The sequence below is a fragment of the Pan paniscus genome, chromosome 13 (assembly GCF_029289425.2).
Source record: "Pan paniscus chromosome 13, NHGRI_mPanPan1-v2.0_pri, whole genome shotgun sequence".
Lineage (NCBI taxonomy): Eukaryota > Metazoa > Chordata > Mammalia > Primates > Hominidae > Pan > Pan paniscus.
The window spans coordinates 76987357-77098180 of NC_073262.2; the positions used below are offsets into that span (position 1 = coordinate 76987357).

General features: G+C 40.7%; 3 protein-coding genes and 1 long non-coding RNA gene across 4 annotated transcripts; 3 read left to right on the forward strand and 1 right to left on the reverse strand.

The window, feature by feature from the left end:
• Positions 1-2279: 2279 nt before the first annotated feature.
• LOC134728701 (uncharacterized) lies at positions 2280-7828 on the forward strand. The gene is made up of 3 exons (XR_010109398.1): positions 2280-4597; positions 5641-6020; positions 6157-7828. It is a non-coding gene; the product is annotated as an uncharacterized LOC134728701 (long non-coding RNA).
• Positions 7829-12099: 4271 nt separating this feature from the next.
• Positions 12100-15598, forward strand: SP9 (Sp9 transcription factor). Its single transcript, XM_034954527.2, has 2 exons — positions 12100-12276; positions 13270-15598. Exons 1-2 carry the CDS (start codon positions 12256-12258, stop codon positions 14698-14700), a joined length of 1452 nt encoding a protein of 483 aa, XP_034810418.2. The 5' UTR covers positions 12100-12255; the 3' UTR covers positions 14701-15598.
• A 9723-nt stretch (positions 15599-25321) lies between these two features.
• Positions 25322-72930, reverse strand: CIR1 (corepressor interacting with RBPJ, CIR1). Its single transcript, XM_034954528.4, has 10 exons — positions 72754-72930; positions 64861-64955; positions 58862-58935; positions 57959-57969; positions 57806-57870; positions 57357-57405; positions 56082-56199; positions 28792-28898; positions 27834-27919; positions 25322-26344 (listed from the first exon to the last, which is right to left on the reverse strand). Exons 1-10 carry the CDS (start codon positions 72823-72825, stop codon positions 25669-25671), a joined length of 1353 nt encoding a protein of 450 aa, XP_034810419.1. The 5' UTR covers positions 72826-72930; the 3' UTR covers positions 25322-25668.
• Positions 72931-72999: 69 nt separating this feature from the next.
• Positions 73000-107231, forward strand: SCRN3 (secernin 3). Its single transcript, XM_034954529.3, is given in 9 exon segments — positions 73000-73406; positions 73409-73425; positions 75470-75637; positions 77114-77295; positions 78179-78378; positions 81291-81503; positions 100060-100222; positions 101645-101819; positions 104878-107231. Coding segments are annotated over 9 exon segments (1329 nt in total). The 5' UTR covers positions 73000-73378; the 3' UTR covers positions 105061-107231.
• The last annotated feature ends 3593 nt before the right edge of the window (positions 107232-110824 follow it).

The window sequence follows — 110824 nt, forward strand, 5'->3', positions numbered from 1 at the left end:
TGCAGGATTTATTTAGTCAGATTCAAAACATAAGGAGGATACTGGGTTATTCTGTTTTCAATTTCTCTTCCCGCATTTCAAGCCTTGCCTGGGTTTTAAGTGAACAGTTTTCCATTGGGTATTTGGTAAAGGAAATGGTTACTTAGGGGAGTCATGCATGTTCTGAAATCTTTTATGAGTGATTGTGTTTTTTCTGTGCCTTGCTTTTCATCACTTGATTTAAAGTGAATATAATAAAGCCATTAATTGCTTGGATTCTGGAATCAGTCATATCTTGGACTAAATTCCTTTTCTATCCCTTACTAAATTCCTTTAACCTCTCTGAGTTTCTTTATTTTTAAAAAGAATAAGTCCAGGCAAAGTGGCTTACTCCTGTAATCTCAACACTTTGGGATGCCGAGGCGGGTGGATCACTTGAGCCCAGGAGTTTGAGACCAGCCTGAGCAACATGGTGAAACCCTGTCTCTACTAAAAGTAAACAAATAAATAAATTGCTGGGCATGGTGGCATGTTCCTGTAGTACCAGCCACCTGGGAGGCTGAGATAGGAGGATCCATTGAGCCCGGAAGGTCAGGGTGCAGTGAGCCATGATTGCACCACTGTTCTCCAGCCTGGGCGACAGAGTGAGACCTTGTCTCTAAATTAATTAATTAATTAATTAAAACTTTAAATATAAAAGAATATCAGCTGAGGGCTGTGGTGTGCATCTGTAGTCCCAGCTACTGGAGAGGCTGAGGTAGGAGGGTCCCTTGGGACCAGGAGTTTGAGCCTATAGTGCGTTATGATCCCACCTGTGAATAGCAACTGGAGTCTGGCCTGGAAAACGTAGTGGGACCCTGTCTGTTAAAAAAACAGGGTGGGGGGTTGGGGGGAGGGGGATATCATAACAAATGACTGACTGACTTCAACAAATAAATTGCAAGGAAAGGAAAAGAGAGAGAGGAACCTATAGATTAAAAGACACTTGGGAGGTATATTAACTAAATGCAATGTGTGCATGTTTAGATCTGATTTGAAAAAAAAAACTAAAAAAATCATTTTTGACACAACTGGGGAGACTTGAACATTGATTAGATATCTAATAATATTAAGGAATCATTTTAAATATGTTTAGATATAATTATAGAGTAACATGGTATTGGAGGATTTTTGGTGTTATTTTTTGACATTTTGATACATACCGTAATATTTACAAATAAAGTAATATAATATCTGAGATTTGCCTCAAAATAAGGAAGAGGGAAATGGATGGGATAGAGATGAAACAAGTTTGGCCATGAGCTGACAACTGTTGATACTGGGTGATGGAGATAGAGGGGTTCATTAAAATATTCTGTCTATTTCTAAATAAATACTTGATTTTTTTTTTCCAATTTTCAGACAGGATCTTGCTCTGTCTCCCAGTCTGGAGTGCAGTGGCGCAATCAAGGCTCACTGCAGCTTCGACCTCCCAGGCTCAATCTATTCTCCCATGTCAGCCTCCGCAGTAGCTGGGACCATAGGCACACACAACCATGCTCAGCTAATTTTTGTATTTTTTTATAGAGACAGGGTTTTACCATGTTGCCTAGGCTGGTCTCAAACTCCTGGGCTCAAGGGATCTGCCCTGCCTTGGCTTCCCAAAGTGCTGGGATTATAAGCTTGAGCCACTGTGCCCAGCAGATATTTTCTACAATAAAAGTTTTTAAAAAGATATCAGTAAGACTCACCTGGTAAGATTATTGTGTGGATTAAATGAGATGCTGTGTGTAAAGCACTTGGCAGAATGCCTGGTATATAATAACTGCTCAATAAATATTAGCTATTACTTTTAGAGACAAGGCCTCCTCTTCCCCTCCTGGAGAACTATGAAAGCCAGACCATGAAATGTGTGGCTGACTGGAGCAGCTAACCTTACTCCTTCCAAATCAGGCAGCTGCAGGCTGTCATTGCATTCATCCTCATCCAACCTTGCTTCTGTACTAGGCCCTGTGCTTCCCACACACACTAAAATTCTGTTTTATAGCGGCTGTTGGCTTTGCCTTTAGTTTCACAGTAAGTTTTAGCTGGGAATGCTATTTCAGTGGAAAATGGAAGGCAAGAACTTTTTTAGCTCAACTATTAATAAGTATGGAGCACATTGTTAGGAATTTTCCTATATAGTTTTATTTAACCTTCATAACAATCCTTCAAAGTCGAAATTATTAGCTTCATTTTAGAGAGAAGGAAACACAAGTTTCAAGGCCCGCCTAAGGTCACAGGGCCTTAAGTGGTGGGCCTTAAGGGGTGGGCCTTAATTCACACCCACCTCCTGAGACCTCCAAAGGGCTTGTGCTTACCCAGGAGCCCTAGCTATCAGCTCTCTTGCCTTTCTTTTCCTTATCCTAGCTTAAAAACAACTGCCATCCAGAAAAGGTTAAGTTGACATTCCTAATCAAAAGAGTCTGGACCAGACGCGGTGACTCACGCCTGTAATCCCAGCGCTTTGGGAGGCCGAGGTGGGTGGATCACGAGGTCAGGAGTTCGAGACCAGCCTGACCAAGATGGTGAAACCCCGTCTCTACTAAAAATACAAAAAATTAGGTGGGCGTGGTGCCGGGCGCCTGTAATCCCAGCTTCTTGGGAGGCTGAAGCAGGAGAATCGCTTGAACCCGGGAGGCGGAGGTCGCAGTCAGCCGAGATCACGCCACTGCACTCCAGCCTGGGCGACTGGGTGAGACTCTTCTCAAAAAAAAAAAAAAGAGTCTGACGCCGTATTTATCTGTCTTGTAGAGGCAGAGGCAGCACTGGTTTGCAGCCCAGCGGTAAGAGGTCTGCCCAACTGATGAGGAGAGTTACAGGCTTGGGAGTAGCTTGGGCCGGGCAGAGGGGAGGCTCTGAATGTAGTAATAGAGAGAAAAAGGTTTTCAGGATTGCGCCGATATTTGTGTTTCATTTCCCTCTTGTTTCAAATGCTGTTCAACTTAAGGGAAGAAGAAAGCAGGGAGGGATACCTTATACGAAAACTGTTCCATTCCGAAAATTAAAAACAGCCAGCTGCCATCAAATACCAAGGGCCCTTATATTCAAACTTCAGCTGTAATTTAGTTGGGAGGTTGCAATGGCACCCTAAACTGTCAAATGATTTGACCTTAGAATCCTGCTTACATAAAGCCGGACAATTCCATGCAAGGGGGGTATCTGGTTACAACTGAAGTTATTGGTTGTTTACGTCCGACTTGTCCGGGAATGGAGCAGAGAAAGAGGAACCAGAAGAAAGAGAAACTCGCGACAACAGAGTTGCCGAAAGAGAAGTGTTGGCGCCTCAAACTTGAGGATCAGCTTCTTGGGCCCCACTCCAGGGTGTCGCGGGGGTCGGGTTCTTTCCGCCGCCCCCCGAAAGATTCTCAGCTAACCCTTTCCCCGCCGAGACCAAGAGGCCCTCACTCTGACACCACTCCGGGAGCCAAGCTACTGTAAGGAGCTGATACCACCCCTCGCCGGCGCGAACCGCCCATCTCCCCAGACCCGCCCACCCCCTGCTGCGAATCCCTGACGTTGTAGCCCGGCGAAGGTCCTCTTAAATTAGGAAACAATAGCTATTTAAGAAGAAGCGCAAATAACCCGCGCTCTGCGCGCCCAATCGTGGCATTCTTGGGAGTTCCCCGCGGGCAAGGAAGTCTGCTGCTCCCCGCAGCTGCGGAGGAGAGGAGGGAGCCTGCGTGCTGGGGCAGGGTGTCGCGAACTTGGGGCAACCCACCTCCAGAGCCCCGCCCCCGCTTTCCCGCCTGCCGGGGACCTGCCGAACGGGGAACCACCCTCCTTCCTGAGGCAAATTTGGGAGGGGAGAGGTCCAGAAGCTGTAGAGTCGGGGCGCCAAGCGCCAGATTCTGCCGCTCGGAAGTCGGGGGCAGTCCCCAGTCCCGCCTCAGGCCCCCGTGCTCACCGGGCGCTCCGCCGAGGGCGCGGGCCAGGCGCGCGGTGTCACCTCCACGAAGTCATTTACTTGCCCTGAAGGAGCTGGCCCTCGACCCCTTGGAGGATGGAGATTCCTCCCATTCCCTCCTCCGCCTCCCCCAGGTCGGCGAAGAGACGTGGAATTGAGCTGGACCGATGATTCCGCGAGCTCTGTAATTATGCACACACTGAAATCTTCACCGTTGACTTAAGTTACTTGGCGCTGCGAGGGCTGGGGCCCTGCATATTGATTAAATGCAGCCTCTATTTACCTAAACAATAAATGTAGAGATTAGCAACGTTCACTTGATCACAATAATGGGATTGACAATTAAGGGGCAATGCATCCCAGATGTAGCGGAACCTATGGGCTGCGTGCAGCGGGCAGAGGGCTTCTCAGAGAGGGGCGCTGGGCAGTTGCGGCGACGGAGGTAGTGCAGAGCAGGAAGCGGCGCGGAAGCACAGCGGGAGGCGGAGGGGGACGCCCAGCCTCGTCAAGGTCTTCGGCCACCCCGCCCGGGAGGCTCGAAACTGGCTTTGGGGTACCTGAATGCCTCGACTCCCAGGGAGACATCGGGAGCTCGGAGCCACTCTCCCTGTGGCGATGGCACCTGCCTCAAGGCCGTCTCGCTTGCTGATGCCTGGCCGGGAAGGAGGATGGACGCCGCTGGCATGTGCCCTGGTAAGTGTGTCTGTTTGTCATCAGTGTACATTCTGCATGTGGCAGCGGGGCGAGGGGGAGGCGCACGTGTCTAAAGTGCACGGAGCCTTCCTCTACCCCTATGTATATACCCTTCAGTCAATGTTCCAAGAAGCGGGTCAGGGCGGAGGGTATCCATCTGGACTCTGGAAGGGCGTGGGTTTGACATCGGTAGGTGTGACAGGAAAGTCCAGCCTGTCAGGGTTGGGCTCTACAGTGGCCGAAATCAAGAAAGGATGGACGTGTCGGCCCAGGGCTGGCCTGTTTCCGGATATGTCACGGGGGTGCCTCGTTCCTCGAGGGGAGTTTTAGGATGTATCTTTTTTTCTCACCCTCTCACTGAACTGTAGGGTTCTGAGAAGAGGTTCTAGGAAGGAGAGGGCTGAAAGGAACTAAGAAAAGAACCCAGGAGAGTGGAACATGGGGTAATAAAAGACAGATGAGCACAGTTGGGTGTGTGTGTGAAACCGTGATCCACCTGGAAGGGGTTCCAAACCCTGGACTAACATCGCATACTGGCTGCAAAAGACACATGCATGTTGCTTCTCTGCTCTTTCCCTCTTCTGTCTGAGCCCCATTATCAACCTGGAAGGCTTCTCATTCCACATTTAGACACAAACAAAAGGATTTGTCCCAGACACTCAAGAACAAGCCAGGACGAAGCCCTTTCCCGCCAAACCACGAAGGCCGGGAAATAAACAGCGCCTGCCCAGGCTCTGGGCGCGCGAGCCCAGGAGAGGACTTGGGTGGGAAGAGGATCTAGAAGATCGGAAGGAGGCACAGAGGGAGGGAGAGAGGGAGGGAGGGAGAAGCTTGGAAAGAGAAGAGGGAGGAGGAAGAGGAGGGACCAGCAAGGCAGAGTTGGACCCGGGGTTCTGTTATAACCGCCCTTCCCCGCCCAGGGTCTTTCCATCCCCTGTCCCCCTCCCCCATTTCAGAGCTGAAGGCCGACTGTGGGAGGACGAGGTTAAACAAAGGGAATCCTCCTCTGGGACGGGTGAAGTGCGTTTGTCTTCTCCTTGCAGGCTCTGGAAAAACTGGCAGGAATTTCCTTGTCGTGAGAAGATGGACGAGTGTGTCTGCAGCCGAGGAGACAACTACAAACAGACTTTGGGCAGGGAAGGCGGGCGGGCGGGGGTGGGGGTGGGGGCGGGGGCCAGCTTTGATCGCTCCAGCTCTGTTGTAATTTTGTCTTCGCCAGATAGATTAGCTGGAACCGCCAGCCCTAGCTTGGAGTTCCGTTCCACGGAGTACCCTCCCTCCCCACCCCCCGCGTCATCTCGCGCCTGGAGCCGGGTCGCCGCTCCTTCCGAAGTCCCGCTGGAAACTTCAAGGGCTGATGGTTCTGTGTTCCTGACGTAATTAGGAGGCCACGCAGCTCTCCAACACTCCGTTAAACAAATATGTAAGTCGTCCTCCCCCTCTCTGGGGACAGACTCTAGGGAAGGAGGCAGCTGGGCCCGCTCCGGGTGGTGTCCTTGGCTAGCGGAGTGGCGTCGCTGTGACCTTCCGCCGCCCCTCGGGGCCTTGGTCTTTCTAAGCTCTTTCTTAGGAAGCGGAGAGAGGGGCAGAAAACGTGCACCTCGCCACCCACCGGACAAGCCGAGAGGACCTTGTCTTTGCTTGAAAAGTTTTCTAGATAAATCGCTCGGGTGGTTCTAAGCTATGACGAACTAGAGGCTGGGCCCGGTTCTTCTCCAGAACAGCGTGTGGATGTAAAGGAGATGAAATCGTCCTCCCCCACTGCTTTCTTTTTCTTCCCCATATAAATCAGTCATATAATTCATTCGCATTGTTTAAGGTACATTGATCAATCTAATGGCTTGTAATAGTCTCCTAATTGCCACTTGCAGACTCCTGCAGGCTCAGATTTGAAGAGGGAAGGTTCCAGCCAAGTCCACCTTAAGTCTGAGTTTGGGCGACTACAGAATCTAGGAAGAAAATCTAGATGGCATGGTCGCTCCGGTCTCAGTTCTACAGGGGAGGGAAGAAAGGGGGTGTTAGTGGGGATATTTGCTGTTCATTTTTCCCACAATCTCCCTTCCAAATCAGTCACTGATTAATGAGCAAAGCCCATGCCACAAGTTATAGATTACTGTGGACTGAGGATCATTTTGTTAATATCAGGCAAGAAACTTTCCTTACTTGCATCCCTGTGTCTGTATTTACAGTAAAAACTTCCTTAGTCACAAACTGATATGCTTTTAGCCATACCTTTTCTTCTTACTTACTTATTTTTAGCATCATCAGGAGTTGGGATAGGAAATAACATGGGGGAGGGGTGTGTTAAAGGGAAGGAAGGAAAAGCCATCCTTTATCCCAGAGTGTCCTGGAGGTATGCCTACACTCCTGTTTAACATCTTGTGGTTGTAGTGCCTTCTCCAAGCCCTGGATGGAGGAGGAAAGAGTTGGAAGCCTCCTCAAATCTGCCTACGAAAGGGTAAAACTGAGGAAACTGGTACCCTGGCTATGAGAAGCTGAGTAATGATCAGAATCCTCTGGCCTCTAGCTTTTCTTGATATTAGTTCAGGTCTATGTAAAAAAATTGCTTTAGTGTCTCCAAAGGTGGTTCCATTAGAGTTGGCTGAGACAATACATGTGCATCATTTTGGAAGAAATGCTCTTAAAAAGAAGAAAGCCACTACAGAATGCCACATTTGCTTAGGTCTAAGACCCTTCTGTGGTAGTCGGCGAGGGAGGGAGGAAAGTAAAACCCCAAGCTGAATAGGCCCCCCATAGTTTCCGAGTGATGCAGTAAACAAATCTATGATGCTTGTTGAATAATCTTCCAATAATTGCAGTCATTAAAATCATCACACAGTCTACAGTCACCTTCCTTCCTTTGACACACCAGTCTTTCCCTTAATTGTTAATGCATTTTTGGCTCAGATAAACACATAGAGGCAAGCTTAAAATATATGGCCCAGATACATCTAACAGCAGAAAATTAGTTGTGTAACAAACGTTTGGACTGTACTTAATAAACTAGGGGTTTTCAATTTCTTCAGCAGACCCTACAGAGGCAAGAAAGATTTGCATCTTCTACCACTGCTAAATAGCAGTGACGCCTCTGAGATACAAAAAAAAAAAAAAAAAAAAAAAAAAGATGAAAGTCCCATTGGCCTATTGAATCTTCCTTGCTCTTTCATTTGCAAGGGTTGGGCTGGAATTAGGACATTATAGGACAAATATTAAAGGAAAGCTTAACAGAAACTGTGGGAGAGTTCCTCAATTTTCAATTAATTTTCTCCATCCATTTGATCTCAACAACTGGTGCTTTAAAAAATATAAATATGTGTCAACTATAAAAGATTCCCTGCTAATCAAAGGCTGTATTTCATTTTCACCCACCACTGACAAGACACCAACCGTGGAAAGGATTCACCCGACTCAACAGGCACTATGGACCTTCCTGGGCTTCCTTCTCCCTTGTTCATGGCAGGCAACATTGGTACACAAGGGCAGCTTTTTCTTTTTTTAACTCAAGTTATTAATGTATCTCCGCAACTCCCACACCGTGCTGACCTGATAATCACTGCTCTAGTGAAGATCATGCAAATGAAAAGCATAATTAATTGCACAAATGATTTAAAAAGGAGCGCTGTGGCTTTGCAAATAAATAAAGGCAGTTGGGAGGACAGGTCAGATAAATGCTTTTTATAGGCTGGGCTCCCTTCACCCCCACCCCCGCCTCCTGGTCCCGGTGGTCCAGACTTTGACTGCAGCCAGCCTGGCCAAGGCGAGCACCTTCCGTTCCTCCTCCCCTAACGCCTCCCCTTCAACCTTATTCCGGAGTCCCCCTAACTCCACCTCACCCCACCCCAACCTCACCCCACCCCAGTGGTGTATACCCGCTGCTAGACTCTGTGCTAAGTCAAAGCTCCGGGGAGACTGGGCAGCCACCTAATATTTAACCAGCTACTACATATCCAGTTATTCAGAAAATAACTGGTCCTCCCAGTCGCCACTACGCTTCCTGCACATCAGGAAGAAGCATTTTATCTGTGGCTGTTGGACCTGTGAAGGAGGTCCAATCCTTCCGATTAGCGCTAATGACCGAATTGTTTCCCTGGCTTTGCCTGCTAAACAGAGCAACTTGGGCAGTTGCTCAGATCAAAGCTCCCGGGAGAGGCAAGATGGGAGAAACAATATTTGTTCAAAGGAAGTGAACTCTTCCCTTTAATTACCCTATTCTTCTTTATTAGGAATCGTATTGAATTTTTTTGCAAAAAAATTATGTTGATTTAACCATAGTGTATTTATGATGTAAATATATTCCAAGATGAAAACGTCACGGATCAATTGTAAAGGACCCGGATACATAATTTTAAAAAATCAGTTTCAGTGTATATGAGGTTCTCACCCCACTTTCGCTGCTCAGTCAGATTTGTTTATGCAGAATCGACATTTAATAGTGCTAATTGCACTCCAGTTAAATTGCCCTGATTGCAGAAAGGGAAGCAATTTTCGTGCTCTCTGTCTGGGTTTGGAAGAAATTGTTTTATATTCACCTCTTTATAAAGAAGTGGAGATAAGGCACCGGGGCCTTTGCACAAATTGCACTTAGGGGCTGACTGGCAGCATTCAGGCGCTATAATAGAGCATTATTTGGCCGTTTTGAATAATGTAAAGCGTTTGCTGAAAGCTATTCTCCTGAAAATTGCTTTAACTTTTAAAAGGGTGATGATTCACTCCAAACCAGGCCTTTGTTACATTGTCATTATTTCTCCAAATGTTTTAACAGTCAGCTCAACACTTTAGCATAACACATTGATCTTTGTTTAAAAACTAGATTTTTTTAGAGGATGAAAAAAATCTGTCAGACGAAAAAAATCTGGACTTCCTCCGAAAGATTTCCTTGGGGCCCCACCTTAGAGTTGAAGTGGCCCGGGTGTTTGCCTGCGTTCGTTTGGAAGATTTCTCTAACTTTTATTGTGATGCAGACGCGTATATCTAAAGGAATATGCGAGTGCCCACGTCTAGAGTCTGACAGCTGGAACTACGGGGAAAACGGCGGGAGGGGGAGGGGAGGGGATCCGAGGGGAGGAGGAGAAGAGGAAGGCGAGCAGGGCGCCGGAGCCCGAGGTGTCTGCGAGAACTGTTTTAAATGGTTGGCTTGAAAATGTCACTAGTGCTAAGTGGCTTTTCGGATTGTCTTATTTATTACTTTGTCAGGTTTCCTTAAGGAGAGGGTGTGTTGGGGGTGGGGGAGGAGGTGGACGGGGGAAACCTCTGCGTTTCTCCTCCCCGGCTGCACAGGGTGAGTCGGAAACGCCTCGCTGCCACTTAACAATCCCTCTATTAGTAAATCTACGCGGAGACTCTATGGGAAGCCGAGAACCAGTGTCTTCTTCCAGGGCAGAAGTCACCTGTTGGGAACGGCCCCCGGGTCCCCCTGCTGGGCTTTCCGGCTCTTCTAGGCGGCCTGATTTCTCCTCAGCCCTCCACCCAGCGTCCCTCAGGGACTTTTCACACCTCCCCACCCCCATTTCCACTACAGTCTCCCAGGGCACAGCACTTCATTGACAGCCACACGAGCCTTCTCGTTCTCTTCTCCTCTGTCCCTTCTCTTTCTCTGTCATAATTTCCTTGGTGCTTTCGCCACCTTAAACAAAAAAGAGAAACAAATAAAATTAAAAAAAACCATTCTGAGCCAAAGTATTTTAAGATGAATCCAAGAAAGCGACCCACATAGTCCTCCCCACCCACAGAGTGCGCCAAGACGCACCCAGGCTCCATCACAGGGCCGATAGCAGCGCCACTCTGGTCGTACTTTTGGGTCAAGAGATCTTGCAAAAGAGGAGAGAAAACACGGGAGGCACAGTTCCACATCCTTGTCACTTGCACCGGCTCCGCGACAACTCGTCGTTTGCACCCGAGGGTTTGGGGTTGGTAGTTTAATTTTTTTTTTTCTAAGAAGCAGGGTGTGGGTTTAGTGGGGAGTGTGCTATATTAAAACCAGTGCCCAGGTCTGCCCGAGGGCGATGGTATTTCTGGTTCAAAAACAGCTTCTGGCTACCCTAGAGAAGAAAGAGAAAGCGGGGCCCAGAAAGAGAAAAACAAGCAGGTCAGCGGTTGCTGGGGGACTCGAAGACGCACCCTGGTCTGTTTGAGGACCCCTCTTTTCACACTGACAAGGTCCGGGGAGGACTTCAGGATGCTTCCAGCCTGCAAAATGTGGAAGCGCCCACGTGTGGCCTGGTCCTCCGCCCTCCCGGGTGAAAGTCCTGGAGAGATTTCTCGGGCGCGTCCGTGAAAGCAGGGCACTAATGGGGAGCCTACCTCTTAAAACAGCGCACTTGCCCTACGGACGAGCCTCTAGGCCCTGGTGGTCTGGAATGGGAGTGGGTTGGAGCTGGGACAAGAAAACTCCACTCCAGGATGAAACGCGACATGCAAATCTTCACCGGGTTAAACAAACAGCCGAGCAAGCTGCAGCTTCAGCGGAGGTGGAGGTGGGGGCGGACGCCGCTCGCGCCGGTCTCTGTTTCCAAAGTTGTTACAGTGAGAAAATAAGCGGCTTCGTGCAGCGTGTTGTATGGGCTGATGCCTCCCACCCCCATGCCAGCCCCCAGCAAAACCCGGCAGATAATCAGCACATCCCACTGTTTAGTCATATTTGACAACTGGGTTAACCTGGTATCTAAGCGCTGGCGAAACCGTACAAAGGGTGCCCTCAATTACCACCAGAAGCCTCTAGCGTGAGTGGCACTTGTATTACCCCCCGGGTCAGAGGCCAGAGCGACAATTAGGAAGTCACTTACACCGCTGGGGGGAAATGGCGGGATGCAGCAGGCTCCAGGCCCTCCCAACAAATCTGTGGATGTAGATCTGTACAGAGAGGCCTATTTCGCTCCTCTCGGAGGAGCTGTCCCTTCGCGCCCCCTCCCCAGTATAACTGTGAGAGTGAAATTGAATCTAGTGGAATAAGGAATTGGGTAGAAGACACACGAAAATGATAAAAATCACAAGCAAGAATGATAGATACAAGCTGAAGTTGTGTTCTGTAGGCAAAAGCCTGGACACACAAAGTGAGGGCTGACATTTCCGTCTCCACTTGGGCCCTGCTGGTGCGGGCTGTGTCTGGGTGTCTCCTCCCCTCCTGCCTCCTTTCCTACAAGTGGGGAGTCGAGTAGCACTGTCAGCCCTAACTTGCAACATCTCGGGCTGGTTTGTGTGTGGGGGGGGTGCTTGTGGCTCGGTTTCATTGGTACTTAAACCTGGCTTGGTGCGTGAGTGTAAATTTTTAATTGCACTGTAATTTCTTCAGTCCCCAGCCCGCCCTCGCCCCCCGCCCCCCCGCAAGTATCCCCCACTACTCCCCCCCACCCCCGCGGCCCTAGCTAGCCGACTTGACTGGCACGCGCCGGGAGCCCGGGCTCGGGCCCCTCGGAGCGTCTGATTGGCTGCGGGGCAGCTCCCGTCTGCTCTGCCTGCGCCCTCATTGGGCGAGAGGCGCAGCCAGCGGCACTTCAAAGCGGGTGCTCCTCGCACTTAGGCTGAGTTTAGCCGGCGGGAGCCTGGAGTCCGCTCGGCACGAGCGCGGGGACGCGGGAGCCGCGCGGGACCCAAGCAGTTTTTCCGAGCAGCCGCCAGGCTCAGCCCCGCTCCCAGCCTCGCTGCGCAGCCAGAGACCTGCTATGGCCACGTCTATACTCGGGGTAAGTCGCAAGCGCGGCAACGCATTTGCTTGTTTTAACCGGAGTAATTTTTCGTTATGGCTTCTGGGGTCTGCGGCTCCGGAGAAACTGTTGCTGCTAGACTGCAGCTTCAGCTTCTGTTAGCACTTTCCACATTTCTGGGACTGATTTTTCCCCAAGTTTTTGGAACCCAGCAAGATGCCTTTGCAAGAAAAGGCCTTCTTAATCAAGTCCTTTTTCATTTGGTTTCAAAAAAAAGCTAGAGGTTTCTTTTTTTCCCCTCGTGATTTATACCCCATCCCCCGCCTTGCTTTGGGGATTTTGTTGCAATTATGCGACAGTGGTGTTTCCAGAAAACAGTCTTAATCGTTTTGCAGTCCATCTAGTCACGCTAATAAACATTTACATTTCCGCGGCTCCCCAATTCGCCCATGACTTTGAAATCTGTCTCTGGCCGCTTATCCTCGGATTATTGTTTTCATAATCGCTGTTTTTGTGTGTATGTAAACTTTAAAACCAAACGTTTTCTATTAAAAAAGAAAACTCAAGTCGTAGCCACCCTGGGAGTGCTGCAAGTTTCGCCCGTCCCTGGCTGCTGTTTCGGCCGCCTCCGCCCTCACCCGGTGTTTGTTGTCTCTGGTCTCTGTGTTTACCTTCGCGCTTCACCCCGAAGGGCGACTTGGGGTCTTCTGGGAGAGGAGCCGGTTTACGGCGACAACCCAAGTCCGGTTGTAGGCAGGGTTGCAGCGGGGAACACGGAGGCATCTTTGATTTATAGCCTCAGCGAAGTGCAACTTTCCGGCGCCTGGACCTTCGCCCCGGTGATCGCCCCTGCTCCGCGCCCGGTGCGGCGACTCCTCCGCGGGCGCGTGGGGAGGAGGCGCGAGGCGGGGAGCCAGGACCCCCCGGGAGCAGCCGCAGGGGACGAGGCTGCTCACGGGTGCACTTTGTTTCTTCCCCCACTTCCTCTTGCCCTCCTCCTTCTTGCTCCCTCCCCCATCCCACCCACTCTAGGAAGAGCCGCGCTTCGGAACGACCCCGTTGGCCATGCTGGCGGCGACCTGCAACAAGATCGGCAACACGAGCCCGCTGACGACGCTGCCAGAGTCGAGCGCCTTCGCCAAAGGCGGCTTTCACCCCTGGAAGCGCTCCTCGTCCAGCTGCAACCTCGGCTCCAGCCTCTCGGGCTTCGCGGTGGCCACCGGGGGCCGTGGCTCGGGCGGCCTGGCGGGCGGCTCGGGCGCCGCCAACAGCGCCTTCTGCCTGGCCTCCACGTCGCCCACGTCGTCCGCCTTCAGCAGCGACTACGGCGGCCTCTTCTCCAACTCGGCGGCTGCCGCGGCGGCAGCGGCCGGGGTGTCCCCGCAGGAGGCGGGTGGCCAGTCGGCCTTCATTTCCAAGGTGCACACGACGGCAGCCGACGGCCTGTACCCGCGCGTGGGCATGGCGCACCCGTACGAGTCCTGGTACAAGTCGGGCTTCCATTCGACGCTGGCGGCCGGCGAGGTGACCAACGGCGCGGCGTCGTCGTGGTGGGACGTGCACAGCAGCCCGGGCTCGTGGCTGGAAGTGCAGAACCCCACTGGGGGGCTCCAGAGCTCGCTGCACTCGGGCGCCCCCCAGGCCTCGCTGCACTCGCAGCTGGGCACCTACAACCCCGACTTCAGCTCGCTCACGCACTCGGCCTTCAGCTCCACGGGCCTCGGCTCCTCCGCCGCCGCCGCCTCCCACCTGCTCTCCACCAGCCAGCACCTGCTGGCCCAGGACGGCTTCAAGCCGGTGTTGCCCTCCTATTCGGACTCCAGCGCCGCCGTGGCAGCCGCCGCCGCCAGCGCCATGATATCGGGCGCCGCGGCTGCCGCCGCCGGGGGGAGCTCGGCACGCTCTGCCCGCCGCTACTCGGGCCGCGCCACCTGCGACTGCCCCAACTGCCAGGAGGCGGAGCGGCTGGGCCCGGCCGGGGCGAGCCTGCGGCGCAAGGGCCTGCACAGCTGCCACATTCCGGGCTGCGGCAAGGTGTACGGGAAGACGTCGCACCTGAAGGCGCACCTGCGCTGGCACACGGGCGAGCGGCCCTTCGTGTGCAACTGGCTCTTCTGCGGCAAGCGCTTCACGCGCTCGGACGAGCTGCAGCGGCATCTGCGGACTCACACGGGCGAGAAGCGCTTCGCCTGTCCGGTGTGCAACAAGCGCTTCATGCGCAGCGACCACCTGAGCAAACACATTAAGACGCACAACGGGGGCGGCGGGGGCAAAAAGGGCAGCGACAGTGACACGGACGCCAGCAACCTGGAGACGCCCCGTTCCGAATCCCCCGACCTCATCCTGCATGACTCCGGCGTCAGTGCCGCCCGGGCGGCGGCAGCGGCGGCGGCGGCAGCGGCGGCGGCGGCGGCGGCCTCCGCGGGAGGCAAGGAAGCAGCGTCTGGCCCCAACGACTCTTAGAGGCCGGGCGAGAGGCGCGAGCACACAAGCGAGTAGAGACACCGAGAACGAACGAGAGGTTCGGAGGGCGAGCGAGCGGGGGGCGGGAGGGCAGGGGCTTCAGTGACGCCCCCAGGGCCCGGGCTGGGCGCGAGGTGGAGCCGCTCAGGGCTCCCGGGCTGCGGTTCGCCCGCTGTGCGAGGAGCTCCCCTCTGCCTTCCGCGCCCGGATAACAATCGAACGCGTGGTCCGGAAACAAAAGCGAACCATCCTCCGACACAAACACTTTAAAAACTGTACTCCCAGACGTACACATACACCGGAGACCTACAACCACAAGCACGCACACTCGCGCGCGCACACACATACCACTCGCCCAAACTTCTCGAGCGAAGAGCAATACATAGAAAGGCTCCCTCTTTGCCCACTCTCCACCTCCCTCCAACACCCGTCTCTTTCCTTTTCTCAAAAACAAGCCACCACCCAGCAAAGGACTGTCAGAACATTTGAAAACAAACGGGACCGATAAAAACACCCTTTGTTTGGATTATATTATATATAAAATGCTCCAAGTCCTGCCTGATATCTACTTACAATGAGACTTTTTTCCTAAAAAAGGAAGCATCAAAAGGCTTAAGGTGAGAAATTAAACTGGAAGTCTAGCGACAGTTTCTCTGTATTTCATAACATCTGTATAAATAGGGTTCAAAAGATTGTGTTCTCTTTTATTTTCTTGTAAATGTTCATTCGAATAGAGTTTTTTTGGGTGAATCCCTGAAATTCAGGGAGTTTTTTTTAATTTTCTGATGCACTTTGTGAAAGTCAGTATATATGTAAAAGATATTTAAAATGTTGAGTTATTTCACTCACAAACACGTAAGTTAAGGTCATCTAAAGAAATTAAATGCGTTTATCTGTATCAAGAAAATCTTGACATCATATTTTCATTTTGGTATTATTAAAGGACTCTGAACAATACATTTCCTTTTTTAAAAATCCTGTTTCCCCCTCAATAACCTTTTCGTGGGTCGATTTTTTTTTCGGTTGGGAAAAAATTCCCTTAATGTTAGTTGTAGGTAATGTAAAGTTTATGTGGGTTATAAAAGCCATACTACATATACGTTTTTGAGAAGTCAAAATTATTTATTTGTATATCAACAACATAAATTAAATTGGGTTGTAAGGACGTGTAGTTGTATTACTTAATGTGAAGGCTCTCAAAAGGTGACATTTTAAAACTCTGGAGCGCCTAAAAAATGCAAAGGTCCTTGGCAGCTTTAATTGGGGAGGTGCCTAAACCTCTGGGAGGGGTCAGAGAAAACTCTGGTGGGTTTGTTTGTTTTTAAAAAGTGATTTAAAAACAATCTGTGAAAGGAAAACGCTTTTAAAAAAAGAAGTCTTTTAGCTCCCAAGGCCCTGTATGTTGGAAGGCAACTCAAGGGAATAAATCGCTAGAGTCAATACCCCGGAAAAGACATTTCATGCCTAAATGAAAATCTTGTTAAATGTTATTAATTTTGACTTAGAGCACACAGCAGCCCCCTGTGCCTTGTATTCCCTTATTAGGGATTCATGTCTTATCAAATATCTAATTAATCTCCTAGACATCATTTGTTCTGGCCAACTTTATCTCAGCTGGTCCGCGGGGAAAACTCCAAATATTCTCTGTGACAAAGCTCCCTTGAAGATCTTTTTAATTGTCTAAATTAACTGCACCAAATTTGCATGTCAAACGGTAAAGGGCAACCTGAGATAAAATGTAAACGTTTTAAAAAGCCCCCAAACTAAGCACTTGATTTGATAACTAGGCTTTTTAATGTTATGGAAGACAACTGCTCCTTTCCTTTTCAAAGACGGCTGATCTATGCAAATAGTGAATTGGAAATGCCTAGGTCCCCGCGCCGTCAAATGGCCCTCGCAGGTTATTTGAATATCAGTGGCGCTGCTTCTGAAAAGGTTCAAGGATGCTCTCTGACTTCTTTGTGATTACTCAGTGCGGCGTCTTATTCTGAAGAAAAAAACTCAGGAATAATTAAAGGCTGGGATCAGGCCTGGGAACACATTTGGGACAGGAATCTCATTTAGACAGTCTCTTTCAAAATAAGGCACAGTTAAATTGACCAGAAGGCAATTATTGAAATGAAAATTATTTTCACTCTCTTTGTCTTCTGACCACCAACTTAACAGCCCCAGTTTAAAAGAGGGAGAAAAGAGGGAGAGACAAAAAGAAAATTGGTAAATGAGATAATTTCGCAATTCGAAAAAAATGTTAATTTAGAAAATAAAGTACATATTTACAGAATAAAAATATTTCTAAAAGACTTCCCACACAAGAGGAAATACAAGCGAAGCCAGCACCAACATTTTTTTTTCCATTTTTGATTACTGTCCGCCTTGGGAATTTGAGCGAAGATTTTGATTTTTAGGAAAGAAAAAATAAATTCTTGTTATTAACAATCAGCAAAATGTTTTCTCGGAAACTGTTCTGAAACACCAAGTCGCAAAGTAGCGATAAAACAGAACGAAGGTCCCCAGCAGGGAGTTTGCAGCGTGACATTCAATGGCTTCTTCCTTCTCCTTCTTGAGCTCCCCGCGGCCAGGCTGCCCCGCTCTTCTTCCTCGAGTTTTTCTTCACTTTGGCCATTTTCTCTCCCCGATCAAGCTGTTCATAACCGGGAGCCCCCCACTCCCTAAGCGCCTCTGGTCGGGGGATGGTCTTCCGGAGAGCCGGCTGGCAGGGACGCGTTTTCCAGAGGGGCTTCGGGCCGGGGCACTGGAGGCCCAGAGGGTGCCTGGCGCGTTTGGGGGCTGCAGGCTGGCGGCGCGGAGTAGAGGGTGTGGTGGGTCTCCCCAGGAACGCGGGCGCCCGGGCGTCGGGCCCAGGCAGCTTTGTTTCTCGTTGATAATAAAGGCAGATCAAAGGGCCCGGTCGTGCAGGTCCCGCTGGCCGCGCGGCTCCCTCCGCAGGCCAGTGATCAAGGCCGTGTGCGCTGCCTCTGCCCCGCGGGTCAGCGGACGTCCATCACCCAGGCTCCCGGGAGCGGCGGGCGGCGGCCCCGGACCGAGCGTCCAGCCGGGAGACAGCAGTCCGCGGAACCTGAGCCCAGAGGCAGCGGGGCCCCGGGGCCCCGGCCGAAGCCAACAGGCGAAAACAGGGCCTAGGCCCCCTGCCCGGCCTCCCCCAAGCCCTAGGCGCCCCTGGGGGCGCGGGGAACCTTGACCTGAGCGGGTGGCGACCGGCCGGCCAGTGATGACCAAATTGGAGACAGCGCGCGTGGGAGGCGAGAGCCCGCCAGTTACAACACGAGTTCGGTCCCCAATTGCGGTGGGGCCGCGCCTCCCCAGGGCCACCTCGGGGCCCGGGAGGCCTGTGACTTTCCGACTCAGGGGCCAAAAGGAGCTGGAGGCGGTGGTCAGGGGCCCAAGCTCAGAGGCGGGTAGCGGCCTGGAGGTCGGTGGGGGCGGGGAACCCGGCCTGGGGGCCCAGAGTCTCGCCCAGGCCCGGGTAAGGGCAGTGCGATTTCGAGTCCCCCGGTTTCCCTGGCATTTCCTGTCCCATAGCTTCCAGCGCAACAGAGGAACGAAAAGCAAGTTTTCCTCGGCCCTGCGCCCACCCAGCCACGATCCGCACCATCCTCCAGCGTTTCCTTTTCTGACACCAGTTTTCTGCCCTTGGAATGAATTGGATTCTACCTGATGAGGAAAAAGAAAAAGAAAAGAAAGAGATTTTCTTTCCTCGAGGAGGGAAACAACATTATTTTGACTAGATTAGATTGTGCACCTGAATGGTGCGTCTGGACTTTCCGTCAAATCGTTACAAGTCGTGTAAAATTGAATTTCTTTTTATTCGGATGGAAACTTTATTTATTTTAACTCTAATCTTATTTGCATCTATTATCTGTATTCACTAAGGCTCTCTTCCACTACAAAAATGCAGATGAAGTAAATCTCACATAAATCCCGCCCATTTGTGTAATTGGTATACTAAGTGTTTATTTTAAGTGAGAATAATTTAGCTACAAATTTTCTTAAGGAATAACATTCTTAACACATTAAAAAAACTGAAAACTCTGATTTGCTTTTATGTTTGACAGTAGCTCTTGATTCCCATAAGAGGAGCTTAGCTAGTGCGGCTCGCTGGCGCCACCTAGAGCTCCGAGGCGGGAAGGCCGCCGCCTGCCCGGCTCGCAACTGTCAGCGCGTGGAGACCGGCTTTTGCCGCGAGCAGCAGCAACCAAGAGGATCCTGCGAAGAAACGCGACAGTTTGCGTTCCAGCGGGGAACGAGCCCTGCTATTGGGGGTGGGGAGCACTACTTGGCAGTGGCTTTTGGGCAAAAGGGTCGTTTCTGGAACGTGCTAACTGAAAATCCAAACAAAACAAAATAACGACCGGTTGGCCCTGGTCTTAGAATTGTCCATTTAACATCCTTTTCAAGGCAACTTCAGGGTCTTCCAACTTAAGAGTTGAGAGGGCTGAAGCGTTGTCGGCGGCGACGTGGACCCCAGGATGTGGGGATCCAGCTGTGGACGCAGACCCCTCTGACTCTGCATCCGTGGCTCCCGGCCCGCAAGGCCCGCGTGGACTACCCGGGGCCCGGCTGGAACCAGGCCGATTCAAACAGGCCACCAAACCATCCCACCCCCCTACCCCCTCGTGGACAATCAGGGAGGCAAGGGACCCGCCGCTTTCGCAGCCCCAACCCGAGGCGGGCCGGAGCAGCCTTCTGCATCGCCTTCGTCCTCCGGCGGACACCCCAGCCCGAGTGGGGCGCGGGGTGCGGCTGGGCAGGCAGGAGCCGGGCCGGTCGCGCAGGGCCCCCGAGGGCGGCGAGAAGCCCCCAAATTCCCCGCTCGAGGCCTCCCCAAAGGGTGCGCACACCCTCCTGGAGCAAACCGACCCCTTTTGTCCTCTCCTTTTCCCTTTGAAACCCAAATCTGAAATCGGGTAACAGTTGGGGGCGTTGGCCGATTTTCTCTCCTCTCAGTGTATCGTCCTCCCCCTGCCGCCCCTTTCCCTCCTCTTCCAGTCCACTATCTCCCCGACCCCAGCCCGTCTTCATACTGCGTGGAGTGACTTCCTCCTTCTCCATTTTTGTGCCCCCCACCCCCCAGCGCGTATTTATTGTATTTTAATTTAAAAAGCGACACCTTCAAACCCTGCGCCCGAGGCGGCGGAGGCGCCGTCACCCGCAGCCGCGAGAGCCCGGCCAAGGCGCCTGGGTGCCGGGCTCCCTGAACTCGCGCCGGGGAGAAGCAGTGCGTTTCCGGGGACTCGCAGCCACCTTTGCGGCGGGTAACTCGGCTGGGTTTGTATTTGCTGTTTTAATACAAACCCCGCCGCACTGCCTATTTCAAAGATGTGCTAATTACTACTTGGATAGCAGGGCGCAAAGTCCTTGTCCATTTCCCAGTACAAAGTAGGTTGCTAGAAAATTTGAAATTGCCTTTCAGCCTAAAGCTGCCTTACCTGAATGTCATAATTACAGTAATTATGTACATCCAAATTACATGCTAATTAAATTAGAATCAAATCGTTCTAAATCGAAATCAAATGAGGTAGTGAAGAATTAATCAATGACAACATAAATAGAGAGCTTCCTTCAGAGATATTTATTGTAACGATACAAGGAGGAATTTGATCTGAAAAAGTCACCTGTTTGTTTACTTTCAAATTAGTAATCAGTTATTATCCCTTCTCCATAATTTTAACCGTTCAGTGTTATTTACCCCCCACCCTTCCCAGACGCTGGAGTGTATAGAAATATGTATGAGGTAAATACATACAGACATGCCTCCCCCATATATTGTTGATGTAAATATAGACTGTGTGTTTGCATCTCCAGTTAAGGAAAGGGTTTCAGAATGTCCGTGGGGACACGTCCCTCCAGGACCGGCTGTCGAGGACCCGGAAAACCACAGCCCCTAAGAGTTCCAGATTTTCCAAGACCCTTATACTCTCTTCCTGTAGAATTTCATACTGGGGGTTTTGCATTGTTTTGCAGGCATGTAACCATTTCTGGGTGATTCATTTATTTATAAAGGAAATGCAAAGTGACAGGGTGTCTGCCCCAGTCCGCATTCTGCTTGCAGATTGCTGACGAAAGTTGATATCTTCATGTTTGTCCCAGGAGCTTCATAAAGCGCCCTCTTCACCTGTGGAGCCCGAGCGACCAGAAAAATTCGCTCGCTTTCCTAACTGCTGAAGGCGAGTCCGGCCCGCGCGGGGGACTGCGCCCGAGGCCCGGCAAGCTTAGGCGGGGACTGGCAGGGCCCTCGGCGGGCGGGCCCCCAGCGGAAAGGCCTGAGAATTGCTTCGGGGGGGTGGCTTGGGCCAACGGGGACGAGGGAGCCGCGCAGAGGGCAGGCCCCGACCCTTCCCCGCCGCACCTTGTGGGTCGGGTGTTGGGCGGCCTCCTGGCGCGGGAGGCGCATCTGCTAGGAAGGGTGTGCGCTCCCTCATTCTCGGCCTCCCCATTTCGGTTTGGGGTGTTTTCGCAAGGTTGCCAGACCGCGCACCCAGAAGGAAACCACCAGAGCACGCAGGGGGGCGTCGCCTCAGGATGGGAAGGGGCGACCCCAGCCAGGATTCATCCTGTCACCCTACTCCACCCCCATTCCGGCTTCCTTTAGGTTTAGGGCGACGTCCTCCTGGGAAGCCCTGCTCTGTCAACCCAGGAGCCCTCGGACCTCCACTTCTGTCTACCCCCTCGCGAAGCCCTTCAAGCCCAAGGGACTGGAGAAAGGCGGCTCCGGGGCAGCTCGGGCCGGAGGGTGCGTTTCTTTTCATTCCAGGCAGCTCTCCGCGTTCGTCCCGCACATCTTCGTCATTACTGCTACATTCTGGGCATTCTGGGGGTGATAAGTGTGGCGTGAAGGGAGGAGAAAGGGGAAGGTGCTGTGGAGTTACCTCTTCCTTTCCCATTAGCAGGAACCGGGTTTTAGGAGCCTCGATCAGGTAGGAGAGTTTTCAGAGGCCCCCGCTTTCCCAAACCTTAGTTTCCCCGGTCTGACTTGTTCCTCACAACTTTTTAAAGGTCTTTCTCCTTTTTGATCAGAGAATGCTCCCAAGGCCTGCAGGTATTGCATGCTTTTATCTCTTTTCAAGAAATGATAACTATAGCAGAGCTTTTCTTTTTCAGAAAACCTAAATAAGATTTTTAAATATCCTTCAGCTGCTGAAGCTAAAAATGCTACTTTCTTCCTGGTCTTACGTCCGGAGTGTGGAGCTGCGGCCCTCCGGAGCTACCTCCACCAGCATCTTGGCCCAGTGGTCATTAGGTAAGGAGAAGAGTGAAATGGCTCAGGTGGATTTTGAACTCTGAGCTTCAATGCCAAAGCATACGAAATGTTCAGTGATTAAAACTGGGAAACGCCTGCTCCCAGCAGCGTGGAATGATTTGATTCACTATCAGCAAGCAGTCTCATGGAAGAACAGCAAGAAAGGTCTCTTCAAGCCTTTCAGATGAAAAGCTTTCTTAAGATTACAGCCCTATGGTTCAAAACAAGATCTCCGCTTCACAATGCAAGGTAAGCAGACCTGCCACTATGCTGCAGAAACCTCTGCCCATTTTGGCCTTTATTAAAATAAATTATGACTAATTTACCACAGAGACGTTCAGATAAACAAGTTCTAACCTAGCAACTTGGTATTTCCTGATTATTTATAAATCGACAGCACCTCCTACAGGAATTAATTTGTTAGTGTTATGTTAAATGTTAGGTTAGGGGAAAAGTCCCTGCGAAGGCAGAGGGAGAAATGCCTCCAAAATGTGTCCTATGCCTTGTGCAGTTCCAGGCTCATGGATAAATAAGAAACTTGTAAGTGTGCCAAGATTTCTTTAAAGGAACTTCTCTATTAAGGGTAAGAATGACAAATTTCACCAGGCTGGTTTTCTAAAAAATATCCCCGTTGAGGACTTTTGTTTGGGTTCTTAAGTCATAGATTTATTAAACGTGGAGGATTCTTCTTGGGCTTTAGGTACGTAGAGGAATCTCTACACGTACTAGACATCCCTTTTATTATGAGGTTCATCTTATGAGGTTCGTCTCCTTGGTTTCTACCTTATATTTCAAAACAAAAGTAGAATTACATGTCCAATATTTTTATTTTGAAAAATTATTTTCCATCATTAGGGTATGTGGAACACATTAACTGAGCCTCTTTAAAGCTATTTGTTATCATGGTATGATTTTGTGTGAAAATGCCTCTCTTCCGTTTTTAAGTTTACAGTTAGAATGGTAGTTCGTTAGGGCTTTTGAGCACCCTTGGGTGACCAAGGCTGAAAGCCAAACAAAATCAACATCTTCCATAACTACATGGAAATTTTTTCTCAGAATTAGATGGTTAAAAATATTGGAGATTTTGGCAGTACTTTATAGTTTCTCAATCCTAACAATAAGGATAATTAAATCAGAGACTAAAAAAAATCTCATGGCCACTTTATAAAAAGTGGACCACATTGGCCAGGTATGGTGGTTCACGCCTATAATCCCAGCACTTTGGGAGGTTGAGGCAGGCAGATTGCTTGAATTCAGGAGTTCAAGACCAGCCTGAGCAACATAGCAAGATCTCATCTGCATTAAAAAAGTGGACCACGGTTTGTGAGTCAAATGAAAAAAGTGTAAGAAATAACGTTTTTAATTCATTTTTAATTTTAGGATGCATTTCAGCATTTCTCTTCATGAACACTGTATTGCTTCAGAAACCCTTTAAGGTAGTAAGTATTGCATAGGTTTTGACATTATAAAAATTATAAAGTCTAAAAAGGCATAAGGTAGAAAATAATCACTGCAACACTGATGAACTCAAGTTGTAAATTAGCAGTGTTTACCAATTTCAAATGCATGCTTTTTTTTAAGTGAATAAGGGATCTTTGAGGTGCGCTGTAAGTTATTTAACAATACTGTGGAAGGAATTCAAGTTCCTCCCCGCCCCCCCCCCCCCCCGCCACCCTGCGTCTTAAAAATCTAAATAATCAAGGGTTGTTTACCTCTTCACTTAGTTTTTCTTAGAGGACATTTGTTTTGTGTGTGTGCACAGACAAGGCAAAACATACATATCAGATGATGTGGAGTGGTTTTACTTCTTTCAAATGTTACTCCTACAGAATTTATGAAATTGTGACTGCCAACTATCAAAACCATCTAATCAGTATTTGTTTTGTATTAAGTAGCAGATGGTTTAAAAATATAGAACACTGATAAAAAAACTTGTGTCCAAGATGTGAAGTTATGTTTTTTGGAACTGCATGTTACTTGTGATTTGTACCAGTTCTTTCTGTAGTTTTCCTTTACCATATCCTTTGAAACACAAGTGAAAATTTGCAGCTAAATTTAAATACGCCTTATATACCTATACTGGTGAAATATCAAAACAGTTTGCATTGTTTCATTTGAAAATCTACCCCCTGCCCCCCGCCACGGACCACTGGTACGATCAACCAGGTATGAAGTAAAATCTTTAATAGTTGTATGCCAGTAATAGAAGGGCCAATTGTGGAAGGCAGAATAATAGTCCCTCATAGATGTACATATCCTAACCCCTGGAACCTGTGAATATGTTACATTACAAAGAAAAGAGGAATTAAAGTTGCAGATAGAATTAACATTGATATTAAAATTGGGAGATTATTGCATGATTCTTCAGGTGGGCCTGATGTAATCACAAGGTCCTTAAAATTGGAAGAGGGATGCAGAATGTCAAAGTGTCAGAATGATTAGATTTGAGAAGGACTTGACTCCTCTCTTAGCTTTGAAAACGGAGGAGGGGGGGCCAGGAGCCAAGAAATGCAGGCAGCATCTAGAAGCTGCAACAGGCAAGCAAACATATTTTCCCCTTGAGCCTCTAGAAGAAACACAATTCTATTGACATCTTGACTTTAGCCCATGTCAAACTTCTGACTTCTAGAACTGTTAATACAGCTGGACTGTTTTTTGTTTTGTTTTGTTTTTGAGATGGAGTCTTGCTCTGTCACCCAGGCTGGAGTGCAGTGGCGTGATCTTGGGTCACTGCAACCTCCGCTCCTGGGTTCAAGCAATTCTCCCACCTCAGCCTCCTGAGTAGCTGGGACTACAGGTGCGCACCACCATGCCTGGCTAATTTTTTTTTTTTTTTTTTTTGAGACGGAGTCTCACTCTGTCGCCCATGCTGGAGTGCAGTGGCGTAATCTTGGCTCACTGCAACCTCCACCTCCCAGGTTCAAGCGTTTCTCCTGCCTCAGCCTCCTGAATAGCTAGAACTACAGTGCATGCCACCATGCCCAGCTAATTTTTTGTATTTTTAGTAGACACGGGGTTTCACCATGTTGGCTAGGCTGGTCTCGAAACTCCTGACCTCAGGTGATCCGCCCGCCTGGGCCTCCCAAAGTGCTGTGATTACAGGCGTAAAGCCACCGTGCCTGGCCCAGTTGGACTGTTTTAAGTTTGAGGTAATTTGTATACCTGCACAGAAAACTAATATTATCCAAATGTAAACAGCTTATTCTATAGAACAAAACACCTAAAGGGGGCTTAAAAGTCTTAAAGATTTATTAATCCTTGTTTAATTTATACTAATGAATTTGAATAATTATTACAATTCACTTCAAGCAAATTCAAATCCTAGAATAACAAATTTGAATTGAAAAAAGTAAATTATACCCATTTAAGGTACTGTCATTCTTTTAATGATGTTTCAGAACAAAGCAAATGTCACAGAGTTATATGCGGTTTTTATCTGGTATGGGGAACAAGAAACAGTTACCAACAGAAAATATTTCCACAGCCCCAAAATAGCTTACTTACAAATATTTGCAAAATTCATTCTTATAGTACTCATGTAGTTTTGTACTTGAATTGACAGTCTAGAGATGAAAAATTAAAATTGAGCTTTTTTATTAGAAAGACAACAGTACATAATTTACCCCTTGCTAAAGGTATTCAATAAAAAAGTGGAGATATTTTTATTCCCAGGTAATTGTCACATACAGTCTTTCTTCTCTACTTCTGCTTCATTCTCTTTGTGTCACTTTAGTATGTGTACCTCCTGGGTGCTCTCTGTACATTTTTTCTCCTCTATACAAGTCTGTGCCATGGCTTCTGCTGTCATTTCTTCTGCTTTGCTCTTCACCAGGATTTCGCTGTGGCCGTTTCCTTGTCTCCCTTTGCTTGTAACTACCAGGACTTCTGCTCCGGCTTCTCCGGCTCCTTTCCTCCCTGCCGTGGCTTCTGCTGCTCCCCTCCTTTCTTTCAGAGCCTCTCTTCTCTGGGCTGTGTTTATGGGTTCTGGACTTTTTGTCAGAATCAGAATGGCTCCATTTGCTGTCCTCCCTAGAACTCTCGTGTTTTAAGAACCTGGGCTTTTCCTTGGCTTTTTCCCGGTTACGGTGACTGCTAGAAAGTTCTTCATGAAGCTTTCTCTTCTTAGACTTGTCCTTCTCTTCAGAATCACTGTTATTATGCCCTGAACACTTGTTTTTCTTTCTTTTCTTCCTTTGTATTTTTTTTTCTTTATTGTTACTCTCACTCTCACTACTGCTTTCTGAAGTCTCAGTAGAGGAAGAGGAGGAGGAGGAGGAAGACGAGGAAGAAGAGGACTTATGTTTTTTGTGTTTACTTCTGCTCTTCTGAAACTTTTTCTTTTTTCTATCTTTTTTCTTTTTTTTCTCCTCCAGTCGATCTAATTTCCTGTAATTGGGAAATAAACAGTAACAGACTGTGTGAAAAACAATTATTTCATCAACTGTAAGTTATGAACAAACAATATATTTTCTTAGAAGTTATTAAAAATAGTATCCATGGCAGAGCGCGGTGGCTCATACCTGTAATCCCAGCACTTTGGGAGGCCACGGTGGGCGGATCACAAGGTCAGGAGTTCGAGACCAGCCTGACCAACATGGTGAAACCCCATCTCTAGTAAAAATACAAAAATTAGCCGGGCATGGTGGCACCTGCCTGTAATCCCAGCTACTCAGGAGGCTGAGGCAGAAGAATCGCTTGAACCTGGGAGGCGGAGGTTGCAGTGAGTCAAAATCATGCCACTGCACTCCAGCATGGGCAAAAGAGTGAGACTCTGTCTTAAAAAAAAAAAAAAAAAAAAAAAGAACTGGTATCCATATATGAACGTATTGTTTACTAAATGACAACTCATTTTCTTCCTTTAAAATTATTCAAAGCGTGAATATATTAAATTAAAAAATTAAATGCATCAAGCCAATTTTCTGACTATACTTCAATAGTAATGACTATTTTTTTGTTAAATTCTTACTGAGTTGAAATTATATAGCACTCTAAAGGGTCATCCTAAAGAAAGCCTGTGAAAGGTGTGTAACATCAGTTGGAACTACTATAAAAGCAAATATATAGCTATAATCAGATGAAAAATTAATTTTATGTACTATTTTATAGTATATAAATATTAATCAACATTATCAAAATTCAAGAGAATATTCTCCAGAAATTCTGAGTAAGAGTACACATTAAACTTCTGAAATATTGGTTTTATAAAATAATATAGTTAATACTTGTTTTCAACAATTGTTTAGTTTTATAAATAGGACAATCCTATTAAAACATTCTGAATTTCTAAAGAGTACTTCACATTCTTGGAGGAGTAACTTGTTTATATGGTATGTTTCAGTTACTCTGAAAATAAGTCTCTAGGTTCCGTCTAGCCATTCTCAAAACTCTACATACTGAAAGCATCATGAGCTCCCTCTATTGGACCCAGCAGACATTTCTTGGATTCTTTTAATTCAGAGGTAGTCTGTTTAACAAAATTCACGTTTACCTTAAATTTAAGCATTCTTTCTGCATTCTCATAAAATTTTACAAAACATTTTAAAAATGGCCAAAAATGTTTCCTAAGAACAAATTGTGTGCGAAGATACATACAAATCTATTTTGAAAAGTAAAAGCTATAAATAAGTCTAATTCTAAATTAAACATTCTGAAAAGTGCAATCGTTTTGTGGTACAATCTGAGTATACAATCTTACACTCATTTCCATGTTACTGAAAAGACAGACAAAATTGTATTAGCTATGGGTGAAGAATAATCAATAAATGTGATGCATGGTATAAGGACCTTCATGAGCTCTTAGGATCAGAGTTGAATACGATACTGAGATGAATACTAAGGAAAAAATAAATCTATTAAATATATACTTTTAAATTACCTGAGAAGTTTCTGTTTTTGTTTGGTTGTTAGTGACTTTAAAAATTCAACTTCTGGATCTTCTTCACCCTCACTTGCAACATACTCCTGAGTCAACAAAGATATCATTAAATTGCTAGATTTCAACACAAGGTAGTTAGTAGATAAAAAAGAAAACATTTATAAATAAGTTTTGTATCAGGGACACACTGTAGATGAATATGATATTTTGGATTGGGAAGTGGGAGAGAATTAAAAAATTTTTTTGTAGTCTCCCTGCCGAAGTGGATCATATAGCACTAAGAGGTTAACATGACTGCTTTGCCAGCATTAGGAAACTTTTCCAGGAAAAGGATGATAGACACACACAGATAAAATGTTTAGAGCATGACTTCCATTCTCTATCTCTTGAATGTTAACACTTGCCAGTTTAAATACTTTATTTTTAATTTAATGAAATATAAAAAAGAAGATTATGAGATTATGAGAATGTCAAAATATCCACAATTTTAGCTTTTATTATAATTTCAACAGCACATTATCAAATATATAATAATATAGCCCTTCAAACTCAATCATTTTATGGATCTATGTATAGTTTAATAAAATAAATAAGTTTAAAATATTTTCTACAATTTTTAGGAGTTTTTACATACTTCTAACCATTGGTTCTATTTAATGTCATATCAGGGGTAAGTTAGCAGGAAGGAAAAACCAACAACCTCATCACCAGTTCAGTTAGATATTTTATCCACATAAACTCAGAGGAGCAGTTTCATTTATTAAAATACAGGTTTATAAACAATTTCTCATTTAGATTAAAATAATAAAGCAAAATCAAAATACATTTTGGGCATTTTCTTTGCTCTATCTTACTTTCCTATGGATATATGCATATTGGAAAACATTAAGTAGCAATTCACAAGCAATCACATTTAGATTTATAGACATTTTCAGCTTACTGATAAAAAGATCATTACCTGTGATGGATCATTTGCGGTCAAGTTTCTCCCCAGTACATTTCGTTTCAGTGCAAACCCACTGTTTCTCATCTCCGCTATTAGCTCCGAGGGGTGCATCGATGGCCCTGTTCACAAAAATCACAGTTTGAATGTATCATTTATATCTCTCTACCTTTTTCGGACTCCACAGTAGGAATGCAGTTGAAGCTTTGTTAAGTAAAATCATAGCTAAATCAACTCAATAATCTTCTGCTGAGCAAATAATCAGATATGATTTTCTAAAACAGCAGTCTGGAGATTCAGAATAGAAAATAATTGCATTTTTCTTTACGTGCAAGGGGAGTCTTCTTATGTAACTTTGTCATATTGAAAAAGATACATTTAGATGTTATCTGGTTGGCAGTTTTTAGTATAAAATCAAAGCAAAATATTATAATAAAAAACTACAATTAAACTTTTAGTAGTTATTCTCTCAGTAAGAGTTCATTTAAAAGATGTATTTTTAAAGGTACATGAGGAATTTATCATCCTTATTTCCAATTCAAAATTCCTCATCCTTACTTGTCAAATAACAATACTGAATACATTGCCAAGTGGTTGCTAATCACACACACACACACACACACCCCCCTATGGGTAACCACCAAGTACTTTAATTAATCTTGCTTTTATTCCCAGATTTCAAAATTTTTAATTACTAGCTTGGGTTGCTAACAAGCAGTTTTAGGCTGGCTATTGGTATGTATGTTTTATATTTTTTTACACTACACTTCCACTTTTGCAAAATCTCAGACTGAAGACTGAGCTTTTTGTTTCCCAAATATGAACTAACAATAAATTTTAAAAATTTTCAGCTGGGAGTGGTGGCTCATGCGTGTAATCCCAGCATTTTGGGAGGCAGAGGCGGGAGGATCACTTGAGCCCAGGAGGCCAACTTGGCCAACATGGCAAAACCATGTCTCTAAATAAATAAATAATTTTTTTTTAAAGGTTTGCCCCCTGCCCTCAAACATAAGGTTTATGTAAGGTAAGAGAGACTCTTATCTCATTTTGTATATTCCTGTTTCATTTTGTTTTCCCTGAAGATAGCAAACTAATGACAACATTTCATGGCAGCTATTTAAAGTTGCCAGCCTAAATCACCTACACTGGCTTAAATGACGTACTCCAGCTGATGTGTCTGTCATTTAGGGAAGAATGAGACAGTTACTGCCAAAAAGGAGTTCATACGGGAGGGTAGGGGGATAGAAAAATATTCAGAAATGAGTTCTTTAGTTTGCTGGTTAAATACTTTGTCTATTTCTTTTTACTGCTTTGTTGGTCTTTTACCACTTATTTGCGCACTCACCTGCATATTATCATGGAAAGCAAAAGGCAATCAGTTCAAATTTGTTTACCTGTCAATAGCAGATGTGGTTAAAAATTTGGTGAGAAAAACTCAGTTATAAGATAATATATTTTACTGGACTTTCCAGGCTTTACCATTCCATTCATATTGCCAAGAACAACTGTAAGTTTGCCCTAGGTACTAGGGAGATGATGGGAAAAAATTGTCTATTATTGGAGTATGGGGGAAGTTATTAATGATGTCATAGTTTTAGGAAAAAAAGCCTTATTTAGTTAAAAACAAACAAAAACACCTGTCTTATATTAATATTTCATTTTAAACCAAGAGGGTTTTTAATTTTTTTCTTCTATACAAAATGTTTAATTCCTATGTATTACTTTAATGGCCCTTTAATTATTCAGTCTGGTTGCTAATATTTATAATACAATCTTAAATAAAATTGAATTTTAAATATTAATACTGGTTGCCTCTAAATGGCATAGAGGTGCGCATACAATTAAGAGCTTTTTGTGTGTGTGTGTGTGTGAGATGGAGTCTTGCTCTGTTGCCCAGGCTGGAGTGCAGTGGCACGATCTCAGCTCACTGCAACCTCCGCTACCTGGGTTAAAGCAATTCTCCTGCCTCAGCCTCTGGAGTAGCTGGGATTACAGGCACCTGCCACCATGCCTGGCTAATTTTTGTATTTGTAGTAGAAACGGGGTTTCACCATGTTGGTCAGGCTGGTCTCAAACTCCTGACCTCGTGATCTGCCAGCCTCAGCCTCCTAAAGTGCTGGGATTACAGCCGTGAGCCACCGCGCCCGGCTCAATTAAGAGCTTTAAATGAATAATAGAATGTTTACTTTGGTGGCTTCTCAAATTTCACATGTAGGAACTTAATTTTATAAAGTAGAAAATGTCTCTTCTGAAGTGTCAAAACTACATTTCCTTGTCAACAATTTTATTAGATATCGAATGAATTCAGACACCAAACTTGTTAATAATTAGAATAAAAACCACTCCAATAAAGGGTCACAAAGCTTGGCCATCATGATGAGAGGTTATACTAATTTCATCAGTTTTCATCACAAGATGGGTAATTTTAATAAGATGTTATAGAAAGCATGCCTTCTTTACAGTACTTCCAACTATGTCAAGAAAATGATGTATTTCCCCAGTGTTACAGAGATTATACAGACTATTAAACAATCATTACTCTTCTAGCATTTATATTTTTCAAAAACCCCAACTGAAAACTCTGTGTAGTATATAAATTTAGCACACTTTCACAATGTATGACTGTAAATACAGTGCTTAGTGAAGTGCTCGACAAATAGTACTAAATAAAGAGTAACAACTATTATTTTTACCAGTAGCTATTCAACTTTCTTATATAAGAAACTGTCTTTTTATAAGATATATATGTACATATATCACTTATATATGTACATATATATTTTATATAATATATTTTATATATTAAATTTTATATATTAAATATATAAAATATATTATATATATATTATATATATAAAAATACATATTTTATATATGTATATATATATTATATATATATATATATTTTTTTTTGGTAGAGACAGGGTTTTGCCATGTTGCCCAGGCTGTTCTTGAATGCCTCAGCTCAAATAATACACCTGCCTAGGTCTCCCAAAGTACTGGGATTACAGTTGTAAGCCACTGCACCCGGCCACTATCCAAATTCCATGACTATCTTATGGTACTTTTCATAATACAAAAAAATGCTCTTAGTAGTAATACTTTTCACAATGCAGTCTTATTCACATATTTTTTTATACTTAAACCTTCTCCTATCAACCAAAGTTCTGGGTTTAAAGTTCTAGGTTTAGGAGATGAAACAAGTCAGGTTTAATCAAGATATATTTAGCAAGTATCTTTCTACTTTCACATTATTATGACAGAGGCTATGTAGAGTTACACTGACAGAAATGACTCCAGATCTTTTGAGAACTCAAAATTTGGTTGATAAAATAGATGATTACAGATATGTTGATAAAATAGATTACACAAATATGTTCAAATGTAAAATAACTACTTTTATGTATGGTGCCTTAATAATTTCAATTATAGCTGGAGTTGGATCTTAAAAATTGTTTGGCTTATTCTTAAATTTGTCATGGTAGAATAATACTAGAGAATTCAGAAAGAAGGCATTTGTTCTAAAATGCAGATTTGTGAGGGCCCCTTTCTAGATCATCTCAGCCAAGCCTTCACAGCATGAAAACCAATGTTCCCACTTAGAAAAGCAGGTCCACTGAAGAAACTGCTTTCAACATTCATTTATTTTACAAACTTTTCTTTGCTGTGATATGGATAAGTATCAAAATACCAATTGTGTACAGTTCCATGTTCTGATTAGACCCAGGCTCTACTAGAAAAATACCATGAAATCGAGTCTCAGGAAAGAAAAAATTCCTAGAAGGTAAATTATGCTATACAAAATTATGTGTGTAAAGCGCTTAATCTACTCACTAAGAGTATTCATTTTTACAGAACAAAAACAATGAAAGGTAAAAAAAGAATGTCCTGTTGTAAAATAGGTATTTTATCAAAGAATAATATATAAACTCAAAAGTTCTGGCTATGAGGAAATGGCATACAACTGACTCCACAATTATAGTATGGCAGTCCCAGGGGAATGCCACAAATGGCATAGGAGGGAGACTAAAGCTGAAGTCAAAGACACTTGTGTTTCACTGCAAACACTAGGTCCATCTGCTCCATTCCAAGTTCATCATTCTTTTCTTTAGCCAGGATGGTCTCGATCTCCTGACCTCGTGATCCGCCCACCTCGGCCTCCCAAAGTGCTGGGATTACAGGTGTGAGCCACCGCACCTGGCCCATCATTCTTTTCAAACAATGCATTATCACCTACAATTTTATGGTATTAAGTAGGAGAAAAGGGGGCAGTGAGTTGTAGGTTAGGTAAGGCTGAATTAGAAATGCCTTTCCTGGCCAGGCGCAGTGGCTCATGCCTGTAGTCCCGGCACTTTGGGAGGCAGAGGCGGGTGGATCGCCTGAGTCCAGGAGTTCAAGACCAGCTTGGGCAACATGGTGAGACCCTGTCTCTACAAAAAATACAAAAATTAGCTGGCCGTGGTGGCGCACATGCCTATACTCCCAGCTACTAGAGAGGGTGAGGTGGGAGGATCACTTGAACACAGGAGGTTGAGGGTGCAGTGAGCCTGTGATCTCACCACTGCACTCCAGCCTCAGCAACAGAGTGAGATCCTGTCAAAAGAAAGACAGAGGCCGGGCGCGGTGGCTCACGCCTGTAATCCCAGCACTTTGGGAGGCCGAGGCGGGCGGATCACGAGGTCAGGAGATTGAGACCATCCTGGCTAACACGGTGAAACCCCGTCTCTACTAAAAATACAAAAAATTAGCCAGGCGTGGTAGCGGGCGCCTGTAGTCCCGGCTACTCGGGAGGCTGAGGCAGGAGAATGGCGTGTACCCGGGAGGCGGAGCTTGCAGTGAGCCGAGATCGCGCCACTGCACTCCAGCCTGGGCGACAGAGCGAGACTCCGTCTCAAAAAAAAAAAAGAAAGAAAAAAAGACAGATGGGAAGGAAGAAAGAAAGAAAGAAGAAAGGAAGGAAGGAAAGGAAGAAAGAAAGAAAGGAGAAAGGAAAGAAAGGAAAGAAAGAAAGAGGGAGGGAGGGAGGGAGGAAGGAAGAAGGGGAAGGGGAAGGAAAGAGGACAGACTGACTGACTGGCCTGTCTCTCCTTCTCCCAAATTTAACATATTATGTACTTAATTTATAGGATGCCACTGTTGGCTGAAACTAAATTGCTACCCTAAAGTGAATATAGTTTTTCTTCCTATTACAGTGATGATCTATTTTTTTTCCCTTCTCATTGTGTGTGTGTTTTAATTTAACTTTATACTACGGAAAATTGCAAACCTACATCACATAGCTTCAACAATTAACAATATTTTGTCATTCTTGTCTTAGCTATTACTTCCAAATTTATTTTTTTCATAGAATATTTTAAATAAAATCTCAACCTCAATACCTTTATTATGCTTCTCAACATTGATAATTTTAAAATGTCATCGAATAGTCAACATTCAGATTTCTCAAACTGTCTCAAAAGTATCTTTTTACAGTTGGTTTGCTCAGATTAGGATACAAACAAGGTCCACATATTGTATTTGATTTATAGATCTCTTTTAATCTAAAACATTTACCTATCTTCCCCTCCCTATTGTTATTCATTTGTTAAAGAAATTGGGTAATTTGTCCTGTAGATTTCCCACATTCTGGACAGTGATGCCATTTAACATGTTTCTCTAGCTCTTATATTTCCTATAAATTGGTAGTTAAGTCTAGAGGCTTATTATTAAATTATTTTGATATTTTATACCACATACTTTGGGGGAATATATGGCAAGTTTTGTAAAGTTTGGATTTAGGAAAATGACACCTGAAAATACACTTCTGGTTAATTAAAACATGTTTCTAGCTAAAGAAAAAGGAGGCCAAGACTACTTGTATGTTCTTGTAATCACTTTCCCATGTATTTATTGCAGTCGAACTAACAGTAATATAACCATAAAAGTTGTTTTAAAATAAACCCCAACATTATCACAAATGAAAGAAAGTACAATCTTCTGTCCCTTTTTCTTTCCTAAAGTTAAATTGGCTATATCTAGCGAATAAGCCAGTCCCTGTCACTAAATGCAAAAAGGACAGTTAGACACTAGTTAGAGTATGTGATCAGGAGGGAGATATGTGTCTAACGGGACTTATCAAGAATTATCTTACACTTATATTTGATTACTAATATTACCGTAACCTTTCTGCTTTTAAGAAAGCTTAAAGTTATCTTTTAAAAAGACTAAAAAAAGGGGCTCAGTAGGAACATGCAGCATAACACCCAGGAAAAAAAGTGAACAAAGCTATTAATAAAGTGTGTGGGTGATTTTTATTTATATAGATGAGAATGTTTTATGTATGATTTTCTAAAGGTTATGCAAGAACCAACTGTACTGAATTGTAATAAAACTGCTCCATACTGGGAATTTTCCTGACACACTGCCAGTTCATCTTAGTGGAGGCTGGAAACATAGGGTTTCTTATTGCCCTCATCCCAAGTTCATACTGAAGACAGCTAATTGATGTCTATTGAAACACACAATATAAAGGAAAAATTCAACATTTCGTTTTAGTCTATGTGTCTGGAAAGTACACAAAGGCAAAGAAATATGAAACTGTCCTTATTGTATGCTAGTAAAAAAAATCACTGTTTATTAGAAACTTTGCCTTACAGAATGAAGATATTTTATTTTTATTTATTTTTATTTTTTTGAGAGGGAATCTTGCTCTATCGCCCAGGCTGAAGTGCAATGACACCATCTCAGCTCACTGCAACTTCCACCTCCTGGGTTCAAGCGATTCTCCTGCCTCAGCCTCCCAGCAGCTGTGATTACAGGCGCTGGCCACAAAACCCGGCTAATTTTTGTATTTTAGTAGAGATGGGGTTTCATCATGTTGGTCAGGCCGGTCTCGAACTCCTGACCTCAAATGATCCACCAGCCTTGGCCTCCCAAAGTGCTGGGATTACAGGCGTGAGCCACCGTGCCCGGCCTAGAATGAATATAAAGATATATGACTTATATGTAATTACTTATATTTTCAACTTAATTTATATGCAAATATTTTAGTGATGATATATCTGGCAATAATAGTTAATTCATAGCCCTACAAGACTACAAAAAATCATTTGTGCTGTGATGAACCTGAAGTATTAGAAGTTAGCATTATTATTACTATTATTTTTTGAGACAGAGTCTCAGCCTGTTGCCCAGACTGGAGTGCAGTGGCACCATCTCAGCTCACTGCAACCTCTGTCTCCCAGGTTCAAGCAATCCTCTTGCCTCAGTCTCCCAAGGAGCTGGGATTACAGGCGCACGCCACCATGCCCAGCTAATTTCTGTATTTTTAGTAGAGATGAGGTTCACCATATTGGCCAGGCTGGTCTCGAACTCCTGATTTCAGCCTCTCAAAGTGCTGGGATTACAGGCGTGGGCCACTGTGCCCAGCCCAGAAGTTAGCATTATGTTTTAAATGAGTTATGGGAATATGAATGCTCTTGAAAAGTTAGGCATCCATGAGCCTCAAAAACTTGTTGAATCAAAGAAATGAGATACAAAAGAGTACCTACTGTATGATTTCACTTATAAGAAGCTCAAGAACAGATAAAATTCATATATTGGATTAGGAATTAGAAAAATGGTTGTGGGAGGAGAAGGCAGCCTGGAAAAGGACAGAAGGGCATTTTCTAGGGTGATGGCAATGCTCTGTATCTTGTCAGGGATGTTGGTTACCTGGGTGTATACATTTGTCAAATTCAAACTCTACATTTTAGACCAGTGCATTTTACTTAAAAAAAAAGAGATTTTAAATCCATAAACAGTGATTACTGAGTGACTATGGTACTGTAGCCACTCATTATATCTATATATTATATATCTCTCTATGAGAAGACCTCTGCATAGGGAATTCAAACTTACATATCCCAAGTATATAACTTAGAAAATGGTTTAAAAAATTAGTGTGTAATACCAGTTAGAATGGCAATCATTAAAAAGTCAGGAAACAACAGGTGCTGGAGAGGATGTGGAGAAATAGGAACGCTTTTACACTGTTGGTGGGAGTGTAAACTAGTTCAACCACTGTGGAAGACAGTGTGGCGATTCCTCGAGGATGTAGAACTAGAAATACCATTTGACCCCGCGATTCCATTACTGGGTATATACCCAAAGGATTATAAATCATGCTGCTATAAAGACACATGCACACTTATGTTTACTGCAGCACTATTCACAATAGCAAAGACTTGGAACCAAAGCAAATGTCCATCAATGACAGATTGGATTAAGAAAATGTGGCATATCTACACCATGGAATACTATGCAGCCATAAAAAAGGATGAGTTCATGTCCTTTGTAGCAACATGGATGAAGCTGGAAACCAACATTCTGGGCAAACTATCGCAAGGACAGAAAACCAAACACCACATGTTCTCACTCATAGGTAGGAATTGAACAATGAGAACACTTGGACACAGGAAAGGAGACATCACACACTGGGGCCTGTTGTGAGGTGGGGGAATGGGGGAGGGATAGCATTAGGAGAAATACCTAATGTAAATGACGAGTTAATGGGCGCAGCAAACCAACACGGCACATGTATACATATGTAACAAACTGCACGTTGTGCACATGCACCCTAGAACTTAAAGTAAAATAAATAATTTTAAAAAATTGGTGTGTAATATTGAGAGTTTATTATTTTATCTCCTTAGTACTTGAGAGAACTTGTTTTTTGCCTTCAAGTTTATAATATTTTGGGGAAAATTATTTCATAGGAAAGACTTAAATTGTAAATTTTTATTATACATTCAGAAGAGATTATAAATGGTAATGTTTAGAATAGTTAGCAAAGCCTTTCCATTCACTCACTCACTAAACCAGTAGTGGAACATGGGGGTTTGTGTTAAATTCATTAAGTATGATTTGGGTAGAAGAATTAATATTTACTGAGTGAACTAAATTTCATTCATTCTCCTTTTCTCAGGTAATCACAAGCTAATTTCTTTACTTGAAGCTGATACACCTTGAGTAGATGAAATGATGGTAATAGGAAGAGTCATGTAAAAGAGAGTTATGACTGTGATTGGAGAATCATAATACCCCTTTGAGATTATGGGAGGTGTAGCTTCCACTAGTACATGCCTTTAACATCAAGCAGGGTCATTTACTGACAGAACAAGATTGTAATTAAAAATTTGTTCAAGTCAACAAAATTTCAAGGAACAGCCATGCTAACAACAAATTTAATTACAAAATTATAATAATGTGTATAAATAATTTGAAATGACTTAACCATTGGTAATACCTAAAATAAAATAGCCAAAATTTGAAGTACTAATAAGGAGCATTATTATGACCTTTGAAGTACTATGACTGGACAAGTTTTACTAAAATACCTTGTTAATAGGCCAGTATTTCTTTTCAACTAACTAGCTTCCTCTTGCATAAAAAAATTTTAAACATCAAATCACCTACATATTATAAAGGAGAGACTTATAATCAACTATAATCAAGTACAATCAACTACGATCAACTACGATCAACTATATATTATAAAAGAGGGAAATGGTGCCTAACTTCACTTCTTTATTTTGAGGTCAGTTCTTTATTTACTAGTTACAATATTTGCCTGTTTTAGGAGTTTAGCTTTAATAAAATTCTGGTAACACAAATGTTTTTCTGCAGTAGAATCATGTTGGAGGATTAAAAAGAAGTCTGCCATTAGATGCAGGGCTATGAGTAGCTATCCTGGTAGGACTTCACCTCTCCAAGGAGTTGCATAAGGGAACTGCTCTGTAACAGATTCAGGTAGGATTGCCAGAAGGGCAAGTGAGTTTGTCATCTTTCTTTCTACAGGAAGTTCCTCTGGTATGCTCCTAGGTGTCTTCCTAGCAAATATTATGATCAGACAATTATTTTGGTAAATTTCCCAAATGTGTTCCCAAGCAACAAAAATGGCTTCAACACGAAAGGTTTATGAAAAGATGGAGGAGAAGCATGTGCAGCGCTTCTTGCAAAAAATGTCTATCAGTACCATGGCTTAATGCAGCATTCTTCAAGAAAAATTAAATCAAGAATTAGGAAAAATTAGGCAAGGAGAAGAACACTGACACACAAACAAATCTTTGCAGCAAGTGTAAAATAAAACTTCCTTAGTTTAAATTGTTCATTTTCATATGGTTAGAACACACTAAAAACTATAGTGTAAACAAGATTGGATAGAAACATTTGAGGCATTAAGTCCTTATCATATTTTACCCATTTGTGGTGTGTCTAGAACTCAGACTTAGGCAATTCTTATTTTTTTTTAAAAGCAATTTTGTATATGTATAGTGTATCTGTTGACATTATTTTGAATTTGAAATTTACTTTTATTCGAATCATGAAATTTACCATATTATCCTATCTACTCAGTCCCAAATATTTGAAAAAATTAGCTAAATTTAAAAAAATTATGGCAGGGCTGGGCATTGTGGCTTATGCCTGTAATCCCAGCACTTTGGGAGGCTGAGGCCAGAGGAACACTTGAACCCAGGAGTTTGAGACTAGCCTGGGCAACATAGTGAGAGCCTGTAAATTTTTTTACAAAAAAAAATTGAAAATGAGCCAGGCATTGTGGTATATGCCTGTGGTCCCAGCTACTCTGAAGGCTGAGGTGGGAGGATTGCTTGAGCCCAGGAGGTTGAGGCTGCAGTGAGCTGCGACTGTGCCACTGCACTCCGGCCTGGGGGACAAAGCGAGACCTTTTCTCAACAAAAACAAAAACAAAAACAAAAAATTATGGCAAAGTAACTAGAAATATATAATAACTTAAACTGAAAAATCCAAAACTCAATTAGTAAAATATGAAATAAATGTTAACAAATTTGGAGTCAATGTTTATTCACTTTTTGTTGCTTTTATAACTTTGAGCTTGAAAGTCCTCTTATTCTCATAACAAGAAAAAAGCTGAAACAACAGAAAATTTAAAAATCTTAATTAGCCAGGCGTGGTGATGGGCGCCTGTAGTCCCAGCTACTCAGGAGGCTGAGGCAGGAGAATGGCATGAACCCAGGAGGGAGGTGGAACTTGCAGTGAGCCGAGATCATGCCACTGCACTCCAGCCTGGGTGACAGAGCGAGACTCTGCCTCAAAAAAAAAAAAAAAAAAAAATCTTACATTTATCAGAGAATTGAGGTCGCAGGGCAAACCGCTGCCCTGAAAACTGGAGAGATAGGTAATACAGAGTATTATAGCTTGCTGGAATGAGAAACTACTGCTGGAGCCAGCCATTGGTAGGAATACTTAGAGTAATTTGACTAATTGTTGGAGACTGAGCATGGACTAGCTTGACAGATAAAAGCTCCTAGAGGCCCAACCATAGTAGAGCCCCCTTTCATGAGTTTTATTTCCAGAGTCTCCACCAGGTTCTCATTGTGAAGACCAAAGAACAGTCTCTGTGTGCTTCCCTTCCATCAATGGGAAGGGAAAAGTAACCATTTCCAAATATACCCAGAGCATTTTGTTTTCCTTAACAAATGCTTACTCTCAAGGGCAACTATGTCACCATAGCCAAGCCTACATGGGAAAATAAAGCTGAGAAGCACATGTGAAGGTTACAGCCCACAAGCACAGGCTCACTGAAAGACTAAGACCTAATCACAGAATAAGAGAATGCTTCCTTCTCCCCTATATCTTACTACCACATCAGGAGCATTCCTGTATAATATCAGGGGATTAAAAATGAAAGAACTGCAAGGCTCAGACCCTTAATACTGAAAGAGGAGTCTTTTGGGAAAGCTAAAGATAAGAGCAGACAAAAACAAGGACACTAGAGGAAATTTAGCCTCTGACATCTACAGTGACAGCAAACAGTAGACACAGTCTTAAGGCCTAGCCAGATAAACATAAAACCTCACCTTACAGGCCTGTTTACCTCAGTTCCTTTTACCTGATACACCATGTCCAGCTTTCAACAAAAAATTATAAGGTATGCTGTATTAGTCTGTTTTCATGCTGCTGATAAAGACATACCCTAGACTGGGAAATTTACAAAAGAAAGAGGTTTAATTGGACTTATAGTTCCATGTGGCTGGGGAAGCCTCACAATCATGGTGGAAGGCAAGGAGGAGCAAGTCATGTCTTACATGGATGGCAGCAGGCAAAGAGAGAGAGCTTGTGCAGGGGAATTACTCTTTTTAAAACCATCGGATCTTGTGAGACTTAATCACTGTCACAAGAACAGCATGGGAAAGACTTGATCCCATGATTCAATTACCTCCCACTGGGTCCCTCCCATAACACATGGGAATTCAAGATGAGATCTGGGTGGGGACACAGCCAAACCATATCATCCCACCCCTGGCCCTTCCCCAATCTCACATCCTCACATTTCAAAACAAATAATGCCTTCCCAACAGTCCCCTGAAGTCCTAACTCATTTCAGCATCAACTCAAAAGTCCACAGTCCAAAGTTCCATCCAAGACAAAGCAAATCTCTTCTGCCTATGAGCCTCTAAAATCAAAAGCAGGTTAGTTACTTCCTAGATTCAGTGGGAGTACAGGTATTGGCTAAATTCAGCCATGCCAAATGAGAGAAATTGGCCCCTTTGTTTTCACAGGGGCTACAGGCTCCATGCAAGTCCAAAATCCAGCAGGATGGTCAAATCTTAAAGCTCCAAAATGATCTCCTTTGACTCCATGTCTCACATCCAGGTCACGCTGATACGAGAGGTGGGTTCCCATGGCCTTGGGCAGCTCAGCCCCTGTGGCTTTGCAAGGTATAGCCTCCCTCCTGGCTGCTTTCATATGCTGGCGTTGAGCACCTGCAGCTTTTCCAGGCACACTGTGCAAGCTGTCAGTGGATCTACCATTCTGGGGTCTGCAGGACGGTGGCCCTCTTCTCACAGCTCTACTAAGCAGTGCCCCAGTACTGCTTAGTAGACTCTGTGTGGGGGGGCTCCAACCCCACATTTCCCTTCTGCACTGCCCTAGCAGAGGTTCTCCATGAGGGCCCTGCCCCTGCAGCAAACTTCTGCCTGGACATCTGGGAGTCTCCATACATCTGAAATCTAGGTGGAGGTTCCCAAATCTCAATTCTTGACTTCTGCACACTTACAGGCTCAACACCACATGGAAGCTGCCAAGGCTTGGGGCTTGCACCCTCTGAAGCCATGGCCCGAGATCTACATTGGCCTCTTTCAGCCACAGCTGGAGTGGCTGGGACACAGGGCACCAGGTCCCTGGGCTGCACACAGCACAGAACCCTGGGCCTGGCACACAAAACCACTTTTTCCTCCTAGGCCTCTGGGCCTGTAATGGGAGGGGCTGCCATGAAGACTTCTGACATGCTCTGGAGACATTTTCCCCATTGTCTTGGGGATTAACATTCGGTTCCTTGTTACTCATGCAAATTTCTGTAGCCGGCTTGAATTTCTCCTCAGAAAATGGGATTTTCTTTTTTATTGTATTGTCAGGCTGCAAATTTTCCAAACTTTCATGCTCTGCTTCCCTTAAAAAACTGAATGTTTTTAATAGCACCCACGTCAACTCCTGAATGCTTTGCTGCTTAGAAATTTCTTCCGCCAGATATCCTAAATCATCTCTCTCAAGTTCAAACTTCCACAAATCTCTAGGGCAGGAGCAAAATGCTGCCAGTCTCTTTGCTAAAACACAAGAGTCACCTTTGCTCAGTTCCCAAGTTCCTCATCTCCATCTGAGATCACCTCAGCCTGGACCTTATTGTTCATATTGCTATCAATATTTTTGTCAAAGCTATTCAACAAGTCTCTAGGAAGTTCCAAACTTTCCTACATTTTCCTGTCCTCTTCTGAGCCCTCCAAACTGTTCCAACCTCTGCTGTTACCCAGTTCCAAAGTTGCTTCCACATTTTCAGTTATCTTTTCAGCAACACCTCACTCTATTGGTACCAATTTACTATATTAGTCCATTTTCACATGCTGATAAAGCTATACCCCAAACTTACAATTTACAAAAGAAAGAGGTTTAACTGGACTTACAGTTCCATGTGGCTGGGGAAGCCTCACAATCATGGTGGAAGGCAAGGAGGAGCAAGTCACGTCTTTCATGGATGGCAGCAGGCAAAGAGAGAAAGTTTGTGTATGGGAATTCCTCTTTTTAAAACCATCAGATCTCATGAGACGTATTCACTGTCACAAGAACAGCATGGGAAAGACTTGTCCCCATGATTCATTTACCTCCCACTGGGTCCTTCCCACAACACGTGGGGATTTAAGATGAGATCTGGGTGGGGACACAGCCAAACCATATCATATGCCAAAAAGCAAAAGCCACAGTCTCAAGAGAAAAGCAAGCATCAGAACCAGACTTAGATAGGGCAGAGATTCTGGAAGTATCAGACTGGGAATTTAAAATAACTAAGATTAATATGTTAAGGGCTCTAATGGAAAAACTGGACAACATGCAAGAACAGATGGATAATGTAAGCAAAGAGATGGAAACTCTTAGAATCAAAGGAAATGCTGAAATCAAAAACACTATCAGACTTAGATTAGTTGTAAATTCATATTTACAATGCCTTTGACGGGCTCCTCAGGAGGAAGGAACCAGTGAGCTTTAAGATATGTCAGTGGAAACTTCCCAAACTGAAAAGAGAGAAAAGAAAAAGAATATTCAAGAACTGTGGGACAATTATGAAAGGTGTTACATGTGTATAATGGAAATAATAGAAGAATAGAGAGAAAGGAACAGAAGAAATATTTGAAATAACAATGGCTGAGGATTTCCCAAAACTAACGATATATACCAAACCACATATCCAGAGCCCAGAAAACACCAAGCAAGATAAATACCAAAAAATCTATACCTAAGCATATCACATTCACACTGTGAAAAAATCAAAGATGAAGAAATTTAGTATCTAGTGCAAGTATCCTTCAAAAGTGAAGAAGAAATAAAGACCTTCTCAGACAACAAAAATGGAGGAATTTTTTGCCAGTAGACTTGTCTTGAAGGAAATATTAAAAGAAGTTCCTTAGTGAGAAGGAAAATGATATAAGCCAGAAACTCAGATCTACATAAAGAAAGGCAGAATGTTTGAGAAAGAAATGAAGTTTGTAAAATACAATCTTTTATTTTCCATATTCTTAACTGATCTAAAAGACAAGTTTGTTCAAAATAATGAAAACTGCAAAATACTGGGTATTACAGCTTAGGTATGAATGAAATGTATGGCAGCAATGTTATAAGGGATGCAAGGGAGCTATTCAGTTGTAGAACAAGAATTGGGTTACTCTGTTATGAGATACTTGTACTAACCATGAAGTTGTATAGTATTCGAAAGTGGACTTAGATTAGTTGTAAATTCATATTTACAACTGTGGCATACATACAAAAGTGGTTCTAGGGCAATCGCTAAAAAAATTTTTAGAGTATAATTAATATGCTAAAAGAGGAGATAAAATGGATTCCTATCAAATGCTCAATTAAAACCAGAGAAAACAGAAACTAAGAGACAAAAAAAGGAAACAAAAAATTAGGGTAATGAATAGAAAACAATTACAAATATAGTAGATATTAATCCAACTATTTCAATCATTGCTTTTGATAAGAATGGTCTTAACACACCAATTAAAAGACAGAGGCTGGGTGTGGTGGCTCACACCTGTAATCCCAGTGTTTTGGGAGGCCAAGACAGGAGGCCAGGAGTTGAAGACCAGCCTGCGCAACATAGTGAGAGCCTGTCTCTCCAAAAAGTTTTTAAAAAATTAGCTGGGCATTGGGCGCGGTGGCTAACGCCTGTATTCCCAGCACTTTGGGAGGCTGAGGCAGACGGATCACGAGGTCAAGAGATCGAGACCATCCTGGCTAACACGGTGAAACCCCGCCTCTACTAAAACTACAAAAAAATTAGCCGGGTGTGGTGGGGGGCGCCTGTAGTCCCAGCTACTTGGGAGGCTGAGGCAGGAGAATCGTTTGAACCCTGGAGGCGGAGGTTGCAGTAAGCCGAGATCATGCCACTGCACTCCAGCTGGGCAACAGACCGAGACTCTGTTCCCCACCAAAAAAAAATTTGGTGGGCATGATTGTGCATGCCTGTCATCCTAGTTACTTAGGAGGCTAAGGTGGGAAGATAGCTTAAGCCTAGGAGTTTGAGACCACAGTGAGCTATGACCTCGCCACTGCACTCCAGCCTGGGCAAGAGAGAGAGAGATGCTGTCTCTTAAAAAAAAAAAAAAAAAAGACTATTTGAGTAGATAAAAAAAAAAACAAGACCCAACTATATGTTATTGTTGTCCACAAGAAACCTACTTTAGAAATAAAGACACAGATAAATTAAAAGGACAGAAAAAGATATACCATGCTAACACTAATTGATAAGGCTGAAGTAACTATATTAATGTCAGACAAGTAGATTTCAGAGCAAGGAAAATCATCAAGGATAAAGAGAGACATCACATAAATTATAAAGGGGTCAATTACCCAGGAAGACACAACAATCCCATGTGTACGTGCCTAACAACAGGGCATCAAAATATATGAGGCAAAAACATATATAAATGTTTTTAGAAATAGACAAATCCACAATAATAGCTGGAGATGTCAACACCCCCCTATCAGTAACTGACAGATCCAGCAAGCAGAAAATCAGGAGGATATGGTTCAACTGAATAGTACCATCCATCAACTGGATGTACTAACATTAATAGAACACTTCCTCTAACAACAGCAGAATATACATTCTTCTCCCACTTGTATAGAACATTCACCAAATAGACCACATTCTGGGCCATATGACACACCTTAACAAAGGTAAAAGAATAGAAATCATACAAAGCATGCTCTCAGATCATAATGGAATTCAACCAGAAATCAGTAACAGAAAGATAGCTGGAAAATCCCCAAATACTTAGAGATCTAAAAACACACTTATAAATAAACACAGGAGTCAAAAAAGTAGTCTCAAGAGAAAGTTAAAAAAATATATATTTTGAACTAAAGAAAATGGCTGGGCATGGTGGCTCACATCAGTAATCCCAGCACTTTGGGAGACCAAGGCAGGAGGACTGCTTGAGCCCAAGAGTTTGAAGCTGAAGTGAGCTATGACTGTGCCATTGCATTTCAGCTCAGGCAACAGAGACCCCGTCTCTAAAAAAGAAAATGAAAATACAACTGCTGTGTAATAAGGAATTTGGCTGGTCTTTGTCCCTAGAGCTCTTGGGTCACTAGGTGCATTGTAAATGAGCAGTAAGATTTTAAAAGGCATCTTTTCTCCTGAGCAGCAATTCTCAACAATGGGCTTAAAATCTTCAGTAAATCATGCTGTAAACAGATGTGCTGTCATCTAGGCTTTGTTCTTCCATTTACAGAGCACATGCAAAGTAGATTTAGCATAATTCCTAAGGGCCCCAGAATTTTCAGAATGATAAATGAACATTGGCTTCAGAAATTACCAGCTGCATTAGCCTCTAACAAGAGAGTCAGCTTGTCCTTTGAAGCTCTGAAGCCAGGTACTGACTTGTCTTTGCTAGCTATGAAAGTCGTAGATGGCATCTTTTTCCAATAGAAGGCTGTTTCATCTACATTGAAACTCTGTTGTTTAGTGTAACTACCTTCATCAATTATCTTAGCCATATTTTCTGGAGAACTTGCTGCAGCTTCTACATCAGCATTTGCTGCTTCACCTTGCAGTTTTGTTAGGGTTGTGGCTTCTTCCCTTAAACCTTATGAATCAATCTCTGCTAGCTTCCAACTTTTCTTCTGCAGCTTCCTCACCTCTATTACCCTTCACAGAGTTGAAGAGAGTCTGGGGCCTTGCTTTGGCTTAAGGGAATGTTGTGGATGGTTTGAACTTCTATCCAGATTACTAAATTTTCCTCCATATCAGCAGTAAGGCTGTTTCACTTTTTTCTCATTTGTGTGTTCACTGGAGTAGCACTTTTGATTTCCTTCAAGAACTTTCCCTTTGCATTCACAAGTTAGCTAATTGGTGTAGGAGGCCTACCTTTCTACCTATCTCAGCTTTCAACATGCTTTCCTTATAAAGCTTAATCATTTCTAGCTTTTGATTAAAGTGAGAGATGTGTGATTCTTCCTTTCATTTGAACACTTAGAGGCCACTGTATGGTTATTAATTGCCTAAATTCAATATCATTGTGTCTCAGAGAACAGGGAGGCCTGAAGAAAGGGAGAGAGATAAGGGAAGAGGCAGTGGGTGGAGCATTCAGAATACACAAAACGTTTATCCATTAAGTTTGCCATCTTCTATAAGTGCAGTTTGCGGCATCTCAACACAATTACGATAGTAATGTCAAAGATCACTGAGCACAGATCACCATAATGATATAATAATACAAGTTTGAATTATTGCAATAATTACCAAAAATGTGACCCAGAGACAAAGTAAGCACATACGGTTGGAAAACTGGTGCTGATAGATTTGCTCAGCACAGGCTTACCAGAAACCTTCAATTTGTAACACAGCATCTGCAAAGGGCAAGAAAGTGAAGCATGATCAAATAAGGCATGCCTGCATTAGAGTTTCAGGGCTGGTTCATCCACTATCACTGCTGGTGTAGAGCTGAGTTCAACGGCGGGCATAATGGGTGGTTGAGAAGCAGGCTGAAGGAGAGCTAGCACTCCCAGCAACCCCAGCTCTAGCTTTCCTATACAGTAACTGTTTATTTATTTACAAAAAGTTTCTGTAGCAATAGGGTCTTGCTGTGTTGCCAAAGTTGGTCTCAAACGCTGGTCTTGAACTATCCTCCCCTCTCAGCCTCACAAAGTGAGGAGATTATGGGTGTGGGCCACCACACCTGGCCCAGAGTGACGGTTTAGTGTTACCTGTTTGCTTCGTGAAGAAATAAATCTGCAATTCAAACATGGAAAGATGTGCAAAATCTTTGTTTGCTTGGGGAAAAGAATTACTTAATAGATAGAATTTTGCTTTATATTTATTTTGACAATCTTACTAACATTAATTTGCTTTATAGGTACCTATACACAAATTCTTATCCCCTTGTGGGTTGGAAACTTTAATTATTATAAGACTATGCACTCTGCTGTGTGTATGTGTTTAAGCATCACAGAAAAATACATTCCACGGGTTGGGCACCATGGCTCACGCCTGTAATCCCAGCACTTTGCAACACCGAGGCAGGCAGATCACGAGGTCAGGAGATCAAGACCATCCTGGCTAACACGGTGAAACCCCATCTCCACTAAAAAAAAATATTAGCCAGGTGTGGTGGCAGGCACCTGTAGTCCCAGCTACTTGGGAGGCTGAGGCGAGAGAATGGTGTGAACCCAGGAGGTGGAGCTTGCAGTGAGCCAAGATCGAGCCACTGCAATCCAGCCTGGGTGACAGAGCGAGACTCCGTCTCAAAAAAAAAAAAAGAAAAGAAAAGAAAAATGCTCCATGGATGAATGTGGGGCAGGTATCAGTGGTTTTACTTGTATTACACTGTGAAATTCAAAGGCAAAGAAAATGGTATTAAAACCACGTTCTTTCCCTCATATTATATGATTCTATTTATATAAAAAGTACAGAGTAGGCAAATCTATAGAGACAGAAAAAATTAGGTGGTTGCCTGAGGCTGGGGACTAGAGGGTGAGGGCTAACGGGTATCTTTCTTGGGTAACAAAAATATTCTAAAATTGACTGTGGTGATGGATGTATAACTCTGTGAATATACTAAAGGCCACTGAATTGTATGCTTCAAATAGGTAAATTGTATGGTATGCAAATTATAGTTCACAAAAGTTGTTAAAAGAAAACAAACTTGCTGTTGATATATCCCACTGTGGATTTAAAAATGTTTAATTTAAATATACATTAAAAACACAAGTAGCTGACAGATGTTAAGAGTCAATGATAAGAATAAGGGCTATAGAATATAGATAAAAGCCAGGTGGGCTGGCCATTTAATTGTATTGTAGTATAAAAATATTTTATAAAAATTCAGTCAGCACTGAAGCTTACAAGTTTTACATATAATTTTGAGTATCTGGAGTGGATGAAAACTTATAAAGTTAAGATGATCTTATCAGTAGAAAAGATATTCTAAACCATTTTAGCCCAAAGAAGCATTTTGATTGCCTAATTTAACTTTGCAAAGGAGAAGTAAATCTTATGCTGGTCTCTGTAAACCTCACAGCTGGAACATTCTAACAGCACCTTGCAGTTTCCAGTGATCAAAGTTACTTTATATACTAAACTAAGAATTTCATAATAGAAATAATGCAACACCAGGGGGTGCGGTTATCATGAAATAATTACACTCCTGAGAGATTACAGGCACAAGGCTGTACCCCAGGAGTGTGATTATCCCATGATAACCACATCCACTGAAATTGCCTTATTGCAAAAATAATCTCTATTCACTGGTGAGACATTATTCAATAGGTGATTTTTTTTTTAAATGAAAAGACTTTTTTTGTAGCTTGAATCAGCAAGTGGATTAGAAAATTGGTCAGTTTATTTTTCATTGCATTCAAATTCAGAACACAACATCATTATTTGCTTTCCTATTTCATACAGAATTTTGATTTTGATTTTGAGAAATCTTTGAGAGTTTCTATTAGCTTTAGTTAAGTACTACTGCTAAATTTAAGTCAAACTTTAAAGGCATTAATTGAGCAATTCAATTTTAAATAATTTACTTCTATGTACAGTTTTTAATTCTTCTAAAACACTGTTCATTTAAAAAACTTATAACTGTAATGTACCTTCACTAATGGAATTACAGGTAAGCCAAAAAGATGAAATTAAAAGTCGCAAGTAATCCTACCACCCAGACACAACCACTGTTAATATTTGTCTATCTCCTTCCAATCCTTTTTCTAAAAGTATCTGTCTCTCTGTCTACATGTCTACCTAAAGATACAAAGAGAAACACAAATGTAACTACTGTTTCATAACCTGCTTTTCTTATTTGACCAAAGGTTGTAAACAATGTCCATATCATTAAGAAATCTTCATATCATTTAATGGGATAATATTCCACTGTAACAATATTCTATAATTACTCACTTAATATCATTTTATTAGATATCTAGGTGTTCTTTCTCTATTTTTTTTTCTCTGTAGCCCAGGCTGGAGTGCAGTGGCACAATTTCAGCTCACCGCAACCTCTGCCTCCCAGGTTTGAGCGATTCTCGTGCCTCAGCCTCCTGAGCGGCTGGGATTACAGGCGCCACCATCACGCCCAGCTAATTTTTATATTTTTAGGAGAGACAGGGTTTCTCAATGTTGTCCAGGCTGGTCTCAAACTCCTGACCTCAGATGATTTGGCTGCGTTGGCCTCCCGAAGAGTTGGGTTACAGGTGTGAGCCACCGAGCCTGGCCTCTCTTTTACTGTAATATTATATACAATCCTTTGTGACTGAATGTTTGAACATATCCATGATTATTTCCTTAGGGTAGATTCATGACTTTGTAATAAGTAAAACATAATTTAAAGAAACAGAAAAACGTACTTTTCTCCCAAATCATCAATTGTTCTTACATATAGTTTAAGCTGATGGTTCTCAACCTTGATGATGCCTAAGAAATAGATCAGTAACTTTCATCATTTTATGTGGCATCACAGATGGTGAAAGTTACTGATTTTTTAAATCATAATTTTATCATAGAGTTCAGACATTCTAAGACACAAGATTTAAGAAATTAAAATATCCAATGTATTTACAAGTATTTGTTCTCAAACCATGTCAGTTTGAATGGAAAAACTGGAAATGGAAATTTCCCTAGCATCTTATTCTATAAAGACTGAGACAAAGAATTAATTCAGTCGGCTAGTTATTTCTCATCGTGAACATAGCCTTTACAACACACCAGTAACTCTGCTTTTTTTTAGCTGTTCCAATTATTCTGAAAATAAGTTTAATACGGGAGTACAAAGGAAAACATTAGCCTTCTGAAGAATATCATGTGACAGTCAATGTTTGAAAAGCCTAAATTTTAAGTTTCTTTTTAATCACACATTTTAATATAAAAATAAAATTACCTGTAATTTCATCTAATTAACATACTATTTTAATTTTTCTGTTTCTTTCCAGTCCTAATTTACATGCCCATAGATTTATATTAGAATCATAGCATAGATTCAATTGTATTCCTTAGTTTACTCAAGATATCAACAGTTGACTTTGCCATTCCCCTAGGGCTGGATATTTAGACTGTTTACAATGGTGAAAAATTAGAAATGTTGAAAATGTCTTCCCTCACCTTAAAAAAAAAAAGCTCTTTCAACACATTACCATCTTTCCTTTTCCTCAATACTATCCTGTGTGTGTGTGTATGTTTTGCCTGTTTCTTCTCACAAGCAAAACACACACATACACACACACACACACACACACTCTTCCATGGCATTAATTTTGCTTACAATGGTTTCACCAAACTTTCGGATCGTGAACGTCATCTTGGAGAGTAAGATGCTCAGACTTCTCCCTCCTCTCAGGACTCTTCTACAACAGCCCCTCTGCAACAGGGGCTTGGGAACCAACATTTACACAAAATACTTAAGTGAACCTTTACATTAGGTAAGTTTGAGTAAACACTGGCTACAGCATCAGTGGCCAAGCCCTTTCGGCCAGCTTTTTGAGAGCCATTTAAATCTGTTGCTATCATTTAAAGTCATCCAAGTTAAATCTTCTGTGCTTATGTTTTTCTTTGAATCTTTCTTTTTTGGTCAACCTTTCTTTCTACCTAAGTTTTAATTCTTCAAAGCTCATTTTAGTCCCACCTCCTCTATTAGCTACATAATTTAACACTCAGTTACTCTCTATTAAATAGAGCCTTACATAATACCATACTTTGTTTTCCTGACTAAGTTGTAAACTGGGATTACTCTATGTTATTTTGACGTGTCTGATTAGATTGTAAATCAGGGGTTGTGCCTGTATCTTCTATGAGCTTGGGTTCAAAAAAATAAAACTTACTGGCTGATGTGCAAGATGTCAAATACAGAATTGGCAAATACAATTATTTCAAAAAGTAAGCAAAAAACTTCAGTTCTAAGAATTAAGCAAATGCAGGCAGAGAGATGTTAAGCAGCTTGCCTAAAGTTACACAGACACTAAGTAGCAAAGCAGTTAGCTACGTATGGAGCTACATAGATGCCTGGCTGTAAACCTGGCAGCTGTGTAGCTCCACAGCTCCTCAGTCTGTGTGCTTAACCGCTAAGTACATGGCTTCTCAGAACTGATGGTTTCCTCTATACGAAAGGTTATTCCTTTTGCCTAAGATGCTCAATACTCTTTTCCCATGTCTTGCATGCCAGCATCCTTCCTGTCATTTAGGTCTCAGCTTAACATTGCTTCCTTAGAGGAGCCCTTCCTGATCACTTAATCTAAAGTAATTCCCCATTTAGTTCTTATCACAGTAACCAATTAAACATTCATCACAGCACTTATAAATACCTGAGATTTTCTTATTTATTAGTTGACTGTGTGTCATTCCCAATATAATGAAAGGTTTTGGTATTGTGTTCCTAGAGCCTAGAACAAGGCCTGGCACAGAAAAAGTGCTCCATAAATGATGATTGAATAAATATGTTTATCTTACAAACCACTGATGAACATTTAGGGTTGTTGCCAATCTTTCACTACTATAAATCTTTGAAAATCTGCCTTATCACTTTTTTTTATAAATTACTGGAGGGCAAATTTCTAGGTAAAAAGGTATGCATGTTTTTCAGGCTTTTGATATATATATATCAGCAAATATATAACCTCTCCAGAAAGGTTGCTCTAATTTACCAAGAGAGGATTAAAATGTTCATTTTGGCTGGGCACGGTATATCACACCTGTAATCCCAGCACTTTGGGAGGCTGAGGTGGGATGATCATTTGAGCTCAGGAGTTTGAGACCAGCCTGGGCAACATGGTGAAACCCCATCTCTACAAAAAGTACAAAAATTAGCTGGGCATGGTGGCTTATGCCTGTGAGTCCCAGCTACTCAGGAGGCTGAGATGAGGGGATTGCTTGAGCCTGGGAAGCAGAGGTTGCAGTGAGTTGAGACCCGTGTCACTGCCCTCCAGTCTGGGCAACAGGATGACACCCTGTCTCAAAAAAAACCAAAAAACAAAATAAAATGTTCATTTTACCACACTTGTGCCAATATTGGATGCATACCTTTTAAAAATCTTTACCAAGGTTCGATGGGCAAAAAGGTAACATATTGTTTTAGTTTTCATTCCTTTGGTTATTAATGTTGAAAATATTTTCATATGTTTAATGGTCATCTGAATTCCTCCTTTTGTAAACTATCTTTATGTCCTTTGCTCCTTTATGTTTGCGTGTTCATCTTTTTCTTATTGACTTGAAAGAACATTTTTGTTTTTGAGACAGTCTCGCTTTGTCACCTGGGCTGGAGCACAGTGGTGCAAACCTGGCTCACTGCAGCCTCAACCTTCTGGCTCAAACAATCCTCCTGCCTCAGCCTCTCAAGTAGCTGTGACTACAGGTGCAGACCACCAAGCCCAGCTAGATTTTTTTGTATTTTTTGTAGAGATGGGGTTTCATCACGTTGCCCAGGCTGGTCTCAAACTCCTGAGCTCAAGCAATCCTCCTGCCTTGGGCTTTCAATGTGCTGGGATTACAGGCAAGAGCCACCATGCCCAGCCCTGAAAGAACATTTTATATGTTAGGGGTATCAGCCTCACGCAGAGAAACCATACTATTTCCACAAAGGTAATGTTCTCATCTTCTCCCACCCAGGTGCTCAATTCATTTAGATAGAGAAAAAGAATCACTAATATGTAGACTTCTTAAGCCTGGTTACATAAATGTTAAAACTTGATAGGAACCAAATACTTGAGCATTTTTTCTGCTTCATTCACTTGATCCTGAAAAAGTTCATTTCACTAAGGAATAGTACCACAGTAAAACCCCACCATAAGAGGGTTCCAAAAATGTCAATTGTATAAATTGAGTGACTGAGTTATTATAAGGTTAATGAATAGAAATGGAGGGCTGGAGGGCCGGGCACGGTGGCTCACATCTGTAATCCCAGGACTTTGGGAGGCCGAGGCGAGTGGATCACGAGGTCAGGAGATCAAGACCATCCTGGCTAACATGGTGAAACCCTGTCTCTACTAAAAATACAAAAAATTAGCCAGGTGTGGTGGCAGGCACCTGTAGTCCCAGCTACTCGGGAGGCTGAGGCAGGAGAACGGCATGAACCTGGGAGGCGGAGCTCGCAGTGAGCCGAGATCGCGCCACCACACTCCAGCCTGGGTGGCAAAGCGAGACTCTGTCTCAGGAAAAAAAAAAAAAAAAAGAAAGAAATGGAGGGCTGGAGAAGAGCCAATAACCAGCTTTATTATATCTGAATTCACATAATTATGGGCATGTTTTTTTGAGGTTTTAGTGTTTTCAGTACTCTTAAAAACAGGTTAACTATTCAGTTAGCACAAGTTCTTTTGAATGTTAGCAGACTTTCTAATACAGACTCAAAGAAAATCAAGTCTACTGATTATTAAAAGAAAGCACTGAGTCTGGAGTCTATACTACTCAGTATCAGAGTTACACAAGGCTGAGGCATAAAGACAACCACTACTTCTGCCTGTCCCAAGTCAACCCATGAGTCATGCAGTTGTAGGGGCACTATAAGGTTCGAGTGAAAGAAAAGATAAGATGCAACCCCTTCCAGAAAACAGGTTATACTTCCAGATATAACAACAAATCCCTGTGACTAAAAAAGAAGTGGTCAGAAATATTTGAGCCAACGGGTATATAACATACACCACTCCATTTTCTTTGGGGCTTTATTTCCTTTGAGGCCTTTCTCCCTTCTTCTACTAGTTAGCTGGGGGCAAGGGAGGAGGAGGCATTAGGTATGTAAGCTTTTAAGGGTACCTGTACTGTGGTATCAGTGGGATGTTCTTTTGTCAGAGATTGCCAGACCTATTGTGTCACCTGACAATACTGAGCGAATAATTTCCTTCTACTTAAACTGCACAAATAGTTTCCTTCTACTTAAAAGGTGGTTACTGGCCAGGCATGGTGGCTCATGTCTGTAATCCCAGCACTTTGGGAGGCCGAGGCAGGTGGATCAATTTGAGCCCAGGTGTTCAAGACCAGCCTAGGCAACATGGCAAAACCCTATCTCTATTAAAAAATACAAAAACTAGCCAGGCATGGTGGTGTGTGTGTCGGTAGACTCAGCTAGCTACTCGGGGGGCTGAGGTGGGAAGAGAGCTTGAGCCCGGAAATTGGAGGTTGCAGTGAGCCGAGATTGCGCCACTGCACTCCAGCCTGGGCAACAGAGCCAGACGCCATCTCAAAAAAAAAAAAAAAAACCCAAACTTATTCATCAAATTCCTAAACTCCTAATAGGAGAACTGGCACTTTGAATCCTATAGCCTGAATCAGCTTGCTGGAAAGAAGCAGGATCTCTAGCTAGTGATTAGTGGCTGAAGAACGTATGTTGATTGAGGGTAAACCCTGGGCTCAGAATGAGGCAGCAGTGAAAGCCAAAGGAAGTCTAAGGAGGTGCATCACAGGCCTTGGTGGCCTGAGAGGACAGGGCTTCATGCCCAGAGCATCTGCTTCAATAGAGCAGCCCTGCTTTTATATGTTCTGTATACTGAGGTTTCATGTAAGATTTCTTAAAAGAAAAAAAAAGAAGGTTCTCTAGCTGCTTTAAAAATGCAGAAAATCTCTGAGTTATACTATCACCCTTATTTTAAAATAAGGAGCTGAAGTTCATAAAAGTGAAAGGACTTGCTTAAGTTTACAGGATTAAACAGATTATTTCTATTATGATCTATTACAAGTTAGGGTTGGATTATTGTGCCTGTTTCAATAATATACTAACAAAGCACTAATAAATTTAAGTTAAAACTTCTCAGTTTAATACCTCTTTAGAAAAAGAACCAAAATAATCCAAACCAAATTAGATCAATTTTTCTGAAGTAGACCGTAATATGTAGGACAGTAAGTAACTTTAAGTAAAAAAACAATTTTAACATACTCAGCTTTGTTTTTACCTCTGTACTAAAAAGAGATGGCTGCTGAGGCTTTCAGTACAGTCTATTTTTATAATTCAGGATATGAATATGAGAAATAAGCATTTTTTCCTTCCATTTTTAGGCTACTAGCCTGATAAACTATGTTTAATGTATTTTACTTTAAAACTTAGTTCATAGGGCCTTTGGCTGGAAAAATTAAACTTAATCCTGTTACACAGCATTTTAATTCAACATATATGATCAGACTTTCCCATTAATCATATTTTGGGAATGGTCTTAGTCAAAAACAAACAAACAAGCCACACACACAAACCCAAATAAAACAATACCCAGAAAGAGTAAAGAAAAATGTTGTTTTATCTTTCCTTGTTTGTCCTCTCCCGAAACAAATCATGTCTAGTGCCTACCTGAGCCATCGGTGGGAACCGAACTTGCATTGATTCCAGAAAGACCAAACAAAGGACATTCTCGATCTGTGTTGACATGACCCCATTTGTGACATTTAATGCACCTCACATTTCGAACCTGAGAAATAATGAATGTGATTTTGGTTACTAAAAAAGTAAGAATCTAACCAATGTTCAAATTCCTATTCCTTGATAGAATTTAAGCTAAATTACATTTTTAAAAGATCTCCAGGGAAAAAGACTCCAAACTATGTTTGGTAATTTAATACAAAGACTAAATCTTTCACTATAAATTTTGCCTAGAAACTAAGCTGAATCCCATTTCTTTTTGCCTCTCACTTGGTGGCAATATAATGTCATCCAAAAAGAAATGGTAAAATACCAAAAAGAATTATGGCGTTATGTGAAGAATTTAAGCTTAAATTCTCTCATTTTAAAAAGTAAACCTTATAAGTTTCAAATTTCAAAACCTGGAGCTGGTAAACATTTTCTGTAAAGGTCCAAATATAGTAAATATTTTAGGCTTTTTGGGACAGATGTTGTCTATTCTAACGACTCAACTCTGCTGCTGCAGTGGGAAAGCAGCCACAGCCAATAAGTAAATGAATAGGCAAAGCGGTGTTCCAATAAAACTTTCTTTACAAGGATTTGCCCTCTGATGATAGTCTGTCCTGATTCTAAACCAATAATAGATTTAAATCTTTTCTTGACCTTCAGCTGATTCTCCAAATTTTTTGAAAACTGCAGAGACCAATATCATTATAGCTCTCACTATAAAAGTTTGATTCCTGTCTTTTTTTTTTTTTTTTTTTTTTGAGATGGAGTCTCGCTCTATTGCCCAGGCTGGAGTGCAATGGTGCAGTCTCGGCTCACTGCAACCTCCACCTCCTGGGTTCCAGCGATTCTCCTGCCTCAGCCTCCTGAGTAGCTGGGATTACAGGCGCCTGCCACCATGGCTAGCTAATTTTTTGCATTTTTAGTAGAGACAGGGTTTCACCATGTCGGCCTGGCTGGTCTCGAACTCCTGACCTTGTGATCCGCCCACCTCGGCCTCCCAAAGCGCTGAAATTACAGGCATGAGCCACCACACCCAGCCTGATTCCTGTCTTTTATCAGCCTACTACATTTTATGTTTTCTCCTCTATTCCTTATATTATCTGATACAAATAAAAACCATAGTGCCCCTTTTCAGCTTAAACACCTTTTAGACAACAATATAAAGATACATTTATTAAATAAAAATTATTCTTACAGAGTAAAATATGTGTCACTTGCCTGAATACCAAAGGGCTGATCTCTGATGTTCATGTCATCTTTGGCATATCTATTAAATAGAGGAAATGTACAAACACAATATTAAGAATAATTTAAAAAATTAAACAGCAGTTAATCAGAAAAATAGTTTTATAGTTCTAAGAACATTATGAAATATATTACTTCAGTAAGAATACAGAACTATAAAATCTATCTAGTATTTCCAAACACCATTTAGTTATTATGTGTCTAGTCTGATAATTTGTGATATTAAAAAAATGAAAAAGTATATAAAACAAAAGACTATGAGCAAGCAGATTAGTTGAATAAGACAGCTAATTAAAATCATTAAAAATAACTTTTCACATCAGTTGCCTCCTCTAATGATTGAAAAAGCAACATAAGATGGGATATCAGTAAATGTAAACTTAATGATACATATCTTGTCTTAAAAGTAAACCAGTCCTTACTTTTCTCGTGGGGCTCCTTTCTGCCATTCAAATTTGTATTCGGTCTCTCCTTCTGTTTCTTCTTTCTAAAAACATTCATTGAAAATTCTTTTAATTTTTCCATATAATACAATCAACTGCAAGTAAATTCAGACATAGAAAATAGTACTTTACCTCTTTGTTTTCTTGATTGCATATCAAAAATATGGAAGAAAAAAGGTATGACAAGTTAAAAACTTCAATATAAAAATCTACTGTATACACTATGATATCATGTTATTTAATTGTCACTTATAAGAATTCATTGGTTTGACTTTTTTTCTTCTTTCACATGATAAAAATTCAGACCATTGCAGGATAAAATACAAAATTAAAATTAATAAGTATGTTAATTCACAGTTTTTAAACTTTTCACTGTTCATTGACAGTGAATATTATGTTTTTTATTTACAAATGCATTAAATATTTAGTAAGAAGGACTAAAGATACATATGCAAATTATTAAAGAATAAGTGTACTTTGGACATGAAAGTTTCTTCCTTCTCAAAGGGCACATTATGAAATATTATCAGATTAGAAAGATATTTTTTAGTATTTATTCTGTTGTATGATTATAGTTTTTATTATCTTCACAGGATAACAGCAATTTTAAAAGATGGAGAGCAACTTTAAAAAAATATCTGTCATAGTACTTTTCCATCTTTAGCTGCAAACACATCAAAGACTTAAAAGAAAAGGAAGGAGGCCAGGTGCGGTGGCTCACGCTTGTAATCCCAGCACTTTGGGAGGCCGAGGTAGGTGGATCACGAGGTCAGGAGTTCAAGACCAGCCTGGCCAACATGGTGAAACTCTGTCTCTATTAAAGATACAAAAATTAGCCAGGCATGGTGGCGTGCTCCTGTAATCCCAGCTACTCGGGAGGCTGAGGCAGGAGAATTGCTTGAACTCAGGAGGTGGATGGAGGTTGTAGTGTGCTGAGATGGCGCCACTGCACTCCAGCCTGGACAACAGGGCAAGACTGTGCCTCAAAAAAAAAAAAAAAAGAAAAGAAAAAAAGAAACGGAAGAAGATAAGTACCTTTTTTAGCTCCTGGTGGGGCTTCATACATGAAATTAAGGCCATTCTTTACACGTTCATCTCCCATAAGCAATCTAAGTGAAACAAGACAAAGTTAACGATTTTATGTAGGACAAAAAAAAAAAATTATAGAATAATCCACTCCCCACCAAAAAGCCTAAGGGAATTAAGATAAAATATTTTTGTTAGAAACAGAGTTCTAAAACTTTACTCCACTAACTAGATTACATCTGAATGGAAATTAAACAGTGCTGTCTCTTTAGTAACTGGTTATAAGCTCTGAGACTTTCTTACTACCTGAGAGATCCTACCCATCCTAACAAAAAAGGGGAAAAATAACATGGTCATTTTTCTTACAGGATTTTCTTAAACCCTGAAATGCTGTGGAAATTACGACAACTTTGAAATCCCATATGCCATCACAAATTTACAATTAAGTTAAATAGTGCCAACACTTTTTCTTGATTGTGAGGGATCAAACGGTTTTGTTTTTTCCCACCAAAAAAAGAAAAGGCAAAGGAATCAGTTTTGGAAAAAATAAGTCTCTCAGGGATTTCTTTAGGAAGTCAAATCCAATCAGGGCTTGTAAGAGTCACAGTAAATGAGAAAATAAAATTCTTTCGTGAGGCCAGTGAAAAAAGAATAAAGAAAGTCTGCAGCTGGGCACAGTGGCTCACACCTGTAATCCCAGCACGTTGGGAGGCCAAAGCAAGTGGATCACCTGAGGTCAGGAGTTTGAGACCAGCCTGGTCAACATGGAGAAACCCCGTCTCTACCAAAAATACAAAAATTAGCCAGGCGTAGTGGTGCGTGCCTGTAATCCCAGCTACTCGGGAGGCTGAGGCAGGAGAATCACTTGAACGTGGGAGGCGGAGGTTGCAGTGAGCCGAGATCGTGCCACTGGACTCCAGCCTGGGCGACAGAGCCAGGCTCTGTCTCAAAAACAACAACAATAGCAAAAAAGTCTACACATGCCAAGTAGTATGATGGACTCAGTGTCTGCTGCATGACAAAAATCACATTCTTTATAGTTCTGTTTTAACACTCGAAGTTCCCTGTTTGAGCTCTGTTTAAAAAAAGATACACTAGGCTTTTTAGAAAAAAAAAGCTCTGTAACAAATGGAATGACTGGTTCAGTCAAAGTTTTAATTCATAAGATCCAAGTAAAAATAATAAAGAAGGAGGCTAAAGAGTGAATATAATTTCTCCTTATATTTGGAAAAGACAATCACAAAGGATATACGACACGATTATAATTCCTCTCCTTATATCCACTGGATTCTATAAAGACCTGTAAAAAAGAAGCAAAAGGCCACAGGGATCTACATCCAATATATGTAGATATAAATAGAGTGATATTCAGCAATAAAAGGGACTGAAGTACTGATATATGCAATACCGTGGGTCAACTTCAAAAGCATTATGCTATGTGAAAGAAGCCAGTCATAAAAGACCACATGACATATGATCTAATTTATAGGTCATGTCCAGAATAGGTAAATCTATAGAGACAGCAAGTAAATTAGTGGCTGCTCAGCGCTGAGAGGTAGAAGGAGAAAAAAGCAGGGGAATGAGAAGCGACTGCTAATGGGTAGAAGATTTCTTTTTTGGATAATGTAAATGTTCTGAAATTAGATTACAGTGATGGCTCCAAAAGTCTAAATATACTTAAAAACAACAAACACTTTAAACAGGTGTATAAGTTACATTTTAAATTCACATCATTAAAAATATCAAAATCAGTTGGGCACGGGGGCTCACATCTGTAATCCCAGCACTTTGGGAGGCTGAGGCGGGTGGATCACCTCAGGTCAGGAGTTCGAGACCAGCTTGGCCAACATGGTGAAACTCCGTCTCTACTAAAAATACAAAAATTAGCCGGGCGTGGTGGCAGGCGCCTGTAGTCCCAGCTATTTGGGAGGCTGAGGCACAAAAATCGCTTGAACCTGGCGGGCAGAGGTTGGAGTGAGCCGAGATCGCACCACTGCACTCCAGGCTGGGTGATAGAGTGAGACTCCGTCTCAAAAAAAAAAAAAAAAAAAAAATCAAAATCAAATACACTGAAAGCCAAGCTCGGTATCACTAGTTATTAGGGAAATGCAAATCAAAATCACAATGAGATATCACCTTGCACCTACTGGCTGGCTATCTTCCAAAAAAAAAAAAGAAAATAACAAATGTTAGAGAGGATATGGAGAAACTGAAACCCAAGTCCATTACTAGGAGGAAATGTAAAATCGTGTAGTCACTGTGACAACCAGTTTCATGGTTCCTCAAAACGCTAAATATAAACCTACCATGTGATCCAGCAATTCCACTCCTAGGTATATACCCAAAGGAACTAAAAACAAGGACTTGACCAGGTATTTCTATGCCAACGTTTATAGCAGCATTATTCACAATAGCCAAAAGGTGGAAGTAACCCAATACTCAAACAGATGGATAAACAAAATGTGGTATGTACATACAAAAGAGAATTATTCAGCCACAAAAAGGAATACAGTGCTGATACATATTACAACATATATGAACCTTGGACACATTATACTAAGTGAAACAAGCCAGACACAAAGGAACAAATATATGATTCAATTTATATGAGGCATTTAGAATAGGCAAATTCATAGACACAGAAAGTAGAATGGTGGTTGCTAGGGGCTGTGGGCCAAGGGGAATAGGGAATTATTCTTTAATGGTTTAATGGTTACAAAGTTTCTGTTTGAGATAACGAAAAAGTTTTGGAAATGATGATGGTTCACCACACTGAATTTAAGGGTACACTGAATTGCACACTTAAAATGGTAAATTTTATGCAATATATATTTTACAAAAAAACCCACAGACAAACCATTTCATTTATATGTGTATTTTTTATTTATTTCTCTTTTTTGTTTGTTTTTTTTAGAGACAAAGTCTCACTATGTTGCCCATGCTGGTCTCAAACTCCTGGACTCAAGCAATCCTCCTGCCACAAAGTGTTGGGATTACAGGCATAAGCCATTGTGCCCAGCCCAATTCATTTATATTGAAACAAAAATAATAATAAAACCCAAACTAAAGATTGTTTCCCACTTTATGCAAAATTCAAGACATATATAAAATAAAAGGTAAAGGTATAATATTGGTATTTTTGTTTCAACCTCAACTAAAAATTTACATAGATTTTTTTGACATCCCATAAAATCTTTGTATGTATCTAGACAGAATAATAAATGTGATTTTCAGCTGGGCATGGTGGCTCACGCCTGTAATCCCAGCACTTTGGGAGGCCAAGGCGGGAGGATTGCTTGAGTCCAGGAGTTCAAGATCAGACTGATCAACACAGTGAGTGAGAGACCCTGTCTCTACAAAAAAGAAAAAATTAGCCGGGTGTGGTGGTGTGTGCCTGTAGTTCCAGCTATTCAGGAGGCCGAAGCAGGAGGATTGCTTGAACCCAGAAGTTTGAGGCTGCAGTGAGACATAATGATACCACTGCACTCCAGCCTGGGCAACAGAGTGAGACCTTCCTCTCAAAAAAAAAAAAAAAAACCAAAATTTTTTTTTTCATCTTAGGAAAAAAGTATAAAGTGACTAAGGTGATTGATATAATAAACATTAAGAAATCTCTAGGACAGTAAAAACAAAAGAGAAACAATAGATTACTGAAGAATGAAATTGGCTATCGAAAACAGTACTTCTGAATGAGGAAGAAATAAACACTTGGCAAATGACCAATTACTCATAAATTTGCATTCAAATGACCAAACCTAGAAGTAATAATATCTTAGTAGCAATGAACACACTTAGTGCTCAGATCGTGGTTTCTAAATATCATTCACCAATGAAAGGAATCTGGGTGCCTTGGAAAACTGGTTGATTCCAGTGTTGCAGCAGGGAAAATAAAAGACGAGTCTGACCATCTCGTGGGACCAGAAGCAGCATTAAAAAAACAAAACAAAACAGGGTTGGTGCATGTTAAATGGATATACGAGCCAATCTAACAGAGCTCTCAATGGCCCAAACTGAAACAACTGGAGCAAGAAAATAAGTAACAATAGTATTATACTATAATCCAAAGAATTAAATAAACAGCCATGAGTCCATATTGATAGAAAATTAATAGTAACTAGATAAGGGAAATTCTTCCTTACAGAGGAATTCAAATTAATAAATGTAGAGAGAATGATAGAAATAGAAAATAACCATTAGAACATCACAGAAATAAATAATTGATGCAGGCAACATCTACTGATGAATACCAAAATTAGGCAAAAGTCCAAGGAGAAACAGGGTATTTGCAGGGCTTCAAATATTAATTAAAAGGGAAAATAGTAACTTTTTTTCAAGATAAAGAATAAACATGAACACTGTGATCTGTTTCAAACCTAGTTTTTCACCTCCACTCTGTTTTTATCCCTCTAACTCAACAACTGTTTCCTGAATACCCTCTCCATTTTCCAATATGTTTTTACTATTAATAATCTAAAAATAAGGTTTTTTTTGTTGTTGTTTATTTGAGACGGAGTTTCGCTCTTGCTGCCCAGGCTGGAGTTTAGTGGCGTGATCTTGGCTTACCGCAACTTCTGCCTCCCAGGTGCAAGCAACTCTCCTGCCTCAGCCTCCTGAGTAGCTGGGATTACAGGCATGCACTACCAGGTTTGGTTAACTTTGTATTTCTTAGTAGAAACGAGGTTTCTCCATGTTGGTCAGGCTGGTCTCGAACTCCCGACTTCAGGTGATCTGCCCGCCTTGGCCTCCCAAAGTGCTGGGATTACAGGCATGAGCCACCGCGCCCGACCAAATTAGGGTTTTTAAACAGTGATGCTATTGACATTTTGAACTAGATAGTTCTTTGTTGTGTGGAGCTGTCCTGTGCATTGTAGGCTGTTTTGCGGCATCCACAGTCTCCACCCACTAGATGTTGATAGCACCCCAGTCCGCAGTTGTGACAATCAAAACACTGTCAAAACAATGTCTCCAAACATTGCCACGTTCCCTGGGCAGGGTGGCGGGGAGGGTGCAAAAAACGGTGCTCAGTTGAGAACCACCTATCTAAATCCTTATCATTCTTCAGAGTTCAGCTTAAATGTCACCTCTTCCATAAAGTCTTCCGTTATCCTAAATGGAACTATTATTTCCTATACTAACATGCTGTATTTTTAAAAGCAGTGTATGTTTTTAATATATCGGTTATTATATTTGGCCTTCAACTATATGTATTTGTATCTCTTACTAGGGTTTCTTAAGGATAGAGAGAAACTACACTTCACACACTTTTATAGGTCCCTATAATACCACTTATTGCCATGCATGGAGTACTCAATAAAAGTTACTAAGATTAAATAAAATTAGTGAGAAAGCTACTTAACTTTTATTTCTTTAACTTTCCTCTCAATATATTATATTTTAAATAGTAATAGTTTAGTATTACTTTGCTAAATTCCATATTTTGATTGAAAACTGAACTTCATGGACAATTTACCAAAACACCACTATTCAGTGGCTTAAGATTAACCAAGAGAAACCAGCTTCAGTGTTAGATCTGCATATACAAACACAATAGCTAAAGGCAGGTACCATGTTAGAAGACACCAATGAAGAACTCTAGCCACGAAACAGCTTTTAACAGAACAATGACATGCGTGTCAAATAAAGTCACTTTACTTTTCCTCTTGAAAGTATGCTGGGTATCTTTTGAGTGTGTTAAAGAAATAAGTTTGTAAGAGGTCTCAGCAGTTCAAGTGTAGACATGATTGTTCTTCTAAGCTTTGCCTAATTTGAGACTTGCTCAAAGACTGTATATGAGTCACGTGAATCTATATTTTACGTGAATTATGGGTAAAGCTGGAAAAAGTGGCCATCTACAGGTATGAGAGTAAAAGAGATAGCCCTCAGGGAAAGACACAAATCCTATAATTGGGTATTTGATTCCAAAAAACTGACTTAATGTATCATTCAGTAGGAAATTATTCCCATGAAATTGGTAATTCTAGATATACTGGCATAACAGAATTTCTTACCTATTATCATATGATTCTTGTTCTTTAAGATATTGCTGCATCAATTCTTCTTGTTTCTTCTTATCATATGATATTTTCTGTTCTGCCATCCATACCTAGATTAGTGAAGTAAAAATGCAAATTAAATTGTTGGATTTAAATTAAACAAACTTTGCTTTTCTTGTATAATAAAATATAAAATGCAATTGTTTAAAGCAGGAGTGCCCAATCTTTTGGCTTCCCTGGGCCACAGAAAACACACTAATACACAGTGGAAGAAGAAGAACTGTCTTGGGCCACACAAAATATACTAACGATAGCCAATGAGCTAAAAAAAAAAAAAAAAAGGGCAAAAAAATCTCATACTGTTTTAAGAAAGTTTACGAATTTGTGTTGGGCCGCATTCAAAGCCGTCCTGGGCCACATGTGAGCCACAGGCCAAGAGCTGGATAAACTTGGCTGAAAGTTTACAACATAATCCAATTTGGCCATAATTATATCATTACAAATTAACACCTGAAAAATCTGAAGTGTCTTGATACGAGTTCTTTTTATTTTTGAGACGAAGTCTGGCTATCACCCAGACTGGAGTGCAATGGCATGATCTTGGCTCACTGCAACCTCTTCCTCCCAGGTTGAAGTGATTTTCCTGCCTCAGCCTCCGGAGTAGCTGGGATTACAGGACCCTGCCACCACACCAAACTAATTTTTTTGTATTTTTAGTAGAGAAGGGGTTTCGCTATGTTGGCCAGGCTGGTCTTGAACTCCTGACCTCAGGCAATCCGCCTGCCTCAGCCTCCCCAAGTGCCGGGATTACAGGCGTAAGCCACTGTGCCCAGTCCACAGAATGCTTTATAGCAAGTTTTGGTTTTTTCAAAGCTGTATTTATAGTTTAAATTATATTAACTATATTCATAGGTAGTCAATGTTATACATTTCTTATATATCCTTCCAAGATGTTCTAATATATATATATATATATGCAAAAGAACATATACCACATTCTTCTTATATAAATGGTAACATACTTTACGCAAACACACACACGCACACAAAATATATATAAAATAAAATTATATACCATGGAGATCTGATATGGTTTGGCTGTGTCCCCACACAAATCTCATCTTGAATCGTAGTTCCCATAATCCCCATGTGTCATGGGAGGGACCCGGTGGGATGTAATTGAATCATGGGGGCGGTTACACTTCATGCTGTTCTCATGACAGTGCGTGAGTTCTCACAAGATCTGATGGTTTTATAAGGGGTTTTTCCTCTTTTGTTCAGCACTTCTCCTCACTGCTACCATGTGAGGAAGGACATGTTTGCTTCCCCTTCTGCCATGATTGTAAGTTTCCTGTCAATTAAACCTCTTGCCTTTATAAATTACTCAGTCTTGGTCATTTCTTCATAGCAGCGTGAGAATAGACTAATATAGTAAATTGGTGTAGGTAGAATGGAGTGCTGCTAAAAGGATACCCGAAAATGTGGAAGTGACTTTAGAACTGGGTAACAGGTGGAGGTTGGAACAGGAAAATGTGGGAAACTTTGGAACTTCCTAGAGAATTGGAGTGCTCAGAAAACAGGAAGATGTGGGAAAGTATGGAACTTCCTAGAGACTTGTTGAATGGCTTTAACCAAAATGCTGATAGTAATATGGACAATGAAGTCCAGGATGAGGTGGTCTCAGATGGAGATGGGAAACCTTTTGGGAAGTGGAGTAAAAGTCTCTCTTGCTAGGCAAAGAAACTGGTGGCATTTTGCCTCTGCCCCAGAGATCTGTGGAACTTTGAACTTGAGAGAGATGACTTAAGGTACCCGGTAGAAGAAATTTCTAAGCAGTAAAGCATTCAAGAGGAAGCACAGCATAAAATTCTGGAAATTCTGCAGCCTGACAACGCAATAGAGAAGAAAACCCTATTTTCTGGGGAGAAATTCAAGCCGGCTGCAGAAATTTGCATAAATAATGAGAAGTCGAATGTTAATCACCAAGACAAGGGTAAATGTCTCCAGGATATGTCAGAGACCTTCACAGCAGCCCCTCCCATCATAGGCCTGGAGGCCTAGGAGAAGGAAAAAAGTGGTTTCCTGGGCAGGGTCCAGCCTCTCAACTGCTGTGTACAACCTTTGGTCTTTGTGCCCTGCATTCTAGCCACTCCAGCTATGGCCACTGCTTCAGAGAATGCAAGCCCCAAACCTTGGCAGCTTCCATGTGATGTTGGGCCTGCAGGTGCGCAGAAGGCAAGAACTGAGGTTTGGGAACCTCTGCCTAGATTTCAGAAGATGTATGGAAACACCTGGATGTTCAGGCAGATGTTTGCTGCAGGGGTGGAACCCTCTTGGAGAACCTCTACTAGGGCAGTGCGGAAGGGAAATGTGGGGTCGGAGCCCCCACACAGAGTCCCTACTGGGGTACTGCCTAGTGGAGCTGTGAGAAGAGGGCCCCTGTCCTCCAGACCCCAGTATAGTAGATCCACCAACTTGTACCATGTGCCTGGAAAAGCCACAGACACTCAACACCAGCCCATGAAAGCATCCAGGAGGGGGGTTATACCCTGCAAAGCCACAGGGGCAGAGCTGCCCAAGGCTGTGGGAGCCTACCTCTTGCATCAGCACACCCTGGATATGAGACATGAAGTCAAAGGAGATCCTTTTGGAACTTTAAGGTTTAATGACTGCCCTATTGGATTTTGGACTTGCATGGGGCCTGTAGCCCCTTTGTTTTGTCCAAATTGTCCCATTGGGGATGGGTGTATTTACCCAATGCCTGTACTCCTGTTGTATCCAGGAAGTCATTAACTTGCTTTTGATTTTACAGGCTCATAGGTGGAAGGGACTTGCCTTGTCTTACATGAGACTTTGGACTTAGACGTTTGAGTTAATGCTGGAATGAGTTAAGACTTTGGTGGACTGTTGTTAAGGGCAGGATTGTGTTTTGAAATGTGAAGACATGTGATCTGGAAGGGGCTGGGGTGGAATGATAAGGTTTGGCTGTGTCCCCACCCAATCTCATCTTGAATTGTAGTTCCCATAATCCCCGTGTATTGTGGGAGGAACCCGATGGGAGGTAACTGAATCATAGGGGCTGTTACCTCCATGGTGTTTTCGTGATAGTGAGTGAGTTCTCAGGAAATTTGATGGATAAAACCATGAGAAAAGGAGCTTTTCCTCTTTTGCTCGGCATTTCTCCTTGCTGTCACCATGTGAAGAAAGACGTGTTTGCTTCCCCTTCTGCCATGATTTTAAGTTTCCTGAGGCCTCCCCAGCCCTGCAGAACTGCAAGTCAATTAAAATTCTTTCCTTATAAATTACCCAGTCTCAGGTATTTCTTCATAGCAGCATGAGAACAGACTAATACTAATACAAGACTAATATGGATCAGTAAACAAACACTTTCTTCTTTTGGGTGGTAAAGTTGCATATTGTGGGACTATACCATAATTTATAATTTATTTATCTCCTACTGTATAAATGGGCACTTAAGAAATTTCCAGTATTTTGCTATTAAAAACTTTGCTGCAAGAACTCAATACACAGGTAATTTCACACACATTTGACAGGGTTTTGAAAAGGATCAAGGCATGGCCAAGGAAAAAAACAGGGCAAGATATAAATGGCAGAGAGAATGACTCAGGCAAAGGCCCAGAGATATAAAATAGAACGTAAGTAGTTCAATATTACTAACATATAAAATCTTAGGTTGGGCTGAGGTGGGCAGATCACCTTAAGTCAGGAGTCTGAGACCAGCCTGGCCGACATGGTGAAACTCCATCTCTACTAAAAATACAAAAATTAGCCAGGCGTGGTGGTGTGTATCTGTAATCCCAGCTACTTGGAAAGCTGAGGCAGGAGAATCACCTAAGCCTGGGAGGTAGAGGCTTCAGTGAGCTGAGACTGCATCACTGCACTCTAGCCTGGGCAACAGAGTGAGTCTCCATCTCAAAAAATAAATAAATAAATAAATAAATAAATCTGAGGTGGGAGAATAGTAGGAGGGGAGAAGCAGAAAAACGATGGAGTGAGATTACTTGGACTCAATCCTGTAATATTTTAATAACGGGCTGAAAGAGATCAGATTTGTGCTTTAAAAAAGACAATTCTATCGAAATAACTTACATCCATATAATGGAATATTATTTAGCAATAAAAAGGAAAAAGTACCAATACATGCCATACCATGGATAAACTTCAAAAACATTATGGTGAGAGTAGCCAGTCACAAAAGACCACAGATTGCATGATTCCATTTAAATGAATTTCCAGAATAGGCAAATCCACTAACAGAAAGTAGATTAGTGCTTGCCTAGGGCTGGAGAGAGGGAGAACAGTTAAGGAGAAATGGGAGTGACTAACAGGTATGCGGGTTTCTTTTTTTTTTTTGAGTCAGTGTCTCACTGTCACCCAGGCTGGAGTGCAGTGGTGCAATCTTGGCTCACTGCAATCTCCGCCTCCCAGGTTCATGCGATTCTCCCACCTCAGCCTCCCAAGTAGCTGGGATTACAAGCGCTCGCCACCACACCCAGCTAATTTTTGTACTTTTAGTAGAGACAGGGTTTCACCATGTTGGCCAGGCTGTCTTGAATTCCTGACCTCGGGTGATCCACCCACCTCAGCCACCCAAAGTGCAGAGATTACAGGTGTGAGCCACCGTGCCCAGCGGGGGTTTCTTTTTGGGGTGATGACAAACTTCTAAAATTGTTTGTGGTAATGATTACTTAACTCCATGAATATATTTTAAAAACCACTAAATTGTACATTTTACATGGGTGTTTGTATGATACGTAAATTTATCTCAGCAGAGCTGTTAAAATGAAAAATGACTATTCTGATGGCTGTGTAGTGAATGGATTTGAGAGGACTCATGATTGGAGGCAGTAGAACCACTTAGGAAATGCAACGATATAGGTGAAAGATGATGAGAGTCTGAATTAAGACACAAGCAGCAGTGACAGAAAGGAAAGATGGATTCAAGAGATATTTGGAAGGTAAGACCAATAGCATTCAGTGATTGACTAGATAAAGAAGTGATGGGAAAAGGGATGAATCCTGAGCTTCTGGTTTGGGTAACAGGATGAAGGATTGTTTTACTATCTATATTTCTACCCATATGAGATAGCAAGTATAAAAAGGGCTGATTGGGGGTAAAAAACTTTTATATCAGATATGTTGAGTTTGAGGTGCCTATAGGACATCAAGATGCAAATGTCTAGTAGATAGCTGTCTTGAGCCACATCAAAGTTAAGAAGAGAAAACTGGGACTGCAGATTTGAGTCATGAGTAAACAGGCTAGTTAAAACAGGCTAGTTGGATGTGATTGCTTGGGGCAAGCATACTAAGTAAGCAAGAAGTGGGCCAAGGATGAAACTCTGGGGAACACTTATATTTTAGGAGCAGGCTAAGAATAAAGATCCAGTGAAGTTGATGGGAAAAGAACAGTCTAATAAGAGAGCCGGAAAACTAGAAGAGAGTAGTTATTACAGCTAAGGGAACAGAGAGTTTCACAAAAAAGGGAGTTTACAGTGATGCAATTGTCAATAGCCAGTTTATGAACTGTTTGCCAGTCCACAAGAAGACTAAAGAGCTTGGACCACAATGTAAATTAACTGCTTCCTTCATTAACAAAATCAAGAAAAAAAAAGAACAGCTGAACAGTGTATCCTGTGACATAAATGATTGAGGCAGCGCATAACAATACACAACAGAGTGACCAGCAGATATACAGCATTCACTCTTATTTTTGGTGAACAAATGAGACCTTAAAACCTACTGGACTTTTTATAAGCTTGGGAAACTGAAAACAAACAAGGAAAAAAAGAACCTACTGGACTTTAATAAACCCAACATGCCTAATTTTACAATTAGAATTTTCTTTCTTTCTTTCTTTTTAAATATAGATGGGGTCTCACTTTGTTGCCTATGCTGGTCTTGAATTCCTGGCCTCTCAAAGTGTTGGAATTATAGGTATGAGCCACCATACCTGGCCCTTAAAATTTTCATGGTGGAACTCTTTTGCACTCTTTGATCAAACTCCTTTGTTTCTTCCACTTCTATTTCTTAAAAAAAAAAAACAAAAAAAACTTTACTGGAGTATGACATATAAAAAGCTGTACGTATTTAATGTATACAACCTGAGTTTGGTGACAAGTATATCCCTGTGAAACATCGCCACAATCTACACTATAAACATATCCATCACCTCCAAAAGTTTCCTCCTACCCTAATAAATTTTTCTATTTATCTTCATTTAATATAGTTCCTTTATCCTTAGTTAATAAAGAATGCTAGAGGTTACCCCCTCTCCCCATAAAGTGTTAACTATCTAGAAAGGTCTGCTAATCAAAAACATTTCATTCTTCTCCTCTATCCTGGGAAAAGTATAAAACAGATCAAAGAGGCCAACAATATTTGGTACATTTTACATAACACTTTACACAGATGAGAAGAATGTAGGTTCTAAGCCTATAACTGCTTTACTGAATTTCTCATAGCGGACTTGCAAAAGTTATTCTCCGTGGATTTCTTTTTTCTTGTAAGAAAGCTGATACACTGAAATTTATAAAGCGAAATGTCAAAAGTTCCAGTAAAAAATTATGATTTCTCAGGTATATTTGTCTCTAAATATAAACAGCAAATAAGCAAGCACCTGAATTCCATCTAATCTCTTCATTCTTGTAAAAATAGTAACAGCTGACCCCCTAAGTATGCAGAGAAAGGAAATGTCTGTGTTTGGTGTCAAAAGTTATTGAGCCAACCAAATACAAGAAACCTCTCCCTCCCACAGTTGCAACCACACAAACACAAACTGGTGCAGTGGAAAAAATCACTGGGTTAATCAGGTGTTCCAGATCCTAGTTCTGGTACAACATTTAACTAGCTGTGTAACTCTTGGCAAATTTGTTTCCTCATTTATAAAATGAGGTGATGGGGCTGGATGGTTACCAAAGAGCTTTCAAGGTGTATCTGTGTTACTAAAATTTCATGGGGGAGTTATTAAGAAAAAATGTTTAATAAGACTCCTTAGGAAGGTAACAGTGAAAAAAAGTTGAGAGTCACTGGTCTAGAAGTGAGAGTATATAGCAGTATCTCATCACCTCAACTCGTTCTAAAAACAAATAAAAGCTTAGTTATTTTCACAAGTTTCTATGTAGGGGCAATCAACATTTTACTGAGCACCTCCTCTCTGTAGTGGACACAGTGATAGATGCCTACGTTGTTTCAAATCCTTTATCTTCACTATTTCACTTAATCCTCACAATTAAGTCAATCATCCTTAATTTACAGATTAGAAGACTGAGGGTCAGATATTACAAATATTTTGTGCAAGGTCTTAAGGCTAAAAGTGACTGCTCGAATAACTAGAATCCAGGTTTGACTCCAAAGCTGATTCTTTCTACTTCACTCTTTTGCTTTTCATTACTATGATATTCACCAAAGTATTACAACTGGTAGACCTGTAATTATGTAAAACACTAAACTTCAACGAGGTCATCAAAAAGACACTAGATTATTGGGTAAATTTTTTAAAGATCTATCTTAAATAAACGGGGAGGCTTCTTTGTACAGAAAAGTAGAGTTCAGAAGCCGTGATCCCTGGGATCCGAAAAGACAAAAAACCAGAATCAGCTGAAGGAAGTACTGAGGAATTTTGACATTAGTCTTCACATATTATGGATTTGCATTCTGGCCGACAAAGATTCTCTAGGCCACCGGTCTCCTCGCTGTTGCAGAATAAACGCTGAGGACCCGCTGCGTCAGCGAGCTGCTCAGCAGAGAAAGGCGAGACCACCAGGTCTTTAGGCCTCGAGAAGCGGAGGCTGTCCTAGGGATCTCAGAGACACCATCACTTTCACTTCCAGCAGCCTCTGGGAAGGCGGTCCCTGTGGGCCTAATCCCTCCCCGGGTCTGTTTACTCACTTTTTTGATATTGGATTTGGAGGCAGGATGAAAGTCTTTCTTGCACATGAAGTTGGCGAAGGATTTCCCCATCTTGGAACTGGAACTAGGGAAAGCAGGGGCTAGATCTGTAAGCAACGTAAACAAACTCAGCCGCCTAACCGGAACTGCGTTTCCAGCAGCAAGGGGGAACTTCCGAGATCAAAGGTGACAGCTTCCGGCAACTGATGCCTCCACTGGCCACTCCTCCCTCCGTCCACCTGTCACTTCGGGTAGCTGGGAGGCCAGGTGAGGGGCGCGCACGGGGGAGGGGCGTGCATAGTTGAGACAGAAACCGGGAAGACCCAACTGTGGCGCGGCACTGCTTGACCGAGGGGCTCCGGAGCCCAGCTGCACCGGCTGCGGTTTGAGCGCCCAGGGCCGGGGTGCGGGGTGGACCGCGGCGGCCCTTCGACCAAAGGTGCTTGAAGCTCGAGCTCATTACTTTCTGTGGACTCTGACTCGAGCTGCAAAAGCTTTTCTGCACTGTTTTTCTCATCTATGTTATGAAGATAATAATTCCGGCCCTAACCGTAGTATGCTTGCGAGAATCCAACAATATGATGTTTCTGAAAGCGCCGGCTGAACTAAGAGCGCGTGAAATAGAATGACAGACAGCTCTGCAAGAACGGAGGCCCTATTTTGTACCCAGCTGTACGGTACTGGCGCCGAAAGACGTTCAATAAATACTTATTGAATGACGAATACGCGTTAGGAGTTGGTAAAGTCTCTCAAGGCTTCACCTCCTCAGTGGGCTAGGTGCAATTCTAACCAGGGGGCAAGTTTCCTTAGCTTTCCCTACGACCCCAGTTAGGCAGCTCAGGTTACTATTGCAGCTTGATGGCCCTTGGGACTCCAGGTTTTTGAGTGGACGTGGCTGCTACTGCAGCAGGTGATCCACCAACCAAGTTCTCTATCAGGGTAATGTTAGGAATAAACCTTGGCCGGGCGCGGTAGCTCACGCCTGTAATCCCAGTACTTTGGGAGGCCAAGGTGGGTGGATCACCTGAGGTCAGGAGTTCAAGACCAGCCTGGCCAACATGGTGAAACCCCGTCTCTACTAAAAATACAAAAAATTAGCCGGGTGTGGTGGCACGCGCCTGTAATCCCAGCTACTCGGGAGGCTGAGGCAGGAGAATAACTTGAACCCGGGAGGCAGAGGTTGCAGTGAGCCAAGACTGCGCCATTGCACTCCAGCCCGGGCAACAAGAGTTAAACTCCATCAAAAAAAAAAAAAAAAAAGAATAAGGCTTTATGAGAAATTTTCTCTCCTACCAAATAATAACAATAACAGCTTTCATGTGAGTATCTACTATGTTCTATGCACTGTGAAAACACTTTACGTGTTGCCTTATTAAGTTCTCATAACAGCCCATCAAATAGTGTCTTATTTTTCTGATGAGGCAGAAGGCATAGGTAAGAGAGAGATTAAATAGTCTGCCAAAGTTATATAGTGATAGAACTAACTATAAAACACAAATAGAAGGAGATCCAGGACATAAGAGTTGAAATACAGAAAGAAAATAACAGAAGCCATCAAGACATCAGACTTCTCGTCACTGAGGAGAAGAGGAAAACCCTTAAGAGTTTCAGTCTGAAGTTTTTATTTAGTCATTTTGTTTAAATTTTGACTTTTATTTATTATATTTAAATTTTGTTTTTAAGTTGCTAGCATCTGCCTGTGTAAAGCCATTTTAAGGTTTTGTCATTATTAAAGGAAAGAAGGAAACTCTGTAAAACAATGTGTCTGTTCTGGCAGCAAAATAAGGACCTTTAGGTGTTCTATTGTAAGTGAAGATCTAAGATTTTCCAAGTTACAACTGAAGAGGTAATCTAGATATTAAAGTATATAATTGCGATTTATTAATTAAATATGTGAACTTTCTCCTAGAAATATCAGCAATTTGGAATTATATTGACATATTTTTGTCTGAATCAATGAGTCTGTTTCAAAATTTCAGTCTCATCAGAATTACAATGTGTATTATTTCCCAGCTCAAATAAGACCCCTTCTTCCTTCCTTTGAGGAAGTACTGGGCACATAAGATTTTTTTCCATAAGACAAGTTCCAGCAAAGAGAATACAAAGATTAGTAAGACATACTGCCAGCCCTCAAGGATCTCATTGTCCAGTAAAGGGACTTATATATACACGAATGTAATGGAATCTAGCCTTTACAACAATAGAGCTAGGTACACAGATTCCCAAATATGGAAATGGTGAAACGAAATTCAGGGAAGACTTTAGGAGAGAAAGGTCTTAGAGAATAAATGTGAACTATACAGTAGAAGAAGGTAGTTCTCATTGCCATTTTCTTACTGAGTTGTAGTACAAGATTGAGTCCCAAGTCATATTCTTACTGATTTTTAGGCTATAGTATACAAAATTTAAAACTTTAATGAACAGCCAAGCACGGTCACTCATGCCTGTAATCCCAGGGCTTTGGGAGGCAGAAGGGGGAGGATCTCCTGAGCCCAGGAGTTCCAGGCTGCAGTAAGCCCTGATCATACAACTGCACTCCAGCCTGGGTGAAAGAGCTAGACCTTGTCTCCAAAAAATAAAAATAAAAAAATCAAAGCTTTAATGAACATCCTTAATTAGATATGGCAATAATATCCTTTGGTCATTGAGTAAAACTCTTTATTTTTATATACTTAAAAGTGTTTTTTTTATTTTAAAACATCTGTATAATTTTTAGTTAAAAAAAATGGAACCTTTTTCCTGTGACACTTTCGTGGCATTACCTCCAGCAACAGTCGATAACAGGATTATTTTTGGAAAAAATTCAGATAGACTCTATGATGAAGTACAAGAGGTGGTTTATTTTCCTGCTGTAGTTCATGATAACCTGGGAGAACGTCTTAAGGTAGGTGAAATAAATGTTTTGTTAGCAATATGCCTTTTAAAAATATCATAAAGTTATTTCTATAAATAGCGATTTGGAAGAAACTGTAGAAGTTAAAATTGAGGAGTTTACATTTGAAAAATAAATGAGTCAGAAATAAACTGTGATCTTTTATTTCAGTGATTTGGAGGAAGTTGAAATAACAATAATAAAATTATCCATTGTTTGAATAAATATTTGAATGCTTTCCATATGCAAGCATGTTAGATAGGGCAAGAGATTTAAAGTCAGCTGTCAAGACTCTGTTCCAGGAGCTTAGAGTCTAGTATAGGAATAAGATGTGTATGCATTATACCCCATTATAAAATAGGATGGTTTAAATGCTAAATTTAAGTAACAGTAGCATGCTGTGGCAGCGGAAGAGAATGAACATTTAATTCAGCTTGGAGTTAGCTGGAATTTGATGGACAAAAAGGATTCTGATTCTGAATTGGCATAGGTTCTACTTGATGTAGAATAGGAAAGTCATCCCAGACTTTGGGAATGACAGTTTTATGACACATCAAAAAAGGTTTATTAGGCCCTATGTTAACACTATCCATATACATTTTATGCAGTCACTTGGTAGTATACACATTAATTAAAGGATCCTTTAAAAACTTATTTAAAAAACCCATTTAATGTGGAACTTAAAATGAGAGCTTCAAATTATGCTATTGTTGCTAATTCATACTTTTTAGATTTTATTTTATTGATATTCTAATATTAAAACATATTAAATATTAGACTTTTTTCTGTATCCTATGCCATATTTTTTTCTTTTGCTAAGACCACTTATTCATCTGTGATACCACTTCCACTTTATCTCTTCATATTTAAATATAGCCTGTCCTGTAAACCAGTGGTTCTCATTCTTTTCATTGCTGTGGACGTACCTAATGGTTGACTTCAAAATGTGATGTGAGATTCCTATGGCAAAACTCTTGTGTTCGAAGGCTACCATATGAGTAATTATATCACTAATCAAGAAACACTGGATATTGAGGTTGAGAACTACTTCCTTAAGCTTCAACTCACACATCTACAAAAATGTTTCAAGATATTACAGCTAGAGACCATCTTTCTCCTGAGCTCCAATAGCACCTTGTCTTCACTTCATGACCCTAATACTTTATACTTTATTTTATCTTAATGTAGAAGTTTTAGTTTCTCAAAAGTGAGATCTTTATCTGATTCATCTTTGTAACTAACATATCTCTTGGCAGAATGTTTTATAATAGGAAATGCTCAGCAAATATTTGAATGAATAAATATTTTAGGGTTATTCTGAATATGTTTTAAGGGTAATGCCTTTATTATTGAAAATTTCAATTTACTTATATTTCCTTTACCTCTTTCATAACAGTTTTGTCTTCTGACTGATTTTTTTAAATTCTGGATTTTGATAACTTTTCTGGTTTTGTGGTTCTTGCTATGACTTTTTTTTTTTTTTTACAGTGTACATATATAGAAATTGATCAAGTTCCTGAAACATATGCTGTTGTCCTGAGTCGCCCAGCGTGGTTGTGGGGGGCAGAAATGGGAGCCAATGAGCATGGAGTTTGCATTGGGAATGAAGCTGTATGGGGAAGAGAAGAAGTTTGTGATGAAGAAGCACTATTAGGAATGGACCTTGTCAGGTTATTTTTTGTTACATTTTATACTACAGACCTTGTCTAAATTTATAATTTTTGTGTAACTCTTACTTGTTTTATTTTCCTATTTTTGAGGGGGCTTTGATACTTTGCAGTTTGTGTCAAAATGGTTTAAAGTACTGGCATGCAATTTCATGACTCTCAGTTTTGCTTGGTTTTTTAAAATTAATTAATTTTTATTTTTTTGGGATGAGATCTCACTGTGTCATGCAGGCTGGAGTATAATGGTGTGATCATGGCTCACTGTGCCCTTGAATTCCTGAGCTCAAGCAATCATCCCACCTGAGTCACCCAAGTAGCTTGGATCAAAGGCACGTGCCACCACACCTGGCTAATTTTTAATTAAAAAAATTTTCTTTTCAGAGACTAGGGTCTTGCTATGTTGCTTATACTTGTCTTGAACTCCTGGCCTCTAGCCATTCTCCTGCCTCAGCTCCTGAGTAACTGGGATTACCAGCACGGGCACCATGCCCAGCTTTCAGATATTATTATTTGGGAGAAGGGAAGAAGTAGGAAATTATAATTCATTGGAAGTACCTAACATACTTTAATCACACCTTAACTCATTCTCACAATAACCTCATGGGCTATCGTGCTCATTTTACAAATGAGATATCTGAGGTTCAGAGATAAAGTAACTTGACAGTGAATTACCAACCGAATTTGATAGGTTTGTTTGACTCCAGAAACTTTATTTCCATGATTCCAAACTGACTTCAGAAGGAGAAGTTTTAAAGTTAGATGTCATTTCATCTGTTAACTTGAAAGAAATTTTACTTTGAATCTAAAAAATCTCATGAGCATGAAATTATTTAAGAAAAATAATGGAAATTTATTTTAATATGAGAACTTTATATTTTTGTTTTAGACTTGGCCTTGAAAGAGCTGATACAGCTGAAAAAGCCCTCAATGTCATTGTTGACTTACTAGAAAAATATGGCCAGGGTGGAAATTGCACAGAGGGTAGAATGGTATTTAGCTATCACAACAGTTTCCTGATAGCTGATAGGAATGAAGCCTGGATTCTGGAGACTGCAGGGAAGTACTGGGCAGCAGAAAAAGTACAAGGTATGGACAACTTTTTGTGATTTAACTTGTTTTTGCAATTAATAAAATACACCCTTACCTATAGATATTGCATTTAATTGCTTCCAAGATTAATAATCTAGTGTAATGAAGGGTTGAACTGCAAGGGAAATTTAAAAATTTGAAAGAACAGTGAAAAAGTGCCATAAAGAGCTTTCTTGAAAAAGATAAAAAGGTAGCATTACCTCTGGGAATATGAATTTCATATAACCTGTATATACTTTCTTTGCTGCAGCTCTTGGCCATTTCATAGTACTTTTTCACTTTAATAATCCCTTACAATTTCTTCCCCTTTAAACTTTGGGCTGCACTCCAAAATCTTATGTGTAAGTGTGGAGGTGAGGAAATGGGAGTGGGGTTAGAGACAGGTGTTTGTGAGTTGGTGGTTGAAAAAGCTGTGTTGATACAATAGTAAAACACAAAAGTTTGATATCTTTGAATAAAACAACATTATTTGATTGTTTTAGAATGCTTTGATTTTTCATTCTCATTTTCTTTGTGATCATATATTCCTCTAATTTTTCAAGTGAGGAAAGCCAGAGATGTAAAGTGATTTAAGGTGGTAAATGAAAGACCTAGAATTTAAATCTTTTCATCTTGAATCTCATCACTAGAACATAGCCTTATGTTTAAGCATAATCATGTCCTTCTCGGGTATTTAACTTCTGGACTCCTAGTTTACTAGAGAGATAAGATACACATGTGAAAATGTTAAATGGTGCATGCATGATATAGACACATAGATGATTTGAACATTTAGAGAACAGAAAGGTTATTATCGTGAGCTAGAGGAGTTCAGAAAGCCTTCATGAAGGTAGCCTTGAACTTTGGAGGATTTGGGTGTTATTTTTCAAAACAGGTCATTACCAGTTGTTTTGATGGACATTTTGTTTTATGTTTTGCATATATGTTTATTAATGTATAACATTGTAGTTAGACTTTTTCTTTTTGTGATAATTGGCTTGATAATACCATTGAGCACTTTTATTTTATTAAATGTACTACGTGCAAGAGAGAACTGAATAAATACATTTTGTTGAAAAAGTGCCACCTGGCCATCTAAAATGAACACCTTCATTGGGTCTCATTGTCTAGCTGTAGATTAATTTTGCCAACTGTTTTCTCTTTCTATTACTAACTAAGCCCAAGAACTAAATTGTTAAATGATAGGGAATTATTTATTAGATGGAAAATTATTGGCTGGGCATGGTGGCTCATGCCTATAATCCCAGCACTTTGAGAGGCTGAGGCAGGAGGATCACTTCAGCCCAGGAGTGTGAGACCAGCTTGGGCAACACAGTGAGACCTCAATTCTACAAAAAATACGAAAATTAGCTGAGTGTGGTGGTGTGTACCTATAGTTCCAGCTACTCAAGAGGCTGAGGTGGGGAGGATAGCTTGAACCCAGGAGGTCGAGGCTGCAGTGAGCTATTATTATGCCACTGTACTCTAGCCTGGGCGAGAGAGTGAGACCCTGTTGAAAGAAAAGAAAAGAGGGAAGGAGAAGGGGAAAGAAAAAAAAGAAAATTCTTCCATCTGATTCTTTCATGACTTGGATCTGGTTTTTGTAATGAGGGTATCCCAAGTATGACCTCATTAGAGTAATTTCATTGATTTTTACTTGACAGACTGTCATTTCAGCTGTTTTTAAAACATTATCAATTTTTATTTATCGTGATCTGTTTCATTTAGTATAATCTCTAAGACAGGCTTTTATTTTTTCTATTTTGTATTTTAGTTGAAAACTTTGTTTATAGCTTCATGCCATAATATTTTTGGAAGTCATATATTTTGGTTCTAGACTTATTTATAATTTAAAAAAATTTATAGAAAGGACTACTATCTGGAATATATAAAGAGCAGTCAAAACTCAATAGTAAAAAAAAAAAATCCAGTTAGAAAATAGGCAAAAGATATGAAGAGTCATTTCACCCAAAGGGATATACAGATTTGAAATAAGCATGAAATGATGTTCAACATTATTAGCCATTAGGGAAATGCAAAACCCCAAAGAGATTTTACTACACCTCTATCACAGTGACTGAAAGGTAAGAATGTACAGCTAGCCACTCTAGAAAATAGTTTGTCAGTTAAAAAAAAAAAACTAAACATGCAACTACCATACAACTTAGCAACTGTACTCCTGTGCATTTATCCCAGAGAAATAAAAACTTACATACATTTACACAAGAACCTGTACGCAAGTATAGCAGCTTTTTCCATGATGACCAAAAACTAGGAACAATTCAGATATCCTTTACCTTGTGAATAAGTAAGCAAGTTATCATACATTCATACCATGGAATATTACTCACCAATAAAAATAATAAACTATTGATATATACAATAACATAGATGAATCTTTAGAGAATTGTGCTCAATAAAAAAAGCCAAAAGTTTACATATTATTCCATTTATATAACATTCTTGAAATTACAGTTATAGAAATGGAGAACAGAATAGCTGTTACCTGAGGTTAATGAAGGATTTGGGGTGGGAGATAAGTAGGTGTGGCTATAAAAGGGCAACATGAGGGATCCTTGTGGTGATGGAAGTATTCTTTATCTTGACTATAGCAATACCAATATTCTGGTTGTGATATTATACTACAGTTTGGCAAGATGTTACCATTGGGGGAAACTGGGTAAAGGGTACACAGTATCTCTCAGTATTATTTTTTTATAACTGCATGTGAATCTATAATTATCTTAAAATCAGTTTAATTTTAAAAGTAATTCATTTATCTTTTTGAATATGTAATAGATGCCCATGGCACAAAATTTAGAAGTCTATATTCATGTTTACATAGTGATTAGGAATCATGATGTACAGATACATGCTTTATGTTAAATATGACTTTTCTTCTCCTTTCTCCTCTTCTTCTTTGAAAATAGAGGGAGTTCGTAATATTTCTAATCAACTTTCCATAACAACCAAGATTGCCCGGGAACACCCAGACATGAGAAACTATGCTAAGCGGAAAGGTTGGTGGGATGGTAAAAAGGAGTTTGATTTTGCTGCAGCATATTCCTATCTTGACACAGCCAAGATGATGACTTCATCAGGCAGATACTGTGAGGGCTACAAGCTTCTAAATAAGCACAAAGGTAATTTTATCATATAAATAATATTAGGATGACAAACTATATTTTGTGTAGATGTAATATGGAAATGATAACATCTGTTTTGGGGAATTATAATTAGTAAAAATATTGTTCTATTAAAATGAAAAATATTTATTTATTGTAAACCTATTTTTTGTTTTGTTTTGTTTTGTTTTTTATTATACTTTAAGTTTTAGGGTACATGTGCACATTGTGCAGGTTAGTTACATATGTATACATGTGCCATGCTGGTGCACTGCACCCACTAACTTGTCATCAAGCATTAGGTATATCTCCCAATGCTATCCCTCCCCCCTCCCCCCACCCCACCACAGTCCCCAGAGTGTGATATTCCCCTTCCTGTGTCCATGTGATCTCATTGTTCAATTCCCACCTATGAGTGAGAATATGCGGTGTTTGGTTTTTTGTTCTTGCGATAGTTTACTGAGAATGATGATTTCCAATTTCATCCATGTCCCTACAAAGGACATGAACTCATCATTTTTTATGGCTGCATAGTATTCCATGGTGTATATGTGCCACATTTTCTTAATCCAGTCTATCACTGTTGGACATTTGGGTTGGTTCCAAGTCTTTGCTATTGTGAATAATGCCGCAATAAACATACGTGTGCATGTGTCTTTATAGCAGCATGATTTATAGTCATTTGGGTATATACCCAGTAATGGGATGCCTGGGTCAAATGGTATTTCTAGTTCTAGATCCCTGAGAAATCGCCACACTGACTTCCACAATGGTTGAACTAGTTTACAGTCCCACCAACAGTGTAAAAATGTTCCTATTTCTCCACATCCTCTCCAGCACCTGTTGTTTCCTGGCATTTTAATGATTGCCATTCTAACTGGTGTGAGATGATATCTCATAGTGGTTTTGATTTGCATTTCTCTGATGGCCAGTGATGATGAGCATTTTTTCATGTGTTTTTTGGCTGCATAAATGTCTTCTTTTGAGAAGTGTCTGTTCATGTCCTTCGCCCACTTTTTGATGGGGTTGTTTGTTTTTTTCTTGTACATTTGTTTGAGTTCATTGTAGATTCTGGATATTAGCCCTTTGTCAGATGAGTAGGTTGTGAAAATTTTCTCCCATTTTGTAGGTTGCCTGTTCACTCTGATGGTAGTTTCTTTTGCTGTGCAGAAGCTCTTTAGTTTAATTAGATCCCATTTGTCAATTTTGTCTTTTGTTGCCATTGCTTTTGGTGTTTTAGACATGAAGTCCTTGCCCATGCCTATGTCCTGAATGGTAATGCCTAGGTTTTCTTCTAGGGTTTTTATGGTTTTAGGTCTAACGTTTAAATCTTTAATCCATCTTGAATTGATTTTTGTATAAGGTGTAAGGGAGGGATCCAGTTTCAGCTTCCTACGTATGGCTAGCCAGTTTTCCCAGCACCATTTATTAAATAGGGAATCCTTTCCCCATTGCTTGTTTTTCTCAGGTTTGTCAAAGATCAGATAGTTGTAGATATACAGCTTTATTTCTGAGGGCTCTGTTCTGTTCCATTGATCTATATCTCTGTTTTGGTACCAGTACCATGCTGTTTTGGTTACTGTAGCCTTGTAGTATAGTTTGAAGTCAGGTAGTGTGATGCCTCCAGCTTTGTTCTTTTGGCTTAGGATTGACTTGGCCATGTGGGCTCTTTTTTGGTTCCATATGAACTTTAAAGTAGTTTTTTCCAATTCTGTGAAGAAAGGCATTGGTAGCTTGATGGGGATGGCATTGAATCTGTAAATTACCTTGGGCAGTATGGCCATTTTCACGATATTGATTCTTCCTACCCATGAGCATGGAATGTTCTTCCATTTGTTTGTATCCTCTTTTATTTCCTTGAGCAGTGGTTTGTAGTTCTCCTTGAAGAGGTCCTTCACATCCCTTGTAAGTTGGATTCCTAGGTATTTTATTCTCTTTGAAGCAATTGTGAATGGGAGTTCACTCATGATTTGGCTCTCTCTTTGTCTGTTGTTGGTGTATAAGAATGCTTGTGATTTTTGTACATTGATTTTGTATCCTGAGACTTTGCTGAAGTTGCTTATCAGCTTAAGGAGATTTTGGGCTGAGACAATGGGGTTTTCTAGATATACAATCATGTCGTCTGCAAACAGGGACAATTTGACTTCCTCTTTTCCTAATTGAATACCCTTTATTTCCTTCTCCTGCCTAATTGCCCTGGCCAGAACTTCTGACACTATGTTGAATAGGAGTGGTGAGATAGGGCATCCCTGTCTTGTGCCAGTTTTCAAAGGGAATGCTTCCAGTTTTTGCCCATTCAGTATGATATTGGCTGTGGGTTTGTCAGAGATAGCTCTTATCATTTTGAAATACGTCCCATCAATACCTAATTTATTGAGAGTTTTTAGCATGAAGGGTTGTTGAATTTTGTCAAAGGCTTTTTCTGCATCTATTGAGATAATCATGTGGTTTTTGTCTTTGGCTCTGTTTATATGCTGGATTACATTTATTGATTTGCGTATATTGAACCAGCCTTGCATCCCAGGGATGAAGCCCACTTGATCATGGTGGATAAGCTTTTTGATGTGCTGCTGGATTCGGTTTGCCAGTATTTTATTGAGGATTTTTGCATCAATGTTCATCAAGGATATTGGTCTAAAATTCTCTTTTTTGGTTGTGTCTCTGCCCGGCTTTGGTATCAGAATGATACTGGCCTCATAAAATGAGTTAGGGAGGATTCCCTCTTTTTCTATTGATTGGAATAGTTTCAGAAGGAATGGTACCAGTTCCTCCTTGTACCTCTGGTAGAATTTGGCTGTGAATCCATCTGGTCCTGGACTCTTTTTGGTTGGTAAACTATTGATTATTGCCACAATTTCAGCTCCTGTTATTGGTCTATTCAGAGATTCAACTTCTTCCTGGTTTAGTCTTGGGAGAGTGTATGTGTCGAGGAATTTATCCATTTCTTCTAGATTTTCTAGTTTATTTGCGTAGAGGTGTTTGTAGTATTCTCTGATGGTAGTTTGTATTTCTGTGGGATCGGTGGTGATATCCCCTTTATCATTTTTTATTGTGTCTATTTGATTCTTCTCTCTTTCTTTATTAGTCTTGCTAGCGGTCTATCAATTTTGTTGATCCTTTCAAAAAACCAGCTCCTGGATTCATTGATTTTTTGAAGGGTTTTTTGTGTCTCTATTTCCTTCAGTTCTGCTCTGATTTTAGTTATTTCTTGCCTTCTGCTAGCTTTTGAATGTGTTTGCTCTTGCTTTTCTAGTTCTTTTAATTGTGATGTTAGGGTGTCAATTTTGGATCTTTCCTGCTTTCTCTTGTGGGCATTTAGTGCTATAAATTTCCCTCTACACACTGCTTTGAATGCGTCCCAGAGATTCTGGTATGTTGTGTCTTTGTTCTCGTTGGTTTCAAAGAACATCTTTATTTCTGCCTTCATTTCGTTATGTACCCAGTAGTCATTCAGGAGCAGGTTGTTCAGTTTCCATGTAGTTGAGCGGCTTTGAGTGGGATTCTTAATCCTGAGTTCTAGTTTGATTGCACTGTGGTCTGAGAGATAGTTTTTTATAATTTCTGTTCTTTTACATTTGCTGAGGAGAGCTTTACTTCCAAGTATGTGGTCAATTTTGGAATAGGTGTGGTGTGGTGCTGAAAAAAATGTATATTCTGTTGATTTGGGGTGGAGAGTTCTGTAGATGTCTATTAGGTTCGCTTGGTGCAGAGCTGAGTTCAATTCCTGGGTATCCTTGTTGACTTTCTGTCTTGTTGATCTGTCTAATGTTGACAGTGGGGTGTTAAAGTCTCCCATTATTAATGTGTGGGAGTCTAAGTCTCTTTGTAGGTCACTCAGGACTTGCTTTATGAATCTGGGTGCTCCTGTATTGGGTGCATATATATTTAGGATAGTTAGCTCTTCTTGTTGAATTGCTCCCTTTACCATTATGTAATGGCCTTCTTTGTCTCTTTTGATCTTTGTTAGTTTAAAGTCTGTTTTATCAGAGACTAGGATTGCAACCCCTGCCTTTTTTTGTTTTCCATTTGCTTGGTAGATCTTCCTCCATCCTTTTATTTTGAGCCTATGTGTGTCTCTGCATGTGAGATGGGTTTCCTGAATACAGCACACTGATGGATCTTGACTCTTTATCCAATTTGCCAGTCTGTGTCTTTTAATTGGAGAATTTAGTCCATTTATATTTAAAGTTAATATTGTTATGTGTGAATTTGATCCTGTCATTATGATGATAGCTGGTGATTTTGCTCGTTAGTTGATGCAGTTTCTTCCTAGTCTCGATGGTCTTTACATTTTGGCATGATTTTGCAGTGACTGGTACTGGTTGTTCCTTTCCATGTTTAGTGCTTCCTTCAGGAGCTCTTTTAGGGCAGGCCTGGTGGTGACAAAATCGGTCAGCATTTGCTTGTCTGTAAAGTATTTTATTTCTCCTTCACTTATGAAGCTTAGTTTGGCTGGATATGAAATTCTGGATTGAAAATTCTTTTCTTTAAGAATGTTGAATATTGGCCCCCACTCTCTTCTGGCTTGTAGGGTTTCTGCCGAGAGATCTGCTGTTAGTCTGATGGGCTTCCCTTTGAGGGTAACCCGACCTTTCTCTCTGGCTGCCCTTAACATTTTTTCCTTCATTTCAACTTTGGTGAATCTGACAATTATGTGTCTTGGAGTTGCTCTTCTTGAGGAGTATCTTTGTGGCGTTCTCTGTATTTCCTGAATCTGAACGTTGGCCTGCGTTGCTAGATTGGGGAAGTTCTCCTGGATAATATCCTGCAGAGTGTTTTCCAACTTGGTTCCATTCTCCCCATCACTTTCAGGTACACCAATGAGACGTAGATTTGGTCTTTTCACATAGTCCCATATTTCTTGGAGGCTTTGCTCATTTCTTTTTATTCTTTTTTCTCTAAACTTCCCTTCTTGCTTCATTTCATTCATTTCATCTTCCATTGCTGATACCCTTTCTTCCAGTTGATCACATCGGCTCCTGAGGCTTCTGCATTCTTCACGTAGTTCTCGAGCCTTGGTTTTCAGCTCCATCAGCTCCTTTAAGCACTTCTCTGTATCGGTTATTCTAGTTATACATTCTTCTAAATTTTTTTCAAAGTTTTCAACTTCTTTGCCTTTGGTTTGAATGTCCTCCCGTAGCTCAGAGTAATTTGATCGTCTGAAGCCTTCTTCTCTCAGCTCGTCAAAGTCATTCTCCATCCAGCTTTGTTCTGTTGCTGGTGAGGAACTGCGTTCCTTTGGAGGAGGAGAGACGCTCTGCGTTTTAGAGTTTCCAGTTTTTCTGTTCTGTTTTTTCCCCATCTTTGTGGTTTTATCTACTTTTGGTCTTTGATGTTGGTGATGTACAGATGGGTTTTCGGTGTGGATGTCCTTTCTGTTTGTTAGTTTTCCTTCTAACAGACAGGACCCTCAGCTGCAGGTCTGTTGGAATACCCTGCCGTGCGAGGTGTCAGTGTGCCTGCCCCTGCTGGGGGGTGCCTCCCAGTTAGGCTGCTCGGGGGTCAGGGGTCAGGGACCCACTTGAGGAGGCAGTCTGCCCGTTCTCAGATCTCCAGCTGCATGCTGGGGGAACCACTGCTCTCTTCAAAGCTGTCAGACAGGGACATTTAAGTCTGCAGAGGTTACTGCTGTCTTTTTGTTTGTCTGTGCCCTTCCCCCAGAGGTGGAGCCTACAGAGGCAGGCAGGCCTCCTTGAGCTGTGGTGGGCTCCTCCCAGTTCCAGCTTCCAGGCTGCTTTGTTTACCTAATCAAGCCTGGGCAATGGCGGGCGCCCCTCCCCCAGCCTCGCTGCCGCCTTGCAGTTTGATCTCAGACTGCTGTGCTAGCAATCAGCGAGACTCCGTGGGCGTAGGACCCTCCCAGCCAGGTGTGGGATATAATCTCGTGGTTCGCCGTTTTTTAAGCCGGTCTGAAAAGCGCAGTATTCGGGTGGGAGTGACCCGATTTTCCAGGTGCGTCCGTCACCCCTTTCTTTGACTGGGAAAGGGAACTCCCTGACCCCTTGCGCTTCCCAGGTGAGGCAATGCCTCGCCCTGCTTCCGCTCGTGCACGGTGCGCGCACCCACTGGCCTGCGCCCACTGTCTGGCACTCCCTAGTGAGATGAACCCGGTACCTCAGATGGAAATGCAGAAATCACCCATCTTCTGCGTCGCTCACGCTGGGAGCTGTAGACTGGAGCTGTTCCTATTCGGCCATCTTGGCTCCTCCAGAATAAACCTATTTTTTGAGGTAAGTATTATACAATTGTGAGAGGGTCATGATTCTTTTGACGGTCAAGTTCAGATTTTCAATGCTCAGATGCATTTTTTCAGTTCTTATTAATATTCTTAAAACAAAATTGAGATTACTTTTCTTCTGAGAATTCATTGCAACCTGGAGACAGGCTTCTTTGACTATTGCTGCTGCTGCTGTTATTTATTTTTGAGTAGTACTCTTATCAGTTATTTTCTTATATATAGAACTTCTGGCCAGAAGGCAAACTGAGCAGATATAGGAATTCCCTCTTTCCACTCCAAAACTTGAGAAATGTTGGATAAAATATTTAAACATTCAAGACATATATAGCTAAGTTCAAATACAAGAAGAGAAAGTCACCAGGTACCAAAAATGAAGAGAGGGCCCACACAATCCTCCTCATCTCTGTGTCAGTTGGGGGATTCTGGACCAGATATACACCTTAGAGGCTAGAGTGTTAACATCCATGAGAATGTAGGTGTACAGGTGAAAAAGATCCATTTGGGGAGCAGGAACTGGACTCCTTGTTACGGCTATGAGTCTGAAAAATGCTACTCCACTCCCTACCCAGAGTTTAGGATGGAACTGAGCTGCCTGCTGCTCCAGGATGTGGATCAATACAGTTTCTTGTGAGAGATTGAACTCTGAGCCACATTTATTTTGTGGGCTCACCTGGAGCTACCTGGTGAGGAACAAACACTGGTTTGTAACCAGTAAACCAGACAAGATCCCAGCATACCTGTATTTCTATACCCACTATATGAATATTTGGTATGACAGATATTTATATTTTAGTCAAATTTCCCATCCAAATGGCAAATCTGCTATAATGAATCTACATGTATTTGCCACTGAAAATATTTGTTACATGGGGGTTCAGTTGAAGATGTAGTTTCTACGACTATTATGATTGTTTCTACTGTAATGTCCTCAAGTTCACTCCTCTTTTCTTCTGCATGATTTAATCTGCTGTTAATCTCATCTAGTAATATTTTGATTTGTTATTATAATTTTAATCTCTACAAGTTCCATTGGTTCGTTCTGTATAACTCCCATTTCTCTATTCTTTACTTTCAAGTTTTTAAAAAATCCTTAAGCATGTTTTGCATCTTTATAATAATAATTAGAGTGGCTGGGTTCCGTGGCTCACGTATGTAATCCCAGCACTTTGGAAGGCCAAGGAGGGCAGTTCATTTGAGGTCAGGAGTTCGAGTCCACCCTGGCCAATATGGTGAAACCCCGTCTCTACTAAAAATACAAAAATTAGCCAGGTATGGTGCAGGCACCTGTAATCCCAGCTACTTGGGAGGCTGAGGCAGGAGAATCGCTTGAACCTGGGAGGCAGAGGTTGCAATGAGCCGAGATTGCACCACTGCACTCCAGCCTGGGTGGCAGAGCCAGGCTCTGTCTCAAAAAAATTTTTTTAAATTAAAAATTAAATAATTAGAGTATAGTTCATTAACATTTAATGGAAGCTGGTTCTCATTGCAGGTAAGATGGAATAAGTAAACTCTACTCCGTCTTTCTCTCTCTGAATATAACTAAAAATCTGGAAAGAATGCATGGAGCAGCTTTCTGAGGAGTCTTAAAAGTAAAACGGAGCAGTTAGCAGGGCAAAAAAAACCAGAAGTCAAAGTAGGAATGATCCAGGAGTGAGTTTCATGGTTGTTGTTGTTCTTGTTTTTCTCATTTCATCCAGCCTGGTGTTAAACAGCATGAATCCCAGAACTGTGTACTGGGTGTCAACAGAAAGAGCTCCAAGAGAAACCTTCTTTTTCTTGTCTGAGGAGAGGGAAGGTGGGCACCAACAAGACATAGCATGGGAGAAATCTCCTGGGAATTTTTTTTTTTTTTCTGCTTTCTTTCTGTCTTGTCCCAGCTCCCAGGCAAACTCCAGTCCTGAATCTGCAATCTTGTGATGGTTATGTGATGAGGGTAGCAGCTGTTGGGAGGCATCTAAAACTCTGAAGGAAGGGAATTCTCTCCCACTAGAGGAATTGTGGTCCAAATACCACAGGAGAAATTCTGTTGCTTTTTGCCCTCTCTCTGTTTTCCTGCCTCTTGGCTTCAGAGGCAGACCCAGATGTGGGAAGCAGTTGGGCAAAGAAGGGAGACCACCAAGGCTCTGTTGTTCTAGCTAGAGGACCTGGAAGGGGGATCCCTGGAAGCCAGAATGTCAGGGAGAATTGAGGAGCAGAAGTAGCTCAGGAAAGAAATCCCATGAAGTTGTGTAAGAATGCCTGGGCCTACCCTAAGCTGCACATAGGTGTATCTGACCCTAAACAGCATACCAAAGCCTTTGAGAACTAACCTATGGAGTAGACAACTGCTCAGTTTCCATATAGTGCTTTTTTTTTTTTTTTTTTGAGATGGGGTTTCACTCTTGTTGCCCAGGCTGGATTGCAATGGCGCGATCTCAGCTCACCGCAACCTCCGCCTCCCCAGGTTCAAGCGATTCTCCTGCCTCAGCCTCCCTAGTAGCTGGGATTACAAGCGTGTGCCACCACACCCGGCTAATTTTGTATTTTTTTTTAGTAGAGATGGGGTTTCTCCATGTTGGTCAGGCTGGTCTTGAACTCCCGACCTCAGGTGATCCACCCATCTCGGCCTCCCAAAGTGCTGGGATTACAGGCATGAGCCACCGCACCCGGCCGATAGTGCTCTTTTAGGACAGCAAAAGAGCACTGCAAAAAGGTTTTGTAAACAACTGACATGGGAATCTAGTCCACAGAAGATGGCTCAAAACCATGATTTCTGAGGAAATGAACCAGTTCCTTGAAAGCTACAAATCACCAAAATTCACCTAAGAACAAATAGATAATTCTTGTTTTAGCAGCTACTTTAGTTGGCTGTACTCAGCCTGCAAATTCTGTCTCTTGGTTGGCAACTCAAATTTCAGTTTAGCTCTTTTATCCTTAGCTGAGCTGCTTGCAGTCTGCCCCACACATGCTTAATCAGCAATCAGATGGAGATTTGGGCAGTTCTTTTACATAGAATTTGGAAATTCTCCTCTCTGACTCTCTCTTTTATGGGATTGCCCCCTCACTTTTCTTTTTTTTGTCTTTCCTTTTTTTTTTTTTTTTTTGAGACAGAGTTTTGCTCTGTTACCCAAGCTGGAGTGCAGTGGTATGATCTTGGCTCACTGCAACCTCCTCCTCCCGGGTTCAAGCAATTCTCTTGTGTCAGCCTCTTGAATAGCTGGGACTACAGGCACATGTCACCATGCCCAGCTAATTTTTGTATTTTTAGTAGAGATGGGGTTTCACCATATTGGTCAGGCTGGTCTCGAACTCCTGACCTCAGATGATCCACCCACCTAGGCCTCCCAAAGTGCTGGGATTACAGGTGTGAGCCACTGCACCCAGCCTGCCCCCTCACTTCCTACTGCTTGTGGTTGAGGTCTGGTTCTTCAGGCCAGAAAGACCAAAGTTTTCTATTGCTGTCTGCATAGAATGACACAGCATTGACCATGGGCTTCCCTCAAGCTAAAGCCATAACAAAAATAAACTTACCCTATGCTTTCATTCTGTCTCCCAACTTTCACCTTTCCTCCAGAATGTTACTTCATTTGTTAATTGTAAAGAGCCTTCAGGTAGTTGTTTTTCTGTATTTTGTCCCAAGTTGATAGTTATCTGCGGGAGGATTGGCCTGATAGGAGCTCACTTAGCCACACTGAAAGTAGAACTCCTTCCCATGTCATTTAATATTCTATGATATTATTTTACTTATAAAAATTAATATATTCACATGATTCAAAATTCTAAAGTACACAAGATTATACAATGAAGTCTCTCTTTCCTACCCTGTCCCGAGATACTTAGTTTTTTTTCCCATATGCAGTTGCTTATGTGTTCTTCCAGAGATGATATATGCTTAATGAAACAAATATGTAATTTTTCTTTTTTTACAGAAATGATAGCATGCTATTTACACTTTTCTCCACGTAACTTTAGTTAGCAATATACGATGTAGATCAGTTAGCAATATATGATGTAGATCATTCTGTTTCAATATATACAGAACATTCTCATTTTTTAAAACAGATATGTAGTATCCTATTATTTTGTTATTCCCTTATGGTAGTATTTTAATCATTGTATAATAAAGATTGATTGTATGAATCATACTTTAGCTATCAAATCCCTGTTATTTGGGTTATTTTTAGTTTTTCATTATTGAAATTATATAACATGCTTATAGCTTATTTATATTCATATCCATGACTATTTTCTTTTCTATTTTCTTTCTTTTTTTTTTTTTTTTGAGACAGAGTCTTGCTGTGTCCCCCAGGCTGGAATGCAGTGGCACCACCTCAGCTCACTGCAACCTCTGCCTCCTGGATTCCAGCGATTCTCCTGCCTCAGCCTCCCAAGTAGCTGGGATTACAGGTGCCTGCCACCACGCCTGGCTAATTTTTTAATTTTTTGTAGAGATGGGTTTCACCATGTTGGCCAGGCTGGTCTCTAACTTAACTGACCTCAAATGAGCCGCCCACCTTGGCCTCCCAAAGTGCTGGGATTATAGGCGTGAGCCACTGCACCCAGCCAAGCCACCGCACCCAGCCCCATGACTATTTTCTAAAAATGAGTTTGTAGTAGAATGTCAGGTCAAAGCTTATATACATTTGAAGGTTTTTGAAACACATTGTTAAATGACCACCAGAAAAGTTACATAAATTTAAATTACTGCCAATAATATTTGAGTACCTATTTTCTAACATGCTTATCAATAGAGGATTTTTTTCAACCTTTATAAATTTTGTAGGCAAAATGGCATGTAAATATATACACCTACTATGTACCCACAAAGAGAAATAAGAAAAAAAATGGCATGTTACAATTTTAATTTTTTTTTAGTGAAATTAGATATATTCTTACATTTACTGAAAATTTGTAATTGCTTTGTGAGTTGTTTATTAATGTATCCTTTTCCCATTTTCATGTTGGGTTATTACTAACTCTTAAAAAATAACTTCCAACGTATTTTCTCCTTTTGCTTCCAAATAATTCCAGCAAAGTAAGCTTTATTTAGATTACTGAGTGGCAGATAATTGCTAAAAGGGTCATGCTACTAATAAAAATGTGACTAATATACCCTCCTTCACTTGAAGGATAAAATGTTTCTATTAAAAAAAATTTTTTTGAGACAATGTCTCGATCCAATACTCAGGCTGGAGTGCAGTGGCGTAATCTCAGCTCACTGCAACCTCTGCCTCCCGGGTTCAAGCTATTCTCGTGCCTCAACCTCCCGAATAACTGGGATTCTAGGTGTGCACTACCATGCTAGGCTAATTTTTGTATTTTTTGTAGAGCTAGGGTTTCACCATGTTGTTCAGGGTGGTGTCGAATTCCTGGGCTCAAACCATCTGCCCACCTTGGCCTATCAAAGTGCTGGGATTACAGGTGCGAGCCATTGTGCCTGGCTGGTAAATGGTTCTATAAAGCGGTCAGAAAGCAACTACTCTGAGATGGATCAGTGATTGATATTTGCTTCTCATGTATTCATTAAACAAATTATATGGTAGTTATTATGAGGGTGTGGCCAAAACATTACGGAATTGATTACAACAGTACAGGATGGCTTGGTCTGGGGTCCAGGGCCACCAAGCAAGGTTATGGAGATCATGCCCTGCACAAGGGGGTAAGTAGGGCTGAAATCCAGCCCCACTATCTGCCCCAAAGAAGAGGCTCCTTTCTCTAATTTTCTTAAAGGTTAGCTAGCCCAGAAATAGCAGTGGTGGCATGGAGTTGGAGCAAAGTGGACAGATTTGGCATATACTTTGGTGGCAGAATGGACAGGACTTAATTAATTGGAGTGAAGGTTAGAGAGAGAAAGATGTCATAAATGAATACCAGGTTTCTGCTGGGAACCAGTGAACAGTTGGAAATGCCATTTGTAGAGATAGGATAGATGGAAGATTTGAGGGTAAAGAGTGTAGTTTTCCATCTTAGAAGAATCAACTACTCTGAGATAATAACCTAACCATCCCAGAGGGATGATTTGCATCTTCCTTTGTCTGAGAGGACAACTCATCCTCTTCCCTTCCTGGGTTTAGAACTTCACCCAAAAGGTGTTGGTGATTGAGGGTGGAGCATAGGGTAGGAGTAGTCTTAGGAGGTGGGCACTCCTATCCACTTGAAAGTCAAGATATTAACTCAGACCTGTAGCAAAAATAGAGTGAGACTCTAGAATAAAGCTGATGCTGTTGGATATTTTCAGTCTTTTATTGACAGGTACACAGGAAGTGGCAAAGGATCTTTTTACGTGAAGTTATGAGTACATTCCCCTGTATATATGTTTCTTTTACTTTTTATTATTAATGTTGTTTGGTGCTAATACAGCTATTTAAATAAATCCAATCTCAATATAAAAAAAGGAAAAAGTTTGACAGAATATTTGTAGAATGCCTTTACATTATTGTTTTCAAAGTAGTTAATATCTTATTTATATTTTAATTTCCAAAAGAACATGTTATAATTTGAAAAGTTTTCTGTAAAGTTTCTTAATGTTATGGTTTAATAAATAGGTTATCTAAACAATCTTTTTCCCCCATGTAGATAGATATGTAGAAAATGCTAAAGCATGTTATACTAAGGATTTTAATTTTAGACTTATTGTAAAAGGAGAGCATCAGGAAAAATAGCTAATGCATGTGGGGCGTAATACCTAGGTGATGGGTTGATAGGTGCAGCAAACCACCATGGCACACGTTTACCCATGTAACAAACCTGCATGTCCTGCACATGTATCCCGGAACTCAAAATTTAAAAAAAGAAAAAAAAAGTAGATCAGGAGTAGCTGTTGCAGCAACACCTACTCCCATTTATTAAGTGCTTTTATCAAGGGCCAGATACTGTGCTAAATGATATAATTATATTATTCTTTTTTTTTTGAGGCAGAGTCTTACACTGTCGACCGGGCTGGAATGCAGTAGCCTGATCTCAGCTCACTGCAACTTCTGCCTCCCGGGTTTAAGCTATTCTCCTGCCTCAGCCTCCCAAGTGGCTGGGATTACAGGCACTCACCACCAAGCCCAGCTAATTTTTTGTATTTTTAGTAGAGACAGGGTTTCATTTTGTTGGCCAGGCTGGTGTCAAACTTCTGACCTCATGATCCGCCCACCTCGGCCTCCCAAAGTGCTGGAATTACAGGCGTCAGCCACCGCACCTGGCCTAATTATATTATTCTCTAAGCAACCATGTGAAATAGATATCTTCATTTTACAAATGAAGAAACCAGCAGTGTTTGTGCTCTTCTCTATGAAACTGAAAAAAATGGACTTTCTTACTTGTCGTATTTTTCTCTCAGCACCTAATTCATTATGTTGTGTGTGCTTAGTAAGTATTGAATAAATTAACAAAGTGTTGTTAGTTGATTTGAATTAAATTGTAATTTGCAGATAGCTTAACAAAGATCACTGTTGTGTACTTTTTGCTAGTAATAAACTTAAAGGCTCAGGAAATAAATTTAGCAGATATTCTTTAAAAATGAAGAACAACAATGCATAATCAAGATGGAGAGGAAAATGCCAAGAATTCTAAGGTTTAGGGTAATTGGACAAAAGAAAGAAAGAAAAAAGAAATAATTATAAGCCAATTAGCTACTACATCATAATAATAATTCAGTTATATTTAAGAATAACTGAATCATAGATTTGAAATGCATACATGATTATAGGAATAGATGCATCTGACATGAAACTTACTTTTTCTCAAGTGTGAAATATAGTTCATCTAGCTTTCTGTGCTTTGACAAAAGAATATGTCTTTCTAATACTTTCACAGAAAATTGTCTACCAGTACATTATAGTTAATTTTTCCTATGATTTTTCTAGTTAGAACAGCCTACCTCTCTTCTTTCCAACTATCCCTACCTGATAGCTGTTAACTGTGCTGCATGTATATCCAAATTGAATCTATATTCACTCATATATTTTAAATAACTAGCTTAAATTGCAATGAAATTACACCCTATGTTTTGCATTTATTTTACTGAACCCTGCCACTGCAGTCTCAGTACTTACTCAGTGCTTGCTAGTGGATTACTTATGGCTATCCCACTCAAGTGATCATGTAAATCCTCCTTTCATTTTGAGAATTGTAGGTTTTGAATACAGAAAATATTTTCATAATACCTGTATTATCACAGTATTATGGTTCTGGCACTGTTTTTTATTAAAACTTGCCATTTATAGGAATTTGGATTTGAATCGTTTTTAAGGCTCACTAGGTGTTGAAACTATCTGCCTGATATATAGGTGTGGATGGCAGGTTTTTGCTTTATTGTTTAGTTTTAATATTAAGGGCTGCTTTTAGGCGCACCTTCTTTACTGTGTTTTTCAAAACTAACAGAAATATATTATTTCTGTAACAAGTTATCTATAAATTCAATAAGTTATTTTTCTTGATTTTGAAGTAATGGCTATATTGTGGAGAAACTGGATAAGAGAATGTAGACTTGTATAAATCTGTTGTCATTAACATAAAATAGTTGGTAGCCTGCATAATTAACTGAGGGCAGAACATTAGATTATTTTATATGGAAGTCAGTTTTAATTTGAAATATTGTGAATTACAATTTGGATACAGGCTTGCTGTGAGCTTTTTCTTTTAATTCCCAATTATGGGAATAGTTGGGGGAGAGATTCTTGCTTTTCATGCTCTCTTTGTTTTTATGAGTTACTTCATTTTTTCATTCTTTTACTGTCATTATAGGGTTTTGAGAGAGAGGAAGGAGATACCTGTGTTTAATCAACCATGTTAAATGAAAGTTTTTTTGTTTCTTTAGAACTCATGGAAATACAATAATTAAACATTTCCATATAAAGTATCTAAAAATATCTGTTGGCAGAAACTATGTTTTGTGATTGATTGAGTAATTGACAGGGTCTTGCACTGTCGCCCAGGCTGGAGTGCGGTGGCACGATCATAGTTTACTGTAACCTCAATCTCCTGGGCTTAAACAATCCTCCTGCCTCAGCCTCCTGAGAAGCTGGAACTACAGGCATGCATTACCACACCTGGCTAAATTTTTTTTTTTTGGTAATAGACGGCAGACTTGCCATGTTGCCCAGGCTGGTCTCAAACTCCTGGGCTCAAGTGATACTCCTGCCTCAGACTCCCAAACTGGTGGGATTACAGGCATAAGCCAGCTTGCCTGGCCTGTGTTTTTTGTTGTTGTTGTAGTTTTTTAAACTGTACTTGTTACTTGTTACCTGGATTCACCACATTCATTACTGTTATTAAGAAATTGGTACTACTTCAGGATAAAAAGAGACTGATGTATTTAATAAATGGGAGGCATAATAGTGCAGTGGAGTGGTTAAAAAGCAGAGGGCTGGTTATGAAGGAGTAACTGGTATTAGACCAACTTCCTTCCAGGAATAGCTATGAGATCTGCAGGGAAAAAACCTCTGTTGTTAGAAGACATGGATGAATACCCAAAAGAGTACACAAAAGAGTAGAGACGAAGAGCCTAGATCCTGAAGGCTGAGAGAAGACTCTACACATTGAGAAGACCTTGACTTTCTATGTCACAGTTTCTTAACACAATTGCCAACTTCTAAGCAGCACGTAGGTAGGATGAGACACAACACTGAGAAATCAAGCAGAAAGTAGCTGCTAGGAGCCTTAAAAGCTAAGCAGAGATTTTTTTTGCAGTCTCACAAGGCCTTAGGGACAAAAATTTGACTGGAGGGCCAGCCGAGAAGAAGGTACCTGGGAAATACCCCTAAGCTTTCAATTGAGATCCCAGAAATGCTACTCCTTAGGAAGAGTAAGAACAAACAAGGGATAGACTAGTCTCAACACTGGATCAAGGTAATCTACCTATATTCTATCTGGTTGCCAAAAGAATATTAAATGCTCTGCAAAAGAAAATATCATGCAGAGCCTCTGTAAAATTTCATTCAATGGAAAGTATCAGGCATGCTAAGAAATAAGACCAAATGACTGAAAACCAAGAGAAAAAGTAGATAGTAGAAACTGACCCACAGGCTGTCTACACATTAGCTTTATTGGAAACAGACTTTGAAATTACTATTATATATTCAAAATAATTAGAAGAAAAGATGGAGAATTTCATCAGGGAACTGGAGTCTGTAAAAGAACCAAATGGAAATAATACAACTGAAAAATTATAACTGAAATTAAGAATCCAATAGATTGATTTAACAACAGATTAGGTATAACAGGAGAAAAACATTAGTGAACTGGAGGATCAGTAGAAAAGATTCCAATTCAAACAGAAATAAAAGTTTAGAAAATATAGACAAGGATCTGAGAAGCATGTATAGGACTCAGTGAAAAGGTCTCACATACATAAGATTGGAGACTCAACAGGAAAGGGGAGAGAAAATAGGGAAGGGCAAAAGCAATAGTTGAAGGATACTGGCCAAGAATTTCCCCAAACTGATAAAAGTCATCAAGCAACAGCCTCAAGAAGCTCTGCAAATCCCGAGAAGGACAAATAAGAGGAAGCCACACCTAGGCCCATCATAGTAAGATTTCTGAGGGGGAAAAAAGACAGAAAAATCTGAAACACATCCAGAGGAAAAAAAATATCTTCAAGGAACAAATATAAAGCTGACAGCTAACTTTTCAACAGAAGGGAGGGGATTCTAAAGATTGTAAAATGACAACTTTAAGGTGATGGAGAAAGATAAACTACTAATTTAGAATTGTATATCTAGTGAAAAATATCCTCTAAAAATAGAGATGAAATAAAACAGAGAATTACTAGCTGATTGGCACTAAAAGAAATGCTAACGGGCATTCTTCAGGCAGATAGAAGCAAGGTACGCAGGAGTAGATGAAGAGCAACAGAAACAGTAAATACATAGGTAAAACTAGACAAACATTGTTGAAAATAATAACTTTCTAACCAATGGCCACAGCTGCAGTGCTTAAAGTCTATTGTGCATGGATTTCATGGAGCACTCTATTTTTCACAGGATGCTTTTAGCCAGTGACTGAGAGCAGCAGGGAGACAAAGGCAGGTCCATTCTAGGGATACACAGGACTCCTCTAATGGCTGACTTGGATCAAGGACTCCCTGACAGCCTGGCCCAGCTTTCCTTAGATGGCATGGCAGCCTGGGATACTTCTCCAACTTCTCTTCCTTCTCTACTAAACTCAGACTTCAGATTGTATCATAGTCTGATGATTCTCTGAGGCTTTCCAGGTTCCCTCCCCATTTTCTGTCACAGGCATTTCTCCTAAAATATTTGATCCCATGTTGTGGCATCTGCTTCTCAGAAGACCCAGACGAACACAGTAGAAATTAAAGTGCATTAGAATAGCACAAAAGATAGGCAGTAATTGGAGCTAAGTTCTGTATGGGTCCTGCTTGTGTTAATTGGTAAGTGGTAAAGAGTTAATTTAAGGCCCACTGTAGTAAATCAAGAGAAAGTAATAAGATTTTTTTAAGTGTATAAATAATAAGCTGATGGGAGAACTGGAGTAATAAATAATTGATAAAAAGAAGACAAGAATGGAGAAAAAGAGACAAAGAATAGATGGAATATATAGAAAACTAATAATAAAATGGTCTACTTAAATCCAAATCATCAGTAACTATATTATATTTACTTAATTTTTTCAATTAAAGACAAAATCCTAGGCACAGTGGCTCATTTCTGTAATCCTGGCACTTTGGGAGGCTGATGGGGGAGGATTGCTTAAGGCCAGGCGTTGGAGACCAGCCTGGGCAACATAGCAGAAAAAATTTAAAATTAGCAGGCATAGGCTGGGTGCAGTGGCTCACACCTGTAATCCCAGCACTTCGGGAGGCCGAGCTGGGGAGGATCACCTGAGGTCAGGAGTTCAAGACCAGCCTGGCCAACATGGTGAAACCCTGTCTCTACCAAAAATACAAAAATTAGTTGGGCATGGTGACATGCGACTTTAGTCCCAGCTACTTGGGAGGCTGAGGCACGAGAATCACTTGAACCCAGGAGACAGAGATTGCAGTGAGCCAAGATCGCACCACTGCACTCTAGCCTGACAGAGCAAGACTCTGTCTCAAAAAAAAAAAAAAAAAAAATTCTGTAAGGGCAATGGGATTGAATATATTTTTGTGTTATTAATTCCTTTTTCTAGGGATTTTTTACCTGTTACAATGGCTTTGAGACTTTGCATAGTTTATATTTAAAATAACATACCTTTCCTGTGACAGTGGAATGAATCTAATTGTAGTTGATACAAAGTTTGTTTATAGTCAGTCTCTTAATTTATGTCAAGACTAATATCTCACATATTATCAGTAGAGAAAGCAGTTCATACTTGCAAGGCATCCGTATATGCATATGTATTTGATGATTTTAAAAATTATTTCTCTAGGAAATATAACTTTTGAAACAATGATGGAAATTCTTCGAGATAAACCAAGTGGCATTAATATGGAGGGAGAATTCCTGACCACTGCAAGCATGGTTTCTATTTTACCTCAAGACTCCAGCCTTCCTTGCATTCACTTCTTTACAGGGACTCCTGATCCTGAGAGGTGAAGCCACAAAATACTATAAACCAGCAAGGGGTCAGGGGATGGAGTAGAGTCATTAGTATGTTAATAATTTTGTCAGGATAAATTTTTGTTATACAACTAGGACAATAATTTTTAATATATTTTTGGTTCAGGCTTTAATCTGCAATATCCACAAATGTGTAACTGTTCTCTTTTTATGGGAAGGAAATGTGAATAGTTTCTTGTATGCGTTATCCCTACTCCTTCTTCCTACAAATAGATTTAACATAGTCAAGAAAAGAAAGTAGATAGATTTTCTTACTCAGATTTCAGATATGATATTAGATAATTCATAACAGTAAAAATGTTAAATGATGTAGTTGTGCAGGATTTACTTATGCACTTGTATCTAGAAAATACATGTGAAACTTAAAATATCAATAGTTCCAGTTTTATTTGATTATTATTATTACTATTTTGAGACAGAGTCTCGCTCTGTCACCCAGGTTGGAGTGCAATGGCATGATCTCAGCTCACTGCAACCTCTGTCTCCCAAGTTCAAGAGATTCTCATGCCTCAGCCTCCCTAGTAGCTGGGATTACAGGCGTGCGCCACCACACCCAGCTAATTTTTTGTATTTTTAGTAGAGACAGGGTTTCACCGTGTTAGCCAGGATGGTCTTGATCTCCTGACTTTGTGATCCGCCCGCCTCGGTCTCCCAACATGTTGGGATTACAGGCGTGAGCCACCGCACCCGGCCAAGTCTTCCTTTTTTTTTTTTTTTTTTTTTGATACAGGGCCTTGCTCTGTCACCCAGGCTAGAATGGAGTGCAGTGGCACAGTCAGCACGCTGTAGCCTTGAACTCCTGGGCTCGAGTGATCCTCCTGCCTTAGCTTCCCAAATAGCTGGTACTGCAGGTGCATGCCACCATGCCTGGCTAATTTTTAATTTTTTTGTGGAGATGGGGGTCTGGCTATGTTGCTCAAGGCTATTCTTGAACTCCTGGTCTCAAGAGATTCTCCCACCTTGACCTCTGAAAGTGCTGGGATTACAGGCATGAGCCACTGTGCCCAGCATGTGTTCTCCTTTACTGACACTGGCGCTGATGTTCACCCCAAGTCCTAATCCTCTTCTGTAACATTAAAGGTTGTTCTTATCCTCCAACTGTGGAATGTGAAGTAGGAAAGACAAACTATTACTTTGCTGACACTGTTTATGTGCCAGGTCCTCTGTTAGGTTCATGGGAACACAACACTAAATAAAGTATGGTTCCCTGCCCCAAAAGAGATCCCAGTGTACCCAGGGAAGACACGCATGGGTATAACTAATGTGACAGGAACAAGTTAGTATGTAGCATCATTAACAGAAACTTCTAATTGAGAGAATCTTAGAAGACTTAGAATAATACTGAATATTTTTATATATTGACATGATAATTTAATAAAGACTCTTTCTTCTAGATCTGTTTTTAAGCCTTTCATATTTGTGCCACATATTTCACAACTATTGGATACCAGTTCACCAACATTTGAACTTGAAGATCTAGTTAAAAAGAAATCACATTTTAAGCCTGACAGAAGACACCCACTCTACCAAAAACATCAACAGGCATTGGAAGTAGTAAATAATAATGAGGTATGCTAGATTATATTCTTTGTTATATCATTAAGTGTAAAGTTAGATTCAATCCGTATTTTGAACTTTGGAGTATCAGCTTTCCTCCCTTCTTATAAGAAATAGTTTTAGGAATAGTTTAGATGCTCAGACTATAGTAGAGCTGTATTATTTTTATCTTTGGTTATGAATACATGTATGTGAATCTTGTAGAGAAACTTAGTACATTAAACATAATAATAATAGCTAACGTTTGTTGAACACTTACATAGCACTTTTACATGAATTATTTTATCTAATCTTCACAACCACTTTATGAAATGGGTACTATTTTGATTCCCACTTTGCTGATAAAGTATCTGAGTCTAGGAGAGTTTAAGTAACTTGCTTAGTATATATCCCACACCAAAAATTACAAAGCCTCCAAAGAGCAGTTGACCTGGTTTCTTAACGTAATGTTCTTAATGATACAGACCCAGATTAAAATTAATTGAAAGTGACTTAAAACCCCAGAGACTTAAAATAATAATGAGTTTTAGTTTTTAAAAAGTGATACATCCTCATTATTTTAAAATGTAAGCATTATAGAAGAGCAATATATCACTCAAAATCTCTTCTCTAGAAATAAGGATTTATTTTTTTCTGGTATAGATAGATAGGTCATTTTATAATGTCTATACCTATTCAGCTCGCTAAAGAAAAATAATGGATAAGAAGCGAATGGAAAGGCTGCCTAAAGCCATCCATCTGTTGACCCCCTGCAATGAAAGAAAACATTAACCATCTTAAATCTTTTCTTGTCTGTTTCTACCTCCTGGTTTTTCTTGCCTGTTATTCCTTTTACTTTGTCAAGGCATATACATTTACATTCTGTCCACACTGGAACGGATTAAATGAATTTTCCTCCAGGTAATAATTTATTTATTTTTGTCTGCAGTGTTGGCATTGTTTCTATGCCTTTTTTTCTCTCACCTATTTCACTTATGCTCAAAGCAACAAGCTCTGCCAGACTTCCTATTTTTATTTGAAAATTTTTATTTAAATTTTTTATTTTTAAATAAAAATTCTAAAGCTGTAAGTATTTTAGGCTTTACTTAAAAATCATAAGATGTCGATTGACAACTTAAAGTAGTGGAAAGATAATGGAATTTGAGGGAAGAAGAGTAAAAGAGCTGGGTTCTGGTCCTGGCTCTGTAAATAACTACTTTTGTGTGTTAGGGAGAGTCAATCCTATTGGTAGTTTTAATTTACATTTCTTGATTACTAGTAAGATTAAACACCTTCTCCTATGTCTATTGGTCATGAGTATTTTATTTTAAATTACTTGTCTATTTTTTCCCTTAGGCTATTTTTCCATTGATTTGGGGTTATTTTTGTTTTTTGGTTTAAATAGGTAAAAATATGTGAATATTAACTGTTTGTAATAAGGCGGAATTTTATCCCAGTTTATTGTTTGACATTTAACTTTTTTGTCAGACAAAAATTTTAAACTTAGTCAATTATATTTATTAGTCTTTTGCTTTAAGGCACCTTGATTTCACGTTTCAAAAGGCCTGCCTCACCTCAATATAAATATAACTTCTAGCATGTATATGTGTTTTTTAAAAATTTAGTTCTTTAGTCCATCTGGAATTTACTTTTGTGTATTTCATGAAGTAGGGATTTTAACTCTGTTTTCCAAAAAGGTAACAAATTATTCCAATACCATTTATAGACAAAATCCATTTTTTTCCCACTAATATGAAATGTAGTGTTTCCTCAGAAAAAAGCTGCATACAATTTCATACTGAAGTCCATGTTAAGGTCATTTGTTTTGTAGAGTTCTACCCCATAATGGTTCAAATTTTAAAAATTATGCTCACAGGCCGGGCGCGGTGGCTCACGCCTGTAATCCCAGCACTTTGGGAGGCCAAGGCGGGTAGATCAACTTAGGTCAGGAGTTTGACACCAGCCTGACCAACATGACGAAACCCCGTCTGTACTAAAACTACAAAAATTAGCCGGGCATGGTGGCGGGTGCCTGTAATACCAACTACTCGGGAGGCTGAGGCAGGGGAATCGCTTGAACCCGGGAGGCGGAGGTTGCAGTGAACTGAGACTGTGCTATTGCACTTTAGCCTGGGCGACAGAATGAGACTCCATCTCCAAAAAAAAAAAAACAAAAAAACAAAAACAAATTATGCTCACTTTCTAGTAACTTTTTATTTATTTATTTATTTTGAGACAGAGTCTCACTCTGTCGTCCAGGCTAGAGTGCCCTGGTGCGATCTCAGCTCACTGCAACCTCCACCTCCCAGGTTCAAGCGATTCTCCTGCCTCAGCCTCTCGAGTAGCTGGGACTACAGGCGTGCGCCCCCACACCCAGCTAATTTTTGTATTTTTAGTAGAGACGGCGTTTTACCATATTGGCCGGCTGGTCTCGAACTCCTGACCTCGTGATCCACCCACCATGGCCTCCCAAAGTGCTGGGGTTACAGGCATGAGCCACTGTGCCTGGCCAAGTTTTTTCTTACATACTTTTTCTCTAGATAAGTACCTTATAACTGATCATGGTGATTCATCAACAATTTAAAAATTACTTCTGTAAGAATCATAGACCTTTTTTCTCCCTTTATTGAAATAAGGACGAAGTCATAGAGGAAATGTCTTCTTTTGGTTGATTTTTTCCTGAACATTATTGTTCTATTGTATTAATCTGATAATATTGGTTTTAAATGTAAAAGATCAAAATTGATAAAAACATTTTAGCCTCAGTTTTCAGCAACCTTCCACATACACAGTTCATATGAGATTTTCTATTGTCCTGTTGTCTTTTAGGTTTGTTACTTATAAACTACTCTTATAATTGTTTTTGTCTTTTCTACTAAAAATAATTTGGTATTCATGCATTAACTCAATCTAGAGCAATGATTTTCCCAAAGAATTTCATTTCGTTCTTTCTGTCTCTAAAGAACAAGAAGGGAACCAAACCACAATCAGAAGCCAGCATGAACAAACCTTATCTGTAGAGATGGGTTGAATTTGGTTAGATTTATGTGTATATGTATATGTGTTTATCTTTATATTTTTAATTGTTTAGGAAAAAGCCAAAATAATGTTGGACAACATGAGGAAACTGGAGAAAGAACTATTCAGAGAGATGGAATCAATCCTTCAAAACAAGCATCTTGATGTGGAGAAAATTGTTAATCTCTTTCCTCAGTGCACAAAAGATGAAATTCAAATTTATCAGTCAAATTTATCAGTCAAAGTTAGTTCTTAGTGATCATATGGTCAGCTAATATTAGTTCTTAGTGATCAGTGGTCAGTAATCTTCAAAGTCAGAATCTATCACCTTGGTAAATTATATAAACCTAACTTGAGCAGATCTGATTATTCTTGGATAGTATTCAAGTGGTATCTTGACTATTAAACTAGTATAGTGTTGCTGAAATAGAAAGAAAACAGCATTGGAATTGGATTCGTGTATCGTGGGATACAGGTGTTATTTCAGGTGATGTACTTGCATTATTTTCTTTAGCCATAGTAACTTTTCGTCACAATAACTAAGTATTCAATTATATATAAAGAATGAAACATGAAAATGATGCATGGATTATATTTATTATAATTATGTAGTACCCTCAAATCATTTTGTCAGTTACATCAAGAAAGATTTTTCTTTAGTCATGAAAAATATCTCAAGTGGTAAGTTGTTTGTGCTTTAGGCAAATATTAACCAGCTCTAACAAGAAAAATGTCTAGATTTACACATTGTCAATACAGTATATTAGTTCTGCAAATGCACTTTTGTTAAACTCAAACATGCTCTTTGTCAAGACTTGGCTAACCAGTGAGCTTGTAGCTCTGATTATCTAGCATTTTTAGGGTCATTCTCCTTAATAGGCTTTTATGTTAATAAGATATATTTTTAGAAGAGCTTGTTTGGGAGATTAGAGAATAAGATAAAAGAACCAAAACCTTAGGATATACTATTTCTGGGTCTGAAATCTCTCTCATTGTTTACTTCTGTTCACTCAGTGAAAACAGAAACAAGAATGAGGTAGTGGCAATGAAATAGAATTATTAGTATATTATGAACATTATAACATTTTGAACACTATAATGCATTATATATTATGAACTTTTATGAACTTTATACATGAGTAATAGCTTCCTAAAGTTTATAAAACATTGTTTAGGTTACATAAAGATTACCAAGTAAGACTCAAAATTGCAAATATAAACAAAAGAAAAATCCAACTGAAAATAACACTAAGTATTTTTGAGTTTCTAGAATGTCCATTTTGGTATTTGGTTACATTATCATATTTACTAGTCACTATCAGCACAATTAGGTTAATAAAGAAGTGGGTCATTATATTCAAAGAGTGCTCAGGAAGTTATGTGTTCAAAGTTCTCTCATAAATACCATGGTCTGCCTGATACTGCTCTTGTCTAATATAGGGTTGACATTACAAAAGAAAAGATGTCTGACTCAAGAACTCAGTTGATTCTGTTTGCCTTAAGTTTGGTTCAGTGATAGGCTGTCTTCTAACCCCTATACTCCTCTTCTCTCCTTTAATAGATGAGGAAACTAAGGGCAAACAGTTCGTTACACTTACGGGAATCTTATTTCCCTCTCTAGGGGCAGCATGTTTTCACCTTCTCCTTTGCTGCCACCTTGGCCTAAACTAGCACCATCTTTTAGCTAGACCATTGCGTTAACTGTTCTCCTACACCCATTTTTGTTCTTTATTTCCACCCACATGAGTCACTGCAGCCAATCTATTACAAATTTAAATCTGATTATGAATTCCCCTCCTAAAACTCTTTTTTAAAAGAGACTTTATTTTTTGGAGCAGTTTTAGGTTCACAGCAAAATTGAACAGAAAGTACAGAGTTCCAATATAGCCCCTATCAGCATACATGCATAGCCTCCCCCACTATCAACATCCCAGCACCAGAATGGTACATTTGTTACAATCAATGGCCCTACATTGACACATTATCACCCAAAGGCCATGGTTCAAGTTAGAGATCACTCTTGATGTAGTACATCCTATGGGCTTTGATAATTATAAAATGACATGTATCCACCATTATAGTATTATACAGAGTAGTTTCACTGCCCTAAAAATCTTCTGTGTTCTGCCTATTTATCCCACCCTCCCTCCAACCCCTGGCAACCACTGATCTTTTTACTGTCTCCATAGTTTTGCCTTTTCCATATGTCATATCATTGGAATCATACACTATGTGACCTCTTAAGATTGTCTTCTTTAACTTACTTAGTAATATCCATTTAAGGTTCCTGCATGTCTTTTCATGACTTGATAGCTCATTTCTTTTAGTGCTAAGTAATATTCGATTGTCTGAATATACTACTACTGAAGGACATCTTGGTTGCTTCCAAGTTTTGAAAATTATGAATAAACCTGCCGTAGACATCCATGTGAAGGTTTCTGTGTGGACGTGTTTTCAACTAATTTTTTGTAAATACTAAGGAGCACAATTGCTGGATCATGTGGTAAGACTATGTTTAGTTTCCCAAGAAACTGCCAAACTGTTTTCCACAGTGGCTACCATTTTGCATCCCTATCAGCAATGAATCAGAGCTTCTGTTGCCGTATATTCTTGTCAGCATTTATTGTTGTCAGCATTTTGGATTTTGGCCATTCTAATAGGTGTGTAATGGTATCTTGTTTTAATTTACAATTCCCTGATGATATATGGTGTTGGACATTTTCACATGCTTTTATCTGTTTATCTTCTTTGGTGAGTTGTCTGTTCAGATCTTTTGCCCATTATTTACCTAGGTTGTTAATTTTCTTATTTTTGAGTCTAAAACTTTTTTTTTTTTTTTTTTTGAGACAAAGTCTCATTCTTGTCCCCCAGGCTGGAGTGCAATGTTGCATTCTCAGCTCACTGCAACCTCTGCCTCCTGGGTTCAGGCGATTCTCCTGCCTCAGCCACCCGAGTAGCTGGGATTAGAGGCGCCTGCCACCACGCCCAGCTAATTTTTGTATTTTTTAGTAAAGACAGGGTTTTACCAGGTTGGCCAGACTGATCTAGAACTCCTGACCTCAGGTGATCCACCTGCCTTGCCCTCCCAAAGTGCTGGGATTATAGGCGTGAGCCACTGTGCCCAGCCTAAACCTCTTTAAATACCAAAGGGATCCCACTGATCTGCCTCATTTATATCTTATTACACCTTCAACTGTTGTTTTTTAGGTTTCTACTATGCTGCTCTTTCATGTCCTTGAATGTGCCTTCCTCATGGCCGTATTTGTCTGCTTGCACTATTCATTCCATGTGCTCCCTTTTATATAAGTAATACTTGACACCCTTTAGAGTTTTGCTAAAACATGACTTCCTCAGGGGAGTTTTCCTCACACCAGAAGGTCTCTCTTACAATACTCTTGGAGGCACAGGTGATCCTGGTCACAGGTCAATCATGTTTAACATCTGTTTTTCACAGAATAGAAGCTCCATGCAGATAGGAATCATATTTATTCCCACTGTTGTGTGCTCAGTGTTCAGATTGTGTCTGGCACATGCTAGATGCTCGATACATATTTGTTAAATGAATATTCAAGTACTGATGGGAAGAATTTACACAGCCCTCTTCTCTGCCTGTAGAAATGTAAAGTTGAAGAAACTAGCTAGACAATCTATCTGCACAACTTGGTATCCTTTGATAAGTCTCAGGTCAACCTGTCACCTCTTAGATACTGGTATTATTTACCATTACTTAATAAGCCAGGGGAATAATACGAGTATTCTAGACAAGGCTATTTTGTTTGATCTTTGATGAAAACACCAGTTTATATATGTTAATCATGAATCAAAAGTTTTGCTTTAGAAATAACTACATAGCCTAGAATTTTGGAGAGTTAGTTTCTGCTTGTAAAATGTGCCCAAAACAGGTCTACAGAGCTAATGTTTTCTTTTTCATTAATTAATTCAACCTTTTATCATACCAATTGCAGAAATTTGTAATCTCATCTTTTCTTGAAGAATGATGATAACATTTATGATCCTGAACTTTTCTCCAGGCATCACTCATGACAGGACTACCTATGTGCAGTGGCCTAAAGTAATTTAATATTTTACATGATGAGATATGAAGGGGCAAACACTAAGAGCTGCCTTCTGCTGCGTAACAAACATATAAAACACTAGTTTCACATTTTTCTTGCTTTAGAAATTTACTGACCATTAATTGTTGTTCTCAAAATGCCAAATACACTTTGTCTTAGTCTAAAAATATTGAAAGCTAAGCACAAGCTAGGCATGGAGTTACTCATTGAGAGTTAAGAAAACAATTGACTATGCTGAAGAAAAAGAGATAGGTTTTAATCAAAATTTTATCATTTTTCTAGCTGTCACTCTACATATTGGAAATGACGAAATGTATGAAAAGGACTCAATGTCATATTGACTCATTCATAAAAGTGTTTATAGAATGCGTAATTGGGAAACCCTGTTTGCAGAGCCCAGAGTCATGAAGAACAGAACTCAGGAAACCCATTTAAGAAAACATTGAGAATGTATAGAAAAGACCTCTATGATGGCTTCTGCATTATTCAGATTACTCAAAGAAAAGATGTCAGTAATGCAAGTTAAAATAGGTATTTTATTGAGAAACTTGCTTTGTCAGTGAGAAAGTTAACAGTTACAAATATTTTCATTTAATAAAATTAGCATATTTTTAATTCTAAAAATGTCTCTTAAAAGCCTTTATTATCTGAAACTGCAGATCATTCTGATCCAGGGTTTTCTTTTAGGGTCTCCCATGGAAAAAGATATTGCAGATTCCATTCATGCAAATAACAGAAGTAGTATGACTTGTTCACAAACAAATTCTCCACTTGAGTTTCAGTTGTCTGCATGCATGTGAATTAACATCTTTATTACTGTAACTAGAAAAATCTCCTGGTAACAGCAATGAGGCCTTAGACTTACCCCTGAGCATTCAGAGTCATAATATGGTCTTATTAAAAAAGGAAAGTTCCGCAGCAAGACAATTCAGCTTAAAAACATCCCCATTCCCTAATCACAACTTAAAATTGGTATAGGTTAATAGTACACTAAAGTATAATTTATTTGTTATTAAGAAATATACTAGGCTTCCATGCAGGTTTTGTTTTTTTTTTTTTTTTGCGATGGAGTCTTACTCTGTTGCCCAGGCTGGAGTGCAGTGGTGCGATCTTGGCTCACTGCAAGCTCCGCCTTCCGGGTTCATGCCATTCTCCTGCCTCAGCCTCCCAAGTAGCTGGGACTATAGGTGCCCACCACCACGTCTGGCTAATTTTTTGTATTTTTAGTAGAGATGGGATTTCACCGCGTTAATCAGGATGGTCTCGATCTCCTGACCTCGTGATCTGCCAGCCTCGACCTCCCAAAGTGCTGGGATTGCAGGTATGAACCACCGCGCCTGGCCCCCATGCAGGTTTTTAAAAAACTGTTTATTTGTTGCATTAAAAGGGCAATGACTCTAACCCTATAAATTATTTTATAAATAACTTTTTTACATGAGACACTTAAAGTATAATTAAATAAATATCTGAAACGCTTAAAATAAGTTAAACTAGCACTGACATCTAATAATTAAGATGCTCAAAGGTCATCTAAATAGATCTGTTTAATTTACTGAAGATAAAGTTTACCTGAAGATGCTATGGTCTAAATGTCTGTGTCCTCCTAGAATTCTTATGTTGAAACCTAATCCTCAATCATGTTTAACATCTGTTTTTCACAGGAGAATAGAAGCTCCATGAGGATAGGAATCATATTTGTTCCCACTGTTGTGTGCTCAGTGTTCAGATTGTGTCTGGAACATGCTAGATGCTCGATAAGTTATTTGTTAAATGAACATTCAAGTACTGATGGGAAGAATTTACACAGCCCCCCTTCTCTGCCTGTAGAAATGTAAAGTTGAAGTCACATCCTCAATGTGTTAGTATTAGGAGGTAGGGCCTTTGAGAGGTTATTAGATCATGAGGGTGGAGCCCTATTGAGTGGAATTAATGTCCTTATAAGGG

Bases quoted from the DNA above. Each gene is read 5' to 3' on its own strand.
- SP9 (XM_034954527.2), top strand. From the start codon at position 12,256: ATGGCCACGTCTATACTCGGG. The intron at 12,277-13,269 runs GTAAGTCGCAAG...CACCCACTCTAG, and splicing joins TGGCCACGTCTATACTCGGG to GAAGAGCCGCGCTTCGGAAC.
- CIR1 (XM_034954528.4), bottom strand. From the start codon at position 72,825: ATGGGGAAATCCTTCGCCAACTTCATGTGCAAGAAAGACTTTCATCCT. The intron at 28,899-56,081 runs GTAGGCACTAGA...TTTTGTGAACAG, and splicing joins GGTTCCCACCGATGGCTCAG to GGCCATCGATGCACCCCTCG. The intron at 27,920-28,791 runs GTAATGATCTTT...TTGTTGACTCAG, and splicing joins CCGCAAATGATCCATCACAG to GAGTATGTTGCAAGTGAGGG.